Source organism: Ursus arctos, unplaced genomic scaffold (assembly GCF_023065955.2).
Source record: "Ursus arctos isolate Adak ecotype North America unplaced genomic scaffold, UrsArc2.0 scaffold_1, whole genome shotgun sequence".
In the NCBI taxonomy this organism is placed as follows: Eukaryota; Metazoa; Chordata; class Mammalia; order Carnivora; family Ursidae; genus Ursus; species Ursus arctos.
Window position 1 is genome coordinate 108992459 of NW_026622763.1, and position 136834 is coordinate 109129292.

Consider the following 136834-nt stretch of genomic DNA (forward strand, 5'->3'; position numbering starts at 1 on the left):
ACAAGAGATGTGCAGTAATGGAGGGAAACAGGGTCACTCCTGGCGAGCAGCCAGGCAGGTGCCCCTGGCCGTGGACGTGGGCCTGGACATGCGTGCCGTGGCCTCTGTGCCGCGGGAGGCGGGGCCCATTTTTGACAGCTGGCCGGTGTCCGTGAGGTTTGCGGGGGTCGACTGAGCGCTGCCCTCTGTGTGTGTAACGGGCTCCTTGGTGTTGCAGGTTGTAGCAAGGTGCTGCTGAGGCCCCGGACCTCCCAGGAGGTGGCTCACATCCTCAGGTGAGGAGCCCGCACCGCGGGGCCCAGGGAGCAGCGGCGGGCGACTGGGGAGGGCCCGCAGCAGGAGGGAGACAGGCCTTTTCTTGCAAACAGCACCCTTTCATTGTTCTACGTCAGTAAAACTCACGTTGATTTTGGAAAAATTGGAAAACAGAAAACGTAAAGAAAACAAACCGGGAAAGCAAACAGTGTCTTCCCTCCAGAGGTAGCCCCCAGTGAGGTTTGCTTGCCCGGCTTCCCCTTCTCTGCCCGGTGTGGTCAGCTGCCGTCACAGTGTGTCTGTGATGTGGGGGCTTCTCTTCCTTCTGCCTTGGGCCGTCTAGGTGCTGCTCACGCTTCCAGGCCCGTTTCTGATGGACACGCGGGAGTGGGGGGGCTGCATTGCTCCTGGTGAACAGCAGGGGGTGCTGCTGGGCCTGGCACTCTGCAGGGAGAGGCGTGGCCTCTCGGGGCGTTTGGCCTTGGGTGCCACCCCGTCTGTGAGCCAGGACGTGCAGCCTCAGGGCTCAGGGCCGGTTGGTGGTAGACCGGGGCCTCCTCAGACTCGCGGCCATGCACGGGGACCAAGGATGCCCCCATGGAGGCCACGGGCAGGAGGAAAGGGGAATCGGGGTTCGGTGGGCTCGCAGCTGGGGTTGGCCTGGAGCATATCCTGCAGGGATGGTGGTGCGGGTGGAGAGAAGGGGCCCCGATGTCCGTCCTGTGCTTGTCCCAGGTACTGTCACGAGAGGAACCTGGCCGTGAACCCGCAGGGGGGAAACACGGGCATGGTGGGGGGCAGCGTGCCCGTCTTTGATGAGATCATCTTGTCCACTGCCCTGATGAACGAGGTCATCAGCTTCCACAGCGTGTCCGGTAAGCCCGCACTGCGGCCAGGCGGCGGGGGGACCCGGGCAGGGGAGGAGAGGCCCCGCTCTGTCTGCCCTGGGGGTGCTCTCCAGTTGGTCACTCAGGTGGCTTGTGCTGCGGGACTGAGTGAAGGGGGTGGGCTGTTGCTGCAGCCCCCCCGACTCTGACATTTTCTGACCAGGATGGCCCTTTCTGCCCTTGTGAATGGGGTGCAAGGATGGGGTACAAGACAGTATCGAGGTGCTTCCCGCTCAGCGGCCCCAGCAACACGGGGCTTTGTCTCTCCAGCAGGGCGTTTGGGGCGGTCATTCTCTGTGCTGGGGGCTCCTGGGCACCGTAGTTCTGTTCCAGCAGTGCCCCGAAGCGAACATGTGTTCAGGTCGTCACACGTGCCCTCCTGGTGGGATCGCCCCCAGGCGAGGAGCCACTGCTTTCTAGCGATGCTCTCTTCCCTTCCCTCCACAAGACTGTGTGTGTTGGGGTCAGACTTTCTTCTTCAGTTTTGCCGCATCAGTTTCTCTTCTGTTTTCATGGTAAATCATGAAGGTCACTTCTGGGGGATGGGTTGGGGGACATGCTCCTTTTCCTTGGTCCGGGTTCTGAGGGGGACACCTGTCCCGGGCGGCTGACCCCCGCAGAGACACCGTGGTGGGTCTCCTGGGTCCTCCCGAGCTGAGAGCCCCCGCGGCTGTGCTTTCGCTCGGCAGGGACCCTGGTGTGCCAGGCGGGCTGTGTCCTGGAGGAGCTCAGCCGGTACGTGGAGGAGAGGGGCTTCGTCATGCCGCTGGACCTGGGGGCGAAGGGCAGCTGCCACATCGGGGGAAACGTGGCAACCAACGCAGGCGGCCTGCGGTTTCTGCGCTACGGCTCCCTTCACGGGACTGTCCTGGGCCTGGAAGTGGTGAGCAGGGGCGCCAGCCCGCCTTCCTCTGTGTCCCCCGTGCCCGTGTCCGAGGGGCCCGGCTCCCCCAGCCTCTTCCCAGGGCCGAGTGTGCTCAGCGTATGAGGTCTCCGCAGGGGCCCCGACTCGGCTTGGCTCTGTGGGGTCTCTGCCCCCTCGGGCACTCCCTCTGGGTTTCAGGGATGGCTGGGGTGGTGCAGGGTGAGGTCGGACACCTTGTGGATGAGGAGTCTACAGGGTGCGGCTGGCGCAGCGTGATTCTCTGCAACGGCCTCTGCCCAGCCTCCCCGCTGCCCTGCTTTGGGCCCTGAGCTCCCTGGGGGTGGGAGCATGAGTCCTTCTTTCGGCCCGATTGGGCGCGTTCAGGCCTGGGGTCACCCCAGGGCCTGCAACTGGGGTGGGAGTCCTGCTGGCTCTGCTTTCTGAGGGCCCCCCGGGCGTGGGGGCAGGAGGAGAGGGGCGTCCGTGAGGGCCCATGTGTAGGGCCTTGTTTCTCTCCTCCTTGGCTAGGTACTGGCCGACGGCACCGTCCTGAACTGCCTGAGCTCCCTGCGGAAGGACAACACAGGCTATGACCTGAAGCAGCTCTTCATCGGGTCGGAGGGCACGCTGGGGGTCATCACGGCTGTGTCCATCCAGTGTCCGCCCAAGCCCAGGGCGGTGAACGTGGCTTTCCTCGGTAGGCAGTCCATCCGGGTGCACCACTTGGCGCCCTGACCCCCCAGATGCCCTGCCCTTGACACGAGGGACGCCGTTCCTGTCTCTCCTGGCTTCTCTGTTTCCGGAGGCATGGTGCCCCCAGAGCGAGGCCTGCAATGGACCTCTCCCGTCTCCCGTCTGGGGGCAGGACACACTGTTCTGTGGCGGAACTGGCGGCTCAGCTCTGCCACCCCGTGTCGTTCGTTGGCTCTGAGGGAAACGGTGTCAGTTCTGGTGTGTTCATTCCTGAATCGGTCACAGCCGTAGGAACACATGCCCGCCCTGTCCCCCTACTGTCCCTGTTGACGCACCGTGCATCCTGTGACATTCTGGCGTGCGGAGCCCCCTTGACCCCACAGGGCTCCCCAGCTGCCCCTTGGGTCCTCTGCTTCCAGCAGACTGTGAACATGGGCTTGCGTCTCTTCCTGTGGCTCCGTCTCCTGCCTTGTCTCCTCTGCTAGTTGAGAAGCCATGGAGACGTCCAGTCTCCTCGCAGTCACCACGGGCGGCTTACCTCCCCAGGCCGTCTGTTCGGTGCGTTCAGCGGTGTTTGTACCTACAGCAGGATGCGGGATCTTATGGTCTCTTTAACCTCCCTGGCTGTAATTATTGTTTTCTCACGAATGTGCTGTTTCCTCCGCTCGGCGTGCCTTTCTGCGTTGGGACCGTGCTCCCTGCAAGCGCGGCCTCGGTCTCACTGCTGGCCCGTCCGGGACGCCTTCACTCCCCTCCCTCGTGAAGACACTGCCGCTAGTTCACAAGTGAGGCTGCTGAAGATCACCTGCGTCCCGCGCTTGCGCGGTGGATCCTTGGGAGGCCCGCTGCCCTCCGTGGCTGCCCTCCGTGGCCGCCCTCCATGGTTCTGGTGCTTTGTTCTTTGGTCACTTTAAAGATTTTCTCTTTGTCTTTGGTCGTCTGTGGTTTGGGTTGTTGCCTATGAGAGCACAGCTTACCGCGGATCTTTTGAGCCTCCGAAACCTGAGGCTGGGTGTCCCGTCAGCTCGAGGCATCTGTGCCGTCTTCCTCTCCCTTTGGGACTGCGATCGGACCCACGACACAACTTTGCAGTCTGTCCTCTTGATCTCTCTCCCACGGTTTCCACCCTCTTACACCCGTGTCACATTCTGGGTAGTTTCCCGTCTGTTTTCCGTTTACCGGTGTTCCCGTAAACTGTGGGCCCCACGCGGCCGAGCCCCCCACGACCAGCCCCGCCTTGCAGCCGTGGGACCGCCACGTGTTCCTCGGGTGTGCACAGTAGGCGTCTGCCTCTGGCCTTGCGCTCTGTGAACACACTCCCCTGACACCCACAGGGCCTGTCAGTGCGTCCGTTCTCACCGAGAAAGACCCCATGCGTCCCACCCCCTCCCCAGCGCAGGGTCGGTGTCCTGGGCCCTTCCCATCTGCCCCCAGCCGCTGGACGGCCAGCTCCCCGGGCCTTGGGTACCTCAGACCCTCTCCTTGTTGCCTAAGTTGAATGAATTACCCAGGGCTGCTGGAAACCCGAGTGCTCACTGTGCTGAGAGAAATGCAGCGAAGCCGTTTCCAGCGCAACCCCGTTTCTGGCCGTGTGTGTGCGCCACAGCCCCTCTGGTTCCCGCCACCTTCCTGAGTGCTGTGGGTTCTCAGACGGGCATTTCCTTCTTAATGTCACCACCCGTGATGTGCGCGGTGCTGGGCAGTGCGTGTTCCCTGTGGCGGAGCTCTGCTGCTCCGCGGGCCGCCCCGCTTGCCAGCACCCCCACCCGCTGGGGCCGGTTGGCACAGCTGCTTTACGGGTACCCGGGTGGGTCTGGCTGGGGCTCCGGTGCCTGTGCCTGAGGTCCTGTTGCCTTTGCAGGTTGTCCGGGCTTTGCTGAGGTTTTGCAGACCTTCACCACCTGCAAGGGGCTGCTGGGGGAGATCCTGTCCGCGTACGAGTTCATGGATGCCGAGTGCATGTGGCTGGTCACGCGCCACCTGCGCCTCGCCAGCCCAGTGCAAGGTACTGACCCCCAGCGGGCGGCCGGCAGCCTCCTCTGCCTTCATGCCCTGGGTCGTAGGGGTGCTCACAGGCCGTCAGTCCTGGCCACGAAGTGGGAAGCGGCAGGGAGTTGTGGAATCTCCGCTGCTCCAGCGTCGCCGTAACGGCCAAGCGTGTGATTCTCTTACGCTCGTTGTAAATGTGCCCCCAGAGCTGGTTCCGTCGATGCCGCCAGTTGGGCCAGAGCTCCAGGGTCTTTGAGAAACCACAACGCACTGGTCAGAAATGCTCCTCTTCAGCTAAGAGGAGCCACCAGCCCGCGGAGGCCCGCAGCACATTCTCTCCGACGTAGCGGGTAGAACTCAGATTCAGCGTTTCAGAAAGCGATTTGGCATCACGCACCCAGAGGAGAGAAGCATTCCGCTGTGGATCTTGGTATTTTCACTTCTGAGATCCTCCTGGAATGGTGGTGGTTTCGCGGGGCGGCTCGGCCGGTTTCTGGTGCGGGCCGACCGCGCCCTTCTTGCCGTATGCTCACGTGGCCTTCATGTGTCGGGGGCGGTCCCTGGTGCTCTCCCTCTTCTTGAGGGCACCAGTCCTGTGGGATCAGGGCCCCACCCTTATGACCTATGTGACCTTAATTACCTCCCTATGGGTCCCTGCTCTAAATACAGTCACATTGGGGTGGGTTAGGGCTTCACTGTGGGAATTTGGGGGGAACACAACTTAGTCCCTAGCAGTCATAAATGTAGGAAGATCTTTATGTTCTAAATTTTTGAGGTGGTGCTGCTTTTAGTACGATAAAACAGGAAATAGTCTAAACGTCCAGTAGTAAAGAAGACGTGATACAACCACTGGAAAGATGGGGGGCACATGGGTGGATGGAGGGTCCCCGAGTGGACAGAGCATCCCTGGGTGGACAGAGGGTCCCTCGGTGGACAGTGTCCCTGGGTAAACAGAGCATCCCTGGGTGGGCGGAGGTTCCCTGGGTGGATGGAGGTCCCTGGGTGGACAGAGGGTCCCTGGGCAGACAGAGGTCCCTGGGTGGACAGAGGGTCCCTGGGCAGACAGAGGGTCCCTGGGTGGATGGAGTATCTCTGGGTGGACAGAGCATCCCTGGGCGGACGGAGGGTCCTTGGGTGGACAGTGTCCCTGGGTAAACAGAGCATCCCTGGGCAGACGGAGGGTCCCTGGGTGGATGGAGTGTCTCTGGGTGGACAGAGCATCCCTGGGCGGACGGAGGGTCCTTGGGTGGACAGTGTCCCTGGGTAAACAGAGCATCCCTGGGCAGACAGAGGGTCCCTGGGTGGATGGAGTGTCCCTGGGTAAACAGAGCATCCCTGGGCAGACAGAGGGTCCCTGGGTGGATGGAGTGTCCCTGGGTAAACAGAGCATCCCTGGGCAGACGGAGGGTCCCTGGGCGGGCAGAGGGTCCCTGGGCGGATGGAGGGTCCCTGGGTGGATGGAGTGTCTCTGGGTAAACAGAGCCTCCCTGGGCGGACGGAGGGCCCCTGGGTGAACAGTGTCCCTGGGCGGATAGAGGGTCCTCAGGCGGATCACTCTGTGGCCCTTGGGCATGTGTGTGGGAAGACGGCTCCTAATACCATGTTTAGGGGAAAGGACAGGCCACCCCGCTGTCCTGGGCAGGTTTCAGTGTGCAGATCTCCTTGACTATGGAAGACGGGGAAGAGCGCTGTTGAAACACACTCGCTTACTGGGCAGGCTGGGAAATTCGTTTTTTTCATTTTTACTTGTTTTTATTTTCCAAATCCCCTTTTATAAGCGTGTTTTGCTTTTGTAATTGGAAAAGGAGCCAATAGAAATTGAAACACCTGCAGTGTTTTCCAGGACATATGATAAATTAAAGAGCAGAATTTACATTTCAGCCTGGAAAAATGCCAATATCTGGGAAACGCTTGTTGTCTTTCTAGTAGGACAGGCTTGTAGTGTTTTTCTGGAAGTCACGTTTTATGTAGTGCTACAGGAAGAGCTGTGCGTTTGGTGAGTTTTCATGTATTGATTTCAGTAAGTTGAAAATGAATTCACAGTAGCCTTGAAAAAGAGACAAGCTTAAAATTTTTCTGTAGTTCCTAATGCATTTTTAAAAAGCTTTAGAAGAGAGCGAGCTTGGGTAAAATCATGCCTTTTTGCACGTAGCGCTAAGCATTGTGGGCATCAGAGGCCATCACGGGCACGGTCGTCTCTTTTTCGGCCCGTGGCCTCCCCACCACCACGGTTTGTGAGGGGGCCTCCTTGCCCACACCCCCGTTCAGGTGCCCGTGGCTGCCTAAGGCTGTTGGTGTGTTTCTGCAGAGTGTGGTTTCTCTTCCAGGGAAAGACCTATTTTTACTTATTTTATTTCATTATTTTTCAAGATTATTTTTTTAGTAATCTCTACAGCCAGTGTGGGGGTTGAAGTCACAGCCCTGAGGTCAGGTCGCACACTCCTCCAGCTGAGCCAGCCTGCACCCCAGGAAGGACCTATTTTTATTTTTAGATTTGTCTTTATTTATTTGAGAGAGAGAGAGCGAGCGCATGGGAGAGCAGGGGCAGGAGTCAAAGGAGAGGAATAAGCAGACTCTCCACTGAGCACGGGCCCGACCCAGGACTCGATCCCACAGCCCTGAGACATGACCTGAGCTGAAATCAGGAGTCGGGCGTTCAACCGACTGGGCCAGCCAGGCGCCCCAGGAAAGACCTATTTTTAAGCCACTGGAGATAAAGCCCAGAGTCTTTCTGCTCTGTGGGCTGCCTGGGTTCTGTTGGCCACACAAGGGCCATCAGAGACACTCAGCCAGGCTAACCCAGACCCGTCCTAGCTCTGTCCGACTGCCTCTGTTCGTCCTGCTTTCTGTGCCTTCCAGAAAGTCCCTTCTATGTCCTAATCGAGACCTCAGGCTCCAGAGCGGGGCACGATGCCGAGAAGCTGAGTGACTTCCTGGACCAGGTGCTGAGCTCCGGCCTGGTGACGGATGGGACCGTGGCCACGGACCAGATGAAACTCAAGGTGCGTGTGTGCTGCTGGGGCCTCCTTGCTTCCCTCGCGCTCAGCTGGTCCAGGATGTCTGCACGCTGCCACCTGTCCAGCTCGGAGCGCGTGGTGTCTGGACGTGAGCAGGTGTCCTGCCTCTTGGGAAACGTGCTTCTAGGTCCTTGTCGTTATCAGTGGTGTTTTATATGTTATTTTATCTTATTTTATTCTTTTCTTTTTAATTTATTTTTTAAAAAAGATTTATTTATTTGAGAGACTGTATGAGCGTGAGTTGGAGGGAGGGGTAGAGGGAGAGAGAGAATGTCAAACAGACTCCCCACTGAGTGTGAGCCTGACCCGGGGCTCGATCTCACAACCCTGAGATCATGACCTGAGCCGAAATCAAGAGCTGGACACTTAGCTGACTGGGCCACCCAGTGGGAGCCACCGTCACCATCACGGGGGGGCCCGGGTGTTGGGAGCCATCGTCACCATCGCGGGGGGGCCCGGGGGTGGGAGCTGCCGTCCCCTATTTGTGTTCCGTGGTCCCTGGGGCTGTGGTGTGCAGCGTGGCCGGCAGGGGCAGGGTCAAGGGTGGACGTGGGGCTGTATGTGAATCTGGGCGCCCCTGGGGCTGAGTGGGGAGCCGGGTCCCAGGCTGGCTTTTACGGTGGACTTGTTGGGTTTCTTGGTCTACCTCATTATTAAACCTTCTTCAGGGTTCTTTCGCGTGTTTGGTAAATATCAAGTGTAAGGAGTTCCAATTGTTGAAGTGTGTCCGACCCCACCTCCAGATGAAGGGCCTCACGCCACAGTCTCGTCCTGTTGGGGACTGAGGACCTGACTGTCCCCTGCCCCGCCCCCCGCTCCACTGTCCCCACTGGGTGACCTCACCGCTGGAGGGAGGACCGGGCAGGGGTGTCCCGTGCATCTCCTGCAGTGTCGCGCGGTCTGTGCCAGCCGGAGGGACGTGGGTAAGTCCTTCACTTCCGGGACGGGCTTGGTGCTGTTCTCTGCTGCCAGGACCCATAACCGTGTCTCCACGTCTGTCTCTGTTTCTTCCTAAATACGCTGCGTGTCAGCAGTGAGAGTGAGAGCAACCCTTGGCCTCGGGGCTGTGAGGACAGAGGCCCCCTGCTGCGTGCCGGCCCGTGCCTGGGCAGCAGCCCCGTCCCCGGCAGAAGGAAAGCTGGCGCTCACACTTGTGCTGAGAGCGGGCAGGCCGCTCTCCAGGCTCGTTGGCCACAGTGAGTCCTGTGAGTCGGCTGCCTGCGGTGGGGCGGCGTGGGGCTACCACGTGCGCCCACGCGGGTCCCTGCCCGGTCTGGACCGCTGCTTCCACAGCGGCGTTCTCAAACGACCCCGGAGCACCAGAGCAGCTGGGCTGGCTTCCCTCCCAGACGGGCATTGCCCTGGTGGGCAGGATGTGGCATGGGGCGGGGGGACATCCCCGAGGGGGCCTTTGAGCAAAGTTGGAGGGAAGCAGGAACAGGTCTCAAGGATATCTTTGCAGGAGCACAGGGGCCCCAAGACGCTTGTGCCTGTCCTGTTCCAGAACATTCTGGAGATGTGGGATGAGCAGAGAGCGTGGGTGGCAGGCAAGGGGAGAGCAGGTCTTGGCCGTGGTGGGATGTGGCGGATAGGAATGGATGGCGAGGAGCCCGTGGGCGGCAGGACGGCCCTGCAGTGCTCCAGCTCGGGGTCCAGCTCGGGGTCGGCCAGCTGTGCGGGGTCCTTGCTGGCCTGGGTGTGTGAGGAAGGTGGTGGGCGGGAGCTGCTGAAGGTTGGGTGCAGAGAGTCGGGGAGTGGGCACAGAGTGACCTCGCAGTGACCCCAAAAGTGGATGAGAGACCTGGGGAGACCAGACACTGGCTGCTGTCCGTGGCGGTTAGGGGCTGTTGCTGTTCTTTTGGGGGCGGTCCTGGCACTGTGGTCATGTGGAAAAGCAGGACGAACCAGTCCTTTCCGCGTGGACATTTTGCCATAACGGTTCCTGAATTAGGGGACTTGTGGAGGGCGGGACAGGGGCCAGCCCCACAGCAGAGTGGTGGCACATGGGGCACCATTTCCTCTGCTCCGTGACCAGGACTGCGAGTGTCCACTGTGACCAGTCAGGCAGCCAAGCCAGTAAGCCACGGACGGCTCTGTCTGGAAGGGCAGTGATGTGGTGCTCCCCCCACTCCCCAGGCCCCCTCAGTCCCACCCCCACCTCACATTCCTGCACCAGCTGCCAGCTCCCCGGTCCCCCCGCAGCCTGCGTGTGTCTCGGGCAGTCCAGGGCCCAGTGGCCCGTCCCCTTTGTCTGCAGTATTTTCCCTGCCTGAGCCCTGACCAGCCTTTCCCAACTGCGCCACCCGGAGTGTCCTCCGTCCTCCTGGAGAGAGGCCCTCGGTGTGTCCTGGGGCGAGCCATGGCCGCATTCTGGGGCCTCGTCCAGTACGGACTCTCTGATCAGAGACCCATGCTTGTCACGACACAACATTGCTATCACCTGGAAAGTTCCCCGGTGACCTTCCCGCTCACCCCAGGCCACCAGCGTTCTAACTGCCGTCAGCACAGACAGCCTTCGCGGTGCCCCCTTTGACTTGGTCTGTTTTCTGTCTGTCCTAGGCGCTGTGGGCCCTGAGGGAGAGGATCTCAGAGGCGCTGAGCCGGGACGGCTATGTGTACAAATACGACCTCTCCCTTCCCACCGAGAGGCTCTATGACCTTGTGCCCGACCTGCGCGCCCGCCTTGGCTCGCGGGCCAAGCACGTGGTGGGCTATGGCCACTTGGGTGAGCTGTTGTGGGGTCGGGCGGTGATGGGGGATCCTGGTTGTTGGGAGAACCCTCATCGTCTTCATGGTTCTTTGGGTATTTTGGAAACAGTCTGTGTTTGGCCGGCTGCCCCGGTGCACCTTGCTCAGCCTGGCCTGTGGTAACCCTGACAGGCTCCCTCCCGCTCCCCCTCGCCAGGTGCAAGCATTTGAAAACTAGTTTCACATCATTCTTTTTTTGCAGAAAAATCAAGCTTTATGTTTTAAGTGATTAATTCTTTGGAAGAGAACGTTTCTCCCTCTCAATTCTTGGCAGCCCTTGGAATGGGCGTCTGAAAGCCGCGTGTACAGGGGGGTGCAGGGCCCCATGCCCGTAGCCTCCTCCAGCCTGTCTGTATGAGGGGGTTCAGGTGCTCCCTCCTGCAGATGGGGGAAGATCTGGAGAAATGGGGTGAGGGGCTTGGCACAGGCGTACCCTGTCCTGGCATCTGTGAACACTTGTCGTCACGACAGTTTTCACGGGTGGTTTTCCCGTGAGTGGCGCGTCTGGGATGCTTGGTGTGTGACAGTGACCCCCAGGGTGGGGGGGACGTGGGAGGTTGTCCGGCATCGAGGACGGTGAGGACAGTCCGTGGCTCGGGGCACCCACCGTCTGCACCCCAAATAGTGCTATCCACGCGGATTAGACTCTCCCCTGTGAAGGACGACGTTTGAAATTTGGAGAAGGGGGTAGGAGAGTGTGTGACTGAGATGGGGAGATTTCTTCAGGACGACACGGGAGGCAGAACCCTGGGAGGAGGGTGCTAACTTGGACTACGTTAAAGTAAAAACTGTCAGACAATCTGAACGGGAACGTTGGCGGGCAGAGATGCGGGGCTCACGAACCCAGCGTTGGGGAGGAAGCCTGGTGTGGCCTCTGGGAGGCGGGCACCTGAGCGGGGGTGGAGGACGGGCATCTTCACCGAGGGCCGCGGGTGTGGAGCTGGAGACCGTGGGCCGGTCCTCCTCCTCGGGGAGCACTGAGCGCAGCATCCCCCTGGCCAGGGGGGAGCTAGGGCCCCTACTCTGCCTGCCGAGAGCTTCTTTGGCGTCTGGCGGGGCGACCCGGGCCAGTTTCCCTGGGGTCAGCGGGGCCGTTCCCGCCAGGCCGCCTTCTGCAGGGGGGGGCTGTGGTCCTGGGGTTGCGCAGGTCGGCCACGTCCTCTGCGTCTTGTTTGGTCTGCGTGCCTGTGTTCTGTGCAGGGTTTTCCCGGCCTTGTCCTGGGCTGTACTGTCCTGTAAGTCCCTTCCTTCCCTGTGTCCGTGCTGGACGCCAGCATCACCCCACAGCTGCGTGGCGGCGGTCTCTCCCTTGGGCACCGAGGGGTCTGACTGGTTAGCCTTGCTGCCTCCTTGGCCGTCTGGAGGCAGCTGTGGTGAAGATTTGGGCCGACGGGTTTGTGTGTTGGGCAGCAGGGGGCTGACTACAGGCCAGTTTCTTCCGTAGCTGCGGGCGGTCCGAGCTGCCTGGGTTGGTTTCCGTCATTGTCTTTTCTGGGAGTTTGTCCACTTCGTGTAAAATCTCACGCGCGTTGGCACGGAGTTGTCCCTCGTGCTCTCGTTCCTGCGTCGCGTCGGCATTTGTGGGGCGGCCCCTTTCGGTCCTGACTGGGTCTGTTCCTCTTGTCTTTCCTCGTTGAGTCTGTTGTGTGCTCGTGGATCCTACAGTCCCTCCCAGGAACGGGCGCTCGGCTCGGCTGTTCTTTGCTTTCCGTCTCGTTTTGTGTTATCACCGCTGTCCTCACTGTTCGTGTCTTCTCCACGGTCAGCTGCGTCCTGCAGCGCCTCTAACCTCGGGAGTCCTCAGGGCTTCCAGCCTCTCTGCTCTGTCGCGGGGGTTAGATTCCCCCCAGTACCAGTCTCACCGACCCCACCGTGGCTCTTGTTAAATAGTGTCCCTGTGTGCCACCTCGTCAGAGCCCGCGTGAGCTGCGAGGGGCCCCGTGAAGCCAGCACAGCCATCTGGTCAGTCTGGCTCAGGGGCCCAGGTGTCCTCGCGTCTGTGCACTCAGCCGGAGGGTGCGCGGGGGAGCCGGCGTCTGGCGCTTTGCGCCGCCTGCTGGGCTTCTGGGCTCCTGGCCCCCAGGCTGCCGGCTGTCCTTGCCGTCCGCTGCCCTTTGGTTTCTGTGCTGTCTGCCACCCTGACCTTAGCCCTGGGCTCTGGGGAGTGGACGGGGCGGAGGGCAAGGCCAGCCTGCCTCGGCTGCCGAGAGCCCCTGCTGTGTGCGCTGCCGCCGGCGTCCCTGCTGCGACCCCACACGTTCTGACTCCCACTCTCGTCTCTCTGACCCATCAGTTAGGCAGAAACGTGACTTTCTAAACTTACAGGAGTTTCTAGCTGTTTTTAAAACTGCTGGTTTGTCTTTTGCATTGTCACCGGAGAGCCGAGTCTTGGTCCCACCTGCGTGTTCCACTCGGTCGGTTTTCCTAGCGGTTCACGAGTCCTTGCGGAGAATGTGCTCTGTGTGGTCCGGGGCGCCAGCGTGTGCACAGACCCCCGGCCCGCACTCGCCGTCTGAGCGGTGCGTCCCGCGGGCCCCGGCTACGGAGCGGCAGTCAGAAGCGGCTCGGTCGGCCTTGAGGACGGCAGGTCGCACCCGTCCTTTCGTTTTGGACTCTCTCATCGTGACAGACTCTTCTGACCGCCGGACTTGCTCTGGCCTTGGATCTGGTCACACCGGCTTCCTTGCGTTTAGTGTTTTCCTGAGATGTGGCTTTCCTATCATTACTTTCAACCGTTTTTCGTCCTCACGGCTTGAACGTGTCTTTCGTAGCCGGCATGCAGGTGGGGTTTCTTTGTCATGCAGTTTGTCATCCGTTGTCCCTATTTTTTATTTATTTAAAAAAATATTTTATTTAGTTATTTGAGAGAGAGAGCACGTGCACGAGCCAGGGGAGGGGCAGAGGGAGAAGCAGGCTCCCTGCTGAGCAGGGAGCTTGACGCGGGACTGGATGCGGGACAGGACGTGGGACCCGATCCGGGAACCCGGGGGCATGACCTGAGCGGAAGGCGGAGGCTCACCGGCTGAGCCACCCGGGCGCCCCTCCTAGAGCGTATTGTAGTTCTCTCTCCCGCCCCGCGTAGCGGAGCCGGTGTTCCCGTTCTGCGTGGCCGGTGCTGGCCGAGGCTCAGCCACGCCTGCTGTCCGTCTCTGTTCTGGTGTTGCGGCCTCTGCCCGAGTCTCAGCCTCGTTGCCTGTGGAGGGACAGGAGGTGACGGAGCGTCGCGGTGGAGACGTCTCTGCCCTTCTGTCCCCAAGTGTCTCTGCCCATCCCCCGCCCCAATCTTCCTGGAGCCACAGCCCAGCGGCTCCCTGTCCGCCGTCCCTGCTGCCGGGCTCTGACTCCGCGCTGCGTTCAGATCACCTGTTTCGTTTCTCTTCCTCGTCATTCATCTCTTGCTGCGAGTAACGCGCGTCAAAACCTGTTTGTTGACTTTGACCTTTCGGTGATGGGTAGTTTCCGTTTCTAGGATGTTGGTTGAGATGCTTAAGAAGCCCGCTTAATCAGTGTCTTATCTTCTTCATCTGTTGTTTCTGTAAACTATGAAACATCTGTGTTCTGTTTCTGGAAATTACAGCATCTGAAGCCTTTTGGGTCAGGTTTGCTGGCTGCTGGTCGTGGTGGCCGCTTCTCTGGTGTGGTGGAGTTTTTGGTGTGGGCTCATATATCTCAGGGGTCCGTCTGTGGGGGTGACTTGAGGCCTGGTCGGAGGTGGTTTGCTTGTGCGGGGGTGTGAGTGGGGGCAGGGACCGGGGTCCCCGGCTGGAACCTCTCCCATCCTCACGTTCTCCGCTGGGGTCTGTGGGACCACCGAGGCAGCAGGGATTCTGGCTGTGCCAGGCTGGCCGACGGTGTGCAGGTCCCTCCGTGGGGGTTTGGAGCCTCTGCCGTCAGGGTAGCAGTGGGACCACCCTGGTGGAAGAGGGGTCCCTCTTGTGTTCCCTACATCTGACAGACCTGGAGGAAGGTGGTGCAGGAGAAGCTCGAGGTCACCAGGTCAGAGGCCCCAGGCCTGCCCCCTGTGTTGCCCTGGGGTTGGCTCTGTTTGTTCCAGCCTCTAGGAGCCCCTCCTGCTGGCTAAGGAGGCTCCCTGCCCCTCAGGGCATGTGAAGCTGTCTTCAGAGGCTGCCCTTGGCACTGCTGGGAGGTGTGGGTCTGGTGAGAGCCATGGGTGTGGTCTGAGCCCAGGGCTCTCACTGGCCAGGTGGGTGGTCGGTCACTGTGAGCTGGGAGCCCTCAGAGGGGGCCATGCAGGTGGAGGGGAGGAGGACTTGGAGTGGTCACCAACAGGCCTCTTCTGTCACTGCGGGCCAGTGACCAGTGGTACGAGGCACAGAACCAGCCGTGAGGGCAGGGCAGGACTGGGGGCTGTCAGGGAGGGGGTCTCAGCTTGCCCAGCCTGACCCAAGGATCCCTGTCCCTGCAGGGGATGGTAACCTGCACCTCAATGTGACATCAGAGGCTTTCAGCCCGTCGCTACTGGATGCCCTGGAACCCTATGTGTATGAGTGGACAGCCAGGCAGCGGGGCAGTGTCAGCGCCGAGCACGGCCTGGGCTTCAAGAAGAGGGGCGTCCTCGGCTACAGCAAGCCGCCCGAGGCCCTGAGGCTCATGCAACAGCTCAAGGCCCTCCTGGACCCCAAGGGCATCCTGAACCCCTACAAGACGCTGCCTGCCCAGGCCTGACAGGGAGACACAGGAGGGGCCTTGGTCCAACCCTGGTTTTGCCTGTGGCGGTGGGCCTGCAGGGTTGGCGTGAGCTTGGTGGGACTCCGTCCGGTGGAACAGCACCAGGTGAGGTGGTCCAGCCACCAGTGGGAGGGGCCAGAGCCAGCCCCTGGGCGGGATTCTTCCTGGCTGCTCTGCCAGTCCTGTTGGGCCGGCAGAGCGGAGAGCTGCCGATGCCGCCCGGTCTGCCCTCTCAGCCTGTGCGCAGGCACCGTCCACCGCTCTGCAGGCTGGGAGAGGGCCTCCTGCTGCACGTCCTGGGTGGTCCGGGTGGGCAAGCAGTTCTGTCCACTCCGGGGACCAGGCCACATTCCGCTCTGCTTGTGGGCTGCAGCTGTGGGAGGGGGCATGGGTGGTCCCGTCACGGGGTCCCCCGTGCAGTGCGCGTCCCCGGCAGAGGTGACGAGCTCCGTGGGACAGACTCCGTGGGAGTCTGTCTCGGAGCTCTGACCAGCAGCCTTGGTCACCGGCGGCTTTGTGGATGACCGGGGCCACATTTCAGCCAGAGCGACAGGGATGGTCTCCACCCTGGAAGGCATCGTTCCCCCATTTTCTAGAAGACCCATCCGTTGGGAAGACAGTTGTCAGAGGTTGGTCGTTAATGGTTCAGCCTAGTGGTGTGTTGTGATGCGTCCACGGAGATGTGTCTGCACTTCTGCTTCTGCATCCAGCATCCACGAGCCCAGGGTGAGAAGCCCCGATGTACACTAGTGCGTGTTGACCGCGGGACAGGCTCGGAGCACGTGCTGCACCCTAACCCGCTCCCGAGGCTGTGGAGAGGGTCTGCACGCTGGACATGTTTTCTCTTTCTGGCTTTCATGAACTTCCAGTAAAATGGGAATTAATCACGACACTGTCCTTGCTTCTGTTACTAGAAAAATCTTGTGAAGCCTGTGGTGAGGGGCGTGCGTGTGCCTTGTTCCCCCATATTGAGGGCCAACACACTGACCCCAGGCCTGACCCCTTCCCCTGTCCTCACCCCCTGCCGAGTGACTGAAAACCCCATGGGCTTGGCCTCCCGTGGGTTTCTTAGAGCTGTGGGAGGTGGTTCGTGTTGGTGTCGTGCGGTGGGGGCGTTGGGGGTGCAAGGTGACTGTCAGCGAGAGTCGGATGACTCAGCGAGGTTACTGTGCAGAATGAAAACAATGCATGAAGTATTGGAAGGCTTAAGATTTTAGGTGTTTTCTGCTAGAGTAGGGGTGTTGCTTTAAGAAGGTGGCCCAGTGACTGGCTCATAGGGAGCAGGTGGCAGGAGGAACCTCCATTTCCCTGGAGGATGAACTGGTCCCCCAAATGTCAGAATGTGAAGTGGCCCACTCCTGGGGCTCGCCCTGCAGAACCTACCTGCACACACACACGCGTGTGCGCACACAGTGTACGCAATTGTACATAGACGTAGCGCACATGCACAACACACATGTACACGCAGCACACGCAACCCATGCATACACGTACCGCACACGTATGGTACACACATGTGCACACTCAGCACACACAATTCTTGCGTAGATGTAGCGCATGTGTACGGTACACACGCATGCACATGCAGTACATGCGGTCCGTGCATACATGTAGCACACACATATGGTAAACACACACATGTGCACATGCAGTACACACGGTCCGTGCATAGGTGTAGCACACACATATGGTAAACACACACATGTGCACATGCAGTACACACGGTCCGTGCATAGGTGTAGCACACACGTATGGTACACACATGTGCACACGCAGTACATGCGGTCCATGCATACATGTACCACACACATATGGTAAACACACACATGTGCACATGCAGTACACACGGTCCGTGCATAGGTGTAGCACACACATATGGTACACACATGTATGCACGCAGGACATGCAGTCCATGCATGGATGTAGCACACACGTATGGTACACACATGTGCACACGCAGTACACGCGGTCCGTGCATAGATTTAGTGCACACAAGGTGCACACGTGTACACACACAGTACACACAATTCTTACATAGATATAGTGCACACACGTGCACACTCAGTACACGCAGTCCGTGCATCGATGTCACATACACGTCTGGTACGCACATACACACGGGCACACACAGAGTGGCCAGTCTCTTCTCTGTTCCCAGCTGCCCCCTCCTGTTCTCCGCCAGGATTTAAAAAGGTTCCCTTCCCCACCGGTGGCCTTGTGTGGGTTCTGGAGCCTGACTAGGCCTGGTGCCCTGGGCCACTCCAGCTGTGGGGTTGCCCCTCCTGCCTTGCTGGCCCTAAGAGCCAGCTCTGTCCCTGTGACCATGGTCACTGTTCCACTGCCCCTGGCTGGGTGCCCATGGGCAGCCCAAGGCATCCACAGCACAAGACAGACCCCGTGGGTGCTCGACAGCACAACAGAGCTTCCTGAGGTCTGGGCAACTCTCTGCTCTGTCTGTCCTCATCCTTCCAGGGTCAGCAGGTGGCCCCTGGTGCTCAGCCTCTGACCCTCTGAGATGGGTTAGAAGTTGGCGTTTTTCTCCCGGTTTCTGGGTTGGAGGCGGCTGCCCTGCCTGGTAGCCTGGGAAGAGGAGGTGACAGTGACTGGGCTGCAGGAGAGACACGTGCCAGGCACTTCCTGCCGGTGTAACCCCAAAGATGGTGGGCATGACCAATGTGGGGCCTCTTGCCCCACCAGCTACCAGGCCTTTGCTCCTGGGGCTCCAGCAGCAGGGACAGACGTGCTGTCTGCTGTCCTACAGTCTGTCTCTTGGGCCCCTCTGCACATTTTCTCTGTGCCGTCTCAAGGGCCACGTGTCTTAGAGTCAGCAGAACACAGCACAGTCTGGCAAAGCGGAACGTGGGACGGGGGCTTGCTGGTCACACTCGTATTTATGACAATAAACGTGTGCTCCACCAGGCAGGGGTCTGGAATTTTCACACACCCAGGAAACCCGTGAAAGGAGCTAGCAGGAGAGTCTCATGAAGCCCCGTTGAGTCCAGGTGGATGATGTGTGTCCAGGTCTGTGGGTCGACACAGACTCAAAGGGACAAGGACCTGTTCTGTCTAGACAGTGCCCCAGACCCACAGAGTGCCGGCCCCGTGCCTTCATGCCTGCGGAGAACAGGCTCTCCGGCGGCCGTGGGCCATCGTGAGTCCCGGTGGGGTGTCCGTCCAAGAGCAGTGAATTCCAGGCCATCCTGCACCTCACGGCCACGTGGCCACACCAAACATTATGTGAAAAGAGACAGGAAGCCAGGCTGTCAGGAATGTCAACAACGCACAGCCTGTCTCCAGACCCGATCCCAGCTCCTCCTGGGACCAGCTCTGCGCCAGGTGGGGCTTCTGTGGCGGATAATCTCCGAAAGCTCCTGGAGGAGTTGACGGAGGCTATTGTGGCTGGATTAGGAAAAGCTTATGAGCTTCGCTTTAAAACCTCCAAGCTGTCGCAGCGCAAGATGAGGTTATACAATAGAGGGGCCCGTGCCCCCACCACTCCTGGCCGGTGCCCGCCAGGCCCCCGGTTGGAGGGGCCCAGGGCATGGCGAGGAAGAAGCCCCAGCCAGGCGCCCGAGCTGCTGGGTGAGGGAGGGAGGGAGCGGGCCTGGTGGTCTCAGCCCAGGGAGCTGATTGTTGGGGAACGCTGGGGAACCAGGAGGCTGCCCGCCCCTCAACCCCAGGGACGTGGCTGGGGGCTGGGCAGCCCTCCTCAGGCCTGCAGGGAGCAGAGTCCTTGGGGGAGCTGGCTTCCTGGAAGCTCAGAGCTGTGGAGTCTGACAATTGAGGACCCTGAGGGCTCGGATGAAGGGTTTGGGGTCATGTGGCCCCGCAGGGCCCCTGAAGGCGTCCATCAGGGTGCTGCCCGTGGAGGGGAAGAGGTGACAGGCTGCAGGACACTGTGCCCACTGACCAGTGACCATGTTCATGCTGGACATAGTCTCAAGCCTGACCCTCACGGGGACTGGGGGTACACTCAGCAGTGTGTACCCCCAGTACACATCCCCCACCCTGCTCCTGCCTAGTATACCACCTGTCAGCCTAGGCTTGAGGCCCTTTGGACCTCAGAGGTTGGGGAGAGCAGGCTGGGTCTTGTCCTGCCAAAGGTTCATGCTCCAAACGCCAGCTGGGTGGTGGGGACATGGCCTGCTCCCTGGAGGAGTGTGCTGGGTGGACCGCCCCCCCCACCGCCCTGCTGCCTTGCACACACAGTGGCCTCTGGGCAAGCCCTCCCATGGGTGTTGGCGTATCCTACCCCCTGCCCTGTGGGGACCAGAGTCACTGAAGTTTCTAGAACAGCTCCCGTGCAGGGGTGTGTGAGGAGGGAGCTTCCTGGGTAGGTTAGGTCTGGCTCCTGGCTTCCCTCCCTGCTGGCTCTGGTCCATGGGCATCAAAGTATGAGCTCCATGGGACGGTAGCCCAGTCAGATCATGTCCCTTCATTTCGGGGCGGAGCGTGCAGGGCCCAGAGCTGCTTCCGGGTGCTGTGGCCGTGGGCCCTTGGACAGCAAGGGAGGGTCCGAGGAGGTGCGCAGGCAGGAGGGCTGGGACCTGTCTGACCTGGCTGCGTGAGTTTTCGCTCGCCCTTGGCCCCAGAAGCAGAGAAGTGGGGGGCAGTGCCTCTTCTCCGGGGTCTGGTCGTGCTCCTGACTCAGGCCCCAGGGAGAAGTTCACGTATGTGGTTCAAAGCCAGGGCCCTAGGGGCCTGCTCAGTGGATACTGGCAGGCAGTCAGCTGGCAGAGGTCCTGGCACTGCCTCCCCTGAGCCCTGGGCCAGCAAGAAGTGTGCGTCTCCACGTCCGTCCATCCCCTGCAGGACCGGGCCGCATGCCCAGCACAGGAGCAGGGCCGGAGCAGGGCCACGCTGCTGGGGGCACCCTGCCCGTGCTAGATGGCCCCTTCCGTGAGGCAGACCAGGGCAGCTTGGACAGGGACCCTGTACCTGGGCAGCATGGAAGTGACCTTTGGGCCCTCCAGGTGTGGCTCTGCAACTGCTCCCAGCATCCCCTAGAATCCTCTTCCTGTGAGTAAGCTAGAGCCCCGTGGACCCTGCTTTTGTGGGGACTCCGGGCCACGGCCCATTCACCACGATGGTTCCTTCCCTCCGTCCTGGGGCTGGGCCGCCGAGGCTCCACGTCACGTTGCTTTGTCCTGTTCTGCTCCCGGCCCCAGTCTGACCTGGGGGGTGCAGCGAATGGCCCTGAGCCTCAGCCCACTCTTCCCGCTGGGATTCAGGGGGGAGGGACCCCCACTGCCGTGCCGTGCCCCTGGGTCCCAGTGTCTGTAAGTGCAGGGATCAGAGAGTGACTCCCGGCTGGCTCCTGGCTGGCGGCTGGGTGGAAAGGCAGTGTCCCCCGTAAAGGTGGAGCAGGGAGGCCCCCCCCATGACTTCCCAGAGGGCGGGATGTGGAGGCCGCACGATGCGTCCAGGTGGACAGTTGTCTGCCACCTGCCCTCGGAATCATGACTTTGGGCTACAGGCATGGGTAAGCAGGGAAGGGAGGCAGTGGGGCGTCTCTGGAGGCCCACATCCACGCTGCCCTCTGGGCCACCCCTGAACAGCCTGTGGTGGGTAACGTGGCGGTCCCCCATCCAGGGCCCTCCTCGAATGGATGCTGGGGCTTGTGTGTGTGTCACTGGTGGGGGGCAGCAGGACCCCCTCAGATTGGCCATCCCCGCCCTGGCCGCTGGGTTGCCCCCAGTCCTGCCTGTGGGGTTGCCCGGCCACAGGGCACAGGGAGATATCGCCCCACGTGGGGGCCTTTGTGGGGACTGGACAAGAAGCCCACTGTCCTCTCACTGAGCCTGCCACCTTGATCAGGGTGTCCCAGGGTGGTACCAAGATCCCTTGTCTGCCCCATCCCACCTCCAGGCCTTGGAGGGTCGAAGAAAGGGTCATCCAGCCAGGTCTCCCAAGTTCAGAGTCTTGTGCTCCTGCTGTGGGGTGGGGTCGCACCCTGGCAGTGTGTCCTGCCCGGCCCGCGCCCCCAGGGTGGCTCCTATGGGCGTCTCCTGTCCCGGAGCCCCCGCCCCCGCCTTCCCCACCCTGTGGTCAGTCCTTGCCCTGTCCTCCCCAAGCTCAGCCGCACCTGACAGCACCCCCCCATCCCTCACTCTCTTCCCACCCCTCTTCGGCCTCCCAGTCCCTGGTGGCCAAGGCCTGGCCTCCACCCTGCAGGGCCCTCCCGGGGCTTGTGGCTTCAGACACCAGGTGCCTCCAGCCACATCGCCGCTGGACCCTGAGCCCAGCCTGTCAGTGCCCGGGCCACGGCTGGGCCAGGCCTTCAGGACTGGCGGCTTCGTGGTTTCTCTGGTCGCTTGGACGGAGCCGATGTCTCTCATGGGGCTTGGCACAGTGGCCTCATCACCGCGTGTCAGAGAAGCTGGCCTCGTGAGGGGCAGCCGATGCCCACCCGGTGTGCTGGGTGACCGTCAGGGACACAGAAACAGCATGTTAGGAGGAAGGGAGTCGTTCACAGCAACAACACAATCTGAGGCCCTGGCAGGTAGGGCAAGTGGGGTCTCCGTGCTGGAGAGTCCTGGCCCTGTGCCCACACTGGGGGCTCCTTTCCATGTCTAAGTGGACAGACGGCTGCCCTCAGCCAGCCAGAGGGTTCTTTCCCTGACGGGGGCCGGGGCCCTGCTGACCTGCATGGACACTTTGAAGCTCTAGTGATGGCTGTCTGCTCTGGTTTATCGGCCCCACCGTGGCCCTTCCTGGGCGGCCAGGCATCCCCGCCCGCAGAGGGGTGACCCCAAGGAAGCAGAGGGGACCCTGCGCCGTAGGAATTACTGGGCATCTCTGGACTGGGCTCCCTGATGTGGGGAGGGGGCCGCGGACAGGGTGGCCAGGACTGGATGGGGACCCTCAGGGACAGAGGGGAGAAAGGCCCGCAGTCTGTCCAGGGCCTGGGCCCAGGCCCCTCCATCTATGAGCACCTTTCCTGGGGCCACAGGAGGGTCACGGGCCACCTGGTCTCCAGTGACATCTGTCACCAGGGTTGGAGCTGGGGGTGGTGCACAGGTTGTCTCACGGATCACCCCCCCGCCCAGGAGGGGCCCCTGTGGGGGAGCTGCTCCCCACCCCTGCGTGGGCTGTGGCTTCATGGTGGCCCCACACCCTTCCCCTTGACCTTGGGCTTGGCCATGTGGTTTTGCGGTTTGTGAGATCTAGGGTCTGGGTTGCAGCGGGGGCATGAGCTGTGCTCTTGGCCTCCCTGTGGCCCTCGTGGAAGAGAGCTGTCTCGGTGGCTGCTCAGGCCCAGAGCAAAGCCCCAGTCCCTCAGACCCACGAGCACGCGGACAGGCGCTGGCTCCAGCTCCCCAAAGACCCCTCCTGAACCCGGTGGGGGTGGAAACAGGCCTCATCCTTCCCCCCACCCCAAGTCGTTGAGGGTGGTCCCTGGGGGTGCAGACTCCCTGCCCTCTGAGCTGGACCCAGGAGCTCTTGTGTGATGCTGTGTGGTGGCGAGATGCTCCTGCCGGCCGGCCTGGGGGATGGACGTCCCGGCACCAGATGCATGGAGGGTCCCGAGCCCGGCCTCCGCCCACGACACCCCTCTCCTCCTTGAAGCCCCTGGCCCACCCGGCTTATTTCTAATGCATCCACCGTGCCAGCCGCCGGCCAGGATGCCCGCTGTGGTGAGGGGCCTCCTCTGAGTGCCGCCTCGTTTGCTCTCAGGGGTTTTTGTCCTTTTCTGATGGACTTAACACTTGGGTGAGGGCTGCAGACATTTCCCCGTCTGTCCTTTGTCTTTGAAGTGTGTTTACTTATTTCCCGAAGAAAGAAATGAGCTTGGTGCAGTAAGATTTGCTCGTATTTCTCTCTTGCATTGCAATGTCCTTTTTCTAAAGTTCTTTTCCATCCCAAGATGTAAAAAACAGGTTAACTTTCTCCTAGCTTAAAGCAAGCTTTGAGGAAGCAGAGGAGGAGAACAGGTCCTGAATTTGATCCCACGCTTCCCTCCCCCGTCCTCCGAGGGGTCGCCTGACCCTCAGCCCTCACCTCACATACGGATATCCCCACGTCATCCTGAGCAGAGGCCCTTGAAGCTGCCCACGGCTCTGCAGCCCGCCCTGGGCTGGCCGAACCCGGGAGCAGGTGGGAGCCTGGGGGGTGAGCCCAGAGGGGAGACTCTCCGTGTCAGCCGGGCCCCAGGGAAAGTCCGGTTCTTCCTGAGAACCGAAGCCTAAGCTGTCCAACTGGGGTGGAGGGAGGGTGTGTCCTGGCACCTGAAGACGTAGGCCAGCTCCCCTGGGAGTAAAGTTCATGCTCTGCCAGGCACTTATGCCCAGCGGCGAGAGCCAGCTCCCTCTGCCTGGACCACCAGCTGCCCAGCGCCGTCGCCGTCGCCGTGGGCCCCGGCCAGCATGCCGCCCCTGCCAGAGTGCACACAGAGGTAAGCTGGGGGGCGCTGGGTCAGCACAGAGACACAAAGCACGTCTTTAATTCCTGGCTAGTCCCAGGATCTGGCGGGAAGAATCTGTTCTGTGTCTTTAAAAGGAAGTCTCCAGATCTGGGGTGGAAACTTGCCGTGCTGGGGCTTCATTTCAGACAGTGACCCCTCCCTGCCCTCCCAGGCCCAGCCTGGGATGCGGGCTCAGGGCCGAGGGGACGACAGTTTGGTGTCTGTGCTTAAGGCCTGGGTGGGCGGCCGCTGGGGGCCCGGGATCTCCGGGCTGTGTTCCTGTGGTTCCCGTCCCATGACCAACCCCGTGTTTGCAGCGGGGGCTTCTCGGCCTCGGTGGAGTCCCCAGCCTGAGCCCCTGACCCTTCAGGCCAGTTACCTGCGAGTGTGTGTGTGTTGTTAGGGTGCTCGTTGGGGGTCCGAAGGACCTGGAGCAAGGCCCCTTGACGGGGTCCAGGTGCCTGGCCCTGCCGGCTCTGGGTCATACGTGCTGTGTTTCCTCTTGTATACACACAAGAAATTGGAGTTTTGGACACAGTTTAGGTGTGGAGGGAGGTGGGTGTGTCTGGAAATGCTTTGCATTTCCCTTCCCTGTCTCATCCCACATGCTTTGGGGAGAAGCCAGGGCCTCTGGGTGCCCTCCCTGTGGGCCCCGGGCTTGGGCAAGACCAACCTTTTTGAAGACATGCCTGCCTTCCTCGGGCGAGGACGGGGTCACCCAGGAGCCAGCCCAGAGGGGAAGGGTCCAGTGTCCCCCTTCCGGGGATGTGGATGGGTTCACCACGCTGTGAGGAGACATGGAGGCTGGGGAGGAATCGCTTTGTTAGCTGGAGTCCAAGCCTGGGTCCCACGGGCTGCCTGGGCCTCTGGTGACATGGAAGGCGAGGGGACCCAGGGGGAGCCCCAGGAAGCAGGTCGCCTGGTTAGCCCTACCAGAGGTGACTGCTCTGACACAGGCTTGGGGCTGCAGCTGCTCCACGGGTCCCAGGCTCCCCAGTTTGGCTCAAAGCCCCAGAAGAAAGGGGCTGCCTGGGTCGTTGTGGCCCCATTCACTTACTATCCCCACAACCTAAGAGGCACGATCTGTCCAGAACCTCTTGTTTATTTTCCTCGAATTGTGCAAACGTTTGGAGGCTCTTCCCGTGTAGGCCAGCGTGCTTGGCTGGTTGACAGGCGGACTGAGCCATGGCCCTGAGGACAAGGGGGGACAGACAGTTCCAGGCGGGCCTGGCCAGGTGGGTACACAGATGCCCTGGGCACAGGGAGGGGACAGCCCTGGGCAGATGTGGCCGTGTGGCTATCCAGTGGCCCTGGGTGGTCCGAGGAGCTGCCTGGAGCAGAGAGGAGACCTTCGCCAGCAGGGGGGCGTGTGGTCTCAGCGAGTCCCTGGATGGGGACGGATCAAGGCACAAACCGTCCTCTGCCTCCAGCGTGGGGGCAGCCCCGGACGTGGGCGCCATCCCCAGCACCCTCCTGGTGCTGCCGGGACCCCGGCCCCAGGTGGCGGGGTCCCTGGACGGCAGAACGGAAGTATCAACGTTCCAAGTCCTGGCCCGGAGAATGTCACTGGGGGCCCCCTGAAAACCTGTGTGTCTGGTTTGAGACTCAGCTCTGTTTCTGGGGACCGAGCCGCCCTAGGAGTGCTGAGCCCTGAGGAGTCCTGCCCGTGGGGCCTGTGTGACCCCAGGTGTGACCCTGTGGGTGACCCTGTGGGAGGTATGTGACCCATAGGGGCTGTGGCTCCAGGCCTTGGGGCCAGTTCTAAGAGTAGTGGGGGGACGGTGCAGGGGTAGCTGGGAAGAGTCTGCTGGTGCCTGACTGTGGGGGCCACGAATGGGCTGGACGGAGAGTCAGTGGAGCCTGGAGGGAGGGTGCTGAGAGCGGGAGCCGGGACGCTGCCCCCAGTCTGTGGTCCGGTGGGGTTAGTGCTGTCAGGAGCCACCAGTGCTCCTGGGAAAAGCCTGGCTCCTGCCTGAAACCTGTTCCGGAGCCCAACCCCCGTCCTCCCCACCTCAGTAAGTGTGCTGGCCTGTGTGTGGGCGTCCCTGCCTGAGCAGTGCACGGGGGTCCACTGAGCTGGCTGGCTGGGACGCGGTGTCCCCCCGCCCCGGTGAGGCTGGAAGGTTGGTGCAGGTCTCCCGGAGGCTCTTGCTCGAGGAAGGGGCGTGCCGTGGGGGCGTGTGGGTCTGGGGACAGTGGACCAAGGAACGAACCATCTGGAAGACACCCTCACGGGGAGCTCCTGCCGTGCTCAGGAGCAGTAAGGCCCACGCCTTCCAGAAGGTGCTGTGTTTGGCGTCTGACTACAGCTCTGAGATGCAGCCATCCTGAGCTCCTCGGCTAGGGACCCGCAGGGCTCGTCTGTCCTGAGCAGGGGTGGGGTGGGAGGAGGGTGGAGGTCTGAAGACTGTGAGGTGGTGTCCTCCCCGCTCCTGGCCCTGGAGGAGGCTTGGCTCTCAGCCTCCTGGCCTGGCACCCCTTGAGGGCTGGGCCAGGCCTGCCCGGGGGCTTCTCAGAGCCATGGAAGCTTCTGGGAGGGACACTAGGAAGTGCTTGGCAAATTGTCTTCCATTTTCCCAGCATCGAGGTCCACCAGCGCCTGCTGGAGCAGCCAGCCCAGGAGAGACGAGGCTCCAGGCACCAGCCTCGCATGTGGCCTCTGCAGCAAAGGCCACGACCACTGGCCCTCCTGGACTCATGCCTGGGGGCCGTGCACGCGGCAGGGGTCCAGAGGGCTGGGCTGCAGCCGGCGGCCTTCACGGGGCTCTAGTGGAGGCAGGGTGGGGTGGCCCACACAGGAGGCCACCGTCCACGGGGTGTGCTGACGGGACCTGATGCTGCCTGTCCCCTGGAGGCCACCCCGGGAGCTCGGGGGCGGGGGGGGACCAGGAGCCCCTGCCTGCCCCCTCGTCCGCCTGCTCCCATCAGACTCTGAGCGGATCCACTTGCCCATTTGGCAGAACCTCTCAGCTCTGCTGGTGGGGGATGGGTGGCGCTGTCCCTGGCCCACCAAGGCAGCAGGTCTCCTGGGTGTGCGGGTCCTGAGCCCAGGACGCTGGCACCTGTTGTCCCCGCACCCACAGCCTCCTGGCGGCAGGGCCTGCAGGCATCAGGCAGACTTTGGGGTCCCCGGAGGTCAGCGAGAGGGGTGCTGTGGAATGGGTGGGGACTCCCTCGCTGCCAGTGAGGACGGAAGGTGTAGGCCAGGGTGGGAGGGGCTCTGGCACAGGGGGTGGCCTGCTGGGGTGGCCTGCTGGGCTCTGGGTTCAAGGAGCTCGTTGGCTCGCTGCGGGAGGCTCAGGCTGACAGGGCCTCGGGGACCAGGCTCTGTTTGTCCAGGTCGCCGGGCCGTGGGGTGCAGTGTCCTTCTCAGCGGGAAACGGACAGGGTGTGGAATCAGCTGGGAGTCGTGCCATCACATGAGGGTTCACCCGACGCCCTGACCCCGCCTCACAGCAGAATACACGCGTTCCCGGGTCGTAAGGCTGGCAAGGAGCTAGTTCCCCCTGAAAGTTTACACACGTCTCAAGGGTACAGAGGGAGAATTCTCACTCACAAGTTGTTAAAGTCCATGCTCGGAGAAAAGGAAGGGCGTCCCTTTTTCTTCTGCACCAGGGAGGGTTATAGTTATTCTGAAAACGCTCGTGTTTGTCCTGTGCAAGGGAGAGCTGGCTGGGCCAGGCTCCGAGCGGGGCGGGGGCTCCGCCTGGTGGCTGCCCAGCCTCCCTCCTCGGGCAGGGAGGGGGCCTGCGGGGCTGGGGGAAGCCAGGGCGGCCGCGCAGGGGCAGGGACCAGGCTGGGCGCCGTCCTGTCCTGCTGTGTTCTGCGTTTACTCTGCTCTAGTCTGTAGCAGTGCCGCCCCTGCCCCGACAGGAGGACCCACTGAGCTGACTTCACAGCAAGTGGGTGCCGCTCACAGCCGAGCCATCACTCCCTGAGCTGTGGAGCACGGAGCAGTGCTGTTTGGGAGAAGTGCGGAGAGGCAGTGGGGACATGCGCCGTCCCGGCTCCACTCATTTCAGCGTCTGCAACAAACCACCCCAAACCCAGCTGCTGGAAGCAGCGTCATGCCATTTCTCGGGGTCCCGGTGGCTGTGTTCAGCTGGTGGTTGTGGGGCTGGAAGGCCCGGCATGGCCTCACTCACTGGCTCCTGGCTGGGCCACCTCAGGGCTTCATGTGGCCTTTCCCTTTGGGGGTCCAGCGGCCTCCTTGGGGCACCATTTCTGGGAGTGTTCGTGGGGAGCAGAAGCAGAGGCTGCAAGATTCCCACAGCATCACTTTGGGCCCATTCTACTGGTGAAAGCCAGGCCATCGTTCCTGACTCAGGTGTGGGGCAGTGGGCTCCAACACTCCGGAGGGGAGGGAGGGAGCCGGGGGGTGTAGGGACAGGCCTCTGTGGCCCTGTCTCTCCTCTGACACACCCAGCGCACAGTAACAGTGTGGCCTGCTTTCCTTTTTCTAGAAGGAGCCCCTGGGTGGAGGGTGGCCACATTCCCCTCTGCTATTTGGGAGATGTTGAGTTTGGCTGTCTGACACCCCATCCTGTTTGGTTTTGGTTTGGCCTTTATATGGACGGCTCTGTGCTCCAGACCCCCTGGCATTGACGGTGTCTTCTGCACTGGGCACTGTCCCCAGCCTCGGGGAGACCTTGGGCAGCCCTGCCCTGGCCCCACACCGCTCCATCTACGGGGGCCCCAGCCAGCGCCTCGCTGCTGTGTCTTGGGCTGCGGAGCTGGGGAGGTGCCTGCTGGGCCTGGTTTCCTGAGGATGCGGCCTTTCAGCCAAGTGTTGGGCTGTGGGGAGGGGCCCCTGAGTAACGTTCAGTCCTGTCCGTGGCCCCCACGAGTCAAAGGCTCCCACTGCGCCTGCCCCCCTTGGCTTGTCCTTGTGCTTGACAGTGCACTTGGGGTGGATGAGGACCCGGCGAAGGATGAACAGTGGGGGGGGGGGGGCTTTACGACCGCTTTGGATCCTACACATGAGCTCTGGGCTGGGCCCTGGTTCTAAGAAAGCCCATGCTTGGGTCCAGAGGCCCAGAGGACGGACAGAGGGCTTTTTTTTTTTTTTTTAAAGATTTTATTTATTTATTTGACAGAGATAGAGACAGCCAGCGAGAGAGGGAACACAGCAGGGGGAGTTGGAGAGGAAGAAGCAGGCTCACAGCAGAGGAGCCTGATGTGGGGCTCGATCCCATAACGCCGGGATCACGCCCTGAGCCGAAGGCAGACGCTCAACCGCTGTGCCACCCAGGCACCCCATGGACAGAGGGCTTTCTAAGTTGACCATTGTATGTATGTGCATGGGGCGGGGGGCTAGCTCTTTCCAGGGCATTCTGCTTCCCTCAGGCCGTGGGGCCATGGGAAGAAGGAGGGTGGCTGGGCAGGTGGCCAGGTGGATTTCGTGGGTCCGACTTGTCAGCTCCTGAGATGAGGCTTAGTATTGTTTTTCTGTCTTGGCTAACATTGGTTGGCCACTGAATGACCGTCAGACATTCGGTTCTGTGTCCGTCCACAGTCTCACTGAGGTGCATGTTTGTCTCTCAGGAGCTGGTCAGACAGAGCTGTGTGAGCTGTGTGTGTGTGAGAGAGAGATGCTGGATATAAAAAAACCCATTTCCATAAAAACCCTTGTGAGTCTCCCTCGTGGTAAACGAGCTCAGGAGACAGGAGGCTCCCTGAGCTGGAGATGGGGATGTCCGAACACTGTCTATCACCTGTGAATTTAGACCTTTGAGTGGTTCTTATGCAGATGCTGGGACAGGAGGCTCCCTGAGCTGGAGATGGGGGTGTCCGAACACTGTCTGTCACCTGTGAATTTAGACCTTTGAGTGGTTCTTACGCAGATGCTGGGACAGGAGGCTCCCTGAGCTGGAGATGGGGATGTCCGAACACTGTCTATCACCTGTGAATTTAGACCTTTGAGTGGTTCTTACGCAGATGCTGGGGACTCTCCCCGAGTGCCCTGAGGGCAGACCCACCTGGGGCTCGGGGGCCTGGGGGCCTTGAGCTCTCCGGGGGTCCCCCCGAGCCTGGACCAGCGCAGCGTCTGGCAGACAGCATCGGCTCTCAGGCCTCTGCTGTGGGGGTTCTGCTGTCACGGGCTGGGACTCTGTGGCCCCTTTCATCAAGGCCTGACCCAGAGCCTGCCGCCCCCCGGCCACTGCTGGAAACCAGCCTTGCAGACATTCCCGGACGCTGGGCCCGGAGCCCCCTCCCCGGTGATTCCAGATGCAGGAAGTTTCAGAGTCTCTGGACTCTGCACTGAGCTCGCAGGCCGACCCCCGAAGGAAAGGGAGCTCAGCAGAGCCCCTTGTGCTTGAATGGCGAGGCCGCGGGGGTTGTACGGAGCCCCTTTCAGCTAAGACCCCTTGGAAGCAACATCACAGGGTAATCATTTCCAGCTGTATTTATTTATTTATTCCCACAATTAGTGGCTTTCAATTTTTTTGGCAGCTGAGCTCTTTAAGGATATTTTTAGATTTATTTTTTATCGTTCTAGACAGTCTTATCGATGTGTAATTCACATAGCCCACAATTCGCCCATTCAAAGTTGCACACCCGCTGGGCTGTCCTACAGAGCACACGTCTGTGAGAAGCGCGTACAGGCCAAAGAGGGGCCCGGGCGCCCCGTCTCGCCGCTTGGCGGAACAGACCGCCCACCTGCGGGCCCGGAAGTGGCTCCCGGACGCGGCCCCGAGGCTTGGCCACCTGGCGCCCTGACGGCTCCAAAACCCAGGACCCTGCGGACCTGGGGGGTGTTTGCACCGGAGGGTCTTTTGGCAAAAGAGGAGCCTCTCTTTCGAAACAAACAGATTTCTCTGAGGACTGTTCGTTCTGCTTGCACAGCTGTGAAGAGCTCAGCGAATTCCTGTTGCCTCAAGGCCAAAGGGGTGATTATAAATGTCGAGCAGGGATCTCAAACAGATGGTCAGCGTGTGCCCGGGTTCCATGAAAGCCCTCTGCAAGGGCCGGCAAACACGCGGTGTTGGCACAGGCAGTGCGGTGTGGCGGAACGGCGTGCCGTTGGCGTCAGGTCGCGGGGGTACACACCCGCCTGCTTGGCGTTCTGTGTGGGCCCTATCCAGCCGCGGTTAGAATAGTTATATAAGGGGCTATAAAACGATATCCTGCCGCAGTTGGGATTGTTATATGAGGGGCTATAAAACTTCTGTGGCTTCCACGGCACCCAGGTCCAAGGGGGCCACAAACCGCCTTCCCTGGGAGGGAAGGGTTCAGTAGTGCAAGGACCCGGGACTCTGTGACCCTGCGATGCTGTGTGGCCTTCTAGAGGACGTCCCTTTGGGGTTCGGGAAAACTGTCCCGCGTCCCTGGCTGCAGGTGTCCAGGCCCCCTGGGAATCGTGGACCCCCGGCCGAGGCCCCGCTCCTGTGCGGGCCGTGTGGGCTCCTTCTGCCTTTGTGGACGAGGGACAGGACATGCCAAGACGTGGCTTCGCTTCGGTTTTGTGTGGGTGGAGTAATCACGGGAGACTCCATTCTACCATCTCCCATAACTTCGAGACCACGGTGTGCAGGAAAGGGGATGGGACGCAGTAGGAAGAGGTTCCTTCAAAGAGCTGCAGGCTTGGGTTTTAGCTGAAATTGGGGCTGGACATGCCAGGGTGAGCTCGTGAGGGATATGTGCAGTTTCTAGCTCTGTCGCCTGGGGGCCCTGGAGCTATTACCTTCCCCAAACGGTGAGCACCCCGGCCCCCAGACGACGGTCCCTCAAGACCATTCCCACCAGTAGACGCAGGGCTCCTGGGAGACGCCGCTGGAGTAGGAGACAAGCCCGGAGCATCTTGTCATCCCAGACCGCAGGCGTGATACGTCGGGGTGCCGGAATTCTGGAATGAGACAGCGATGCGTGGTTAACGGTAGCATGGTGGCATGAGTGGAAGTGACAGCCATGATGGGTAGTGAATGGTTTTCTCTCGTGGTGAGCACCCAGAAATGGACCTGGGTAAACACTCCATTTACAACAGCCAGCAAATCAGGGTACATGTGATGTGAGACACAGGACCTATGTCATGAAAACAAGGCTTCCAGGGTGACAGTCTGATGAAAGAGAACACAGTGCTTCCCGTGGGATGGCAACATTGTAACAAAGTCCCTGCCTCCACGTCTGTACCCACACTCCCTCGTCTCCCTTCCTGGGCTGCTGGGGTCCCCCGGGTTCTGCCCTCCCCAGCTCGGCGCTGCTCTGACCTGGCTCTCTCTACTGGACACGTCGGGGCTCTCGACCACGGCCACCCACTGGAGTCCCTGCCCTGCTGCGTGTGGAAGGACGCTGATGCACTTCTCCTGTTCCCCAGCGGGGCCGCAGCGAAGGCTGTACAGGCGGGGACAGTGGGGGCCTCCGGGGAACACAGCTCTGGCTGCATCCTGGCGTGGGGCCTCGGGCCAGGCACGTGACTTCCCTCTGCCCCATGGCTAACAGCCACCCATGGGGACTCCACAGGGTAGAGCACGTCGGGTTCTGAGGCTGGGTATCCGTGGTGACTATAGGGTGAATCCTGGGACACAACCTCCCTGCGCAAAGGCTCTGTGCATTTTAATTCAGAGGTCCCAAGAGGGGGTGCCCGTCAGGACCCCGGTGGCAGCGAGGCCTTGGGCTCTCCACAGCGGCCACGTTGAAATATGCTGATCAATGGTGTCAGGTGGAAATCCAACCCAAGCCTTTTCCAGAGCTGGCCAGCAAGCTCATGCCGTCTGCTGGGCCTCCCTCTGCCCTCTGCCCTCTGCCCTCTGCCCTCTGCCCTCTGCCCTCTGCCCTCTGCCCCCACCTGGAGAGCCGCTTACCACCCACCCTCCTCTGGGCTCCTTCCATCCGGCACGGACACTGAGGAGCTTCAGATGCTGCGCTGTTCTAGGCCTTGTGGTATAGACCGGGCACTCCTGCTCATAACTGCTTAGAATTCCCTGGCTATTACTGTATGATTTGCTAACATTTGAACTTTAAAATTGACGTACTAGTTAAAAATTCTCCTTTGGGCATTATGTTAAACTCCCAGAGTGTTTTGTATTGTATTTTATTTTGTTTATTTTTTAAAGTAGGCTCCACACCCAGTATGGGGCTTGAACTCACAACCCCAAGATCAAGAGTCACATGCTCTACCAACTGAGCCAGTCAGGAGCCCCATTTTTTTTTTTTTTATTGAATTTCGAGAGCATTTTTTTTCTAAAAGATTGTATATATTTATTTGAGGGAGAGAGCATGAGAGCAGGGTGAGGGGCGGAGGGAGAAGCAGACTCCCCACTCAGCAAGGAGCCCGATGTGGGAGTCGATCCCACAACCCTGATATCGTGACCTGAGCTGAAGTCAGATGCTTAACTGACTGAGCCACCCAGGTGCCCCTAAACTTTGAGAGTGTTTTCTGCAGAAATCTGGTCATCTCCTTTCCCCCAGGATGGAGGCGTGCTGACCACAGCCCTACAGGGGTGAGGGCCTCCTGTTGCTCCTTGTTTGAGGCTCAGGGCCAGAGGGCTGTGACCAGGCATGCTGTGACCCTCTCACCACTCCCCTGGGTGGTGCGTGGACAGACATTTGGCCACTGAGCAGTCAGCCCATACTAATCCATTTTTGCGTCATGGGAAAGTTAAGAGAGGTGTCCTGTTAGGCCCAAGTCTGGTCTCCCTGCTGCTCCAGGGTCGCCCTGATGGAGGGGCCCACCTCTTGCCTGGTTCTCCTAGGCCAGCTTCTCAGTCCTACTTTCCCTTGGTTGGAATTCCTTCTCCATTTGCTTGTCACACTCCTATGCACCCTGTAAAGCCCTACGTAAAAACCCCTGTCCAAGCAGGAAGTTCCTTCCAGTGTCCTTTCCAGATGCTAAGCTCTAGAGTCCAGGTGTGGCATCCAGGCCCTACATGACCTACGACCTGACCTTCTCGGGGCCAAGGGCCCCATGGCAGAGTCCACTCGGCCCCATTTCCCCTGCTCAGAGGCCTTTTTGGCACCAGTTGCTCCTCCATGTTGCTGGAGCCCCTGAGATAGTCTGCCCTGCCAGGCACAGCCTGTTGGGGAGACTTAGGCCCCAGAGTCAGACTTCTGGAGAGACCCCTCTGTCCTTTACGTCTTCAAACACAGGGAAGTCTGAAACTCACCCTCTGACCTCAGATCTTGTCCAAGGAGAGGCCTGGGAGTCAGCTCCGTGGTATCCGTGTCCGTGGGAAGCAGGTGGCCAGGGAAGGTGCTCTGGAGGAGGCTGTGAAAACCCGCAAGCACCTGGGAAGGACAGTTGTGGAATCTTCCTGGGCGTGTCTGCCCGTCCTGGAGGCAGGGGTCTGGGCGGGCAGCTCCTCCGGGGCCCCCCCCTCAGAGCTTAGAATCCAAGCTCTGTCGTTATCGGCAAGGTCGGGTCCGTATCAGCGCTTCCTCTCTCCAGAAAGTCAGCTTGCAGGTGAATCGAGTCAACAGTCCACAAAACCATGTAGGTGACTTGTCGGACGGCCTGGCCACATGCAGAGCGTGATGGGGGCCGTGGGCTCCAAAGAGGCTGCAGCCCCTCCTGGCTGCATTCTGACTCAGGCAGAAGAGAGCCCTGCCTCTCCCCAGCTCAACTCCCGTCTGCTCGAGGGCCAGGCAAGGGTGGTGCTGTCCACTGTCGAGTGAGGAGGTCCACATGGTTCTCGGCCAGGCAGCCACGTGGCAGGTCAGCTTGCTGGAAATCACGGCTGAAGATAGCTCGATGCGGATGGATGTTTTCAGTGCTCGAGGGCTGGAGTCAGGAACAGGCAGCCACGTCATGAGCATTTATCGGTCCGATGTCAGGAAAACAACTGGAGACGCAGACCACCCGAGGCCCCGAAGACGGGGGTTTTCCCAACGCGCTGCTGTTCTCCCGTAGGTGGTGGGCTGCTGCTCCATGTCCCATGCTGTCTGCAGAACCTGGCATCTGGGACGTGCCTGCCACCCCAGTGTTGGCCTGAACAGAGGCCTGACCGTCGGGGAGCCCGGGGCTGCAAGGGGCCCCTTCCTGCTGGCCTGGCCCCTTGGGTACTGGGTCACCAGCCAGGCCACGTCTAAGGCAGCTGCTGGAATTTCTTTCAGAGATGTGTCTGCCTCCATGAGCAAGCCCAGCTTGGGCCCAGGCTGCAGCCCACCATTCCGACAGATGTATAGAAATAGAGCTATATAGACCCCCACCACCTTCTCTCTGTTCCCCCACCACAGAGGTTATGAACACTTGGATAATGCTTTCTCAGCATCCCCTTGCAGCTGGAGGCGATCATGTGACCGAATTTTGGCCAACAAGTTGGAAGTGGAGTTTGCTAGGGGCTTCTAGAAGGCTTTTTGACTCTTTGTCATGGCTGGCCCTGTCCCTTCTCCCTTCTTGCTGATCCAGATGTTGATGTGATGTCTGGAGCTTGGCAGCCATCTTGTGACCATGAGGCAACAAGCCTGGAGAGGGAGAGATGTCAACGTCCTCAATGTGGCGGGACTGAGTCTGCCAGAACCAGCAGCCTCCCCTCTCCAGACTTCTAGATCAGCGAGGAAAATCCACCATTGTTTTCTGATTCTTGGGACTAAGGAGCTAGGTGATGTGGCATTTTTATGCTGACGTGCAAATGTGTGTCACAGCCCAGGCAACTCCTTGAGCTCTGACTCCTTTTCCAGCCACTGGCTGGTATCTCCACTTGGGGGTCTCAGGACATTTTTGTACCACAGATTTGCTCCCCCACCTTCCAAACCTATCCCTGCCACATGGCTTTCTCTCTCCTCATCCTGTGCCCCCTCAAACTGGGAAGTCTGAAGCGAGGGAGGCATCATTTATTCACTCGGCAAACGTGACCTGAGCATCTTGCTCGTGCCAGCTGCCCTTCCAGGGACCGAGCAGCTTACACGCTGGTGCGCAGTACAGACCGTAAGTGGACAGATGCATACGGGACCCTCAAGGTGGCAGTGAGGCTGGGGGGAGAAGAAGGTCAGGGTGGTGAGCGCTCCTGCGGGAGGGTCAGGGAGGTCACTGGGGCAGGTGGGGGTGGAGCAGAGACCAGAGGCGCTGGGGGTGGGGCATCCATCAGCTGAATCCTCAGGAAGCACAAAGGCCCTGAGGCCAGATGTATGAGAAGTAGAGGAAGGGGGTGGCTGGAGAGAGGAGGGGACTGAAGAGTTGCCTTTTTAATTAATGTGGGTTTGAGCACATTGGGCTTTTGGGGTTTTTTTTTGTTTGTTTTGTTTAAGATTTTATTTATTTATTTGACAGAGAGAGACAGTGAGAGAGGGAACAAAAGCAGGGGGAGTGGGAGAGGGAGAAGCAGGCCCCCGCTGAGCAGGGAGCCCGATGGGGGGCTTCATCCCAGGACCCTGGGATCATGACCTGAGCCGAAGGCAAATGCTTAACGGCCGAGCCACCCAGGCGCCCCACACACTGGGCTTTAGAATGCAAGGTCATTTGGGCTGCTGAGGGAGCGTGGGCCACATGTGGGTGGGCAGGGACACATGTGGATCCCTGGGGCGGCAGGCTGCCACGGTCCCGGGAGCCTTGGAGGACGAGGTGAGCAGCTGTGGCTCAAGACTAAAGGTGGGACAGATGGGCACTTTGTGGGGCCACGAAGCCAGGGCAGGTGGAAGGAGCCGCTGTCCACCAAGGAGCAGGGGCGTGGGGGGAGATCAGGGCTGCAATCTGGCCCCTGGGGCCTCCGATGCCTTTTGATGCCCAGTGGGGTTTTGGGGCTAGCTCAGGCTGGGGATGCGAATTTGTGGTGGCCTGCACACCAGTAATACTCACAGAGACCAGCAGATGCTTCCTCTCCCTCCCAGGCCCTGAGCCCTGCGCTCCCAGGTGCCTCGGGATGGGGAGGGCAGGGGGACCCCTTATGGCCAGTTCGCTTGCCGTCCAGTGCTTCCGCGGTGCCCTGCCCTAATGGAGCACCGTGGCTGGTGGAAGGCAGGGGTGGGGCGTGGTGGGACGGTGGTGCTGCTGTGGCAGTGCCTTTGTCCAGTGGATGGCAGGACAAGGGGGGTCCCCACCTGACTCCGTGGGGCTCCCCTTGTCCCAGTGCTGTCGCTTCCCTGATCTGGTCACAGCGTCTCCCCTGGGTGATGGGGATTGGGAGGGACCCATGCCTCCACCCCACCTGCTGCGCGCCTGGCATGCAGGCAGACCTCCAAAGGGCCTCTCTCGTGGCGCCTCTCCCCTCGCCCAGGGGTAGAATTCCAGGACGTCCCACCTCTGAACCCCCTCCCCTGATGTGCCCCTGGGGGTGTGTGAGCTCAGGGGTCTCTGTCGGGCCACAGTCTCCCAGGGGACCCTGCTCGGGGCCTGTCAGCTCGGCCCTCTCCAAGCCCCCTCCAAGCTTCTCCTGGGTTCTGCACAGAGAACGATGCAGCAGGGGGCTGGGGGGGGTTAGAGTCGGATGATTCAGGCTCTTCCTGGGTCTCAGCGCCCGCACCCCAGGGCCCCCATGGGATGGGTGTGGCTACATACTCAATAGGAACGGACGCACAGTCATGGCTGGGGGTGGGGGTGGCGCCGGTCCCTCCCATGCCCCTGACTGGGGGCTGGAGGGCTCCCTCTGCCCCACAGGTGCTTCCAGGCCGTTCTCCTCCTGGCCCTGACCATGCTCCTGCTGGCCGGCATCCTGCACATGGACGTGGGGCTGCTCACACCGTGAGTTCTGCATCGGGTGCCCGCTCCCAGGGCAGTGCCTGCGACCCCAGCCTGTCCACCTCTGGGTCGCACCGGGCACGGCTGGTGATCGTGGTGGTTCGTGCCTCTCCACCGGGCCTCAGCTTCCTCCTCTCTGAGGGGGTGAGGGAGGCTCTTCCTTTTGGGGATCCAAGAGCCTCCTGGAGCCCTCCAGTGTCTCCTGTGGACAGCAAGCTGCCCAGGGCTCTGGGCAAGGTGCCTCTGGGCACGGCTCCGGGAGGGTGGGAGGGGGCCCGGGCTGGGCGTGTCTTGGGCAGAGCGGCTGGGTGCAGAGGGTGACCAGGTGCTAGGAGACAGGGCTTGGGTCCATGGTAGGTCAGGGAAGGTCAGGTCCCCTGCTCCCCTGCCTGCCGCTGGTTCAACCTCTGTGAGGCCCAGTGCTGTGGCCTGGCCACTGGGAGGGCTTGTGGCTCCAGGCTTCCTCTCCCTGCTTCATCGCCTCCCTGGTTGGATCTCCCCGGGGGGCACCAAGGCTCCCTGGGTCTCTCCATGGGTCCCCCCATTGTCCCCAGGGCTGGCACAGGCCTCTGGACCTGTTCCCTACTATCCAAGGTTATTCTTACTGGCCTTGCACTGGGGAGGAAAGGTGCCCGTGCTCCAGGCCGGAGTCACAGCGGGGTGGGTGCTGTCACGGAATCACAAGAAGGCACCAGCTTCCCCTCTGAGCAGTCAGGTTGGCTGGTCCCGGCAAACGCTGGATATGTGGCCCAGGCCTCAGGGCCAGAGCCTTGCCGGGTGCCCTGGGGACCAGAAAGGAGGTTGGGGGCCAGAGAGGGGGTGCCAGGGCCCCGGGGCCCAACCTGTGGGGTGACAGGGGGTGACAGACGACGCAGCCACTTAGGGAGCAATCAGGTCTATGCTGGTGGGTCCTCTGCACTGGGGGTCTGAGTGGAAGCCCAGTGATCGACTGAGGTTGGGGTGCAGGCTCTGGGCGGCAGTGGTAGGGAAGGCGTGGGTGACAGAAGAGGCTCTGGGGTCTCTGGGGGGGGGAGGTCCGCAGACCCTCCCTGGTTGACAGTGGCCATGCTCTCCGCCCAGCCTGCTCGGGGGCCAGGCCGTGGGGCCGCCCGTCACTAACGTCATGTTCCTCAAGACGCACAAGACGGCCGGCAGCTCGGTGCTCAACGTCCTCTTCCGCTTCGCCGAGACGCACAACCTGTCTGTGGCGCTGCCTGTGGGCTCGGGTTTCCACCTGGGCTACCCCTGGCTCTTCCTGGCGCGCTACGTGGAGGGCTTGGGGCGCCCTGGCCTGCAGCAGCAGTTCAACATCATGTGTAACCACCTGCGGTTCAACCTGCCCGAGGTGAGGACGCAGACAGGAGGGGAGCATGGGGGGTGGTGCAGAAAGGAGGGGAGCGCCCAGGGGGTGGGACACACCCCCAGGCTCTCTGCGGTAGTGCTTCGGAGGTGTGACCCTGGCGGGTGGCCGTGGCCTAGACGCTGGAGAGACTGAGGCTGTGCGTGTGTGTACGTGCAGACCTTGTCAGAGCCTCACCTGGGGGCAGGGGGAGACCTGCCGCACACCCTGCTCCCCTCCCCCGCTGACCGTTGCTTGCCATTGCTCTTGGAATCGGATGAGGGCACTCTCATGGCCCGCCACTCTCTCCATCTGCTTCTCTGGACTCCTGCTTTTGCTTCCCAAACCCACGAGGTCTTCCTACTCAGGACCCTTGCACACGGTCCCCTTTTGAGGGGACACTCTTCACAGCTCCTCCTCTGGGTCATTCACATCTCAGTTTAGAGGTCACTTCCTCTGGGGGTGGGGTTTCCTGATCTGCCTTCCAAAGGCTTAGCAGGGGGAGAATGGAATGGGGGGGTTGGAGAAGGGCGGGGCCCCCTTTAAGTGTTTTAGGGTCCTTCTGGAGTGGTGGAGGGTGCAGACCTGGGAGTCAGGCGGCCTGGCCGCGGGGAGGCGGCTGTGCGGGGAGAAGAGGGCGTCTGCCTCCGGGGCTGCCCCAAGGGGCCCGAGAGTCACCCGCCTGGCCCGCCGTGTCTCCGCACAGGTGCAGAAAGTCATGCCCAACGACACTTTCTACTTTACCATCATCAGAAACCCCGTCTTCCAGCTGGAGTCCTCGTTCACCTACTACGCGGCCTATGTCCCTGCGTTCAGGCACGTGAAGAGCCTGGACGCCTTCCTGGCCTCCCCGTGGACCTACTACAACCGGAGCGCGGGCTTGAACAACGCCTACGCCAGGAACAACATGTGGTTCGACCTGGGCTTCGACAACGACGCGCCGCCGGACGACGAGGCGTACGTGCGCGCGCGCCTGGCCGACGTGGAGCAGCGCTTCCAGCTGGTGCTCATCGCCGAGCACTTCGACGAGTCCATGGTGCTGCTGCGGCACCTGCTGCGCTGGCAGCTGGACGACGTGGTGGCCTTCCGGCTCAACTCGCGCAGCACGCGCAGCGTCACCGGCCTGACGCCTGAGGGCCGGGCGCGCGCCAAGCGCTGGTGCGCCCTGGACTGGCGGCTCTACCAGCACTTCAACCGCACCTTCTGGGCCCGGGCGCACGCCGAGCTGGGTCCGCGGCGCCTGCGCTCCGAGGTGGCGCGGCTGCGGGCGCGGCGCGGCGAGCTCACGGTGCGGTGCCTGCAGGACGGCGCGGCCAAGAACAAGTCGCAGATCACCGACCCGCGGCTGCGCCCCTTCCAGTCGGGCCAGGCCGACATCCTAGGCTACAACCTCCGGCCGGGCCTGGACAACCAGACGCAGCAGATGTGTCTGAGGCTGGTCATGCCCGAGCTCCAGTACGTGGCCCGCTTGTACGCCCTGCAGTTCCCGGACAAGAGCCCCAAGCGCATCCCCTTCCTGGAGTAGCGGACGGGGCCCCGCCCAGCCCCTCTCCTGTCATCCCCGGGAGACCATGGCAGCAGTTCACAAGGGGGGGGGGGGGCTCCTGGGGCGGCTGCTCTGCAGGGTGAAGACCCCTCTGAAGGGGCCCGCCCGTGTTCCATCGTCTCCGAGGCGCCATTTTGGTGAGGTTCCCGCTCTGGGGTAGGAGGCACACCCAGTTGGAGGGTACAGACCTGTTTACCACGTAGCAGGGAAGTGAGTGACATTAAATCACATGTTGACAGGGACGCCTGGGTGGCTCAGTCCCTGAAGCGTCTGCCTTCGGCTCAGGTCATGATCCCAGGGTCCTGTGATCGAGTCCTGCATCAGGCTCCCTGCTCAGTGGGGAGTCTGCTTTCCCTCTCTCTGCCGTTCCCCCTGCTTGTGCTCATTCTCTCTGTGATATAAATAAAATCTTTTTAAAAAAACTACATGTTGACCAACTGTCTCGTGAAAGAACACATGTTTGGCACATTGACCATCGGAAGAACTTGAACCCGGGGGGGTCCAGAGGCTTGGGCAGCAGGGCCGGGAGTCCTGGGGGGAGCCCCGGTGGCTCCCTGAAGTTGCTGGCTGGGGGACATGGCGCTGGTCACAGAGACGCTGGTGCAGCTCCCCCAGGCAGCACTTGGAAGCTGGTATGAGGCAGCAAGGATCCGGTATGTTCAGCTTCCCATCTATGGCTGTATGAGGCTCCTTTGCAACTGAGGAATGGCTTTAGGTTGAGAAATGTTAACACTGCTTACGAGACGAATGGTTTGGCCAGAGCACAAGCTGAAGACTGGTGCCACAGCGCCCTGTCGGGACGGCCCCTGGAACGTGCGGTGTCTGGCCTGTTACAGGAGCTCCCGCGGCTTACGGTGTCCCCCGGGGTCCTGGAGCCACCTCGGGTGCAGTCTCAGAGGAGGGGGGCTTCCAGGCACCCCTGTTTGTCAATTGTGGGGAGGGACTGAGGGCCCCTGCCTGGCAGGACGGGATCCCGGCTGCCTGGGGGCCCAGATGTTAGAGTGGGGAGCACACCAGTGCCATAGACCCTGTGTCCTGAGAAGAGCAGGGGGCCTGGAGCGCCCAAGAAACAGAGCCGCTCTTGCACGCAAAGCCTAGAGGCGAAGCCTGGCCCGTCTGCCCGGAGCCCAAGGTCTTCTTCCTTCTGCGAGAGGAGACCGCGGGAGCCCAGCCGGCGTACCTGGGGAGGGGCTCCATGTGCAGGCATGGCCGCCTTTCTCAGGGGATCCGCCTTTCAAGGAGACTTCCAGCAATCAGAAGACGAGCAGCCCCCTTGGACACCAGTTTCATGGAGAGAAATTTAAGAAGAATGAATTTTCAGTGAGATTAGAGGACAGGTTGCAGAGATTTTGAAAGTAAAAGAGGATATTGGAACCTGAAAACATGACTTCCAGAGCACTGCACAGAGACAGTAAAGCACAGAACAGGCATGGCGGAGAGCCAGGGGTGGCGGGGACACCGTCCCGAGGATCAGTCGTCCCCCACCCAGAGGAGACCCAGAGGATGGGTGAAGAGGTGGAGGGGGTGAGACACACAAACTGCTGGTCTAGGAATGAATCCATACTGATGATAAGCAGGGGAGAGAACGTAGTCCGTCACTTTGCAGCGGTCCTGTGTGCAGACAGATGGTGACCACTCGTTGCGGGGGGCATTTCGTGATGCACCTAACTGTTGAGTCACTATGTTCTCCCCTGAAACTAATATCATGTCATATGTCAGCTACACTTCAACAAGAAAGCAAAAAACAAAACAAAACCCACAGATCTCTTATCCTGTTTGTAGAGGAAATGTAATTGTAACACAGGACAAACAGCTAGTTCCTAGATTAATAGGCATGAAAGGTTATCAATAGCTTACTTATAAATTTTTTTCACCATATTGTTGAAAGCTTCTATGAATGAAAGTTTTTCAAATGATAAATTATTTATTAAGCATTTCTCGGTGTTGTTAAAAATGAAAAAACAAACAAACCCAACCCCCAAATCCCTAAGCAGAGGGAATGAGGCCCGTGTGTGGGCCGCCTCCTTCCATGGCCCCGGTGGGCATCTTGCTTAGACAGCCCTACCTGGACACGGGGGCTTTGCACTGGTAATTTGGGGGCTTGGAAGCTCAGCAGGGGACCCATCAGACTGCACTGGGTCCGGACGTGGGGGACAGGGGAGGGCAGATGGTTTGGGTGAGGCCCTGAGAAGTGGGGGGATTGTGTTTGATGTGGAAATGTTGGGGTCTGGAGTGAACAGCTACGAAAGAATTCCTGAGACATCTTCGGTGCAAAAGGGTGATTTGATTAAAGCAGGAGGACAGGACCTGTGGGCAGAAAGAGCTGCCCGGGGTCACGGGGAGCGGCCCATCCTATACTTCCCGTCGGGAGGGGGTTAGGGAGAGCGTACGTCTCTAAGGAATTTGGAAGCAAGGTTTCCAGGACCTTGTTGGGAAAAGGTCATTTATCACCGTCTAACAAGACCCGAGTCATGAGACCCTCCAGGTGTGTATCAGGGACCCACAGCTTGGGGGATGATTGCCGACTCGTACCTTAGGGAGTAGAGAGAAAGGAGGTTTCCAAGGGAATTTCTACATCTTTAAAGGAGACTCACAGGATCCTGGGGGGCTAAATCTGCCTTTTGCCCTCGGCGAAGTGTCCACAGGGAGGCCGCTGAGCTCCCAGGGGAAGGCAGTCTGCCTGACTCAAGGACGTGTCGATGGGCTGTAGGCAGTAAGGACATTCAGTTTTTCGTTTGCCCTTGTTTCCCACACCAGTGCGGACTCCTTCCCACAGTCGCCCCCGTTCCTTCTGCGGCAGAGCCCCGGGCTCCCATCCATCCCCTCTCTGGCTCCCCCGAGGACCTGAAGACACAGGTGGTTTCGTCATAGGAAGTCGTCATTTCCCCAGAGCCCTGTTTCCCATCTACGTCCTGTTGGAACGGAACGGACCTGAGTTCCCTCCTCGGTGAGTCACACACAGAAACCGCACCTGGTGAGCTGTCCCACAAAGGAAACTGGATTTGCAGCAAATAAGGAGATCCCAGTGACGAGGGAACAGAGGGCCTGCTGAGGACAGAGCAGAAACTGACCCCCCCCCCATGGGATGTACGGGACATTCCTCAGGCACTCCTGGCTGCCCTAAAGGACAAAGAAACAGTTAACCCATAGAGACCACAGTCCTGCAAGTCTGGAGCCTCCCTCGGTTTACAAATGTCTTAGCGGATGTACAAGAACAAAGTATCTCTATCAGTAACCCAGCTTCCGGAAGGGAATGTAGGTACAGTTAAATGTCCTTACAATCTGCAGGCTCCAGGAAGTTCCCAACTACCTTCAGGGTAATGCCCTGCTAGAGGGGTCAACAACCTTAACCTGAGATGGCCAGGCCTCCTGTATCCTGTGAGTCTTCTTTAACATATGAAAGTACTTTCTCAACCTCCCTGTTTCCTTATACTCCCCCAACCCCGTAGTGTATAATCAGCCCCCCTCCCAACCCGGGGCAGCAGCTCTTTCTGCCCACGGGTCCTGCTCCCCGAGCTTTAGTAAACCACCAAAGACATCTCAAGAATTCTTTCTTGGTCGTGGCTCCGGACCCCACCCCACTGAACCTCACCGATATCCCACAACCTCCTCACGGGGGAATAACTTCCAAAGCCATGACCCCAAGCAAGGGTGGATGGATTCCTTTTATTTAGGGTGAGGGTGAATACTCGGAAAGGGGAGCCTCATTGTTGTATGTAGAGGTGGGCACAAAGTCACGCATGTGCCTTAAGGAAAGGCTCGTGCTCCTCCTTGGGCAGAGGTCTCCGTGTTATAATGAGGTCAGGGCGACTGTCGGCCGCTCCGTGGTCCATCCGCACAGGCGTGAGTCCGTGAGTCGGGGGTTGAGCTTCCACTGGTCCGTGTGATCCAGGCAGTTGTCATTGCCCGGGGGCGGGGGGCGCCGGGGGATCTGCTTCAGTGTCCATCACGGGATGCTTTACCTGTCGGGTCTTTGCCTGAGTTAAGAGATCAGCTGGAAAGAAGAGCTTCAGGAAGAATGTGGGATGAAGGCCAGTGGGTACAAGCAGGTGGGCAGTAAAGGTCAGGTTTTGGGGTCTATCGTGTGGGGTCCTGCTGGTGCGGGTGGGGCCCAGGGAGCCCCTGAGGGGGATGGACCTTCAGAGAGCCCTTTTCACTGATAGGGCTGGGATGCTGAGGGCTCCCCTGAGGCCCTGGCCTGGGCAGCGGTCACTGGGACATGGTCACTGGTGAAAGGGCCAGCTGGCAGGAGCACTGACAAGGCGGCTGGGGCTAGGAAGGGGGTGGGGTTCTGGCCCCCCAAGTCTGAGCTGGCGGCCTAGCATGGACATGGGGCTGGAGCCCAGGGAGAGCCAAAGGGGCCGGCATCCTGGGGGTCAGGGGTGGGGCAGCTGGACATCAAGGCTGTGGTGAGAAGGCCAAGGAGCCTCACCAGGAGTCTGAGTGCTCACTTGGGTTTCGTGGGAGGGTGTCTCTGGAGGAGGCTTGGGGCAGTGCCTATGTGTGTGCCCCTCAGAGGTCAGCTGTGGCCCCTTGCAGCAGGCTCCCCCAGCACAGCCTCGTGGGAGGGCGAGCCCCCAGACCCCAAGCACCCTGGGGTGGAGAGAGGAGCCCTGTGTGGCCCTGTCATGGTGCTGGGCCCCTCCCCAGCGTGCCGCCCCGCCCTCTGTCTGTGCCGCACTACAGCCCCACAGCTGGCAGGAGGGTCCCGGGCCTGGGTCCTGACGCAGCCCTGGGATCCCGCCAGCTCTGGCTCCCGCCCACACAGCGGGCCCTTGTGTCTGCCCTGCTCACTGGGCCAGAGAAGCAGGCGCTCCTGCCGCTGCCCCATAGCCAGCTCTGCAGCCTCCCTGTGGTGCCCGGTGAGTTCCCTCCCTGCTCACCTGAACCCCAGACCCTGAGGGCCAGAAATGAGCTCCTCTGTCCTCCCTGGCTGCCCAGGGCGGGATGCGTGGACTGAGGGCCGTCCAGCCCGATGCTCCACATGGATGCCCCCAGTGGGATCATTGCCCGGTCCAAGGGGCAGGGGTGCCAAAGGGCCCCAGGGGTAGATTGAGAGGGTGGGTGATATACACTGGGCTGGGCCTGTGGGAGCTGACGGGCATGTGGGCACTGCTCCACTAGGCCCAAGCTTTGTAACTGAGTCCTGGCCCCTGACACGGCACGGGACGCTCAGGTCAGACTGGAGACCCTACCCAAAGTGAAAGAGCCAAGATCCCCTCTGCCCAACTTGTATGCAAAGCCCTTTGCTCGTTCTATGCATGCCTTTAAGTGCCCTGCAGCAGGCTGGGATCCCGGGCCAGAGGACAGGAGCTGTGCTCGGCGGAGGGTGTGGGGGGCGGTGGGGGGGGGAGACCTGGGCTGTCCGGAGGCCAGAGGACTGGAGCTGTGCTTGTTGGAGGTGTGGAGGGGACCTGGGCTGTCCGGAGGACTCCAGGGTGGAGCCCGGACAGGATGCTGGGACACAGCCATCCTATCCCTGGTCAAGCGAAACCCCTGGACCCTGCTGATTTAGCCCAACTGGGCCAGCTGCCCATGAGGCTCTGCTCTTCCTCTTAGATTGAGGGGGTCTCCCCGGGACTTCGGGGCTCTGCAGAGACCTGGGGCCTGGGCAAGGATGGTGCTGGGTGCCCTCGCCCTGCTTGGGGCAGCCGGCAGAGTGAGCAGCTGGTCTGTGCAGCTTGGCGGGCTGGGGCTGGGGTGGGCCCAGACCCCCTGCTCTCACCGACACCCATCCAGGTGGTCTCCAGCCCTGGGGAGTAAGCCAAGTGCAGAGAATGTCCCCTTGTGTCCATTCAGCCTGGAGCGACAAGTGGCAGCTGCACCTGCTTCCCGCTGGGGCACAATTGCCCTTTGGAGGCAGATGGGGGTGGGGCCCAAGGGCTTCCAGACACAGGAAGCTGTTCTCAAAACCCCAGAGGCTGTCGGGGGGGGGGGGGGCAGGCCTGAGGTTGGCAGGGGGTCTGCTGGACTCAGCGGCAGTGGCGTGGGCCAGTGTGCTGCCACGAGAGCCCTTCAGCGGCAGGTGGCCGTGGGCAGAGTGGACTGAGGTGGAGGTGTCTGTGTGTTTCGGTGCCGTCGGGGGTGGAGGCAGAGCCAGCCAGCGCACCCTCCCGTGGGTCTGAGCAAGGCCACTGTCGTTTAGGGGTGCCCATCCCGACCGTCTCCTCAGACACGCGCTGGCTGTGCCGTGTGCAGGGGTTGACCCCTGAGAGCGATGCCCCGGAGTATGATGTGAGGCGTCCTGCGCTCCCCCTCCTCCCTGCCTCCTCCTCCCCTCGGTGCCGTGCGCTAGTCACTGTCCAGTGCCTGGCCACCGGCTCTGCCGCTCGAAGTCCGGCACGTGGCACCCTCGCCCTCCACTGCCTGTGGCCCCTGGACCACCACGGCCTCCCTCATGCACGTCCCTCGGGGGCTGGCCCAGCCCACATTTGCCTTTGTGCATACTGCAGGGAGTGAGGCTACCTCCAGAAAAGCCGCCTTAGGTCCCTCCCCATCAGTCACCCCTACAGGAGGCCTGACTTGCGGTAAGGGGGCCGGGCGACCAGGTTCAGGGAGTGGGGCTGTGTGGGGCACGGGATGCAGGGGCAGGAGAAGGTGGGGCCTGGGTTGTGGAAGAGAGGCTGCAGTGCAGAGGGCTTGAATCTCCCCCGGGGTCCTTCCAGACAGGGCTCCCCTGGTGCCTGGAATGCCGCCTCCTCTCGGCCCTTCCCCCTCCCCTCTTAGCCTTGGCTCCAGGAAGCCCCCAGGCTCAGCACACCCTCCCCCAGCCTGGCTTCTGGCCTCTGTGTGCAGAAGCTTGTGGGGCGCATTCAAGGGATGGCTCGGCTCAGACACGGGGGTGTGTGTCTTCTTCCCATCACTCTGGGGAGCAGCTGCTTTCCAAGGGCAGCCCCCGTGCACCAATTAGAGCTGGCTTGGCCCCCCTTTCTGCCAAGAGGGGGTGGGGTAGGACAGCAGGGTGGATGACCTCTTTGGCCTCCTTGGGGTCCCTCTCACTGCTCCTCTGGCCTCCACTGCCTTTAGCTCTCTCGAGGCACATGTGGGAGCCATTTGGGGCACCTGTGGGTGGGGTGGCTCTGCTAGACCTCCCGTGACCCCCAGCTTTGCTCAGGAGCCCAAGGGGCAGGGTGGTTGGTCCCCGGCGCCCGCAGATGTCCTGCTAGGACCTGGACTTCAGGCCCCTTCTCTGCAGGAGACCCACTGGCACCCCCCTCTTGGTTTCAGCAGGCCACTCTCCCTGCCCCTGTCCCCATCCCTCCTGGCCACTCCCAAGAATCCCACAACCCCCAGGTCTGAGAAGGATGGTGGCAGCGGCAGCCAGGGCACCTTTTCCAAGAAGCGTGTGTCTGAGTGTGCGGAATGCGAGTGTCTGGTCTCCCAGGCTTCTGCGTGGGGAGTGTGCGCGCATCTGTGTGCACCTGTTTCATGTCTAAGTCTCTCCCTGTGTCACTTTCTGTGTTGTGCGTCTGCTGTGTCTGTTTGTGTTTCTGCGGGGCCTGTGGTCCTGGGGCCCCTATTTGGGGAAACTGAACCCCTGCCTATCCAAAACTTTGGGCTCTCATGGTCCATGTGGCCAGCATCCTGCTGGCAGGTGTCTGGGAAATAGGGTGGGCAGAGTCAGGGGAGTCTGGCCAGGCATCTCCTGCTCCGAAGGGTTGAGAGGAGGAAGGGGAGACTGCAGACATTCCGGGGTGCAGTGGCAGGGAGGGCGGGGGGAGGGGCTGCCCTGGTCTGGGGATGGGGAGCCTGGGATAGCCCGGTCTCAGAGGAGGTGGTCACAGGGAGGCACGGGCTAACCCTAACCCTAACCTGCAGAGCCCCCTCCCCATTGTAGGCAGACAGGAGGGGAGCGAGCACGCCCCACCCGCTGACCCTGTGGTCTGCTGACGCCGGAGCCCTGGGCCCGCCCCGCTGACCATGGGGGCCCCGCGTGTCCCCGAGCGGACCGTGCTCTTCCAGCGCGAGAGGAGCGGCCTGACGTACCGCGTGCCCGCCCTGCTGCCCGTGCCCCCTGCGCCCACCCTGCTGGCCTTCGCGGAGCAGCGGCTCAGCCCCGACGATGCCCACGCCCACCGCCTGGTGCAGCGGAGCGGCACGCTGGCCGGCGGCTCCGTGCGGGTGAGTGGCCTGGCGCGCACCGCGGGCAGGACCTGGGCGGGGCACCGCCGCACGCACAGGTAAACTGAGGCCGCCTGCCCTCCCCCCTCCCTCCGGGCAGTGGGGCGCCGCGCGCGTGCTGGGGACAGCCGCCTTGGAGGAGCACCGGTCCATGAACCCCTGCCCGGTGCTTGACGCCCGCACGGCTACCATCTTCCTCTTCTTCATCGCGGTGCGGGGCCGCACGCCCGAGGCCACGCAGATCGCCACGGGCAGGAACGCCGCGCGCCTCTGCTGCGTGACCAGCCGGGACGCTGGGCGCAGCTGGGGCGCGGCCAGAGACCTCACGGAGGAGGCGGTGGGCGGCGCCGAGCACGGTAGGCGAGGTGTGGGTGGGGGGTGTGCCGGTCATTCGCCTGCGAGCAGGGCGGGACTCACAGGGGAGGGGTGGGGCTCGCAGCGGGGTGGGGTCTGCACTGGGTCGGGGGTCCGCATGGTGGGGGGTGGGGGAGGGTCCCGCTACAGGTCACAGGGCTGCCTACTCCACCCCCCAAAACTAAGGGCCACCCACCCCGTTTCCTGGGGCTGCCACCCCCCCAAACCATCAGTCCTGTAAACGGGTGTTGGTCACCCCCACTGGGCCTGAAAAGCAGGCTTATCTGAGGCTGTCTCAGTCTGAGCACTGAGGTCCCCCCTTCTCAGCACCCCAACCTCACTGCCTTCTTACCCACCCTGGGGTGTCCAGCCTAACGTCCAGGGCTGGGCAGGTGGCCTGACCCTAAAGCTTTTCCTCCACTCCTGCTGCTTGCTCCTTAAGGGCCTGACCACTCACTGCCCTCTGAGGCCACTCCAACCCTGGTGTGGAGACACTGACCCAGGGGTCACCCTGGCCCTTGTAGGTGGGATCTAAGCTGAGGGGTGTGGCAGGCTCTGGGGCGTGGACAGGACACACAGAGCTGGGCTAAAGAATGATGTGCTCCTGTGGGCCCTACTCCGTGGGACTCAGGCCCAAGGGCTTGACCCCACCCTGAAGGTCCGCATATGCCCTCTGCTCTTGGCTGCCCAGTGTGAGCACCGTCGGTGGCCGTCCATCCACACTCAGGGACTAGCTCCCTGCTCTCAAGCTGAGAACCTGGCCAAGGAGCCTGCCTGGGCTCCCGGCTCCTGTTGATGCTGGAGAGAGGCTTGTCCGGCCCTGGAGGATCCAGCGTGGCCAGCAGGAGTGGACGGTGGGGGCACAGTCAGTCGTGGCTTCCTCACGAGCTGCCCCCTAATCCGAGGCACCGGCTGCTGACCCTCCCCAGCCTCCAGGGTGGGCGGTGGTGCCCAGCTGCGGCCGTGGCTGTCTCCCTGCTGGGATGACCAGCAGCCCCTCTCCTCTGCAGACTGGGCCACGTTCGCTGTCGGCCCGGGCCACGGCATCCAGCTGCGCTCAGGCCGCCTGCTGGTGCCAGCGTACACGTACCGCGTGGACCGGCGGGAGTGCTTCGGCAAGATCTGCAGGACCAGCCCCCATGCCTTTGCCTTCTACAGTGACGACGACGGGCGCACCTGGCACCGGGGAGGCCTGGTGCCCAACCTCCGCTCGGGCGAGTGCCAGCTGGCCGCGGTGGACAGCGGGCAGGCTGGCAGCGTCCTCTACTGCAATGCCCGGAGCCCCCTGGGCAGCCGCGTGCAGGCGCTCAGTGTGGATGAGGGCGCTTCCTTCCTGCCTGGGGAGCTCGTGCCTGCCCTGGCTGAGACCGCCCGGGGCTGCCAGGGCAGCATCCTGGGCTTCCCTGCCCCACTCTCCCGCAGGCCAAGGGATGAGAGATGGTCAGCGGGTGCCAGGAACCCCCTCCGGTCCCCACGCCTCTGTCCTGGAGTCCAGCAACCCTCAGAGGAGGGTGCTACAGACACCCAAGGGGATCAGGGGCTCGGCGGGATGCAGGGATGTAGGGACAGCTCTGAGGAGCCTGGCCTGGGGCCTGGTCTCGATGGGACCAGGGACGCCTGGGCCCCGAGGGTCCCGGGGCCCCCTGCCACCCTGTCTCGGAGCCCCACCTGGCTGCTGTATTCCCATCCGGTGGGGCGCAGGGCTCGGCTCCACATGGGAATCCATCTAAGCCGGTCCCCCCTGGACCCCCACAGCTGGACGGAGCCCTGGGTGATCTACGAGGGCCCCAGTGGCTACTCTGACCTGGCATCCATCGGGCCCACCCTCAAGGGAGCCCTGACCTTTGCTTGTCTGTATGAGAGTGGGGCCAGGGTCTCCTATGAGGAGATCTCCTTCTGCATGTTCTCTCTCGGTGAGGTCCTGCAGAATGTGCCGGCGGGCCCCGAGCCACCCAGCCACGGGGGGAAGCCTCGAGAGCGCTGCCGGCCTTCCTGATGGGCTCTCCGGCCAGACCCACTTGTATGTCCCTAACACTATGCTTCAAAATATGACACGAAAGTGGGCAGACCTAGAGAAGAAAACAGAGCCATAGTTGTAGAAAGTTTTAGACACACCTCTCAGTAACTGAGCAAACAGACAAAATCAGAGGACACAGAAGGCCTGGGCAACGTGCCTGGCAAACTTGACTTAACGGACACATGGAGAGCACAGCACAAAACAGCCGCAGAATCTACGGTCTTTCCAGAGACACCCGATGTGAAACTGACGTCACGCAGGATCGTGAAATCCAGGCAGAGTGAGACTTCGAAGGATTGACAATTGCAGTGAAATGGAGCTGGAAATAAAAACGAAAGGAAATTTAAAAATCTTCCTTGTGTCTGAAAATGGAGAAACACGATTCTGAATGACTTCTGGTTCAAAGAAGAAGCTCTATTGAAAGTGAGAAAAGAGTTTGAAATTATGTGAACACTGAGTACCACCTGCCACCGCTGACGCCCCACCTTAGAAAGGGACAGGAACGGAGTCCAAGGACAGGAGAAGGAAGAGAACCCTCGAGAGCAAAACTAGAGGGAAAATCACGGTAGAGGGAATGGATAGAGACAGGCGGGTTTTTGGATAACCCCTGATGAGACCGATGATAAAAAAAAGGGGAACACACGAATAAGGGAGAGCACACGAGGCTCCTACAGATGTTCCAAGACGTCAAGAAGATATTAGGAGGCATTTTATGGCAATAAACTTAAAACTTTAGACGAAATGCACAATTCCTGGAAAAATGCAACTTGTTGAAGAGGAAATAGAAAAGCTGGAAAATCTTATTAGAGACTCTGAATCCATAATTTAAAATCTGCACACTAGGGAAACTTCAGGTGACACGGCTTTCCCCGAGCATTCTGTCCAACGTTGCAGGATGGTACGTGCTGGTGTATCGGGCAGTTTCCTTTGCAAGGACTTGCCAAGCCTGTCTTCCAAAGTGGCTGCACCATCTGTGTATCTTTTTGGTGAGTGTCTGCGTAGAGCTTTTGCCTTTTTAATTGGGTTCTCGTTTTCTCATTGGTGAGTTTTAGGAGTTGTGTATTTTGGCAACAGCATATGGAGAGACGCTCCCGCCGCGTGCCCACGGGAAGATCCCGCTGCTGTGCAGATGAGAAGGGCCAGAACCCGAGCACTGCCAGCACCACCTGCTGGCGAGGGTGGGAGCGGCAGGGGCTCTCCCTCGCGGCCGCGGATGGAGGTCAGGGGCAGCCACGTTGGGAAGCAAGTTGGATGGTTTTTTACAACAAAACCTCTTACCGTAGGACCCAGCAGTTGTGCTCCGTGATATTTATCCAAATGAGTTGAGAACTCACGTCCACACGAGCACCTGCACATGGGTGTTTATAGTGGCTTTATCCATACTTGCCGAACTTGCCAAACCTTGCAAGAAATCAGGACGTCCTTTAGTAGATGAATGGATGAGCTGTGGTCCATCCAGACCGAGAAGCCACGGAGGACCCTGAAACGTGCATCACGACGTGAAAGGTTACCAGCCGTGTGAATCCACATGACATTCTGGAAAGGGCAGGCCTTTGAAGAAGGTCAAGAGATCAGTGGTTGCCAGAGGTTATGGGGAGGAGGGATGAACAAGTGGGGTGCAGAGGCCTCTTAGGGCAGTGAGACGACCCTGTGTGATGCTGTCATGGTGGGGACGCGTCACTGTACGTTTGTCCAAACCCACAGAGTGCGTGACGCCGAGAGTGAGCCCGGATGTGGACGGTGGGCTTTGGTTAATAATACGGTATGGTCGTTGTCTCATCCGTTACAATTGTCCCCCACTCATGGGGGATGTTAACCCAGGGGAGAGTGTGGAGGGGCGTGGGGGTGTAGACATAAGCTGAGAATCACTGCTCAATTGCTCCGTAAACCTGAACCTGCTTTAAAATAGACCTGCTACTGTCACAAGAGTGTAGCTGTCATCTCTGAAAGTAGGGAGAGAGAGAAAGAAGTGCACAGCGACGGTCGTAGGATCCTGAGCACAGTCCAGCGGCCAGTGGACTCGAGAAAATGTCACAGCCTTCCTTACCACGAGTCAGTCAGTTCAGGAGCCACGGACGCAGACTGCACAAGTGGGGGGAGGAGCTGCCAGACTGGAGTCAGAGGGCACAGGACGCCCCCACCCCCCCCGCCCCCCACAGAGGGGAGCAGTTGAGCCACAGTAGAGGGCCTCCAGTGACTGGGGCCAACATCTGCTGGCTCTGCCACTTGATTGCCCCCCTTCCCCCCGAATTCTCCAAAAACTCAGGAGCCTCACCCAGACTCAAAGAGGTATCTGTCCACACCAGACGACTAACCTACCGGGGCTGAGACCCCAGGGCCCAGGCCACCAGCTTTGCCTTCATGATCCCAAGGCAGGTTCCCTCTGGGGTCTGTGCTTTTCTCCTGCGAGGAGACCTTTGTTACCGCCCCCACCTGGTCCTCCAGGGCCCCCACCTTGGATTTCCAGGTAGGGCTCAGATTCTTGTCCTTCCTGTCCTGCATGACCTTGGATTCCTCACTGGAGGTGTCCAGCTCTGGCCTTCAGCTCTGTAGATCAGGAAAGGGTGAGCACGGGTAGTGGGAGGGGTCGTCCTCCTGGGCAGAGGGGCTCCAAGTGCGGGGCTCTGGTGGCCCTGGGCCGTTGGGGTGGCCACATGCCTTATGCTCTGGGTTCCCTGTGCCAGGGTCTCAGGCCTCATTTGAAGAGCCCAGGCTCAACCCCGGGTCCTCCCGCTGCCACCCTCTGTGAGATGCACGGGGCTGGCAGGGAGGGACCCGCTGGGTGGGCGTGTGGGTGGGGGTGGGTGAGATGCCCCAGCCAGGGCCGTTGACACATGGGGCTGGGGCAGAGCAGGGGACGGAAAAAATGAGTGGAGGCGGGCTGCAGAGGCCGTGTTCCGGGAAGGTGAGCAGTAAAGTGCTGACTGTGCCCGGCTCCCTGGCTTCTTATCTGAGCCGCGGTGCTGCCAGTGGGTGGCCCGGCCGGTGGCTTGGTGAGGCCACCACTTCCTGCCCTCTCTGCTGTGTGCATTTTTGTCTTTTTGTCTTTTTTTTTTAGAATATGAACTCAGTTTTTAAAAAACATACTCAAAATGTGTTAATCAGATTTTTACTTTTAATTTTGGCATTTTTTTATGCTCAAAGTGCCCCCTTGTCTTTTGATAGGACTTCATCTTGGTTTCTTTCAGGGGCAGTGAGTTGCCCATGCCCCACACTGACCAGCATGGGCCAAGATCCTAGGAACCCTCTTCCCTCAGAGCCTGAGTCAGGCCCTCCTGCTCTGGCCGCCTGCCCTGGGGCCTCCCCTGGCACATGGCTCACCCCTGGGAGGTATTTCATGGTGGGGTTTGTGGGTCGACGGCAAATGCTTGGTTAACTGCCAGCTAGTGCTCAATTCTCCGGTCTGGCCTTTCCACCTGCCACGCTCCCAGTCCTTGCGTCCTCTCCAGCAATGCAGAGTCATGAGTTCCGAGTGTTGCCCGTGGTGGACAGGTTAGTTGTAACCTGCATTTTTCTTATGAGTAAAATGGAACCTCCTTTTGTTGCTGAAGTGTTATGTATACACATACATGGAATATATGTATGCGTGTGGACGTATGGAGTTTGTGGTTTGCGTGGTGCCTGTGCACGCACATCTGCATCTGCATGCATGCACGTGTGCACACAGGCGTGTGTATGCGTACACGTGTGCACATGTATCTATGCACACGCATGCCCATTTGTGTTGCACAGGCACACACGTATATGTGCATGTGCACACGCATGTAGGCGCACACACGGGCATGCATATGTACCCTGCACGTGTATGCGTGTGCATGTGTGTGCGTGTGCACACGCATGTGCACGCACACGTGTATATGTGCGTGTACCTGTGTGCGTGTGCACATGCACGTGTGTGTGGGGGGGAAGTGCCTCATCATATCTTCTGTTCACTTTTCCACGGTGCCTCTGACCTTGCCCTTTCTGTATTGTAGAAGATCTTTATCTCATTGGAGTATTAACCTTTTATGGAACACTACACATACTTTCCCTTAGCTTGCTTTGACACCGTTTTTGCTGCATTAAAGTGTTTTCCCCAATTTGTAGAATTGAATGTCTCCGTCTTCTCTTTGATGGCGCTATGATTCCCAGCCAGCGTTAGGCAGGTTTTCCTGCTCCACGGTGAAGGAACTCACCCCTGCCTTCTGGGTCTCGCGGGGTTTCTGTTTTGTACTTGTATCTGGGATTTGTGCAAGTCCACGGCATGAGGAGGGAGTCTGCCTAATACTTTTTCAGAGAGCTCTTCACAGCACCGATTGCCGCGTCTGTCTTTCCCCACTAACGGCGGCCCTCTGGTGCGCGCGAGCCGCGTCCATCGCGAGTCGCAGATCTGACAGAGCGGCTGTCTTTCACTTTCTTTTCTCGGTTTCCTTGGCTCTCACCTGCTTGTTGATTTCTCCGTACGAGCCTCTCGGCTGCAGAGATGTGTCGCATCTACAGGTTAATGCGGGGAGAACTGGCCTCTGCCGGTGTGGTGTCGATGGTGTCAGTGCTCGAGCTGCCTGTGGACGTGAGCGTTTCTCACTAAGCCCGTGCCCGGGCGTTTTATGTTTTCTGTTGCTGTTGCGGGTGGGGGAACCTTTGCCGCTCCTTCTGACCGGCTGCTGCTGGAATATGTGAAAGCCGTCCGCTTCTGGGTGTCAGTATTAGATGTGCGACTTGACGATGTTCTCTCGTTACGTCCTGGCTTCTGCGCTGAAGCCGTTGGGTTCTCCAGGCGCACGAGCCTGGCCCGCAGCCTTGCCCAGCACCGTTCCCTCGCTGTGTGATCTTGTCTCCGGAGCAAAGCGGCATCCTCCCCTCGTCCTGGACATGGGGCTTCTGCCTGCAGTGCCGCCCCGGACAGGACCCCAGTGTGGCAGGCACGGTGTGCGCGCGGCTGGGGGGGAGTGGGGGGGCAGCTGTGCGTGTGGCCCCTGAGGGTTTGGACAAGGCGCACTGGGAAGGGGCAAGGTCGAGGGGCTGTCTGTCACTGCAGTTGGGGACCCCTCATGGCGGTCCCGAGTCTTCTTCTGCAGGATGGAGCAGACGTCCCCTTTGTGTGTGGGAAGGGCCGTGTCTCTCCACTGTCGCCCACTCACTCAGCCCGTGCAGCCCGGCCCAGGGCACTGACTGGAAGGGACTCTGGCGGGGGGGGGGGGGGCAGGCTGGGCATGGGCTTCCTGGGGGTGACACCACTGGCACCTTGAAGTTGTAGGGATCTCACCCCACGGAGGCCATGGGGTGTGCACGTTGGGGGAAGGGAGATGAGAGGCCTCGGAGGCTCTGTGTGTCTCTGGGACGGGGAAGGTGAGGGCCTGGAGGGTGAGGGCCAGGCCTGGGGAGGGCCGGCTGCGTCCTCCATCTTTGGGCACAACCTTACCCCCTCCCTACAACCACAAGAGCAGGAGAGAACTCCGGCTTCTCTTAGAGCTTTCATCATTATTTAATTATAATATAATAGAACAAGGTGAGGGGCTCTGAAGTGTTTGTGGAACCCGAGACAGGACACCGCTGCCGAGTCCCTGACACCTGGGGAGCCCCTGGCCAGGCTGCCCCACGGAACACCTGCCGTGCACTGGGCCAAGGCCCCTTTAAATAGCACCGTGCATGGGCGCCAAGGGGAGGGTAACTCCCGGGGGTCCCTAGTACGGCCTCTGCTGGAGCGACTCCAGCTCTGCCTGTTCCCCTCCCCCGCTGGGCTGCTGGGTGGGCCGGGCCGTGCATGAGGGCGGCCCATGGGCACCCCGCCGCTGCCATGCCAGGAGCTCTTTCCCAGGCCTGGAGGAGCACAAGGCCCCCAGACCATGTGTGGGCCCCTCCAGGTGTGCGAGGAATCTCTTGGCTTTGGGGGCGCATTGTCAGGCCACTCCAACGTAGGGTCTCCACCAGTGTCCCTGTGCCCCCGTGTCCAGACAGCTAGCTTCCCTGGGAGGCAGTGGGCGGCCACAGAGACCCCGCAGCCTGACCCTCATGAGGCCACAGCACTAGAGCCCCCCCCCCCCCCCCCCCGGAGGCACATGTGGGAGGCACAGAGCAGCAGATCAGGGGAGAGACCAGCTCAGGGCGCTGGGCCTGGGGTCCTGCGCGAATCTCCTTTCCCGACCACAGCCACACAGACAGGGACGTCTCCTGCCCCCAGGTCGTGGGAGTCAAGAGGAGAGCCGAGCAGGGCTGGCGCAGGCAGGCCGGGTCACGGGGCTCAGCACCTGGGCCGCCCCCCTGCCTCCCCACTATGCACTCCTTCAGGGAAGGCGCCGGCCCAGGCTCCTGGTGGAGGGTCTGAAGGACGCAGGCCGGCCGAGGAAGCCGGTCAGAGGGGCCAGGGGCAGGGTCCGTCCTCAGGGCTCAGAGGCTGGGGTCCCTGCGGGCTGTGGGCTGAGGCTCTGCGGCCTGGGGACCCTGGTCTGCTCGGGAAGACAATTGTGGCATACTCTGTCTGTTCAGGGGCACAGGGAGCGGAGGGCTCTGGCGTCTTCTCTCGCCACTGGAAGTCCAGCTCCCCGTAGTCCACGGTGAACACGGGTGCCGCAGAGGGTCCTTCCTTCTTCAGGGAGAGAAGGAGGGAGGCGTCAGTGGTCTCCAGGTGGCAGACAGGCAGGGGCACGCTTGCACGCGTGCGTACGTGGGGCCAAAGCAAAGCCAGCGCAGGGCCTGTGCTCCATGCGCCTTTCCGGGGCCCGGTGTCCCGCTGCTCAAACTCAGGGACAGGGCTGCTCCTGGGCCACCCCGGGGCAGCAAAGGGAAGGAAACTCACCAGAGGCGCGTCCTCGCTTCCACAGGCACAGGTCCCTACGAAGAAACGCATCTGGAGTGAAGAAGCCCAGCACATCCCACAGGCCACGGAGGTGGTGGGAGTGGGGCTTTGTAGCGGGGGTCTCTGCCCCTCAGGGGCTTGGGGAGGGCACCACACCTCCCACCCGGGGCGGCCGAGTGTCCTTTCACCCGCCCGACGGTCTGGCTAAGCCCACTCCCCACGCAAGGACCCTGAGTCCCTGCTCACCACCCAGAGGTCCGACGTGGACCGTGCGTTGCCCAGGCGGGCGGCCACACAGGACTGCTGGCTCCCAGCCCCGCGCTCCTGCCCCAGGCACCTGCCGTCTCTGGTCGCAAACCCCCGACTGAGATACCTGCCCACGGCAGGCAGCAAACCCACGGCACACAGCGGGCGCCTCATCAGAGAAGCTGTGGCGAGCATCTCTCCAACAGAAGCCCCACACAGAAATGCCACGTGTACTTCTAACCACGGCCAGCACCCAGGACGCACAGGACATTCTCAAACCCGTCTGAAGGAGGGAAATCACTGGACACGTGAACTCCCGCTGGGGACCGGCCACAGGGGTGCAGACCCCGACTGCTCTCCCTGCCCTGTGCACGGGGAGATCGTGGAGGCCAGCAGCTGCCGGGGGGCTTGTCTGGGACCCTGTGGAGCCTCCTGTTGTCTGGCCATGTGTCCCCCTACGTGCCTGGCCCAGAATACCTTGACCGGACCTGCAGAGTTGCTGACCCCGGGCTGGGTCCCCTCTGGGCTCCTCGTTGAGCCCCAGACTCGGTCACCAGAGTGACTGACTGAGTCCAAGCTGTCTGGGACGGCCAGGAGGTCGGGCGTGTGCGGAGTGGGGGTGAGCGGGGGTGGCTGGGAGGGCTCACACCCTGGTGGCTGTGGTTGTCCGTGGCAGAGCCCAGCAGCTGGGAGAGGTATTTTTGGTGTCTTGTGGGCTGTGGTGTGGCCCGAGGGCTGGGAGTGGCCTTGGTGCAGCAGCAGAGAAGGCTCAGCCTGTGGGGGTGCTTCTCGCCTTTCTGTGTGACCTTGGCCACTGCCTTCCCCCTCCCCACGTCCCTCAGACCCCTCCTTAGAGCAGGTGCCAGGGGGAGGGGACCCCACACCCGGGAGGCCCACTCCAGCCCCAGCCCCCCCCAGGGGTCCTCACTGTGGAGGGCACTGGGGGCAAGACTGGACGGGGAGGGCAGTGTGGCTGCGGGGAGGACGTTGGAGGAGGGGGATCCCTGGTGCGTGAGGCTGTGGGTAGTGCCTTGGGCTCTGACAGGCAGGAGACAGCAGTGGGGTTTGGCGGGGGCCTTACCTCGAGCGGCCCTCGGGAAGGCAGCGGCCAGGACCCAGGTCACCAGCAGCAGCAGCGGGACACCCACCAGCACGCTCGTGATGCCAATGACCAACCCCTGTAACTGGTTAGTGATTCTCGGTGGGGGGCTGGGGCTCTCTGTGGGGGGCTCCAGGATTCTCTCTGGGGGGGCGAAAGGACAGAGACTCACGGAGGGGCCTTAGTAATGGGGACACAGGGAGGGACGCAGGGAGAAGATACAGGGAGGGGACACAGGGAGGGAATGCAGGGAGGGATGGGGGGACACAGGGAGGGGACTGAGGAAGGGGACTCAGAGGGGACTGAGGGAGGGGGCTGAGGGAGGGGACACAGGGAGGGGGACACAGGGAGGGGATGCAGGGAGGGGACACAGGGAGGGAATGCAGGGAGGGATGGGGGGACACAGGGAGGGGACTGAGGAAGGGGACTCAGGGGACTGAGGGAGGGGACTGAGGGAGGGGACACAGGGAGGGGGACACAGGGAGGGGGACTCAGGGAGGGGATGCAGGGAGGGGGACACAGGGGACGCAGGGAGGGAATGCAGGGAGGGATGCGGGGGGGGGGCTCAGGGCCCTCCTGTCCCCCTCCGTGTCCTGAGGGGCCTGGCGTCCAGACTGCACTAACCAGTCTCGTGGGAGCTGCACCTCTGCTGAGCTTCTGAGCTTAACCCTCTCCGGAGAAGCGGAGAAGCTCCGGCCGCCTGCCGCCCTCCCTCAGGCTCTGCGCTCCCTGAAGGAGCAGGGGTCTGCGGGTGCTTCCCATCCCTGAGAGCCGGGGCCATCGGTCACTGTGGGCCCGGGTGTGGACGGAGCCGGACGCGGAGCCCCCACCCCCACCCTGCTACTCCGGGTCTCGGGCTCCAGGGCCGCACCTCTCACAGTGAGCTCCGCACGGGGACTCTCGTTGATCTGCGTGTTGGGGGGCAGGTAGATGGCCCCGCAGAGGTAGGTGCCGCTGTCGCTGAGCCGGGTGGCCACGATGCTCATGTGGAAGTCCCGCCCGTTGGGCAGCCGCGTGACGTGGAAGCGCCTGTCGGGGCCGGGCTGGATGCGGTCCTCCTGGAAGGCGGCCAGTTTGTCGGTCTGGTTACGGGGGCTCATGCGGTACCAGTTGAGCACAAAGCTCTCAGGGATGCTGGACAGGCTGCAGGTGAAGGTGGCATTCTCCCCTTCGTGCACCGCGAGCTGCGCCGGGGAGAAGGTGAGGGGGCTCCAGGGCCTGTCCGGGGAGTCTGGGCGGGGAGAGAACCAGCAGCCGTGATGGAGGGGCGTGGGGACGCCCGCCAGACCCCCTCCTCTCCACTCTCCGGGCTGCTTACTTCTCACCAGGCAACTCCATGCTGGGGTTTGACTGTGCCAAGACCTGAGGGCTGGGCTGTGCTCCAGCTCTGACCCCCAGGTCCCCGGTTTCTCCCCCAAACAGTGGTGGTTAGGGCCTTCACCCCTGCCTTGCTGACTCCAAGTCCTTAGTCCCCCGCAGGCCTACCCGTCACGCTCCTAGCTCCCCCATCCTGGGTCCCTGGCTCAGAGGAGGCTGGCCTGGTCCTGTGTGCACCGTGAGGGTGGGGGGTGGGCATCCGGGATGCTGGGGCGGCCGGTGTGGGCCTCCCATGGAGAGCTCAGCATCCGGCAGGCTCAGGCTCCAGCCTTTGGCCCCTGGCAGGACAAGCTCAGAGCTGGGACCAGGTCAGTGTGGGGCCCTCTGTCTTCTGCCACGACTCTGGGCACTCAAGCTCGGCCAGCTGGGCCATCGTCCCTGAGGTCCTGGGCTCTGGCTCACACTCCACAAAACAAGGCCTGCAAGAGCACCCAGCTGCCAGACCCTGGCCCGGGGACATCACCACATCGTTGGACGGGCTCCCGGCACCTTCCACCAAGGGCCTGACTCCCTGACACGTGCACACACACACCTCTGTGAGTGTGCGTGCCCTCACCTGCTCACACTTGGCAGGGGAAGGAGCCCCTCCCATCTGGGCCCCGGTGACAGGTCAGCCGCACCCCACATGGAGTCAAGGCGACGCAGGAACAGGTCAGAGGCTCCCAAGATCCCAGGGTGGGAGCCACGGTCAAGCCCACACGTGCCAAGCTTTCCAGTCTCTGCAGTCGGCTCACCGGGGAGGCCATGCCGTGATCTCTCATCGGCACATGGGGAAACTGAGGCTCAGAGGGAGGACGCGCCAGACCTCGAGCTGCTCCATCCAGACCCGGCTCCGGGTCTGTAGCCAGCTGCCCTGACCGTCTGCCAGGGGGCCTTGCCTGGAACCCATGGGCTCCTCCCGGGCCTCTGCCACACTGCTCCAGGCCTTGGCTTCCTCACCCGGGACGTAACACCCAGACCCGAGATGTCGCCCAATGAGGTCATTTCCTGGCCCACCCAACACGTCCCACACCCCTCGGCTCCCCCAACACTGCGATGACCAGAGGCCCACTGCCCTGTGGAGCCGGGCATCTGCTCATGGCCCCCACCCCGGCTGTCCCAGGGGTGACCCACACACTAGGGGGCCCACGGTCAGCCCCTTTCCTATTTGTAATTACGTGTCAACCCACACACAAGCAGCCCACCACAGTGGGACTTCCCTGGCGGTACTAACGCACGTCTTCTTTAGACGTTTATTTGAGAAGTACACACGTTTACAAAGAAGGCGTCGCGTGAGTAACAGCAAGCAGAGCACAGATTTGGCAGAAGACAGCCTCAGCCCCGAACTGCTGCATCTGCGGGGCCCACCTTGGTCTGTGTGTCTCCCACCCAGACCCACGCCTCCCCGGCTCCCACCCGAAGCGTGCCTGCACCTGGCCCCTCACAAATGCCCACCAGGCCCCGCCAGTCTGCGTGGCAGCACCCCCAGGCCCACACCCTCACCGAGGCCTCCAGGATCAGGGCCCCGGAGAAGTGGCCCTTGGGGGTCCATGTGGTGCGTGGCGTCCCCTCCCCTCCTGCACAGGCCCCCTGAGCAGGCCTCCCCGGAGCTCTTGAGTGGACTTCAGTTCAGGCCCTCATCTGCCTCACCTCTCTCTTGGATTTGTGACCATTTGGGGCACTTGTCTGTCCGGTGGCTCTTTGTGGCACCTCTCAGGGAAGCTGAATTCAGTGTGCAGGGCACGTTGGGTTGCCTGGACCCCTGTCCACCCAGCCTAGCCTCTCTGCCTGGGTCTCTACATGGCAGCCTCCTGGTCCTGCTCAGGCCCCACTGACTCCCAGGTGCCTGCTGGTGGCCCTCGAGACCCCACACCCTCTGGGCATCACAGCTTCCTTGCTTCCTCTTGGACCCCTCCCCAGGGCACCCCTATCTCTGTGCCTGTTGCACCCACCCAAGGCCTCATTGCATGCTCGGGGGCAGGGGCTGGAAGCAGCAGCAGCTGTGGGTTTGGCCCGAGACAGGTCAAGGGTAGTGTTCCCTGTGGGGAGTGTGGGAAGGGGCAGGCCCTCCCCCCCACAGCTGCCCCAGAGCTGACCAGGCAGCACCCACCTCCCTGAAGTCACAAGGGCGTGGCTGTGGAGGGCTCTGGTGGTTTGGCTGGGGTGCAGGGCCACGGTGGGGGGGATCCCAGCTGGGCACTCAGTGGCCTGTGCAGATGGAGAAAGATGGGCTCCCTGGAGCGGGAGCTCAGGAATACTCCGGGAAGCAGGCCAGCGGGAGCACGGGGCCGAGACCTCACTGGGGTGAGAGAGGGGCTAGGTGGGCACTGGGAACTCTGCTTTCTGGGAGCAGGTATGACAGCCAGACGGGACCTAGGACCCTGCAAACACACACCTTTAAGTCAACCCAAACTCTTTCCCAGAGAAGTGCTGGTAGCAGAGCCCGCTTCTGAGTATGGTAGGTGGGACTTGGCTTTGTCCCTACAGCAGGAACACCTGTAGGTCGTTGGGTCCTCTTTTGTTTGGGGAGTGGGTCGAGGAGGAAGCACGGTGCGCCGGCGGGGTCGGGAGGGGAGATCTCAGGGTAGAGCCCAGCATGGTGGGACAGGCTGCATGGTGGGCGGTGCGAGCCCAGCGCCCACAGCGACCGCTGCGGTCCCAGAGGTCACACCTTTGACATCCACCGGCTGACAGCAGATTTACCCAAGACCCGTCCGCGGTGCTCGAAGTGTCACCCGGTGCACGGTCGGGGCTCCAACAATCCCCGCAAGTCTCTTACTCATCAGGAGGAGGACAGGATGCCTTCACCTCCTTGCTGTGGGGTCCCTGAGGGGTGCTGCAAAAAGGACCCACACGTCCGTGATCTCCCACAGATGTCGCGCCCAGGTGGCACGCACCTGCACACCTGGCTAGGACCCCCTCAAGAACGCCAGGGCCGCCCACAACAGTGGAAACAGACAAATGGGTCTACTCAAAAGCTTTGCACGGCAAGGAAAACCATCAACTCAATGGAACGGCAACCTACAGAATGGGAGGAAGTATTTGTAAATCATTTATCTGATAAAGGGTTAATATCCAAAACACGTAAAGAACTCATATAACTCAACAGCAAAAAACCCCAAATCTGATTAAAGAATGCACAGAGGACATGAACAGACGTTTTTCCAAAGAAGACATCCGATGGCCAACAGACGTGTGGAAAGATGCTCAGCATCACTGATCATCGGGGAAGCACAGATCAGAACCACGATGAGACTCGGCCGCGCACCTGGGAGGACGGCGAGACTCAGAGAAGAAACGACAAACTGGCGAGGGTGTGCAGGAAGAGGAGCCTTCGTGCGCTGTCGGTGGGAATGCAACGGGTGCAGCCGCCGTGGAGAACAGCGTGGAGGGTCCTCACACAGTCAAACACAGAGCTGCCCTAGGATCCAGCAATCGCACTACCGGGCATTTACCCAAAGAGAACAAAAACGCAAATGCGAAAAAAGCCATGTGCACTCCTATGTTTACTGTGACATTATCTACAACAGCCAAGATATGGAAGGAACGCAGGTGTCCCGCTGTAGACACACGATGGGGCATCACTCGGCCATAAAAAGAATGAAATCTTGCCATTTGTGACGACATGAGTGGACAAGGAGGGCGTTAGGCTAAGTGAAGTCAGTCAGTCAGAGAAGGACACGTGCTGGAACCTAAGAATAACCAGTTAAACAGAAACCGAGCTCGTGGATACAGGGAACAGGTTAGCAGTCGCCCGAGCGGGGGAGGGGGTGTTGGCGGAACAAAGGAAGGGGTCAGGAGGCACAAACCTGCAGTTATCAAGTGAGTAAGTCACGGGGATGCGATGGACGGCACGGTGACTGCAGGTAATAACCCTCTACCACATATTTGAAAGCAGCTAGAAGACAGGCTATTGAAAGCGAATCATTTCATCGCACACCTAAAACTGATATAATACTGTAATTATACGTTAATGAAAATATTCCTAATTCTAAGTATTCCATATCTAAAATAAAATTGGATTTGATTTTAAAAAGAAAAAAACGACCTGAATGCCAGGGGTGGCGACAGAGAGAGCTGGGGTCTGGTCAGAGTCAGGAGACGAGGACCGTGACATCCGATAAGGCAGGGGGCCCTTGACTGAGCTCCCCCGTCAGGGAAAGATAATCCAGCTAGAGGGCTGGACTGGGGTTCGCGAGCATCTGAATAAAGGGACTGGGTCAAAGCTAGTGTTCGCAGAGAGGTCTGACCTCTGTGAGCTGACCCGTGCCCCCCAGTGCATATGCTGGAGCCCTTAGCTTCAGCTCTGCATGGAATGTGACCTTATTTGGAAATAGGGTAGGGGCGCCTGGCTGACTCCGTTGCTAGAGCTTGGGGCTCTTATCTCGGGGTCGTGAGTTCAAGGACCACGTTGGGCGTGGAGACTACTTAAAAAAAAAAAAAAAGAAATAGGATCATCGCAGATGTAATTACTTGCGATAAGCCGGAGCCCATGGGTCCCTAATGCAACATGGCTGGTGTCCTTACAAGGGGGAAGTTTGGACACCAACGTACGGGGAGAGCGCTGTGTGACGCTGGAGCAGAGATGGGGTGATGCACCCACAAACTAAGAAGCCCCAAGGGTTGTCAGCAAACACCAGATGCTGGGAGAGCCTGGAAGGGACCCTCAACCACGGCCTCAGAGGGAACCAGCTCCGTGCACACCTGGTCTCAGACTTCCCACCTCCCACCCGGTCTTAGGCCCCCCGGAGGGCTGGTATTTGTTCCGGCAGCCCCAGCAAATTAAAACAGAAGCAAATGTGCCAATATCGTCAACTGGCAACTGAGGGTAAATGGTGTTCACTGCTATGTTCTTGTGACTTTTCTGTATGTTTCAGACATTTTTCAAAATTATAAGTTGAAAGAGTAACTAAAACAAATCTGGCTTCAAAAGACATATCATGGGCTGTGCTCACAGTTTTTAGAACTGATCAGACTGAATGCTCAGTACAAGGCAGGCCTCAGTGTCCCCGGCCGCAGGTAAGACCACGGCTGCTCAGTGAGATGAGATGACTTGCCAAAGGTCGCAGCAACCATGCTTTCATTTGAACTCAAGGCTGTCCCATTCCAAAGCCTATACTCTTCCTTACTCTCGTTCACCAGGATAGGGGATAGTCCATAAAATGCAAGAAAAACGTGTACATAGGGAGGTATGGGGGGAGACATCCATGGGAATGACCAAAATAAGTACAGTGAATAATGAATTAGGAAGGGAAAGAGATGGCTCGGAATCTAACGTCCCCGCAGCCAGGAGCGCCCCAGTCTGGTGGAAGAGGAGGAGGCTGACCCGACATACGGTATTGGCAACGTGGAGTGCTCAGGGCTGAGATGGGGAAACTGAGGCATGCTGAGTCACAAGCAGGTGCCTTGGACTCTGGAGAGCAGCTGCAGAATCTCGTTCTCATCTTCCCCTGCTTTGGGAAGGGGTCCTGGTGGGTCGTGGGCCACCAGGGGTGAGTCAGGGCCCCCCTTTATGCCTCGGTTCTCCCTCCCGGGGTGACCCCATGCCTCTGCCTCTGTGCCTGGGCTCCCCCGCAGGGGCACCTTTTGGCCACATGCTCTTGGACCGCCAACCTCAGCTCTGAGTTTCCTCTGCTGATCCTAAGAGTGGCCTACAGACCTTCCTGGAGAGCCAGGCCAGGCTGGGGAGGAAATGCAGGGCAGCTGGTTGTACACACCATTGCCCAGCAGGCCCGGGAGAGGCACCAAGACTCCAGGATGGGCAGCCCCAGTGGGGACCTCGTCGTGGTCCTTCCAGGGGCCATGACACCTCCCAGCCCAGTGAGGTCCACAGGAGAGACCCTGGGCCCACCCCAGGGACACACCTTCCCCAGTGTTCCCATCTGTACAGTGCCAGCCAGGCATAGTAGCCAAGGACAAGGGCAGCCAGGCCCCTCTCTCCGACCATCAGATTTCGACCAGGGGCCTGCAGGGCCTGCCTGGTGGTAGACGACCTGTGCAAGGGGGCTAGGGGCCAGGGCCCCTTTGTCGGAACCCGCCATGGATGCTCACAGCCATACCCAGGCACTATACACCCAGGAGTCTCGTCCAGAGACCCCAGGCCCCCAGCATGTGGGTTGGATAGGTGAACAGTGTCCACCTGAATGGTCACACTTCTGATATAATCAGGGAAATGTCTCTTGGCCATCCAGCCTGGGGCCTTGCAGAAACAGTGAGTCCCCTGGGGGGCTGGTCCCATCCCCAGGAAAATATGAGGCATCTGGGTTGAGGTCTGGGGCTCTGGTCAGCCCAGCCCTATCATCCTACAGAGTGGTAAGCCTGTCCCACAGGACGCTGAGGAACAGCTGGGACATTCCTGCCTGCTCATCAGCGAGGGCTGGACTCAGCACCAAGTGAGGCAGGCAGGCGCCAGCACAGACCCCTTCCTTTCTACCTGCCAGGGACCAAGAGCGAGAGGTCTTCCCTGAGACCTGACCCCGTGCCACCCTGCCCTGACCCCATGCCACCCAGACCTGACCCACGTACCTAGGAGCCATCCTGGCCACCAGCCTAGCTGCAGCACGGCCCAGACCAGCGGCCAGGGCGCCCGTGGGGCCCCCATGCCCAGAGCGCCAGCCGGCCTCGCCTGACAGTCTCCTCCTCCCCTGCTCCGACAGAGGTGTGAGCGGAAGGGAAACTGTCCCGGGTTAGGACGGAGGGACACGCCCCAGCCCCGCCCCCTCTTCCTCCTCCTCTTCCTCCACGCGGGTGGAGATTGGAGGGGCGTCCTAGAGAGACTGGGGGACAGAGGGGGAGAGAGATGGGGGGGAGACAGAGTAGGGGGTGGGGAAGGGGGATGGGCAAGAGATAGAAATACAGAGGGTAGAGATAGAGAGAGGGAGGGAGAGAGGCAGAGGCAGATGGAGGAGGGGGAGGCCCGGCCGCCCCTCCTCCGCTGTGGGGTCTCTCCATCAGAACAATTTGTCCCGCCCTCATTTGCTGTGGCTTCTTCCCCTTTCTGCTGGGGCTGGTGAGGGATTCTGGGCCCGCAGTCCTCCCCTCCCCCAGCCATCCTCCTGCCCTTGGGATTTTGGTTGTCTGGGTTCAGGCTCCTGGGGCTGCAGTGAGGGGTGGGCTCAACCCCATGCCCACCTTGTCCGCTCTTGAGGGCTTGAACCCACCACACTCTGCCACTGCTGGGGAGGGTGGGGGCATGGCCACTGCCAAGGGTGCGCCCGTGCCCCCAGGGCTGCAAGGCCACCCCACTGGGGCAGCTGAGGGTCTGCCTGAGCCCCGGGGCTGGGTGGGGCTGGGTCCGGGCATTTCCACGTAGGCCTCCATGAGACTCCTCCCCTCCGGTCCTGCCCCAGGCCTCGGAGGGACCTGACCCTGCGGTTGGGGGCAGGGGGGAGGGGCTGCTGCAGGAGGTCTGGCACCCCCCTCCCCCCAGCTTCAGGGGGCCTCCTGGCGGCCCGTAGGACATACAGCGCTGGGGGCTTAACCTGCCGCGCTGCTCCCCGGCCCCCCGCCAGCCGCTCCCCCAGCGCTGGTCAGCCCCGGGGCGGGGGCGGTCCTGGCCCGGGGTCTCCACACGTCGGGCCCCGCCGGCCGCGGTGGGTGTGCTGTAAGCGGTTCGCGGTGATGAATGGAAAGTGGGAGAGGAAACTGCTGACGCCGGCACCCCGAGCCCCGTGCGTGGGTCTCAGCCCGGAGCGGCCCGACAGCTGGCGCCGCCCCGGCCCCATTCACACTCGGGGCTCGGCTGCCAAGGGAAAACATTAAAGAAAACTGAAACGGTGGAAAAAGAGCATCAAAGATGGTGTCTGCAGGCGAGGGCGAGCAGAGGAAGCTTCGGCGGTGAGCGCAGGGCCACTCCCCGAGCCGGCGCGGCCGCGTGGGCGGCTGGTGGGCGGGGCGCGGCCGCGTGGGCTCCGCAGTGCGGGCACCCTCCGCACAGGTGTCTCCTGGTGCGGGGCCCGGGGCTGGGGACGTGGGTCACGTCAGGCTCGGGGCTGCCGGGCGCCCAGCAAGGCTCGGACCGGTGGGCACCTGCCCCTGGCGCCCTGCACTTTGAAGCCTGAGGCTCTGTGCGGGGTCACATGCTGCCCTCGGAGGCCTGGGGCTGGAGGGGCCAGTGGGGCAGTCTGGGGGGGGGTGTGCTCCAGGATGGGAGACCACAGCAGACACCCCCCCCCCCCCCCCCCCCGCCCCAGCCCAGCCACACCAGCTGGGATTCCTCTGCAAGAGCTTGGGTGCATGTCCAGAGATGGTCGCCAGAGAACATGGGGATGCACTGTGCCCCTCCTTGCCCACCACCCTCTGTGGCTTCCTTTCTCCTCCCTCCTAGCTTTTTACCCCTCCCTCCCGCTGACGTCCCTTGGGGTGGTGGGCTGGGTGCAGGGCCCACTCAAAAGCTGGAAGGGGCACTTGTGCCCTGGGAGGATTGGGTCAGCAGGCCGATATGGAGACACAGGAGGGCACAGAGACTGTGCAGGCTGGAGAGGGAAGGGGTCACAGCCTGGAGGAGCCTCACACCCCACCCCGGGGTGGGCAGGACCAGCAGGTGATAGCATCAGAGCTTGGGGAGGAGGCTGGAACAGGTGGGAGAGGGGACAGGAGTCCCAGGGACTGTCGGGGTACTGTACTCCCAACGGGGGCTCCCCACCACTTGTCAGCACACTTTCCCCCAAACACATACTCTTCTTACCACACTGTGCCCCCAAACACACTGTCCCCATCACACAGTGTCCCTGTCACACTCACTGTCCCCACTGCTTACTATTCAAACCACATACTGTCCTCATCACACACACTGTCCCCCCAAGACACACGGTCCCCACAGCTTGCTGTTCAAACCACACACTGTCCCTGTCACACAACACTGTCCCCTTCCCTCACCATCTTTCATTAGGGACAGGACAGGCTGCCTGGCTGGAGGGAAGGGCAAGGTCATGGTCCCGTGGGTCCCCATCCTGTGTCCCCTGCTGTCTGGCCCTCTCCTCCCTGCCGTGTCCTGTTTTCACCCCTTTGGGTTTGGGGGTCCCAGCTGGGGTTGCCCGTCCCTGTCCCCACTTGTAACCAGGCATCAAGGACCACCCAGGACCCCCAGTTCATGGGATCTCTGATGAAGAAGGATGTTGTGTGTGGTCACTGAGGTAACTGTAGGTTTTCTTGCAGTCTTGGAAATAGCAGAGAGCCAGCCCTTCACACGTGGCTCAGGCTGTCGGTAACATGTTGCACAACCAGCCCTGAAATCACAACCAGGATGCCGACACCGGTGCCGTGTCCGAGCACATTCAGAGTTCCCATGGGTGGTTCTCGTGTGTGTGTCGTGTGGCCAGCGTCAGCCCTGCGATGAGCCGACCCTCCATCACATGGGAGTCACCGGCCCTCCCTCCTGTCCACCCATCCCCGCCACTGCAGGCCTCCATGTCGCACACCGCCACGCCTTGGGGTGATCTGGCGTGTGGCCTGTTGGGGTGGGTTTCCTGTGGCACGACCCTGTCCACCTTTCTTGCACGGCCTGTGTGCGTGTCTCCAGCAGACCCCTTTTTGTGCCCGTACCGCGCTTTGTGGCGGGCTGAGGCCTGGGATGGGGCTGAGACTCTCAGGGGGTCTGGCGCCGCAGCCTCTGTCCCGCGTGCTCCGTGCCGTGTGCCCGTGTTCCTGTGGCCGTGTGCACTCTCTGGTGAAGCCCACCACCCAGCTGCTTCCCGCCGGAAGCTCCGGAGGCCTGGAGGGTGGAGGGTCGTTCGCAAGGTGGGTGCCACTCTTTCTCTCTCTCAGCAGGGTCTGTTCTCGGGGCTGGAGAAGCTTCCTGCCTGGGCCCTCCCACCCTCCCCGTCTGAGAAGAGGAGTCTAGTTTCCAAGGTGCCAGCCCAGCGGTGACGCCAGGCAAGGGTGCGCGGGCGGGCGGGGGAGCCGAACATGAGCCAGCACGATGGAAAGTGGGGGAGAGGGGGATCCCCCTGCGCTTTCCCGAGGCAGCAGCCCAGTCACAGGGAAGTTTCCATTTATGGTAAAACACAGGAAGCAGAAGGATCATCCCGAAACTGCCTCCGAGAGGCAGGGAGGTGATGTCACCCGGCCCGGCCCGACCCGACCCGGTGTGGCCCTGGAGGCCGCGGCAGGTTCACTGCGATTTCTGAGGTTGGAACAGGAAATGGTTAATAGTGTTTGCAAATAAAAACTTTTTGTTCTAGCCTGTTTTTGAAGCATTTCCCAGAAGTTAGAACAGAGCACCCCAGTTATCTGCCCAATTTAAGCGCCCCGTTGTAGAGGTCTGACCGACTCTGACGCTGTTTATTGTGCACAGGGGTAGCGACGGCCGGCTTGTCCGGCAGAATCCCAGCTTCCCTCCTCCCGTCGTCAGCGTCCTGGAACGCCGCTGTTTAAACGTGAACTCGGGGTTCACATTTCCACACGTGTTTGTGCGTACACGGGTGTTCACGTGGACGTGTTCCCGTGCACGTGCCTACTCTGTGTGTGAGATGTGTGTCCGGTCCACCTCGCACCGTGGACGCTGCCCGGGCTCCTCGCCGGCTGGTCACCGAGGGGGTGCAGGTGCAGCTTGGGAGGCCACGCCGCCAGGCTGCCCCGGTGTGCGCGCAGGCGGCCCCCTGCCCCCTGGGACGGCCACGCTCCATACGGTGGACGTGGGCGAGGGCGGGTCCCCCTGCCCCGCTCTGCACACACCTGCTTATTTCAGTGGAGACGTGAAAACAAACTGCACCAGTGGGAGGACACTGAACTGTCAAACCAAGCTGTTATTAGACAGCTATGTCTTTATCCTTCGTGAAATTGCCATGTGGCCGCTTAGTTACGTGGCGAACACACTTAGGCAAAGATGTGTGCGGCCAAGTGCCAGCCACCGGGCACCGCCAGCCCTGAGATCCCTGTCCTTCCCCTCAGGGCCCAAGGTCGGTCTCTGCGGCTCTCACTGTTCCTTCCAGGGCGAGCCCCCACCCCACCAGCGCTTGGCTGACATGCCTGGCCCTCAGCTGGGCAGCAGCCAGGCTGATGCCAGAGACGCCAGAGCGAGGAACTTGGGGGGATGGCGGGGTGGGAGGGTGGGAAGAGCCTGTGGGAGCAGAACGCTGGACCAGGGTCTGCCGCGGTGCAGACGCTGCCGTCTCAGCCGCCGACTCCAGGGCCCCCACCCACCCACCCGCAGCCCAGAGACACACACCTTGCCTGCATGCTGGGGACTGGGCCTGGGGTCTGCCCAGTGGCCTGAGTCCCTGGAGCTGAGGTTTGGGGGAGCTGGGTGAGCCCAGTGCCATTATTTCCACCTGATTTTCTCTCCTTGTCTGTTTGTCTCTCTCAACTTCTCTCCTTCCAGACACACAGAGTGGGGTCCAGTCGGCTAGCTGGCCTTGAGCTGGACCCTGGGATGCCCTCCTTTCCCAGCCTGGCTTCCAGCTTTGGCTCCTTTGCTGTGCTGTCCTGTCCCAAAGTTGGTACTTCTCTGGTCCAGTATGGCATGGACCAGCTTTGGGGGAACCAGCCCAGGCCACGCCCAGGCCCAAAGGGGGACAGAGGCTCTGAGCATCGTCAGCTACAGGAGACAGTCCTCATGGCTCATCGGGGCTGCTTCGTCTGCTTTCAAACGCTCCACCTGGAGGCCACCCAGGGATGAGGGCTGACCCCGCCTTCCGGCTGCCTTCTCCAAAAGCTGAACTCAAGAAGGTGAGTGCCAGGCAGGTGGGTGTGAGCCAAAAGGAGAGTGTCCATGGGGGACAGGAGAGCGCTGTCTCCGTCAGGTGGGCAATAGCGTTGAAGCAGTGCTGGTGCCCTGGCACCACTCTCCGTCCCAAGCCCAGCCCGTTCTGGAGTCATCGATGCGTCGGGGAGGCTGGTCACAGAGTGGTGGGCAGAGGGTGGAGGTCGGAGTTGGGGGGAGGGGTTGCTAGCAAGCCTCATTCCTAGAATCCATGTCGGAGGGACCCGTGTCCGCACAGGTGGACCACACACAGCCGACCAGTTTCAGGGTCACGCCAGGCCCCTCGGGCGTCGGCCGAGCGATGTGCGTGTTCTGCTTCATCCATCGTCCCCTCTGGTAAAGAAGTCAACCGTTAGCTGACCGCGTCGTAGCTTTTGCAGAGAGCTTGGTTTGTGGGTTTGAGGGGACGGATAAATGGGGGTGTGGAAAGAGGCATGTGGAGGCTGACTTCTCTGGGGTCTGCCACCCATGTCTTTGGAGCGGTCTTCTGGGAGAGGTGTAAGAAAGTTCCTGAGCAAGGAGATTATTTTTGGGTGGTCGTGGTCAGTCATGGTACCATGACCTCCCTAAACTCAGAGGCAGGTGGTGGCCTCTGGAGCAGAGGAGGCTGCGGGTGGGCTGGGCAGACGGAGTTGTGGTACTGCTTGGGCAGAGTGCAGGTCCCACACCCAGCACGGTGTGGGAGTAGTCATGGTGCTGGGCCCAGAGAGCCCACGTGGAGAGGGAGAGCTCTGCAGACCTCCGCAGACCAGGCTAAGGCCCTCCCCTCGGACCCCTGCATGGCCACGTGACCGGGACCACACGCATGCCCGCCCACATACAGTGGCCCTCGACCAACCAGCAAAACCCAGGGCCTTAGGCACAGCTCCAGCATATCAGTTAGCATTGCTGGAACTGGCTGTCTGATGAGCCAGAAAACCCAGAACACAGGGTCTTACGATAAGCCTTATGATAATCGGGAGCAGGATGTTTACTTCTCTCTTGAACAATAAACCCAGAAGTAGGCAATCCTGAGGTGGTACAGTGACTTCAACTGTCATCAAGGGTCCAGAGTCTGGCCTTTCTGCTTCTTCTGCACATGGCTTCCCTCCGCAAGTTCACCTCATGGTCCAAGGGGGCTGCAGGGGTGCCAGTCATCACGTCTGCATCAATGAACAGATGCAGGGGACAGTTCCGGGGGCGTGGGTCTTCCCCAGCTAGCTGGTCCCGCAGGACGGAGCCTTCCCAGGAGCACCTCCCAATAACTTCCTCTCCTGTGCTGTGAGGATGCTTAGCTGCAAGGCTGACAGATGGCACATAGTGGAGAGAGCCAAGAAGTTTCAGAAATGCAACAGGAAAAGGACATCCACTCACTTGCCAGGGTTAGCGGCAGACTGGACAAAGGTGAGCAGAGACTTGGTCAGTGGTTGAGAAAGGAGAAGGATCGTTCGCGTGCAGGTCAGAGAGACCGTCGTGGAGGCACAGGGGGTGAGTGGGGGTTTGGGGCACCACAGGGGGTAAGGCCAGCGCGGGCAGAGCATTTGCTCTAGGCTCTGAAGGTGTGGCCTCGCTTCCCACACTGGAGCTTCTGGGGGCCACCACCAAAGCCACAGGACCACAGCGCAGCCTCCGAAGCCCTCGAGGAGGGAAGAGAAAGACGAAACAGTGAACCCGCCCGGAGGCAGGGGAACGGGGACACGGGGACAGGTGGACGGTCCACCAGAGCAGGGGAAGGGCCCAGGAGCCCAGCTCCCGGGAGGGGTGAAGCGGTTGTTCTGAAGCCAGAGGGTGGTTGTCCAGCCGGCGCCAGGACCCTCACCTGGGGCGCACAGCAGCCCGTTCGCGTGCGTGGGTGGCGGCTGGTTGCAGTGATGTTTCCGTCCGCCCGGGGGAGGGCGGGGGGCCCAGACACACATGCACAAGATGTATCCTGCACGATTCCATTTACTTAAAGCCCAAAGCAGCAAAGGGAAGCATCTCCGGTCGTGGAGCTGGGAGGGGTCCCGGCCAGGCTGGCGGTGCCTCTGCACGGGAGGAGCCCACGGAGCGTGGTGGGGCGCTGCCCTCAGGTGCCCAACTAGCCGGTGCAGTAACCGTGACGCCCTGTGTTGTGTTTCAGCCGTTGTTTACGTAAACGTTCTACGTTTCCAGCCAACATGAAGTTTGGAAAAAGCCCATGGGGGAATTTGCAGTGACGCATGTTCACTACACTTCCTCCCGGCCTCGTTCCCAATGGCAAAGAAGGCGCCCCGAGCGGTCAGGGACAGAGGCAGGGCACACACGGATGAGCTGCGGGCTGCCAAGACGGTAGACGCTTACACGCGGATGGGTGTGCAACGCCGTCTGCGCCATGCCATGTGCTGAAGAGGCCAGGCTGTATCATAATATGTTTAGTGTGATTTCCTGCTTGTGAAAAATGGATACAAAACTTTATACACACATGTGCGTGGAGACGCGTGTGGATGCCAGCGCCACGATGATTCTGTACAGTTTATTTTCTATTGTATGTTTTCCTTTGTGTTTATCTGTTTCTGGTTTTTCCTAAAATGAAAATATATCACTTGCGTAATAAAAAATATTCAAGGGGATAAGAAAAAAAGGTCTGTTTCTCATTTCTCGGAGACGAACCCGGTTGCCATGGAGACTGGACGGTTGTCAAGACGGCGATTGGCTGGTGAGGATGCAGGATGTGGGACCCCAGGCTTCCTTGGAGCCGGAGCTGACGCAGCTGTCAGACTGCACTGCAGAGCCCGGCGCCAGCATGGACGGGGTGGACGTGTGGGCCAGCACCCTGGCCCAGCTGATGGCCAAGAGGAAACCCCAGGACACCTGGGAGCTGGTCCCCGAGGAGAACCTGGCCTCCGGGCACATGGAGGGCGGCGGTTTTCAGTACCGACTGAGGGGGCTTTCCAGGTGTGCTATGGGGGGGGGGCTCCTCTGGGGTGCTGGGCGGGGGTTGCTGAAGGTGCTTAGCCACCGGCTCGGTCGGCCCTGAGTCCGGAGCCCAGGCTGGGTGCAGTCCAGCCCCTTGTGGGGCGGAAGGGGGGCCATGCATCCAGCCGGCTCTTGGCCCCCAACAGGTAGGTGGGCCGGGTGTTCGTTCTCCTTCCTGGGAGGTGGAGGTGTGGGGGAGCCCCCTCTGTTCAGTCCCTCAGTGCTGGCCATCCCAGTCGGAGCCCTGCAGAAGCGGGGGGGGTGGATGCTGGGGGGTGACGCGGCCACCCGCGCGTGACAGGCTTGTTTGCTCACCGCAGCATCTCCTGGTTTCCATGGCAGCACTGACGGCCAGAGCAGGGGGTGGGTAGGTGCCTGTGCTCAGGCCCCACCTTGCAGAGGGCCCTGAAGGAAGGGAGGCCCAGAGAGGGGGGAGCTGTGTCTGGCCTGGGCTGCGGGCCAAGCAGGGGCCAGGCTCGCAGCCCCGGTGTCATGGGGGTCACCGTGTGAGCCCCGTTCCTCACTGTCATGGTGACAGCAGCAGGGATGGGCCAGGCCTGCAGGGACCCCACCCAGCCAGGCATCCTCTGCCCTCCAGGGGCCTGCTGGGAGGTGGGACCGTGGGGGAGGGGGCCTCACGGACGGGTCACCACGGGGATTCTGTGCGTAGCCACCCTTTGACACAGACGCCACAACTCCCAGTGTCTGAAACCCCTGGGGCCAGGTGTTCAGCGGGATGCTGGGTTTCCCAGGTGTTAGGAGAATCAGCCCTCGGTGTGTCTGAGAAGCCCCTGTCCCCACAGCCAAGCTGGAGAACCGCCTTCAGGGCATAGAGGAGGGTCACAAACACTGTCCCAGTGCCTTTCAGCTTTCATACAGATAGAGACACCAGGGAGTTGGGGGGGGCGGGTCTCAAGGCACCGTCCCACGTTCTGCAACACAGCAGCCACTGGTCACACGTGGCCTTGGATTACATTGAAATGAAGTTGAAAATTCAGCTCCCCAGGGCACTAGCCGTGTCCAGCCACCTGTGGCTGCGGGCTGCTGGCTGGGCCGTGCAGATGGAGCCCACCCTCAACATCACGGGAAGTTCCATGGGATGGTGCTGCCTGGGAGACGCTGGGTGGGTTTCCCATGTGTGTGTGCATGTGGTCCCTCGTCTGTGACCAAGAGAGGGCCCACCTGCCTGGCCTGGGGCACGTGGCTGCAGAGGCCCCGGACCAGCACCTTCTTCAGCCCCAGTGGTGCATGGCAATCTTGCGCCCATGTCTGGAGCCAGAGTGGACCAGTCGAAGGGGCTCATTCGCCATTGTCCTGGGAGCCCCAAGCCCCTCCCAGCTCTCCCCTGCCTTCTGTGTCCCAAGATTCTTCCACTCAGTTTATCTCTCGTTCTCTCTGTGGGGATGGGGCTCTTTCTTCCAGGGCCTCCCCAGGCTTCTCTGCACAGGAGGACAGACACCTGCTTCCCCTCTTGTGGGTATCCACAGGGCGGTGTCTGGCTCTTGGTGACATGTCCTCAGGACAACGAAGCCCGAGTCACAAGATGGAAGGGCAGCAGAAGGCGGCAGCAGGGGCAGTGACCTCCTGCAGGTGTCAGGCCGGGCTTCAGCCCCGAGCGGGCTTTTGGTGCCAAACCGAGGAGAAGGCATTTGCTTTTTGGCTTTTCAGATCACGCGCTGCAGGCAAGGGGCGTCCGCCTGCAGAAGGGGTCTCGGGGTTCCGGGGCTTGTGTGGGGCCAGGGCCGTGCCCTCCCCTCCGCTCACTGCCGCCTCTGTCCTCCCCACCCCCAGGCTCCAGTGCGGTCGCTGCCAGTGGGGCTGGTCCTCGGCCCACGTGCACATCCTCTTCCACACGTGTCTGGATGAGGACAGCCGCCTGGGGCTGGTGAAGATGCGCCTCTGGGGCCAGCGGTGCCGGCTGTGCCCGCCGGACGCCCAGGGAGAGTGCCAGGTGAGTCTGCTGAACGTCCGGCTCTTCCTCAACAAGCTGGTCCTGTTCATCATGCAGAAGTGCTATGGGGAGACCCTCAACTCAGACCAGTGCCCTGAGATCTGCTTTGGCGAGCGCTGTGAGGCCTGTGACCTGGGCGTTTGCTTCTTCCAGAAGCCCCCAGACCCGGCCTGGGGGCCCGAGGTCAAGAGCCCCGCCACCATCAAGGGCAGGTACACCTTGTACGGAGGTGGCGACCTGGCCACCCCCGCCGCCGGCAAGCAGCTGCTCACCCTTGGCAGCGGGCCCGTGGTCGACCGCGCCAGGGGCTACACCCCCAACTCCATCACCATCCCCCTGTCCGTGTCCGACTTCATCAGGAACCCGATTTCCGAGAGCAGCGACTTCTTCGGCCAGGACGACGACATCGTCACCGTCCCCTTCTCCCTCGCGGGTGTGCGTAGGGACAAGGGGCTCGCCGCTGGTGCCCAGGGCCGTGTCGGCCCGGGGCCCGGCTCCCTCCCAACGGCTGACCCCAGCGGGGCGCTCATCATCGCCAAGGGCTCCATCTACTTGCCCGCCAGTTCCGCAGCCACGCCCAAGGGCCGCGGCGTTCCGGTGAACATCAAGTGCCCCATCCTCCACGGCAGAGGCCTCGTCATCAGCAGCATCAAGCCCTTCGAGCTGAAGGGCTTCATCTTCAAAGGCCGAGGCTCCCTCTCCAGCCCCACCAACGCGGGGAAGGGCTCTGACGGCAGCACCGCTGGGAGCGGCCCGCGGCCGGTGTCCTACATCATTGGCCTCACGGATGATGGAGAGGGCTCCATCACCTTCCCCTCGTCTCTGGCGAACGTCATCAGAGATGACTCCTTCCCCTACGTCGACGGCTCCGTCACCTTCCCCTTCATCTTTACCGATGAAGACAAAGGCAAGAAGCCTCCCGCCCACGCCAGCCAAGGCGAAGAGAAGGAGGGCGGCGGGGACGGCCCTGCCCCAGCTGGCCGTGAGCCCCTTCCAGGGACCCGCACCCGGAGACCCGTCACCATCAGCGAGGGCTCCATCACCATCCCCTTCTCCGTCTTCAACATCATAAAATACAAGGGCCTCGGCTCCATTGCCAGTGGCCGCCGGAGCAGCGGCCCGGCCCCGCATGGCCATGACAAGAAGAGGAGGCAGCCGAGGGCCAGGCTCCGCAGGTCGGGCTCCGAGTCCGGCTGGGAGGAGGACTTGTGCTGGGACGACGGCTGGTGCGCGCCGCGTTTCGACCCCTACGAAGAAGTGTGGATCTGGGTCTCCGTGACGGTCTGCATCCTCTGGATCGCGTACCTGTACAAGTCCAGCCCCTGACGGCCAGGCCGGCCCCCGGCAGAGCCGCCAGGCAGCGAAGTGGCGCGGCTCAGCCCCCGCCCGCACCCCCGGGCCCCCGGGCCACCCCTGCCCACCCTCCCCGAGCTGCGGCTTCCGCGTGGGGGCCCTCAGCCTTCTCCTCCCCCTCCTGCCCCCGTTGTGCTGTCTGTTGGCGTGAGTCGTGGCTTCGTGGATGTCCACACTGATTACCCGCCACACTGCCCACGCGTGTTCCAGGCGCTTGTCTGTGTGAGTGTTACGAGCCAATAAAATAAAAGTCAAAAGGAAAAAGCCACACAGTGTGCTTGGGTTGCGAGGATGCCAACCCCCAGGAGAAGGTTTTGAGGTGGGAGGGTGTGGTGGGCACATCGCTGTCCCCGTCAGTCCCAGTGGGGAGTGGATCACATGCACTTCTTCCCCCGACGGCTTCTGGATTCCTGGTGGGGTTGACGGGACAAGGCGCCCAGGCCAGCCTGTGCTGAGTCCCAGCACCGCACCAGCAGCGTTCCCGGGTGCTCCCACGGGATTTTCCTGGAGCAGGTGGCTCGCCATTCTCCCCCCGACTCCGGGTAAAGATGAAAGCCCCCCCTGAGCCTTGGCTGGTGACCCCCCCAGCATGCATCTTTACCGAAGATGTCCCCCCCCCCGGCCCCCCAGCTGGGAAGGCACATCCTGCCCAGAGGGGAGGGGCCGAGACCCAGCACTACCAGCCCCCGGGACCGTGGACACCTCCAGCTCTGATGTGGTTTGAGAAATGCTGTCCACACCAGAAGTCAGAACCCTCCTGTCTGTCAGTCACACTCTGGATTTCCGTCTTCAAAGACCACGTCTAAGGGGGAGGGGGTTGGGTTGCATGGTTCCCAGCCAGGTGGGTGTATGGCAGGGGGACTCGGCTGTGTCAGGCCTCCACGCTCTCTTCTTCTAGGCAGGGCCTGGCCCCCAGGGCCACAGGGAGGTTGGGCTTTGTCTGGGGGACCCTGGGGTCAGATGAGAGGGTCTGGGGAAGCCTTGCCTTGTGGGGGTGGGATGAGTGTATGGAAACCTTTGTCCAGGGCTGTCTAGCTGCCCCGAGGCCTGACCTGGATCCTACAGGACCCTGTTGGGGAAGGTATGGGGAGAGGGTGGGCACTGCTGGCGGGGACAGAGGAGTGCAGGTGAGCCTTTGAATGTCAGCACTGGGACCTCATGTCCAGTCCCGCACACCTGCTCCCAGAAACCCAACAGACACCCGCACCCGGAAGGTTCCACCCTCCACTGAGGGCCACGCCTGTGTGGGACGCAAGGCCTACAGACCTCTGCCAGCCCTCCCAGGAGCCATTGGGATCCGGGAAAGACCTAAACCCAGACTCTCCAGGTCCCTGTCTACACTGGGTGGGACCCTCACTGTAAGGGCAGGACCCACTGCCCACCCTCAGGGTCCTGTCTACACCAGGTGCGAGCCCTCTGTCCTAGGGCAGGTAGCGCCTTGGGTGTCCCATCTACCCTGGGTGTGAAGACCTAACTGGGTGGCTGGGTAGGGGTGTGCCTGGTGAGGAAGGCCTGGCTCTCTGGTCCCCACACGGGGGTCCCCTCCCCACTCACTGGCTTTCCCTGGAAATGGGTGTTTGGGGGACTAGTGCCGATCGTGGGCACTGCACCTGGACTCTCTCCAGGGACGCTCTACCCGCAGTCGTGGGGGTCCCAGGGCGGGGTGGACCCCGTCCTGGGGAACCTCCCTTTGGGTCAGCCCCTGGCGACCGTCCCCACCCTCATCCATGAGGGGCTGGTCAGAGGAGCCTGCCCCTTCCAGAAGACCCCCTCTGGAACACTTTCCGCTGCTCAGGGACCCTGCCCACCAGGTCCACACTGGGAGGGGGTTAATATCTGAAACGGGTCTCCAGCCTGGTGTCTCTTCTGATTGAGGGATCCAAGCCAGGCCGCCCTGGTGGGAGTAAAGACGTGGGGGTCCGCCTGGGCCCTCTGCCCCTCTGGCCACATTGGGCCCTCCCCATCCCCGCCCCCTACTCCAGCCGCTGGTCCCCTCCTCCAGCCCCTGCCCCCAGATGCCGCTAAGCCGTCCCCTCCTCCGGCCCCTGGCAGCCCGCGCTGTCCTGCGGCGCCCCCGTGTGGCCGCTGGTGGGCCGCGCAGCCCTGCGCCGGGGGGATTGATGGCAGCTGTTCTGTTTCTGTTTAATCAGATGCTTTTGTTAAAACCCAGCAAACTCCAGCCATCATCAGCATCATTAACATTAGTCTTTATGAGTAGTTAAATTTCATTAAATCATTAATAATTAATTCATTAAGATTTAAGTTTCATCAGGGGCGCCTGGGTGGCTCAGTTGGTTGAGAATCTGTCTGACTTGGTTTCAGCTCAGGCATGATCTCCGAGTCCTGAGATCGAGCCCCGGGTCAGCTCCGTGCTCAGTGGGGAGTCGGCTCGGGATTCTCTCTTTCCCTCTACCCCTCCCCCCACTCGTGCTCTCTCTCTCAAATGAATAAATAAAATATTTTTTAAAAAAGAACTAAGTTACATTAATAAAACTGACAGTGAATGCAGTATACGCACTTGGGGGGCAGACCCATATACAAGCATATCAGGTATGTCGAGCGCCACGTTTACCTTCATAATCATGGGAGTCTTCAGACTCACAGACACCAGCTACAATGCCAAGGGCAAGCCTGGGACTCAAATCTAGGACAGCCCACACCCGAGTCCACACCGGAGCCCACACCCGAGTCCACACCGGAGCCCGCACCCGAGCCCGCACCTGACCCTGTACCTGAGTCTGCACCTGAGCCCACACCTGGCTCTTGAGCAGCCTGAATGACCAGGTTGGGTCTAATTCAGTATGATGTAGCAATAACTATTTTTGGGAACTCAACTGGTAATGGAGACATGGAATGTCTACAACATCTCGAAGAGAACCAAAGGCAGACACGTTTTAAATGCAATTACTGTTAGTTCAGCCAAAGTTGGGGGCCTCAAAGTGTGAACAGTTTCCTGATTTTTGCTAAATGTTCTGGTGAAGGGATGAATCACGCTTCCTGCACCCAGGGCGGTGGGCACAGTGACACGAGCTTCTCAAGCTGGGGAAGAAGCAAGGGCTCTGAGTTGAGGGAGGACTTCAAGGAGATCACCTGCAGGGCAGGGGTGAGGGGCCTCCACCAAACAGACCCTGATTAGCTGGGGACCCAGAACAGTCATGCCCTGCACTGGGACACAGGCAGTGCCCAGAGCACCTGCCCTGTCACGTGGCTGGATCCTGCAGGTACCACATGGCGTCGCCGGAGGCCTTCAGCAGGCAGCTGGGATCCCACTCTGCAAAGGGCACCAGCTGGATTCCTGATTTTGAGCTGCCCCACCTGAAGTCAGCCCCTGGTGAGGGGGAAGGGGGGATGGGGGGAAGCCAGCCCCTGCTTTCGGGGAAGGGGTGATGGGGGGAAGCCAGCCCCTGCTTTGGGGGAAGGGGGGATGGGGGAAGTCAGCCCCTGATGAGGGGGAAGGGTGATGGGGGGAAGTCGGTCCCTGATGAGATGGTCCATCAGCACAGTTTGGACTTTGTGGGGACCAGGGGATACTTCACATCCGAGGGAGGGGAGGGCTGTGCACTGAGGCCCCCGATGCTGTTTCTTGGTGGGAGGCATCAGCCGCACCTCTACCTTGAATCCCTGCAGACTCCAGAGCGAACCGCCATTTTAAAGGACTGGAGAGGCTGGAGGACCAAACCAGTAACAGGTAAGGAAGGAAGAGGGCCATGTGGTCTCTAGTCAATCAGAGTCACGCAGGGTCACTGGTTCACTGTGTGACCACATTCGCACAAACCTGCCAGCAGAGGAAGTTTGGGGCAGCTGGGGACATCGCGAAGTGTAGCCATGATTTCATAGTTGCGTTTTATACTCAGAGGTGCGTGGTGACGCTCAGAGTTAGGCGGTAGTACTCAGAGGTGCGCGGTGACGCTCAGAGTTAGGCGGTAGTACTCAGAGGTGCGCGGTGACGCTCAGAGTTAGGCGGGTAGTACTCAGAGGTGCGCGGTGACGCTCAGAGTTAGGCGGTAGTACTCAGAGGTGCGCGGTGACGCTCAGAGTTAGGCGGTAGTACTCAGAGGTGCGCGGTGACGCTCAGAGTTAGGCGGTAGTACTCAGAGGTGCGCGGTGACGCTCAGAGTTAGGCGGTAGTACTCAGAGGTGCGCGGTGACGCTCAGAGTTAGGCGGTAGTACTCAGAGGTGCGCGGTGACGCTCAGAGTTAGGCGGTAGTACTCAGAGGTGCGTGGTGACGCGCACGTGGTTCTACGGCACCATTTTGGATTTGGTACCGTCTGGTGTGGGTTATGGAAAACCTTCCCACACTGTGGCAGGACGTGTCAGACCAGCATGTCCTGTCACTTCAGAAGGAACTGCAGATGGGCCGCACGGCTTTAGAGAACAGGGGAGGGTGTGCGTCACTGCCCGGCAGGGACAAGGCACCTCTCCGGTGCCCAGCTGCTGTGTGCAGGAGCACCGAGAGTGGCCAGAGCCCGGTGCCCCAGCTGCAGGCCTGGGTGAGCGCTGACCTCCCTTGGGGCCCACTGCCCCGTTCCTACCCCCACCCGCTCGTGCCCTTCCTGCCGGCACTCCAGGCCCTGCTGCATGGTGGTTGCTTACGGGAAGAGGCAAAACATCCTGTTTGGTTCTTTTCCTCCAGGATGCGAGGCCTGAGCCGCACCCCCACTTCTCCAAGCCGAGCCGTTTCCTCCTCCGGAAGAAACACAGTAGAGTCTGTTGAAATTCGAGCAGCCGAACTGAGCTTTGAGGCGAATCACAGAAGGGGTGTGTGTGGAGGGGGAGCTGCATCCCAGACCCCGAGGGGCCCTTAGGGCTGGGGTCCGGCGGGCTGCCCTCCACGCCTCCCTCCTTCCTCACCCAGCGCTTCCCCCTTGGGAGCCCGGCTGGGCTTTGTTGGGGGGCCGCTTACTGACGGAGAGAGCACAGACGTGGCTGGTCAACTGCCTGGTGTTGGAAGGTGGTGGGTCATCGGAGGGAAACGGGCTCTGACACGCAGCAAGGAGGGCACGGCTGTTCTGGAAGATTCTGCACAGCCTCGCGGCAAGGGCTGCTGCGTGAACACGCTCTCCCGCCCCGCCACGTTCTAACTGGACAGCTCAGGTGATGAGTGTTGACAGTGACAGCGTTCTAAGAGTATCATCAGATAGAGCTACCCTCCAGCAGCCCAGGGCTTTGCGGGTGTCAGCGAGGGACTTCTGTTCAGGAACTGTTTGGGGCTATTAATGGCCATGTTCCCCAGCGTGTTTATCACTGGAATCTCCTGACTCACGAGTGATGATGGACAGCCCGGGGGGCGACCGGGGAAACACGTGTTCATGGGTTGGTGTCGTAAGGGACGCTCGCCGTGTTCTCTCCACTTGCTCATTTGGCTAGCCAGACACCCGTGCTTTGTGTCGGGTCGGACCTGTCTTTCTGCCCGGTCTGTGTGGTCAGCTCTGGAAATGCCCTACGAGGAGTCCGTGCTCAGCTCCGAATGTCCCTTAGTTATCGGTCAATGTGCTTTCTCTGGGCAGTGTCCCATGACTGGTGAAGCCGTGCTTATCCTCCCTGCTTGCCAACTTGATCAGGGGGTCACAACAAAATAAAACGTCTGGAGACACGCCGTGGGCTAGATCCCATCCCCCAAGCCGGGGTCGTGTGTCACCGAGGACGGGATGCAGTGGTGACAGTGGGCGCACGCAGTAGGAACGCGGGCGGTGGGGTTTGGGCTCGCCTGTCGGGACCGGTGCCGGCTGCAGTCTGGGTCCCCATTGGTGAGTGTGGCCCAGGTCCTCTGGCGGCCTGGCTTCAGCTGTGTGCAGGGCCCTGCAGACCCTCCAGGGCGGTCACAGCCACCATGGGGGCGCCAGAGGGACAGGACGGAGTGTGGCAAAGCACCGGATCCTGGCGCTAAGGGCCTTTGAGGACTCGGGAAATACACACCTTTCCAACTGTAAAAATAAGGATGTGTAACTACACATCCTGAGACGTTCTGGGTCATGAACGAAATTCAAGGGGATTTGGACCAGCACAAGCTTTACACAGTGTCACGTGGGGCAGTATCCTGGGCTGGAGATTTACGTGCATATTGTGATCAGAGGGCGGACAGATGTGTTTAAGTCTCAGGCAGAGAAGACGGGGGCACAGCCCGGTCCCCCAGACCAGTCCCCCTCGGGCTCCTGCTTCTGGTGGCTTGACCCAGGCTAGCAGCACCACTGCAAGCTTCTAACATGTGCAAACCTAAAGATATGAGGAAAATTTTGCAGAAAACATGTAATCCGGTTATCTTAGGTTTTATTGGGCACCTGCTGTGGGCTAGAAGAGCAGAACCAGGCTGGGACCTGCTGCCAGGAGAGCCCGTGAGCTTATCCATGGCTCTGGCTCCAGGCAGTGGTGGTCCTGGAGCCCCGGCACTCAGCCTGGGGGCTTTCGGGCCCCGGGGCAGGACGAATCTGCAGGCCTCAGGCGGCGGTGGTGTCCTGCGTGTGGAAGGGCTCGGTGCCCAGCAGGGAAGGCCGGGTGGCCACCTCCGGGGGGCCCTGCAGCGCCTTGGTCCTCCCCTCCAGCATCTGAGCCCACTCGCCACGGAGCCTGCGATAATTTCAGCCTGTGAGTCAGCGTCTCAGGGCCGGGTGGCAGCCAGGCCTCTGTCGGCACCTGAGCACATGTTCCAAGCCAGCCGGCCCTCCTGGGCTGCCAGAGGCTGTGACCTTGTGGGGTCCCAGAGAACCCTGCAACCTCCCGGGGCCGGCCGGTCCCGGCCGGGGGCCATTGCCCCACATGGAGGGGCTCACTCGGGTCTCTAGCCCAGAGAGGGAAAGCGCTTTGCCCAGGAAGCAGCTTCTGGAAACTTCTGAGGCCCAGAGAGACTGAGCCATGTCCTGAACTAGTTTTCGAGTGGGCCTGGTGTGCTGGGTAGGAGTATGTGCTCACCAGGACGGGACAGAGTGCCCACGGTAGGCCAGGGCCCCTCACCAGTGCCCCTGTTGGGTACCCCCTCCGTCCGTGCGCTGCCCGCCCGCCCAGCCCACCTGCCTGGAAGGTGACCACAGCACCACACACGGGGGTGGTTGGGTGGGAACGGCCTGGCCATCCATGAGCAGGCAACGGCCGTCCGATGCCTTAAGGCCCTGGTGTGTGGTTGGGTTTGGGGGGTGCAGTGTGGGCTGGGCACATATCTTCCGCAGACCTCAGAGGCTGGGGACACACTGGTGAAAGTCAGGTGCATGGACACTTGTCCCCACACCCAGGGACCTAAATGAGGGCGGTGCCTCCAGCAGCAGGCCCCCATGTGAAGGCCCGTCCCTGCCCCATCACAGGCCGCAGCTGCTGACTGCTGGGCTTGGGGCCAGACGTCAAAAAGCCCCTGGCTCCTGGGGGCCCATGGGATGGCTGAGGGGATGCTGTCAGGAGTTGCTGCTGACCCGGGGACAGGGCACAATCTTTCTGGCTGTGGACTGTGGCCTAATAACCAGCCGTATGTCGCTCGCAGACTGTCACCCTCCACAGTCTGTCTTTGAGCAGCCCAGACTAACTCGGCCATCGCTGACCACACTCTCGCTGTCTGACCCGGAGTCCATCCCTGGGGCCTGCACCCGTGGGCGGAAGATCCAGAAGCTTCTAGGGCCTGATGGCACATGTAGGACAAGGGTGGAGACCGCAGGAGGGAGCTGAGGGCTGGCAGGAGGCCTTAGAGCAGGTCCCTTCTTCCCATGTTTGGGCTCTTTGCTGGGACCCCTGCCCTGAGAGGTTAGGAGGGGGATGCGTCGTGCAGGGGATGGCACCGTGGCTTCCCATACTGTGCCTAACAGGGGAGACGTCCTGGATGATGGGGGGGGGGCCCGCCCAGCAGCCAGACCTCTGGCAAGGTCAGCACCACGTCTGGTCCCACCGCGGCTGCCAGGCACGGTCTTTCCAACTGGGCTCCCAGGGTAGCAGCTGCCGGTGCTATCTGGGGATAAAAGCTGTGACCACTTTGGAATATCTGTCCATTTGAGCCCTTGTCTAGGTGCGAATTATGTGCTAATCTGTCCTCTTAGCTGTCGCTGAGACCAGGCTCTCCTCAGTCTGCTCGGGGTCGCCCAGGAGACCCTCTTCAGCACCCACAGGCCCTGGCCTCCATCCCAGGGGTAAAAGGGGGCTTTGGATCTGCTAATGTGTGGGGAGAAGTATGATGAATTTATCCTGCACTCAGTGGGAGCAACTGTCAGAAAATCAGTCTTAGCCAGACACGGCTTCTTTGACAACTTCCTACGAGACCTTCAGGATTAGAGGGACAGAGCAATGGGGAATGGAGTGAGTGATGGGGGTGGGGTGTGGGATGGGGTGGGGGGTGGAATGGATGGATGGAGTATGGGATGGAGGGATGGGGGATGGAGGGGTTGGCTGAGGGATGGAGGAATGGGGTGTGGGATGGAGGGATGGAGGGAAGGAGGGTTGGGGTGTGGGGTGTGGGATGGGGTGGGGGTGGGGGATGGGATGGGGAGAGGGACGGAGGGATGGGGTGTGGGACAGAGGGATGGAGGGTAGGTGGTAGCATGTGGGGGTGGAGGGATGGGTGCTCTCCTCTCGCACCTGGTGACCCAGGTGGCGGTGGTAAGCCGAGTTACTGTGGGTGTTGTTTTGCACTTTCAGTCCCTCCTGCTGTGAAGCTGACGGGGGGGGGGGGCAGTGCTGGTGGCTGGGAGTGGTGAGGGCAGAGGTGGCCCCAGTGTGGGGGCTCCTGCCTGCAGCACCCCAGGCCTTGGGGCTCAGCGAGCTCACCTGTCCAGGGCGCTCCTGCGCATCCTCATGGCCTCGCTCTGCAGCTGTTCTGTGTGCAGCTGGATTTTCCTCTCCCAGAACGTCTTTATCACGCCAGCGTCGACGGCGACTCTTCCCGGGTGCTTCAGAGTGTGGCTCTTACTCATTTTCTGGAAAAGGGAAAATTGGCAGGACTTAGTGCCCTGTGCTGCACAGCACAGGGAACCAGTTGATAATAGCTGCGGGGCTGGCTCCGCCCCCCACACCGGGATGTTCCCTCGCGTTTCTGGGAGCTCGCTAACCCCTCCGGGCAGTTCTGCTGCCCCACACGGCATCCTCGCACTTCAAGGGTCTTCCGGACGCTTCTGTAATGGGATTTCATAAGATTCTAGAGCCAGGTGATGACACCACAGGCCACCGTGCTCTCAGGGTGCTCAGAGCCCCGCTGTGGGGACCCCGCCCCGAATCTGCCAGGGGGCTTATATGTAGGGACGCGTGCCAGCAGCAGCCAGGGTCTGCCTGTATCTGGCGCTGGCCCAGCCCGAGGGTCACAGCACAGCCGATGCTGCCCTAAGCATCTGACCGTGAGAACCGTGGTGTCCACCGTGCCACGGGGCGCTCGGCTTCGATCATGCGTCATGTGTGCTTGGCTCGTCAGAGATGCCTTCTCGTGACGATGGAGGAGGGTGGAAACCCAGCCATGAATGCAGAGCTTCTCACGCCGAATGACGTCTCATCAGACGGCACTGTACGAACACGTGGAGGGAAGCGAGTCAGGCAAAGGAGAAGACGGAGCCCATCCTGATGGGGACGTGGGGCGATGCTCACCCCAAGGGAAGGAAGTGAGATGGGAGTCCTGCAGAGGGCTTCTGTGTGCGGGGAAGCAGGTCGGGGCGGACACGATCACGAGAGACCAGAGTGGCCCAGGGTGGGTGCCGGGGTCAAGGAGGAAGGACATCAAAGGGCTTTGAGATTGTCACAGAAACCTGGTGGACGCCTGATAACTGACATGGTGTTTACCTGGAGAAAGGAGTCATCCAAACAGTGCGATTCTGTCCCCAAAATAGACACAGATCAATGGAACAAAACAAAGAGCCCAGAAATAAACCCTTCGCTAGGACAAAACAGGGAAGAGTACGCAATGGGGAAAAGACAGTCTCGTCAACAAACGGCGCTGGGAACATGGACAGCTACGTGCAGAAGAATGACACTGGGCCACCTTCTCACGCCATACAGAAAAACACACTCAGAACACGAGACCTGAAACCGTAAAAGTCCTAGGAAAGAGCTCAGGCAGTAATCTCTCTGACCTCGGCCGCAGCGACTTCCTTCCAGACACGTCTCCCGAGGCAAGGGGACAAGAGCAAGAATGAGCTTTTGGGACTGGATCAGGATAAATCCTTCTGCACAGTGAAGGTTTTCGGCAACAAAACCAAAAGGCAGCCTGTGGAGTGGGAGGAGGTGTTTGCAAACGACAGTATCGGATAAAGGGTTGGTGTCTAAAATATATAAAGAACCGATACAATTCAACCCCAAAAAACAAAACAAAACCCAAGCAATCCCACTAAGACTGGGCAGAAGAGGTGAACAGACGTTTTTCCAAAGAAGACATCCGATGGCCAACAGACGTGTGGAAAGATGCTCAGCATCACTGATCATCGGGGAAGCACAGATCAGAACCACGATGAGACTCGGCCGCGCACCTGGGAGGACGGCGAGACTCAGAGAAGAAACGACAAACTGGCGAGGGTGTGCAAGAAGAGGAGCCCTCGTGCGCTGTCGGTGGGAATGCAACGGGTGCAGCCGCCGTGGAGAACAGCGTGGAGGGTCCTCACACAGTCAAACATAGAGCTGCCCTAGGATCCCAAAATTCCATGACTGGGTACCCCCCCACCCCCGCCAAACACCCCCGCAAAGCACTGATTTGGAAAGCTGGTGCTCCTCTCCGTTTACTGCAGCTGAGACGCGGAAGCGGCCCAGCGTCCACCGACCGATGGGGGGATAAGGACGTCGGGTGCACACGACGGGGTGTTATTCAGCCATAAAAAGACTGGAATTTTGCCGTTGGCAACATCGCGGGTGGCCCGAGAGCGCGTCCCGCTCCGTGAATACGTCACACAGAGAAGGACGAACACCGTCGCATCTCACTTGTCTGTGGGATCTAACACACAAAGCAAACGGATAATCGCACAAAGAGCAGAATCAGAGCCATAAAGGCAGAGGACACGCTGGTGCCCCGCACGGGAGGGGTGGGGGGTGGACGGAAGGGGTGAAGGGCAGCGGGAGGTGCCGCTTCCAGTTACGGGGAGAGTACGTCCTGGAGATGAAAGGCGCAGCACAGGGGCTGCGGTCAGTGATCCCGTGATGGCGTCGTGTGGGAACAGGTGCGGCCACACATGTGGTGAGCACAGCGGAACGTACACGCCATCCGGTCACTCAGCTGTACACCGAGACGCCCCTGCGTGTGCGCCAGCGGCACTCAAAATAGAGAGAGAGAGCTTAAAGGTGACCTCATCTTCTGACATCGTGCTTCACACACGTCTCCCAAAGCTGGAGGCTTGGGGTTCCTCACAGGAAGCTCGGGGCAAGGACCGACGGGCACAGCAGGGACGTGCTGGGGCGCAGAGACACGGGTGCACACCGAGAACAGTGAGGTGGAAAAGGAGCCGCCCGCCATCAGGCACTGAGCCCGGCTCCGCGGGTCCTGGCTCCGCGGTCAGACGCCTCCCCTGCCTGGCCCTTCCTGAGGGCTCCGTGGCGGCACCTTCGGGACCAGGGAACCAGGTCTCATTGCAGGGAAGAGGCTAGGAACTTTCACAGCTGTTTGACAGGAATTTTGTGTGGATTCCGTAAAAAAAAAATCTGGGCTTATATTTTATGTGTTTTAAATATAATTTTCTACAGTTTATTTTATTGTGTTTTAACAGAGTGCCCATCCTCGACGGACTGGACGCTGTCGGGCCTTGGACAGTGGCTCTGAGGAACCCCCCGCCCCCCGCCGGGCACCCCATCCAGGCAACTCCGTCGAGGGCTTCTCTGTCCACCTCACGCCTCTGCTGCCCTGGCTCGGCCTGCTCTGCTGACCCCTCCTGCCCCGGCTGCCACTGTGTGCCCACTCATCGCGAGCGGCCCAGGAGCTGAGGCCACGGGCTCGACATGGCGGCTCCTCCCGGAAGTTGAGGTTTGGGGGAAACAGTGCCCCTGCCTGCCTGACCTATCTTAGGGACCCCGTTGTCTCCTCTCTTGCTGCAGGGAGCCCTCTTGGAAGCGTCCGCAGCACCCAGGATGCCTACACCCAGGAAACACCTACAGAGTTGGGGCCACGGCAACGTGCAAACATCGGTTAAGTGAGTGGGACACGAGTGAAAGGCTCACAAGGAAAGCATCGTGAAGGTGTGCAGGGCTTGGGCCAGACCTCAGGGTGCCCATTGGCACTCAGCCCCTCCTGCTGCCAGTGTGTGGTGGGGAGCCCTGGGGACCGTCCTGACCCTAACCCTGTGACCTTTGGGGTGAAGGCAGTGGGGGGTGCTTCCTGCCTGAGTCCAGAGGGTATGGAGATTGGGAGAGAAGCTCCCCCTGGCCCAGGGCCTCTGGGCTCCATGCCTGGGCGGGCAGGGACAGGCTCATGGGGGAGGCCCTGTGGGCACACGCAGCAGAGCCCCGGGCCCAGGACATGAGCCCAGAGGTGGGTGGTGGTCAGCCTGGGAGGGCTGCCCCAACTGTGCTCTCTGGGGGTTCGTAGAAGCAAGTCAAGACCTGTGTCCCTCACACCTAGTCAGGGTCAGAAGGAGACTGCAGGGTTTGGGGATTCTCAGTTAAGAAGTTGAGACTTCTCTGTCCTGACAACAGAAAGTCTGGGACCCAAGAGGAGGGCCTCTGGGCTCTGGAGAGTGACTCAGTGCTGTCCCCCAGGCCTCCAAAGAGGATGGGGCCAGGCAGGGGACAGGGGTCTCTGGAAGGGGGCAAGGTTCTGGGAGTGGCAGGGGTGCTGGGAGGAGGGGACAGGGGTTTCTGGGAGGAGGGTGGGGTGCGGGGCGGAGGGTGGGGTTTCTGGGAGGAGGAGTGCAGGGGTGCTAGGAGGAGGGGGCGGGGGATTCTGGGAGCAGGCAGAAGCTTTGAGAGGAGGGCAGGGTCCCTGGAGAAGGACAGGGGTCCCCAGGAGGCCAACTTCTGGGTCTGTGTCTCCTATTTCCCTCTTGGCCCTTGGAGTGCTCCAGTCTTAGGGAAAGGTGGTGGTGGAGCTGTGGCCCGTGGAGCTGTGGCCAAGGGGATGTGGCCCGTGGAGCTGCGACCGTGGAGCGGTGACTGTGGAGCTGTGGCCTGTCTGTGCTGAGCTGACGTGTGGCCGACAAGCCCACCACCACTGGTTGCCCGTCACCAGCACTGCCCCTGGGGTCACAGTTTGCTTCCTGACGGCGGCTACCCTTGGTCTGAAATACTCCTGGCTGCGGGGCAGAATGTGCCAGAACACCCTCACTAAAAAGTTCAGTTCTACTATTTGAGAGGGAAGGGTCAGGCCGCTGCCTAACGTGTCCCTTACGAGCGATTCTCTTGGACTCCTGCTCTCAGGTCCCCCATGAGGGCACGTGGAGCCTGGGTCTTGCAGGGGTGCCCTCCGTGGCCTGTCCCATGTCTCTGTGGGCGGCCAGCCCTGTGCTCCAGCACCAGGTTCTCGGAGGAGCCTGTGGCCGCCTGGGCCCTGCACTGTCCTGGGAGCACCTGGCTGTCGGGGCCCAGGGAGTGACACAAGGCCCTGTGTCCCGGCCCGCGCCTCAGGCCCTCCCGCGTCGCTGGCTTTCATCCCGATGGGGATGCACACCGGCACCCTCCCAGTTGGGGAACATCAGTGTTCGAGGCACAGGGCTTGTCCCCTGCACGACAGCCGGCTGCGGTGGGCACGTGCAACTTCAAGGTGGCGCTGGGTGCCGCGACCGTCTGGCTGTGCCCGTGCGTACGAGGACCGTGGGGCTGAGCCGACGTCAGGAGAGGGTTCTGAGTGCCTTAATGTGTTGCTGGAAGCCTCCCTGTAGATCCAGAAAATCCGCTGTGGATACCCTCTCTTACGTTCCAGAAACTTCCGGATGCGGCAGTTTACCGCAAGGGGCTGCAATCGGCCACGTCCGCCAGCACGGAGTCAATGTGCCGGTGGGTTGAAGGAGCGAGCGTGTCGCCGGCTGAGAGGTGGACACACAGCCTGAGTGTGCACCCGCCCCCAGCGGTCCCCAGGGAGCTTGGGCACCCCTCGGGTGTCCGGGCAGAAGCCCCCGGAGAAACCAGGGGCTGGTGTGATTCATGCACGACAAGTAAAGCTTGAGGCTGACACCTGGCTGCTCTCCTCTGCCTGGCTGCCCCAGAGGCTCAGCCCTGCAGACCCTCCTGGGGTCGAGACAACCGGCAAACAAAGGGAAAACCAGAAAGCCTGCGAGGACACAGAGCGCCAACAGACCCCCGGAGGCAGACGTGGGAGGCCCTTAACGCTGTGTGTGCACCCAGGGCATCGCCTCCAGAAATTCGCCTGGGAAACTCCAGTTCTCGCGCGTGCCCCATCTCCCTGTTGTGCTCATCTACGGGGGACCCCAAACTCCAAGCCCGTGTCCCGCAAGGTTCGTGTCGTCCGGCGGGTAGGAGCTTACCTCTCAGCTGTTCCTCAGCCGAACCTCTGGACGTCCTGAGGATGTCTTCCCCGGGGCGGGCGTCCTCTGGTGTCTCTCCGGAGCTCGCTCACCCTTTATGGGCTTCCTGACATGCCCTCGGCGTTGGCTCACTTGCCGGGAAAGACGAGCTGCCTCCTGTCTGGCCGCAGACCCTGGAGACGTAATCTGGCTCCTGGCACCCAGTTATTGGCGGACATGCCTCCCTCGGTCGTCCGTCCAGGAATGTGCTCTGCTGAGCTCGCTCCCTGCTAGATGGCGTTACCGGGGGCCAACAGCTTTTCCTCCTGAGACGCTGCTGCCAGGGAGCCCGGCGGGTGGACCGGGAGCCGAAGGGCGAGCAGAGGGTGGCAGCTGAGCACGCGGCTGGCTGAACATCATGCCGGGTCGCAGGCCTGTGTCTTGGGAACGGTGGCCTTTGCACCAAATACGCCGCCCGGTCACACTAAAACCACCAGCAAGACGCACTCCGTACGGCACCAGTGATGTTTCGGGGTCGCTCCGGCCTGACCGCCAGCCACACCAAAGTGCTGTCTCCGACTCAAAGCCAACAGCATGTGAGACCCCTTTATTTTAATACGTCAGAGGCAGGACCTCCGGAGCAGGGGTCCCCACGGCGGGCGCAATCCTGCTTCCATCACGGGAACAAGGTCACCAGGAGCGCGTTCCTTTCCTCAGCAGGTCGTGAGCTGCTTGTGTGGAGTGCAGTATTTGTCTAATCGGAAAACCAGACCTGCGGGAGGCACTGGGCGCCCGCATCCTGCCCCAGGCGGAGGCTTCAACTTCCCTGGCTTCTTCTCTGACCTCCCAAGTCTGGTGTACGACTCAGGGTGACCCAGAGGTCGAATCTGTGATGTTCCGAATAGACTTTTCCTGCAAAAACCCCAAATCAGATGAGGTGGTCACGTTAAAACAAGATGTGGGTTTTCCGCTGTGGGGAGGCAGCGAGCTGCGACGGTCGGCCAGTGATGTATTTGGAAAACTCACAAAACAAATACCAGGGAAACGACAGGTGTCTACAACATGCAGAGAGCTTTCACAGGAAAGTAAGGTAGGATCCACTTGCAAATGGAGAAGGGAAGGGACAGGGGGTCACAGGACAGCAAGGTGACGGCCGAGGGGCTGTGAGGCGGGGGTGCTTGACACGCGAGCGAGGCTCCTGGCAGCCGTGAGGAGCTGGCCGGCGCGTGCCACCGTCCCGGTTAAGCTGGGAGACCCTTGGGACTAATCATGAGGCTGTTTGTTAAGAGAGATGCCCTCTCCCCAAACGTTCTCGAGCGCGTCTGTGGGTCTGGGTGGTGAAGGCTCCGACGCTGCGGCCCGTGGAGCGGCAGGCTCTGTGGCGGCCAGGTGGTCCTGTGCAACGACCCGGCGTGTCCTCCCACCGCTGGAATTCCACCTCCGCCAACAGATGGTGGTAGAAGACCGGGAAACAGGGCTGGTGGCTCCCCGCCCTCGCTCAAAACAGAACCTGGCCACCTCATCTGATATGCCTGCGTCCGCCACCCCCGCGTGGATGGAGGGTCCGGGGACCCGCGCCAGCCACCAGGCTTTGGGGAAGCCGGCGTGGCCCCCGCGGCGGTGGCCTGGGCCCCCCTCTTCCCCGAGGCCCACTGACCTTCCTCCACGCTCCACGAAGTCCTTCAGGCGCGGCTTCGTCGGGCCCCTGGTGAGTGCAGGCCGGCCAGTGTCAGAGGCCCGGGTCAGAGGGTCAGCGCCCAGGGGCCGCTGGCCTGGTTGCAGCGCTGAACAGGAGCTGAATGCCGGCGGTCCCCGGCCCCAGAGAAACGAGGGGGTGTGCACGTGTGTGCATGGGCACGTGTGTGTGTGTGTGTGTGTTTGGCTGTAACTCAAAGTAGGGCGGGAGCCTCACTCTTGAATGTCCAGGGTCGCGTGTCTGGTGAGGCACCTTCCTTATTTTTCACATGGCGTTAGAGCAGGGCCTGTATTCTCCGCACCCCGTGTTGGCGTTGAGAGCCTCCCTCCTAATGCGGCCCAGCTCCTCACCCAGTGTGGCTGGTCCCGCGGACTTGCCCGCGGCAGCCCTGACCCCGGCCGCCAGGTGTCTTGTTCCGCAAGCCCAGGCTTCCTAACATCTTTGCTGAGACGCCCCGGTTTGCTTCACATAATTTTTTATTTAAATCTAGTCATTTTCCCCCAGACGTGTTTGAAAAGCTGTGCTCCTCCCCCCAGATCGTCAGGAGTACGTGGGGACGAAGCGTGCCAGTGCCACCATCTCGCCGGCAGGGTTGGGTCTCAGGGGCTGCCTGGGGCGCCTGGTGTTCAGACCACCGTTTCCCTCCCTCCGCGGCACTGCTGCCACCACAGGGCTGTTGGGCCACACCCCGAAGTCTTCCGGGCGTGGGGGCGGCGGTCAGGCTCTCCCCACGTCCGGATCGTCCAGCCTCCTACAGCGTGCGGCCGACTTCTCCCCAGAGGTGTACCGGGAGGGAGCTTTGGGGACGACGGGAGTAAGGACTGTGGGTTTTGCATCCACATTGCGGGAAGGACAAGTACCCGCAGCCGGGGCTCCTGGGACACGTTCTCGGCCTCAGAGACCAGCCCTGCTGACGCCTGAGCTCGGGACTCTGCGGTCCTGACCCGGAGAGAGTAAACGCTGGTGTTTTAAGCCGCCCGTTTGTGGTCACGGCTGTCACGGCAGCTGCAGGAAACCCGCACGGCCCGGGGGGTGCTCCTCACTGTCACTGGGTCTGGAGGACATGTGCAAGCTTCCAGCCTGTTGGCGGGATGATCCCGCCTGGTGACAACCTCCCGTCCGCACTGGGGGCACCCTCCTGCCGAGGGAAGCCGCTCCTGCTCTCTTCCAGCGTAAATAAACAAAACGCATCCCAGGTGCCATGACGCTGAGGCGGGGGGGGGGGCACCTGGGGGCCCCTGGGGGCCAGCACCTGGACGCTGTGGGGCTGCCTGCACAGGCAGAGGGCAGGGCAGGAGCTGGAGTGGGAGAGAGGGGCTGGGCTGGGCTGGGCTGGGGTCCAGATTCGGGCTCAGCTCCTGGGGCCTGGTGAAGGCCGGTGCCCCCCACAGAGGAAAGGCCAGCAGGGGGGCCCTGAGGGTGGAGAGCAGGGCACAGATGGACTCTGCGGGGACAGTGGCCTACCCTGAAGCTTGGGCTGTGCCCGGGGCTCCCAAGGAAGTGGCAGATCTGGGATCTGGGATGGCAGCTGGAGAGAGGGGGCGAGTAGCACAGGCGTGGCCCGGCCCAGGGCTGTCGAGGCATGCAGGGCGCTCCGGGCAGCCTCTCCAGGTCCCTCGAAGGTCCGCTGTGTGCGCTCATCACAGAGGGAAATTCTGGGCAAAGCCCCTGGTGATTCCGGCTGCGAATGCTGGGCCTCCTGTTCCTCCATGGATCCTCCAGCTCTCTGCGCTGCAGTGGAGAGCCCAATACAAGTACCGAGCTGTTGACTCTGACCTGTCCCTCCCGTCCTCTCTGCCTGGGCTCTAACCACACAGGCCACACCCTACGCTCCTCCACGCGGCCCCCCTTCTCCTGGGCCGGCTGGATTCTGGCGCCTGGTCCTGCAGTTCGCGGCCTCCTGCCTCCGTCCCCAGCGATCCGCCCTGTGCCCGTCTGACGCTGTGTTTCTGGGTTCTGCGGTTCCTACTGGATCCCTGACTATCGTTTTCATTGTGGTTGAAGTTTCCCTTCTTTTCATTCAAAGCAAGCATAATTCTAACCGCCTTTCAGAACCCGAGTCTGCTGTCGGACACCGGGGCCACGGGGCAGGCTGGGCTCGCTGCCTCTGCAAGGACGACGGGTCACAGCTCCCCATTCCTGAGTGCGCGTCAGCGTGGGTTGTGTCCTGGACTTTGGACGGTGTGTTGTGCAGACCCGGCACCATGTCGCCTCCCCTGGGAGTGTCGGGTTTCTGTTGAATTAGGTTGATCAGGTGAACTCCAAGCTCTGTGTCCCGGACTCCGAGACCAGTCCCTGAGGGCTGCTGGGAGGCCCATGCGTGTGTTTGCGTCGGCAGCCGACCTGGGGCGCCCTCTCTGGCCCCCTTTCTGGGACTCCCCACTGCGGTGGCCGCCCAGCCATGCCTGATTCTTTGCACCGGCTGGATGTGGGTTTCCTAACGAAGGTTTTGTCTGCCTGTGTGGGGCCAGCTGCTCTTGGGCGAAATGCCCCCCAAAGGAGAAACGTGTCCAGCACTTGCCTCTTCCTCCAGGGACCTCGGCCTCGCCAGTTCCTGTCTGCTTGGTGGTTTTCTTTTCTTTTTCTTTTTTTTTAAAAGATTTTATTTATTTATTTGACAGAGAGATAGCCAGCGAGAGAGGGAACACAGCAGGGGAGTGGGAGAGGAAGAAGCAGACTCCCAGCAGAGGAGCCCGATGTGGGGCTCGATCCCATAAAGCCGGGATCACGCCCTGAGCCGAAGGCAGACGCTTAACGACTGTGCTACCCAGGCGCCCCTGCTTGGTGGTTTTCCAGCACTTTCTGGCAGTTACTTTAAATCTGCCCAGGGGATGTAGGAGGCCGCTGGTGCGACGGGAGCGGGCTAAGCTGTGACAGGCAGCGGACGCCTGGCCCCGCTCTCCCTGGGTGACGGTGAGCGTGGCCGGCCCTGGGGGGGCAGTGTGCCTGTGCTCTGGGTTCTTGTTGGGACATATGACTGGAACTCCTGGCCAGTGCTGACTGGGGACTGGAGTTCCTGGAACTGGTAGCTGGGCTAATGGTTCCTGGCCTCGGTTTCCCCATCTGTGACCGTACAGCACACAGAAGAGGGCTTTGCCTGGAGGGATGATGGATTTTATAGAATCAGTTATGATCCTTTGCTGGAAGTGTTCTGGGGTTAGGAGGCCCCTGAATTTCTGTCCAACCCTACATTTCTCGAATGTGTTTGATAATAGGACCCACGTCTATTTTTGGGGACGGCCTATCAACATCCTGGGGCACATGCTTTGACACTTTGGTAAATAATCTGATATTAACATCATTCTAGGTCATCTGAGTTTCATCCCCGGACCAAATGGGACCGCTGTCTGCTCGAAAGTGCTGACTTCTTCTGCCTTTATTCTCCTTGGACCCTGATCTTTTTCATATATTACCATATTAATATATTAATTTTTCATTCTGATTCAGTCTCAATAAGCCCCCCTCAAATGCAATTAGCTGCTGTGAGTACATAAATCAAGTACTTTCTACGGGGAGAAGTAGAAATACTGCTTATCCCTCCACAAAGCTAGGTGACGTCAGTTCTCAAGGTGGGCTCACCCTCAGAATGCCCGTCCCCACGTGGTCACGCGCTCCAGGCGCGGCTGCTGAGGCTGCCCTCTCTGCCCGCCACGCACGGCGTCGGCGAGGGAAGCATTTCTTGAAGGACGATCCGCACAAACTCAGAAGTGCCGGTTACAGCAGGTGCACAACACTGAACGAAAACCCAGGTTGGAGAACCAGCCAAGGCGAAGACAGAGACCCCGAGGGGCAGGTGAGGGTCGGGAGACGACATCTGTGGCAGGTTGGGCTGCAAAGGTGCCCGGCGCAGAACGCGGGCAGAACTGGCACAAATCAAGCGGAAGAGGCAGACGACGGACTTGAGGAACCGGCACAAGGTCGTCCCAGGCGCGTCACAAACAGGAAGAGCAAAGAGCACAGAACGAAGCGCTTGCCGTGTGCACAGCGTGGCCACAGCGAGACCCCCTGATGCCGTGCTGGCCTGTGGCCGACAGGGAGCAGCCCGGACATCGAGGGTTGGCGGGGACCACAGGTGTGGGGACCGGCGCTGGGAACACGGCCCGGAGTACGACACACTAAAGTCATGCGTGTGCGCGGCCTGCTTGGAACACGGCCCAGAGTACGACACACTGAAGTCATGCGTGTGCGCGGCCTGCTCGGAACACGGCCCGGAGTACGACACACTGAAGTCATGCGTGTGCGCGGCCTGCTCGGAACACGGCCCGGAGTACGACACACTAAAGTCATGCGTGTGCGTGGCCTGCTCGGAACACGGCCCGGAGTACGACACACTAAAGTCATGCGTGTGCGCGGCCTGCTCGGAACACGGCCCGGAGTACGACACACTAAAGTCATGCGTGTGCGCGGCCTGCTCGGAACACGGCCCGGAGTACGACACACTAAAGTCATGCGTGTGCGCGGCCTGCTTGGAACACGGCCCGGAGTATGACACACTGAAGTCATGCGTGTGCGCAGCCTGCTCGGAACACGGCCCAGAGTACGACACACTGAAGTCATGCGTGTGCGCAGCCTGCTCGGAACACGGCCCGGAGTACGACACACTGAAGTCATGCGTGTGCCTGGCCTGCCTGGCAAGTCCCCTCCTCGGCAGGCGCACAGCCGCCCAGAGCCCAGATGTCCCCGCCGGTGGACCAGTCAATGGTGTGTGGTACTCAGACAATGGCTTGTTACCCAGTCATGAAAATTAGCACCCGCCCCCCACGGAGCCATGCGTTTGTATCTGACAAAGGGGAGCTGTGAGAAGCGGGGCTCGGAGGCACAGAGGCTCTGGGTGCGCGGAGTTGAACGGCAGGCGGGCAAGCCCATGGGGGCGGGCGAGGGGTGTCCTCACTACTGGTGGTGCACAAAGAAACAGCACACGCCTGGGCTTCACGCCTGGGCTTCTCTGAGATCCCATGTGCTTTCCGAAGATAGTGTTAAGAGCCTGAGAAGACGACCCACAGACGAGGGGAACACATTTGCAAATCATGGATCTGATGAAGGACTGGGATCTTGAATATATAAAGAGGTCCCGAAACGGAGTTAAAAGGCAGCGGGGTCTGACAGCCACTTCACCAAAGGAGGGACACGGATTCAACAGCGCACAGAAAGATGCTTACCGGCCCCCACGTTAGGGGCGTGCACGATAAACCCACGACACATCTCTTCCAGTGGCTGGAGCGGAAAGCATGGGTCATGCCCAGCACTGGCGGGGACGTGGGGGAAAGGAAAGTAAAACTGTACAACTTTGGGAGATGGCTTGGCAGCTTGTTTCAAAGGAGGACACGCACCTGCCCTGTGCCGAACCCGCTCGTGCAAAGACCTGCGGGGGATGACGCAGCAGGTCCATTTGTAACCTGAACCGCGCTGGGGAACCACACAGCCCGTCCTTCCTCCTCTTCCCTGGGGGGGGGGGGGGCGCCAGCACCGCCAGCAGCCCCTAGACACCTGCGGGGGGAGGGGAGGAGTGCCGGGTAGGCACTCTACACTAGTTGCTTTGGAAAGCTGCAGATTTCCAGAGAGACACACAAAAAAGTGCTCAAACTCTGTGGGATAAACGGAGGTAGAAAGAACCACAACGACAAAATGAAAATCTTTGTGATGAGAAACAAGGAGGGAGGCCCTCCTGCGCGTATTGCATGCTCCCCAGTGCACTGCCCGCCTCGGTCACCTTGCCTCATCACACTGAGGTCCCCCTGTGCAGACTTGGGGGACCGCAGAGCTGGGGGCTGGGACAGTCTGTGCCTCACCCCCTGGGTCTGGGGGCCTGGCTTCCCGGGCTCCCTCCTCCAGCCCAGGGTGCACAGTGCTTGTGAAACTCGTCAGATTGGATTGGAAAGAGGAGCCTGGATGTGCTGACCATTCCCCACATGCTGACGAGCTCTTAGAAATGTCCCAGCTCCCAGTGAATCATTTATAATCACATGATTGGCCACCTCTCAAAACCGCATGCTCTCTGGCCCTGAAATGGGGCTTTGCAATTGACCATCTCATGGACCCCCGCTCTCTCTCTGTCCCATTTCTCAGCTCCGAGAGGACAGTCTGAAACACAGGAGGCCATCGGAATGTCTCCTGGAAATAAGAAGGGAGTTGTTCTGGTGAAGGTGGACCGTGCTTACGGGAGCCTGATCAACAACCGGCCCCAGGGAAGTAAGGTTGCAAGAAGGAGTGAAGACCGCGGACGTCACAGCGCGAAGCCCCGCCCTCATTACACCCCTGGAGCCAGGCTCCACGTGCCCAGCAGGTGCCCGTGCGCGTGGCCCAGCGTCTGCTGCGGGCATGTGTGGGGTTGTGTGAGGGTGTCGAGGACTGCAGGGCCGGGTGGGGCTGGCGGGGGGAACACAAGGCAGGCCTTTCGGGCGGTGGTGCGCTGGGCTCCAGCGCAGGTCTGGCCCTGGCGGGCGAGCGGATACGCCCTGGATGGAAGGAGCCTCCCCTGGGGTGGGGGGTTGAGGGGCTGGGAAGGGGAGAGGGCCTGGGAGCCCTGGGAGCCGTGTTGCTGGGTGGTGGGCTGGGGCTCGTGTCAGGGCGGGCTTGGGTCCCGAGGCGCAGCACAGAGGCAGTGCAGACCTCACGGCGGAAGACACACGCCGCAGAAGTGCTTGCTTGTGGGGACAGGCCAGCCGCGCCCCTCCCCCAGCTCATCCGGTCTGAGAGCAGAGATCACAGAGCCACCGTGGGAGGGGTGACTGCTGAGCTGTGAGCGGGCAGGGGACTGAAAGGTGCGGTGGGGCTTGCAGGACGGTGGGCTGGTTGGGCGGACGCCCCACATGGCCATTCCTCTTTGGGATGAGCAGCGGTAGGCAGGAGCTCGGTTTGGTTTCCTGCTCTCTTTCTTTGTTGTGGTTGTTTGAACAGTGTCCCAAAGTCTATGTCCACCTGGAAGCTCAGAATGTGGCCTTATTTGGAAAAAGGGTCTTTGCAGGTGTCATTAGTTAATTGAAGGGTGGACCCCAAATCCAAGGACTGGTGTCCTCCCAAAAAGAGCATCCCCGGGACGCTGGGGAGCAGCCGTGAGCAGACGGTGTCTCACTTGCTGGTGACGCCCCAGTTAGAGAGAGGGACTGTCCCAGAACCTCTGGGGGCATGGCTTTGGTCGATGACACCTGCCCTGGCAGCTGTGAGAGGACACATCTCTGTGGTCGTAACCACCAAGCCGCTAATCAGCGTTCACTCCACGGCCGTGCGGGGTCAACTGTCCTTTGATGGCTCGCACAGATTCTGCCCCTGGGGCCATGTGTCCCCGGACTGGGCCATGGGGGCCAGGGCTGTTGTGAGGCAGGTTGGATGTGATGGGCGGTGGCAGGACCTTCATTTGGGTGGGGACGCCTGTGCTTCCTGGTCACAGCCTGGAGATGGGGCGTGCAGACCCAGCCTGGAGAGACACTGTTGGAGGTAGAGGGGGGGGGGGTGAGGGTGGGGCGTGGGAAGGGTGGTGGTGGGAGGAGGTGGTAGGGAGTGGGAGGTGGGGAGTGGGGGTAAGGAGTGGGGGGAGGGGGTGGGGGTGGGAGGTGTGGGTAGGGAATGGAAATGGGAGGGGGGTGGGAGGGCATGGGGGTGAGGGTGTAGGTGGGAGGGGGTGGGGTGGAGGAGGGAGGGGGGAGTTAGGCGGGGGATGGGAGGGGGTGAGAGGGGCTGTGGGGGTCAGGGTGGGGGTGGGGAGTGAGGGTGGGAGTGGGGGTGATGGGGGAGGTGGGGAGTTGGGGTTGGGGGTGGGGGTGTGAGTGAGAGGGAGGTGTGGGGGTTAGGGTGGGGATGGGGAGTTGGGGGTGGGAGGCGGTGACAGGGGGTGGGGTGGGAGGGCGTAGGGGGTAGGGTGCAGGTGGGATGACAGCTGGGGGGCCGGCAGTACCACTGAGCTCTGTAACCTGGATGATCGTGGTTAAATCCCGGTCAGAGGGCGGGGTGTGAGCTCCGTTGGCAGATGACCAAGGCGAAGCTGAGGCTTCCTGCCCGAGATCTCGCGAGGTCAGTCTGTGACCTAGAAGCCAGGAGCGTCTTCGCCCTTAGCTTGCTTTCTGTCCCTTGTGTTTTGAAGTGAGTCGGTGAGTTTCCGAGGCAGGTGACGGTGGTGGCTTCCGAGGAGGCAGGTGACTGGGGCCCTTGTTCCGTGTCACCCCGTGACCTGGTTTGGGGCTGGCTCCAGCTACTGACGGTCACCCTTTCTCTCTGATTTGTCTTTCAGGGCCTTGAAGTGGGGGTTCAGGGGGAGAAGCACAAAGTCAGGCTTATAGTCGGAGGAGGCCCCTTACTGGGGTTTCAGGACGGGGGACCATAGTCTCCCCAAAGCTGGTGCGTGGCCGCAGGGCCTGCTTGGGTCTGCGGTCCTGCATTTCTGATCTCCAGGGAGGCTGCCATCCTGAGGTCACAACTGGAGGTTAAGGGGCTTTAACAGACCCACCAGGCGTGGGCTCTCCTGGTGGAATTGGGGGGGGGGCGCATCGTCTGGAAATGGTGCCACTGTGCTGTGCACTGCCAGGAGCGGGATGGGGGCCGCGGCCGCCCGTGCTGTGGGGCTGGAGTCAGTGCCTTCCCTTCCCTGCCAGAAACCGTGCACGAGCAGGTGGGGGGCTGGCCACCCCCCAGCCCCCTGCCCAAAACTGTCTCTGAGATGGGGGAAGCCTGTTCCGCTTTTCGGGCTCAGGATCCTTCCTGCAAAATTATCCTCGTGCTTAAGCCCAAATGCTACGGTGTGAATGTTTATGCCCCCCCCAGTTCATATGTTGAAATCTTGACCCCCCCAGTGTGATGGCAAGTGAAGCAGGGCCCCCAGGAGGGGTTCAAGGCCTTATACGGGGCCCCACAGAGCTCCGCTGCCCCTTCTCCCCGGAGGGCACAGCGAGAAGCCGATGGCCGTGGACCAGGACGTGGGCCGGCGCCAGCAGGCAGCCCTGCCGGCACCTTGATCTCGGACATCCAGCCCCCGGAACTGGGGCAGTGAACGCGTGCTGTTTAACCCCCTCCCACCGTGTTTTGTGGAAGCAGCCGGCCCAGGCCCCTGAAAGAAAAAGTATCAACAAGTTACTCTTCATGATGCTAAGTCGTGTGCACACATACAGGGGTAGAAACACGTAATTCCTGTCACCTCCTCCCCGCTGCACGGCGAGAACAACGGTACTGACCGCACCGAGCCTTCGATTCCCCACAAAATCAGCCGTTTCCGAGCAACAGCCCGAGGTAGTGGCGTGGGGATGCTCTCCTGAAACAGGCGTCCAGAGCTGAATTTCACCACGGGGTATTCGGCTTCTTTATGTTTTCTTTGTGTCCCACCTGGATATAGAATTTCTGCCCAAACTGTCATTCGGGTCTCCATCAATACCAGGGTGATTTTTCATTTTCAGTAGCTTTACTGACCGACGCATCGTGTTGATGGGATAGTCAATGGAAAGGTGCAGGCCCAGAGTCTCGTTGAAAAATGAAGACGACTTTTCCAAGGAGACGCTGTCTTGTGTTTCCTGCTCGGCTTACTGCCGGGTGGCGCGTGCACGCGAGCTCGGGGCGTGCCTCTCACGGCCCCTCCTGTGCTGGGTGTGACCAGACCCGTGGGCGTTCTTATAGTCACACCACACGCGCACCTGGCCCTTACAGTGCTCCATGGGGCCCCCACGCCCCCCGGTGAGGATGTGATGGTAAGCCCGCTTGTGGACTCGGCTCTGAGAGCAGGTGGCAACCGTCCACGCCGAGCGTCACTGGTCTGAGCCAGAGTGGCGATAGCAGCTGATAAGATCAGCACACAGCACTTACAGAATCTCACGGACTCCCTGACCCCTGAGAGGATATCCTTGATGTCCCACCCTCAGCGCGGGACGTGTGGGTATAAGGTCCGGAAGCGGTGTATTGGTTCTGCTCCTTTCTGTGACCATTCCCAGGTGTTCTTGCCTCTCAGCTCACCTGCCCTTGTTCAAACCCCGTGGAGAAGAGAGCTGCTATGTCCCAGCAGACACGGGCAGGTCTTGCCCTAGTGTCTCACCTGGAGCCCGTGACCGGCAGGGGACGACCTCAGCTGACAGCAAAGCGGAGGGGTGTGGACACCGGGAGGCTAACCACTGGGGTGGGTTCTGAAAACCCAGGACCACTCCCCGGGTTCCCTCAAACTCTGTACTTGCCGGTCATTAGCAGGGGTGCCCGAGAGCGGGGACCCTTGCGTCCCCCGTGTTCACCCCTGCCCGGCACAGCAGGGCTCTTGCTGGACAGTGACTGTTGGGTGGATGGATCGCCTGAAGGAACCTCAGCTCCGAACGGTGCATCGTCTGCTTAGCGGAAAGACCATGTGGCATCGCAAGGGAAATGAGTCATGTGTCGGGTCCCCGGCGCTGGAGACGTGCCTCTCAGGGTTTCGCTGAGGACCACTTGCTGTTTAGAAGCTGTGAAGCGGGTTTTTGCTGATTTCATGTTTCAGCAGTTCCTAGCAGGGCATGTTTATGGGAAATGCTGCCCCTCTCCTTGCAGCGGCCCGCACCAGGCTGAGAGGCCGTGAATGCTGAGCGTAGAGCGCACAAATCCACACCACAGACGCTCATCCCTGCAGGGGGATGGGCTGCGATCCAGTTCAAACCTCCCCGTGGGGAAGGAGGACGGCCCACGGAAGCTGGGGCGTCAGGTGACTGAGAGCTCCTGGGAGGAGTTTAAGGAAGTGCCGCACGCGTCAGGACGGACGTCTTGAGCGCTGGGTTCGTGAGCAGCACTAAGGTCGTGCTATTATTTTAGCGACGGAGCCGAGGGGCCCAGGCAGCTGGAGGAAGAACATGGGGCTTTGGAGTAAATCATTGAGGCGTTGGCTGTCTTTCCTGCCCTTTAAGTTTAAAAAACAGTAAAATAAAAATATGGTTTGCCTGACTTAAAGGCACGGGGAAGCCCGGGGCCAGCTGGCACTGGGCCTTGGTTCTGGGCCTGTCGGCTCACTGCAGGGCTCCCCTGTTAGTCCCTGGGCCCCGGGCAGGGGCTCTGTGTCTGACCTGCACCCAGAGCACCTGCGGGGACCCTCCTGGGGGCGGTGGGTGGGGCGAGCCCTGCGCCCACAGAGTGCTGCCTGCCCTCCCCGTCCCGGGCTGCATCTGCCCGACTCTGTCTCCCCCTGCCCCCATGACACCCGCTGTTGGACCGTTGGACTGGCTGCCACCTGTTGGCTCATCTCTGTTAGCACGGGACCGCTGCCTCTGACCTTGGGTGCTCGCTGAGCCGATGCATAAATACGGGTTTAAGGTCGTTGCTGTTTTTAGTGGTGAGGACAGTGGAGGCGGTTGGGGCTTACTGATGGGGCCACGGAATCAAAGCAGCCGGCGTGGCTCACAGAACATGGCTTTCCTGTAGACGAGGGGCTGGCCTCGTTGTTCAGATGGAGACCACTTGCTGTTAATTGTTCCAGCCTCTCTGCTCCGAGGAAGTCCTGGAATCCTTCGCGGGGGTCCCAGGTGGGAGCAGGTGATCTGCGTTTGGGGCGCCAGGGGCTCATGTGGGTCAGCCCCTTGCAGGCCCTGCCGTCCTGGCCGTGACCCTCCCAGTGTGGGGCAGCCCCTTCCTGTGTGCTGGGGGTGCAGCTGTGCCAGCAGGAAGAGACCCTCGCGTTCATGATCCACGGATGTCAGGGCCGCATGGCCTTTCTGTTTTCCTCTCTCCTGTTAAAAACAAGACAGCAGGCCCGGAAGAGCCCCTCATCACCATTCAGACTTAACCTAATTATAGTCTCGGCTGCCCCGGAGATGGAATCTAAACCCAGTTGACCAGGAATGGCCCGACTGGCACCAGTCGGGTCGTCTGCCTGCCCAGCCCCTGCCGTTCCCTAAAGGAAGTGGGGACCTCACCCAGCCAACCCGCTGCTCGCCAGTATGGCTTCCTTGTCCGTTTCTTCTGCCTTGCATTTCCTACAGCTCCCCGACCCCTAGCCGTCTGCTGCGTGGGTCACCCCCCGATCGGTCAATCACTGAATGTATTCACTTGAATTTTGTTTTTCTAACACTGTTTCTTCCCTTTTTGCTCAGTCGCCAGTGCCCAAGCCGGGGGCCAGCAGGTTGGCGCTGGGTCATGACCAGAGTTACCTGTGTCTCTGGGAATCAACTGCACACCTGGCACCCACCCCCAGCAGAGCGCTAGGAGTCCAGACCTGGAAATTCAGGGAAGGGAGCCGTGTCGGCCCCACGCTCGGGACCAGGGGCACTTGGATGCACAGTGCACAGCAGGGGATGTGCAAACCCGCGGCCCCTCGTCGGCTGCCCGCGTGCACAGGGCTGGGGACGAAACGAGACTGGGCCACGCTGCTTGTCAGGGTGGGCGGACAAAGCACCTAGTCCCCCAGGTGGCATCGCTGTCATGTTCCAGAGGCAAAAAAGAGGCAGGTAACCATGGAAACAGACCAGACCCCACATTCCCTGAGCACGAGCCCCCGGAGTCTCGTTCTCTCCCCACGCAGGGCACCTCTCCCTTGACCTTGGCTCCGTAGCTGCACAAATGCACTTTGCAGCCGCGGGGAAAGCCCCACGCTGTTTCTGGCTGCGTGATTTACCCACTACTGCAGCTGAGTTTCCACGGAGAGTCCTGCCTCCCGTGTGTATTTCGAGCCTAGAGGAGGAAAGATTGAGGCACATTGCTGCTAATGGGATTTTCTTTTTCTTTGCAAAAACGTGAAGCAGCATGTTTTCCGAAGACGCTGGAAGACTGTAAGGCTGTCGGCTCCACTGGGGGTGTCCACTGTGCGTCAGGAGCGGGCTCTCGGTGGTGTTCCTACGAGCCAGGTTGAGAGAAACAGCTGGAAGAACGGCCTCCACGTTCCGGGGCGTAGAGTCGCGTGACCGTCTGAAGGTTCGTGCCTGCTGTTCGGGGCCTTGGTGTCAGTACGGCAGGGTCCCCCCAGCACCCCAGGGCCAGGCGAGGGTCTGAAAGGAGGAGCATGGGGGCAGTAGGGGTCACACGCAGGACACACGTGCCCCTCCCTGGGAGGTGTGCCCAAGCACAGACCGTGGTCTCGTGCTGGGCTGGTCCTGGTCAGTGAGACAGGACACACACCACGGATGCTCGGGGTGGGAGAAGGGCGGTCGCCACACACAACTGACATGGGTTAGAAAAACCCGCAGTCCGGGGTTTCAGGAGGAAGTGGCAGACACCAGCGTCTGGAACCCTGAGGGCATGGGCCTGGATGAGGGAGTGCAGCACGGCCCGTGTCCCGGGAAGGGTGCCCTCCCCAAGTGCCCTGGGCACAGAGCTGGCCCTGGAGCTGACAGCCTCTAGCTCTGACCGCAGGAGATAGAGGCAGAGGACGGGGGACACGGTGGCCAGCCTGACGCTCTCCAAATCCCCCTGAGTCTTTAGGGCGGGAGACCCCATTGTCTTCACCCGCGGGCTTGAGTGGGGGAGGGCGGGAGGCTGAGGCCTTTGGTGGTGTCCACCGCCCCCCCCCCCCCGCCCCTTCCAGTTCTCTGTGCTGAAGCTGAACCCTGGGGTGGCCGGCACTTGGGTCTGTGCTGGATGTTCAAGGCCCTGCACCCATGCGCACGGTGGGTCGGAGGGACCTGGGCCTCGGTCCCCCGGGGGAGCTCCTGTAACGTGCCTGCTGTGGGCGCTGGCCCCGGGGGTGTTCTGGCACTGCCCTGGGCCTGAGTCCTGGCGGGCTGGCACTAGCGCTTTCCACCCACATCCGGTGGTCTTGTCATGCGTGGCTGTGTCAGTCAAGTCAGGGATGGAGGACGTCTGTCATTGCCTCTGCGCTGGCACGAGGCAGCTGTTCCGCGGTGGGGTGGGAGTGCTGGGGGTAAGGGGCAGGTGTCCGCGGGGGCAGAGGCATGATGTCCCCGCTGGGCCGTCCTCCGTCCCCAGGCTGAGTGTGCTGGGAGCTGAGGGCCCGTCTACTTACCTCACCCAGACCCTGATGCCAGGAAGGTTCCAGCCCTTTCTGTCTGGAGTGGAGTGTTCTAGAAACCACCAGCCCTTGCTCTGGTTGAGCCATGTTGGCAACAGGACAAGAGCATCCCATCGGAATATCACAGCCTCTTCTTGGGATGAGCTACTGTGTCAAATACATGGCCCACCGGCCAAGCAAGCCTGTCCTCTGCCAGGCCCCACCGCTTGGGCCGTGCCTTGGCCGGGGCCAGCCAGCTTTATCTGGGAATGTGGGGGTCATGTGCATGGCCACTCTGACTCAGGACAGGCTGTGCCGGCCCGTGGCAGTCCCAGCAACAGCCAGGGAGGCAGGTCTGAGGAGCGGCAGGCTCCAGGGTCGGGTCGAGGAGGGCACGGCGCACGGCCTCGGTCTCCAGCCGGTCGACGGACCTGACCTCCGTGGAGACGTTCCAGCTTCCACCGTACGGCGTGGGCAGTCAGCCCCACGTCTGCAGCCAAGAGCCAGGGGACACGCTGAGTCTGAGCCGGCAGTTTAATTAGCTGCTTGGTCTAAACCCCGGTGCCCGATTCAGTGGCTGAAAGAGAAGCTTTGGTTGAAGCTCTTTCAAAGGGAGGGAGAGAGCAATTCGTTTTGAAGGGCTCGCGGAACGCCCGCACGCCAAGGGAACATTCTAGAGAGAGCACGACTCATCCAAACCTTCCCAAGGCAAGGGCTGAAACCACAGACGTGCATTTGGAAGGTTTACGCATATTTTACTTTTTGTGTTTATGTGGACAAACGTGACAGCAGGCAGGAGGGTAAGACAGACAGCAGTAAAGTGCAGTTTGTTTTAGGGTTTTAAATCCCTTTCTGCGGCAAGGAGCGTGGTGATCGGAGCACGTGACAGATGCCTGAGCGTGGTTACTGTCACTGGTTAGGGGAGACTCAGACACCGGCCTCACCTCCGAGGACAAGCATGAGTGTTCTCCAGGTCACCTGAGCTGTGCGCACGGCGCCTGGATTTCCTCACGTTGCCGCCCCGTGTGCACCTCCCTGACACAGAGATTCCGTCAGGGGCTCTGGCTCCTCACCAGAACGGCGCTGCTGTCCGACGGCCCCGGGGGCTGCGCGTGCGGAACCGGGCTTCTACGGGCCTCTCCGCAAGGATCAGAAAGACAGCAAGCCCAAAGCACAGAGGCTGAGGGCTGCTCCCCGGGTCTGCCCTCTCGCGTCCCTGGTCTCCAAAGACAGAAGGGCTCCCTTGGCCCGAGAAGCACCTCAGGTTCCTGCTTCAGATCGTAGAGTCGGGGTCAGAGGAGGGCGGTCAGGGCACCCCTCTCCCTCGGGAGGCGTCTGGGGGAGCCGGCTAGGAAGGAGAGTTAGGTCAGCCTGTTCCCATTCACAACAAAGTGTGCAAGATAGGTGGAAGTGTGCGCTGTCAGATGACCCGGGAAACGGAGACAAGGTGCGTACGCGAGTGCCCGTGGTGGCTCTGTCCACAGGAGCCTCGCCGTGGGGACGACGTCCACGGCAGCTGGACGATCCCGACTGGCTACAGCCGTGCAGTGGGATACGACTCAGCAATGAGAAGGGACGTCCCTGCCTGCAGCAGGAGCCAGCCCAGAGCTGCTCCCTGACCCCCGCGTGCGAAGCTGCAGAGGGCACCCCATCTGGACGGCAGAGCGCCTCAGGGCTTGTTCGCAGCCTGTCATCTCCCCAGCTGTGTGTGGCGGGCGTTTCCTCAGTCCTCCCAGACGGAGGCTTCCTGAGGCTGGGCAGACACCCCATGACACCGGGGACACCCCCTGAGCTCCCCTGCAGGTGAGCCTGCATCCCTGCTGCCCTGCCTCCAGTCGTCTCCAGAGTCCGCGGGGCTGGAGCGCAATGCGCCTTGTCCCTCCGCCCGTGGCCAGACGATGCTGAGATGTGCTAGTCCGAGCGGCTGCAGGTCGGTCCTGTAGCCCCCCTCCCCACTATGGGCACTTACTTCCCTCCTGCTTCCCGGGACCTGGGGGGTCCCCATCAGGCAGCCCCCCCCCCCGCGTCTGCTGCGAGGAGCACCGAGGCTTACGGTGACGTCAGTTACATCGTCTGAGCTCCGCAGGGCGCTGTGTGCGTTTATGCTGCTCAAGGGCCCAGAGCCAACGTGCACAGAGGGGAAAACAGCTCAACTGGGAGCAGCCAGGGTGGGTTCACCCAGGCACGGACGGACGACTGGATGAGCGAAGCGCGTCTGTCCACACAGCGGACTAGTCCTCAGCCTTAGAAAGGAAGGGCGCTCTGACACCTGCTACCACGTGGATGAACCCGGAGGACATTGCGTTCAGGGGAATGAGACACATACTGTGCTGATATGAGGCCCCCGGAGGAGTACAGCTCGCGGAGGCCGAGCGTCGACGGTGGGCGCCAGGGCTGGCGGCTGGGGCGGGGTTCAGCTGGGGAAGATGAGGAAGTTCGGGACGCGGACCGTGGGGACGGTCGCACCCCCGTGTGAGGGCGCCGAATGCCGCGGAGCCGTGCACTTGAACGTAGGAAAGACGATAAATTTTATGCTGTGTGTATGTTACCACAATTAAAAAAACAAATGATTTTTTAAAGGGGGGAGAAAGAGTCAGGGTCTTGTTTACAGGCCTGTTTCACAGCCCAGACAAGTCTCACGGCCGGAAATTCGACGTGGATTTAAGTAACTCACAGTCGCAGTTTATTAGGAGAGGGAGGAAGGCACTTCAGGTTTGGCCCCCGGCGAGGATTTCAAGGGAAGCTGAGCTCCGGGACCCAATCGCAGGGCCACCTCGTCCGCGGGCGAGGCCCAGGACGCCTGGGGCCGGGGGCAGCTCACGCCTGCTGGGGTAGGAGGTGTTCTTGTCCTACGGAAACCCACAGATGGATGTGGGGGGGCGCTCGGGCGCTGGCGGACCCCCTAGGCTCCCGTGCGCGGGGGAGCCCCGGCCCCCTCTTGCGTTCTTCATGTGGCGCCCTTATCTTCGGGAGGGTTTTGTTAATCATCCCGAGAACTGCTAATTGTTCTGAAAGAGGGACCGCGAGTGTCAGTGCTGGTCGGGCGCGTCTGGACAAGCATGGGGGCTGCCCCTCCCTGCGTCTGCACACCCCCCCCCCCCCCCCCGTTCATGGAGTCGCTGCGGGATGCCAGTCGCGCACTGAGACAGTGATGGCATGGCCCCGCCTGCGGTGTGTTCACGGTTCTGGTGGGAGGCAGGGGACGCGGCCGTTGCCCCCACGCGGGAGGCGTGCGCAAGCCCTTCAGCCCCTTATGATCATTTATGTGTGTTAATTGTATTTTGAAAAAAGGCTCAAGGCAGAAAGGGGCTTATTTTTAAAAAAGGTGCATGTCTTTTATTTCACTTTATATTCAAAATAAATGTTTATCATTTATAATGGTTTCAGGAATCAAAAACCCTGGGCTTCCACGCCCGATGCAACGTGATCTCAACACAATCGACCATTTCGACTTTGCTCCCACGTTTGCTGTGTGGAAGGTCGTGCCCTAAAAGTGTCAGGTCCTGGAAGGTTCGCCAGGGATGTTTCTGGTCTGGTGGACTTTCTTCCCGGACAGAGCCATCTGTTGTGGGGGGAGGCAGGGCCCGCGTGGGAGACACGGGGACGGAGAGGACAGTGCGGGCCGGGACGGAGGGGAGCGCAGCAGTGCCGGCCCGCACCAGCTTCCAAGGCAATTTTAGCCCCCTCCTAGCTGGTACCCCATGCATTTCGGCCCCCAGCCCAGACAGGCTCCCGCCCGATGCAGCCCCACTGTCCTGCCCTTGCTGCCTTCAGCCTCGCCCGCGAGAGCCCTGCACTGGACGGTCGTGGGCGGATGAAGGGGACGCAGGAAGGAACACATCCAGGAAAAGCCAAGGAGAAACCCGCTACTGTGTTTGAAGATGGACCAAAGAACCTGGGCTTCCCCCCTTGGCTCACCTGCAGTGTGTGTGCTCGCGCTTAGCGGAGCCTAGGGCCAGCACGCAGACCCTCAGCCTCACGCGCTGCCTCTGCCCACCCCCCACCCCCCGGTCCTGCTGTGTGTGTGTGTGTGTGGGGTCTGTCCACCCCCACCCCGGTCCTGCTGGGCAGGGTCAGCTCCACTATTCAGCTCCGGCTCACAGGCGCACGTGCTTGGCGTTTGAGGGGGTGCACCCAGCTTCATCACAGACCCTGAGCCCCTCTGGAGAGCAGAGTCTCTGCCAGGCGACCCCTGACAGCCACCTGGGCACAGGCAGGGATTTTTAAAAGCTCCCTGCGTGGCTCAGGAGTAGAGCCAGAGTTTGGGGATGGACAGCAGACGCCGTGGGACCACAGTGAGCCCTGGACCTCCCAGCTCGGCGCAGAGCCTCGGGTGGGGAGACCATGTGTCTTGAGGACAGGGACAAAATGGAGCTGCCAGGCCACAGCTGGGCCAGCACTACAGGCCGCCTCCCCACTCCAGCCAAGGTGGGGTGGGTGGTAAGTCCAGGGCCTTCGGGACACATTGGCTAGCTTAGGCTCCTGGGGACGCAGGGATTACAGCCGCAGGGTCACTGGCCAGTCACTAGCTGCTTGGTCACAGGACAGTCCCGGTTCTGTGCTGGGGTCTTGATTTCTTCTCTCTTTGTCCTCACGAAGTTTGGGGTTTTAGCTTCTTGAATTTTTTTAAAGGTTTATTTATTTATTTGAGAAAGAGAGTGCGAGAGAACGGGGGAGGGGCGGCGGGAGAGGGAGAATCTCAAGCAGACACCACGCTGAGCGCAGAGCCCCATGTGGGGCTCGATCCCTCGACCCCAAGACCACGACCTGAGCCGAGACCAAGAGTCAGATGATTAACCGACAGTGCCACCCAGGCGCCCCTGGAGTTTCAGCGTCCACCACAATTTTACCGCACGCGCCCCCTGGCGGTCCGCCAGCTCCTCCAGGGACAGACCGGGACACTGTCCACGCGGCTGGGTCGGCCTCCGGCAAAGCGGGATCTGCCACCATCGGCAGGCGGTTGGTCCTCGTCACGTCTGGGACCCACCGGGCTGCTCAGAACACCCCGGATGCAGTGCCGGGCCGGCCGAGGGATCCAGGACCAGCTGCTGCCGCTTCCCAGCGGGCAGCACATTCCCGCCACAGATGCCTTAACCACGTGGGAAACGCTTTCTCCGTGAAATCTTCCCAGGAGAAGAGGAAGAGGCCGCAAAGGAAGGCTTCTCCGAGACGACTCTCCAGGGGCTGCGGCTTATGACAGAGCCTTGTCACCCGCATCTCAATTCTGGATTTTCTGGCTAGGGCTAGGGACGCGCTGGGCTGGCCTCCCTGGGAGCAGAGGGCACGTCCTGAGCCCTTGCTGGGTTTTCTCTGGAAGCGCCGATTTCTCTCCTTTGCTTTGTGTTTCTTTTTTTTGGGTAAAAACTTAAAATACCACTGAAAATATGAAGCTAGTAAAAAGTGAGAACAAAATATTTTAAGGACAGTTAAACCAAGAGAAAATAAATAAAATATTCAACAATTTCCCGAATGAATACTTTTTATTATCAAACTAATTGTAATCACAAATGTAGAAAAATAAAACTCACTTTTTAGTGACAGAGGTGTAAATCCAGAAATAGGCGTGTAGGGCATGACTTCCCCGGGCACAGGACTAACTCTGAAGAAGCAACTGATGTGGTTGGGTGTGTTTGCTCCCTCGGATGTGGGGTCACGGGCCACAGCTCACTGTCCTTCCGGCTGTCTTAGGGACAGGGGACGGTGCCTTCCTCCTGACCATACCTCACACCACACGCCTGCGCCTGCCCTTTGATGCTGCTGGGGGGGCCGGGACCGCGGCTGCGTCGGGGCCTCCGCTGGTTTGAGACTTCCGAGGAAGCTGACAGCCTTGCACTTGGAGGACCCTTTCCTGGGGGACCCAGGACGGATGCTGAGGACACAGTGCCAAGAGGGGACAAGGGTCCCCCTGCACGGGCTGGAGACCACAGGCAGGGACCCCCAAGTCAGAGCTGGCCGCTGCAGGTTGGGGGCTGGGGAGTTTCTTACCCACTGTGTTTGCAGCACCAGCCACAGCAGACGTGCACCTGCTTCCTCTGGAACCCAGGCACCTGAGTAGGGGAACCGCCCGACCACCTCCAAACATACCAAGAAAGCAAACCCACAACACTGAGAGATACTTTCCTGCTTTGGTTGGTGTGGTCACGTTGAGCTGTTGGGGGTCCATCACTGAGTTTGGCAGTGACCACCAGGGGCCACATGGGTCCTTGGCTCTCCTATGGTCTGTGGCCTGGGGTTTCCTGAAATGTTGAATGGAACAGCGAGCCTCAAGTGCAGCTTCCTTGGCTCACCCGAGGGCACCGGCTGACCCGAGGGCACCCGCTGACCCGAGGGCGCCCGCTCACCCGAGGGCACCTGTTCATCCAAGCAAACTGCTCACCTGGAGTTTATAGCCCAAAAGGTCCATCTCCAGATACGAAGACCTGAGTGATTCACTTGCTGCAAAGTGTCCCTCTTTCCCTCTGTTCCTGCTGGGAAGGGCTGCAGATGACCAAGGTGGGCACGCCAGGCAGTTGCTGATGGATGTCTTTGCCGGGCAGGAAGTCTGGTTGAGTTTTGGCTACAGGTATGGTTGGGATCATTAGAGGCCCGGGGAGCGACTCGAAGCCTCACACTGACCTGGTGTGAGGAGCCACGGGGCTCTCGCTCTGTCTGCAGGAGAGGCACCTGTGGCGGTACCCCCGTGCCTGTCTGCACCGGCGGCCAGCTGTTGGCCAGACTGTATTCGCTAGTCCTCGGGACGAGAGCTCCTGCCTGTTACTGGCTGGAGCTCTGCTCCGACTCATTCCTTTATGGAATTCCTTTATCGTCATAACTGATGCATGACTCTGTGAATGACTCTTGGCCAACTTTCTCTTCTGCACGTTTCGTGCCCTGTTGGGGGACGCACACAGTGAGCGCTGCTTTCACGGACGGGGTGGACACGTATCTTCCACAGTCTGTAACCGAAGGGTTGGCAGTCTGTCTGCAAGGGCAGGCTCTCAGGGGAGGTGACCGCTGGTTTCACACGGGACGCATGTGCTCGGGGGTCTTCGATGGAGGCGTGGGTGCATGGACCAGCGGCTCATTGTCCTTCCCTCTGCAGAGCTCAGATCCCCCTTCTGCAAACCCACCTTGTCCTCTGTAGTTGCACAAGGTGTGTGAAGGTGGCTCGCACACCTTCCCTGAGCCTTCCTTTCCTTGCCTGCAGCACACCCAGGCTCTCCAGGCACGTCTAGCTGCCTCTGACATCCCGCCAGTTCTTCTCAGCCCGGGGGAGGTGCCCTCAGGCAGGAGCTCTTTCTTCCTGCGCCTCCTGGGACCCTGTGGGGTCACTGTTGTGTCCTTGGTCACGTGCCACCTGAAGCATGGGCACCCCGGTGGCTCTTCCCTGTCCTGGGTGGCTCAGGGCTCTCGCACTGCACTTGGGTATCATTGCTTGTGCAGAGTCAGACCATGCCAGGCTTGTCTCGGTTGGTTCCTGTGGGAGACATCTGCAGGGGACAGAGAAGCAGCGGTGGAGAAGCAGGGGTGGGGACAGAGAAGCAGGGGTGGGGACAGAGATGCAGGGTGGGGGGGTGGGAGGAGAAGCAGGGGTGGGGACAGAGATGCAGGGGTGGGGACAGAGAAGCAGAGGGAGAAGGAGAAGCAGGGGTGGGGAGGAGAGGCAGGGGTGGGGAAGGTGCGTCACGGGGCTGCACCTGTTCCTGTGGGGTGCTGGCCTGTTCGCTGCCCCTGCAAGTCCCGGGCGCCTCAGAGAGAAAGGCTCCCCTCTTCTCATTTCTCGCGGCCCTGGGACCACCCTGATGTGGTTTCACAGCGCTATTTGGGTTCATGGCCAGTGTCAAGGTTAAACAGGTCATCATCTTAGGTTTGTCTCCTCAAATCTCCACCAGTGCTTCCAACTCAGACACCAGGTCAGAGTCTCACTGCTTTCCTTGTAAAGGTGCATGTGTCTTTGTAACGTTAGCAGGTGGGGTCAGACTCCGTGGGGGCGGTGGGGGAGCCACTGTCGCCCGCTGTGTGCCGCTGCCCCTCCCCCACCTGGTGACTCAGATTCTGCACACACTCTGCAAAGTTGCCGCTCCTTTTCCTGCTGACTGTTCGTTTCCAAGCTCTTCCGATGATTAGACAGGGTGCAGTGTACCCATCACACACCCACTCCCTGCCCCGCTGCTAACAGCTCGCGGTCACCCGCTGCCGGGGCGCCCTGGCCACCGCCCACTCTGGAGTCCCTCCACACGCTGTTATTTCAGCAGGGGACCGTCCGTGCCGTCGTTTTTACACTGAATGCATTTTAAACAGAATGCCCCGATGGCGCATGTGAGCCTCTCCAGGGTGTGAGTCTGCGCCAGGCCTGCGTTATTGTATCTTCTGGGATCGGCAGCTGCCAGGGCGTGTCCTCCCCTGGGCAACAGGAGGGAGCGTGAGGGGACGGGCCCAGCCCCTCCGACAGCGTCCTCTCTGCTACCATCACTGGCCCGGGTGAGTCCCACGGTCAAGCCCTACACGGGAGGCCCTGGGACAGGTGCGCCATTTCTGGCGGGAGGAACGGCGTCTACACCACAGCAGGGGGCATGCTTGCAGGGAGTGGTGAGGAGCTGGGAGAAACAAGGCAATCTGTGGGCGGGGCTCCTTTACAAAACAAACCAGAACACCACCGTCTCCCCGGAAAACTAACAGTCGCTCCCAGTACAATTTCAGCCTCCAGCTCAGTGAGTGTTGAAGGATTGAAATTTCCAGTGGTCTCATAAACGTCCATTCACTCCGGTTTCTTTTTAAATCAGAGGCAGCCCCTGCCTCATGCCTCAAGGGGCGAGGTGCTGGGCGGAGGAGTCCACGCAGTCGGATTTGACATTCTGTGTGCACGATATGGATGATTGCATTCCTCTCCGCCGTTTCCTGAAACTGGTAGCTCACGTGGAAGTGTAATCAGATGGAGTTTATCGATTATTTATGCCCGTGGGAGCACCTGGTGGCAGTGGTGGCTTTCCTGTCTTTAGAGCTCGGCTGCCGGGCCGTGTCCCTCTGGGAAGTGTCAGCTGCGCTGGATGGTGGAGGCCTGGCTGTGGGTGTGTGGGAAGCAGCACGTGGAGGCCGCGGTCTGGATGCGTGGGAAGCGGCACGTGGAGGCCGCGGTCTGGATGTGGAGGTGCTCGTGCTCCTCGGTGGCCGTTGTCCTGACCTTTCCAGTGGGCAGAGCTGACAAGTCCCTCCTCGGTGGCCGTTGTCCTGACCTTTCCAGTGGGCAGAGCTGACAAGTCCCTCCTCGGTGGCCGTTGTCCTGACCTTTCCAGTGGGCAGAGCTGACAAGTCCCTTTTCTCTCCCTTTTAGCAGAACCCAGAGTGAGCTCATGGTGAAATTTCCAACTCACATTAAGGTCTACAGGCTGCACTCAACCTCTTGCCCTTACATCGTGTCTCCTTTCTCCTCTGCTGAGGGCCCCGCTTCCCGACATTGTCGCCGACCTCTCTCCATTACTACGCACACGTGAGCCTCAGCATAAGGAGGGGATGCCCCGACGTGACTGAAAAGACTGTAAGACTTGCTGAGTTCTCCTTCTGCAGGTACGTCCACCAGGGACGGAAGCCAGATGCCTGTGTTCTAACAGGGATCTATGCTGCAGTGGTCACGCCAGCAGCACTGTGCACCGTTAGCTTCATGGGTTCGTGACTTCCTTTTACAGACACTCACCTGAACACTAGTCTTGCTGTTGAAGACTAGTGACACTTCGGACCTTCAGTTCAGTGAAGATCCAGGCTGTGAAGCCTCTGTAATGATGCACTACGTGTGTTTTCCTTGAGCTGAGCCACCTGTGTGCAAACGTGAGGAGCTCAGAAGGCGCTAAGGCTGGGCTCAGGTCTTGGCTGGCCTGCCTGCATCCCCTCCCTCCCCGCCCCCCCCCCCCCGAGTTTTTGCAGCATTATCCCCTCCCCCTCCAGGCTTGCACATTAACCCCCCCCCATGTTTCCAGCATTACCCCTCCCCCTTCATGCTTTCAGCATTACCCCCTCTCCTAGCCATGTATCTACTCCTCTGTCCACTCACCCACCCATGCTTTCATCCAACCACCCATCTGTTTACCCATTCGCCCGTGTGTCCAACCACCTATCCATCCGTCCATCCATCCATCCATCCATCCATCCACCCACATGTCCATCCATCCATCCATCCATCCATCCATCCACCCACATGTCCATCCATCCATCCATCCATCCATCCATCCATCCACCCACATGTCTATCCATTCATCCATCCATCCACATGTCTATCCATCTATTCATCCGTCCATCCATCCATCCATCCACCCACATGTCCATCCATCCATCCATCCACCCACATGTCCATCCACCCATCCATCCATCCATTCACATGTCTATCCATCTATCTATCCGTCGATCCATCCATCCATCCATCCATCCATCCATCCATCCACCCATCATCTATTATCCGCCCATTCATCCATCCATCCATCCATCCATCCATCCATCCTCCCACATGTCCATCCATCCATCCTCCCACATGTCCATCCATCCATCCATCCATCCACATGTGTATCCATCCATCCACCCACATGTCCATCCATCCATCCATCCACATGTGTATCCATCCATCTATCCGTCAGTCCATCCATCCATCCATCCACATGTCTATCCATCCATCTATCCATCAGTCCATCCGTCCACCCAATCATCCATCCACTGATCCATCTCTATCCAACAAACAAAGTTCATTTAAGCCCTTTTGGTTTTAAGTAACTGACTTTCTTGGTAAAGTGCTGATCAATTAAGTGTGGACTATTGATTGGACATGCTTACTATGGATAATTCCTCCCAAAGGGAAGAAGATCCTCGAAGATTCTTAGAAAGGAACGCACTTTAGCAGTTTGGCCAGAGTTAACAGAAAAATGTGCTAATGACAGCAAAAAACTAACGTTTGAGGAAATCATAATCACCACTGCTGAATGGTAATGCGAGCATGGAATTAATGTGCAGACCATGTGGAAAACATAATTGGGATGGAAGACATTTCCTCCTTCCTCTCAGAGGCTACGGCTTCCATGCTCTCGCCCCTGTGCTTCTGATCACAGCAGAAGTTCTGACCTAACGAGCTGACAAGTCTGCAGCCCCCAGACTCACAGCCGAGCTTGCTGTGAGCGCGTCTCGTCTGACCCCTGCTCAAAGCCCAGCTCTTTAGTGTGGTGTTTCTTGTGGAGGAAAGAGGGTCTCTTTGTGGGTGGAAATAGTCTGGTTAAGAAATCGTCCGTTATTTCTGATGAATGGCAGCTGAGAGACACCTTACGCATGCTTCCTCATTTTGAGAATAAGCTCTTGGCTTTTTCATCCTTTAATCCCAAATAGAAACACGTTAGAATCTAGAATGAGCAAAGGGAAGCAAACAGAAATAAGAAGGAACAGGATAAAGAAAACAGGATAAGGGGCAGTCTTGAACTTCCAAATTTATGTTTATTTTTTTTTAAGATTTTATTTATTTATTTGACAGAGAGAGAGATACAGCAAGAGAAGGAACACCAGCAGGGGGAGTGGGAGAGGGAGAAGCAGGCTCCTAGCGGAGCAGGGAGCCTGATGCGGGACTGGATCCCAGGACCCTGGGATCATGACCTGAGCTGAAGGCAGACGCTTAACGACTGAGCCACCCAGGCGCCCCATATTTTTTCATTTTTTATTACTTGCTGCAGAAAACCGTGAAGCACATAAAAACCTATGGAAGTTGGAGAGATTTCTCATCACCAGCCCTGCAGCAATCTGGGCCCTCGTGTCTTTAAAGCTGCCATAAACTGACAAATAAAGATGGGTCGCGCCGTGACACATGCTTGGCAGGAGAACCAAGCACGGAGCAGAACAAAAACCCCAGAGTTCTCCCAAGAGGTGTAGGTAGGGCTGCGGGGGCTGGGCCCTGGGGCCTTGGGGTCTCCTCCTCCCCGGTCACACTGGTGCAAGACGCCCCAGGTGAAACTGGGGCAAGGAGCCCTGTGTTTCTGGCCGTGCAAAGGGCTGGGGAAGGAGACCCCAGATCAATGACGCATCAAGCACTCACGCGGTCGGTCAGGCCTGACACTGAGAAGATGCGTCTGCCCCTGGCTTGGCGGGTTCCCAGGATGCTCTGCTGCACCCTCCGCAGGCCTGCAATGCCCACACCCCCGCGCACTGGGGTCCTTCGGGTCACTGCGCTGGTCACGTGTGTGTGCAGAGCGCACAGAGCAGAGGAGCCGCGGGGGAGACAGACCCTCATCCCCACCGCGCCGGCCCCTGGTCTTTGAAATGGGAGTATGGTGGGGGTGGGGGGTGGCCGGGCCCCGGTCTCAGCGTGCTGTGGGCAGCGTCCACTGTCACCCGGCACCCCTGGCTGGATGGCAAATCATCGTCCCTGTGATCTTTGCTGTGATGCTTCCCTGGGTCCGGCTTCCCTGCGACTCTGCGGACGGCGAGCCTCGCGATGTTCGTGTGGCCCAGGTTCTCCCCTTCTCTCGGGCACCTGTGCCACTTGTCCCTGCAGTGAAGCCGTCCTCATCCTGAGAGCAAACATGCTTTCTTTGAGGGTGTTTGTGCTTTCAATTCAACATTTAAGCCTTGGTGCTTTTGGGTTTTTGTTTATTTATATTATTTATTTTTCTTCCTGTGCGGTGTGAGGGGTGGATCCACCCTAGTTTGTTACCCCCAGTGAGGAGCTGGTTTCGGGCGCCCCCGCTCAAGGAAACTCTGGTTTTTCCTCTACTGCATTCGGATGCTGTTTACGAAATCAGTGAGCACGTGGGGGGCAGCTTTCCCTGAATGTTTTCACGGGTGTGACGGTGGGTACGTAGCCGTCCACCGCATGCAGCTCCCTCGCCACCGACCGCAGAACTCACGGCTCTTCTGAGGCCAGGTGGCAGTTTTCAGCCAGGGCTGTGTGGCCTGGGGGACGTCGGCAGAATCCTGAAGATACTTTCGGTTGTCACGACAGGGGAGGGGTGCTCCCGTGGTCAGAGGCTGGGCTCTGCGGACACCTGCCCACACAGCCCAGGTCGGCCCCAACCATCGCCCGTGTCCAGTCTTGGGGGCATCATTTCTGTCCACGTGAAAATCAGGACCCACTCTTGCTCTGAGAATTCTCGTGTGCCAAACATTTGCGGCAGCAAAGAAAGATGACTTAGTTTGGGGAGCTGAACTGCATTCTAGAATTTTCTAGTTACACTAACATGTCTGTCTTTGCCGCTGCCTGTGCTTCTCCGCTTTATGAAGATGTTCCCGCGGGCAGGGAGGCACCTGGAAGATGCTCACCCTGTCTCCTAGTCTCCCGAGGAGGAGGCTGAGCGCCAGGCCTGAGCCAGGCTCGGTCTGAAATGTGCTCCCTTCCTGAGGCCACATGTCCCATTGTGACCTCCCCTCCGTGTCCCATCTGACCTCCCCCTCCGTGTCCCATCGTGACCTCCCCCTCAGTGTCCCATTGTGATCTGCACTCTGTGTCCCATCGTGATCTGCCCTCCGTGTCCCATCATGACCTCCCCTCCGTGTCCCATCATGACCTCCCCTCCATGTCCCATCGTGATCTCTCCTCCATGTCCCATCGTGACCTCCCCCTCAGTGTCCCATCGTGATCTCTCCTCCATGTCCCATCGTGACCTCCCCCTCAGTGTCCCATCGTGATCTGCCCTCCGTGTCCCATCTGACCTCCCTCTCTGTGTCCCATTGACCTCCCCCTCCGTGTCCCATCATGATCTCCCCTCCGTGTCCCATCGTGACCTCCCCCTCCATGTCCCATCGTGATCTCCCCTCCGTGTCCCATCTGACCTCCCTCTCCGTGTCCCATCTGACCTCCCCCTCCGTGTCCCATCTGACCTCCCCCTCCATGTCCCATCGTGATCTCCCCTCCGTGTCCCATCGTGATCTCCCCTCCGTGTCCCATCGTGATCTCCCCTCCGTGTCCCATCGTGACCTGCCCTCTGTGTCCCATCGTGACCTCCCCCTCCGTATCCCAGGGTGACCTCCCCCTCCGTGTCCCATTGTGACTTCCTCTCCATGTCCCAGGGTGACCTTGCCCCTTGGTGCTGGCTCTGTTTTCTGCCTGAAGGGACAGAGGTGGCCCCACCCCATGGGGATGCTGTGAAGACTAAGGACTGCATTGTGGAGGCACTGGGGCCAGTGTGGGTCCATGCACAGAGAGGATTCCGTGGGAGGGCCTGGGACCCAAACCCACCTGTCCTTTGGAGTCACCATGACCTCCAGTGAGCAGTGGGCCCTCGTCAGGTGCGAGTCCTCGCCCTGCAGCGCACTGCTGCCTTGGCATGTGGCTGCCCACGTCTGTGGGGTGGTTGGCCATGAGGACAGGCCCCTCATGCGTGGGCTCAGCGCCTTCACCAGACACCCCATGTCTCTCCCTCCCCTGTGTGAGGACACAGACCTGCATCTGCCCTGGAAGGGGGCCTCCCCAGACTCTGGCCCTGCCGGCTCCCTGATTGGGGACGTCTGGCCTCCAGAGCTCCCGGCTTGCGGTGTTTCGTTTTGGTGCCCGAGCTGACAGAGACCCTGGGACGCTCTTCCCTGCTGGGCAAGGACAGCAAACTCCCTGCTGCCGGCCGAGCCAGGTCTGCCCCACCTGCCGCGGTGGGGAGGGGTCTGCTGCCCCCCTGCCTTCTCTTCTGGGCACTGTTTTTTATGAACGTGTGTTCTCTGTTCTCTGGACCCAGATGAGCCTCCCTTTTCTAGCTCGGTGATGGATTTGCTATGGACTCTGAGCGGTAACATCACGTGGTCTCCATGGTCTCTGGGCTTCTGTGCGGACCTGGGAAGCCAGGTCTCACTGTGGTCCCACGACACCTGCTGTCCGTCCCCAACTCTGGCTCAAATAGTAAGTGTTCACGGCTGCGCGTGAGCCCGCTGCTCAGCCGTGCAGGTTTCTAGAGGCTGGAGGCTGAGGGTCCCAGCCGTGGCCACGACCGTGCGCCCACCCGGCTAGCCCCGTTCCTCTGAGAGGCCCAAATGTCCAGGGGTTGCTGGGGTCTCATGTTTGCACATCCTTAACGTGAAATCTAGAGCATAACCGATTATTCTAGAAAAGTAGGAAGCGATTTGGGGGCAGCTTGGCCCTAACTGCACCCAGTTCTGGAGAGAAGCTGCCTTTGTGCTTTTGTAACTTTTAGTAAAAATGAGTTTAAAAGATACTAAAAGAAAGTAGCTCAAGGGTCAATGCTTTTGTTCAAATTTCTGTGTGAAAAACAAATTTTGTTCCTTCACATAAAGGAAAATGTGACCGAAACCGTTTCTCAGCTGGAGTGCGTGAAGATCAATCTTGACGTCTGGAGCGCAGTCAGAACAGAACACACGCCGTGGCCCCCGCTCGCTCGCTGGGGGCCCAGAGAGGGGCGGCGGATCCTGGCCCCCAGGCGGGCGGGACACCTGTCAGCACTGTTCCCTGAGTCACGAGCCGGGTGCCACGGACAGCTTGCCCTTCCCTTGAAGTTCTGTGATGTCCCTTAACGGTGTGGTTGGATTCTCTGTGTCCAAGCCTGGTGTTAAAAATTCCCCTCAGCACAGCATGTGTTTTCAAAAACGTCAGCTTCCAATGATCTGTCGCTGGTGTATGGAAATGAGATCACGTTTTGTGCATTGCTCTTGAATCCTGGGACCTTGATACACGTATGCTTCTTTTGTTTTAGCCTTGAAAGACACTTTTAGGATTTTCTAATATAGTGTCTTTTTCAAATAAAGTTCTACTTCTTTCTTTACTTTCTTTCCAATGTGTATATCTTTTATTTCTTTTACTTTATTTATTGCAATGGTTGGGGTCTCCAGTGAAATGCTGAGTGGAAGGGGTAGGAATGGCTGTTCTTGTCTGATTCTTGATTTTAGGGAAAAAACAATGTTTCACCATGAAGTATCACGTTAGTCATAGGCTTTAAGTAGATACCTTCTATCAGGTTGATGAAGTTCCTTCATTTTTCTCATATACAGACTTTAAAAAACACAAACTCGTGTTGAATTTTATCCAATAGTTTTTCTGCACTTACCGAGATCACGTGGTTTTCTCCTAGATTTTATTTCTCTTCTCTCTGTGTTTATATTTTAAACCTGACAACTCAGTGCTACTGTTTTTGCTTTAAGTGGTGTAAACATTAAAATAATGGGTACAATGTATTTTAAGTCTAACCACTGATTTATCATTTCTGGCCTATCTCACGATTTTATGTAGACCCAGATTTCCATCTAGTATGCTTTTCCTTTTGCCAGAAGAATTTATCTCAACTTTTTTTTTTTCCTTTTTGGTAACAAGATTCTGTTGCTACTGATTTATCTCTCTCTCTCTCTCTCTTTTTTGTCTGAAAGTTATTATTTCATCTTATTTTTTGATGGACATTTTTGATAGATAGAATTTTAGGTTGGTAGTATTTCTCTTTTTTAAAGATTTTATTAATTTATTTGACAGAGAGAGAGAGAGCGAGAGAGGGAGCACAAGCAGGGGGAGCAGCACACAGAGGGAGAGGGAGAGGCAGACTCCCCGCTGAGCAGAGAGCCTGATGTGGGGCTCAATCCCAAGACCCCGGGATCATGACCTGAGTTGAAGGCAGACACTTAACTGACTGAGTCACCCAGGCACTCCTGGTCGGCAGTATTTCCTTTTTGAAATTTTAAGATGTAGCTTTTTCTTCCCCAGAACTGTGTCCATGAACCCCTCTACACCTACCCCAGGGTAACTCCCCATGCCCCCCCAGGTCTCTGCACCTGCCCCAGGGCATCTCCCCATCCCCCGCCCAGTTCCCTTCACCTGCTCCAGGGTGTCTCCCCGTCCCTCCAGGTCTCTGTACCTGCCCCAGGGCACCTCCCCATGCCCCCCCAGGTCTCCACCTCCAGGGCTTCTCCCCATCCCCCCCATCTCTGCACCTGCCCCAGGGCATCTCCCTATCCTCTGCCCAGTTCCCTTCACCTGCTCCAGAGTGTCTCCCCATCCCCCCAGGTCCCTGCACCTGCCCCAGGGCATCCTCTCTGCCCCTCAGGTCTCTGGGCTCTGCCTGCCATCTTGACATGGCTTCCAGGGTGTAGGCAGCAAGCCTGCAAGACTCACTTCATTATCTCCTGCAAGGGGTCACATGTCTATGCTCTTGTTGGTCAGGCTTGGGAAGCACTTTTTCCATATATTTTGTTTGGCTTCATCATTGTTTATGGTGAGAGATTAAGTCATCCCTGTTATGCCTTCTTGGTTAAAAATTGAAGTTCCATTTACTTTTTCAATGCTTTTTAAAATTTATAATGAGAAAAAGTAAGTCAGCAATTTATAGAGTGTGGACTCTGTGAAATTAAACAATAGTTTCACCTTCTCAATATGGGAATTAATCTAACGGTGTTATTAAAGTGCTTGCTGCCTTGGAACATACCTCACTCCCAAAGCATTACAATGCATTTGTTCTTATACAAACCCCTTCATGGAATTAGTTGTGCAAATACTCAAACTTTGCAAGATGGGATTACGTATTTCCTCATCAATTCAAGCATCCGAAGAATGTGCTATTGGCAGATAAAATTTTCCTTTCATAGCAACAGAAACACAGGCCAAACGTTAGCATGAAGTGGAATAAATTCCTCTTGTCTCAAAGCCCATAAAGACCACCGGAGTGTGAAGATAATTGACACAGAGAATAAATAAAGGCTTCCAGGGCCTGCGTTGGGGGCGCCGAGGGAGCCGCGAGGTGCTTGCCCAGTGCGTGAAGAGCTCGCCTCCCTCCTCCCCCCGAGGCCGCAGTGTGTTCTTCAGGGAGAGATGGGCTCTTTATAAGCGAGTCCTGGGTAACAGAAGGCCCAAGGCCAACGGCAGATGAAAACCTGCAGGATTTCTTGCCGTCTGCAAGCAATGTATTTGAATCCTAAACCGAATGCCCGGAATTGTTGGCGTTTACGGGTGGATCCGCTCCTCCCGGCACCGCGGGTCCTCCCGGCATCGCGGGTCCTTCCTGCACAGCGGGTCACTGCGGTTTTCTCCGCCTCCTGCTTGCCCTGCTCGCTGGGTGCTTTGCGAGGCCGGCCGGCGTTGCCTTTTCTACGTTGCTCGCTAGTGTCCTTGGAGCGACTTGAACGGTGCTGGGTTTGCTGAACTTTGTTAATTAGTAAAGTGTGCTTAACCCCCAAACGACCTGTTTGGTCCCCGCCCTTCCCCATCGCTGTCCAGGGGAACGTTTTATACCCCCGGGTTTTGTGTCTTCAACGACCTTTCTTTTTGATGGATGCTAACTTTTTACTTTTTTATTTTTATTTTTTTGATACTAACTTTTAAAATAGCAGGTTGTTTGAAGAATCTGACAAATTGATGTTTGTTTCCGCTATTTGAAGAGCTTTCTTCCCAAATTTGTTGGCTCTAAAGGTCAGGAGAAATTGTATTTGTTTTGACATGCGGAATTGACAGTTTCCACTTTGAAGGAAAGAGACACGCTGTTCTTGACCTTGACTAACTTTAATTTGGGTTATGACACAAAACATTCTGTGGTGTTGGAAGAAGACCATCTCTGATTCTGGCATGTACTGCCTTATTGGGACCATACAGATGTTTTTAAAACAGAGAAACTGGTAAAATCACCCCATGTTCATTGACGAGGTTATTTATCTTCTTGCTGTCACATTAACCATGTTACGGGCTGAGCTGAAGACCTTATTATTTTATTACCCTCCAATGAGTGAGAAATCTGAACTGAACACAGGAAAGGAATTTTTAATCAACTCAGAAGATTGCAATGAGCCATGCATTTCTAGAGATGTATTTAGAATTCCCTTAACCTTTACTAGTGTTAAGTAATTCATGCGGCTCGCTGGTGGTTGGGAGACCTGATCTGAAATCCTCTTGTCACGGGAGGTGGGCTCGATCCCCTTTTGTGAAGGCTCACGCCCCGGGGCGGGGGGGGGGGGGGGGGCACTGGCTGCAAGCAGGTGTTTGTGGCAGGAGCTGGATGGGGAGTCCTGGAAGGGGTGCTTTCCCACCAGGAAACAGGACTGAGCCTCTCCTTCTCCCCAGAAAGTGCTGGAAAGGCCCTAAACCAGGGATTTCACAATCTGATAATAAGCGTTTAAAATCAGTAGGCGCTGCGTACGGTCTCTGTCACGCGTTCTTTCTTTCTTTCCTTCTTTTTACAGCCCTTTAAAATGTAGAAACATTTTAGCTGAAGGCGGCCCCAAACCAGGCTGTGGGCTGGGTGTGCCCCAACGACGGCAGTTTGCGGACCTCTGCTCTAAACAGAGTCTTCTGCGGGGCTGGTGGGGGGGCAGGGCGAGGCCTCTCCTTGCGCTCCGCCCGCTCCAGGGCTGTCCCCAGCCACGCTGTCCCCATCGCATCCGCCCGCTCCAGGGCTGTCCCCAGCCACGCTGTCCCCATCGCATCCGCCCGCTCCAGGGCTGTCCCCAGCCACGCTGTCCCCATCGCATCCGCCCGCTCCAGGGCTGTCCCCAGCCACGCTGTCCCCATCGCATCCGCCCGCTCCAGGGCTGTCCCCAGCCACGCTGTCCCCATCGCATCCGCCCGCTCCAGGGCTGTCCCCAGCCACGCTGTCCCCATCGCATCCGCCCGCTCCCCCCTCCCCACATAGACACACACCTGATTTTTGTGCGTTGACCTTGAATCCTGAAAGTTGCTCGACTCACTTACTAGTTCTGGGAGCTTCTCTTAGATTCCTCAGGATTTTCTTTTCTGGTATTTCTCCCCCTTGTATTGCACTTTTGTGTGCGAGGAGACACGCAAGGAAACATCAGTAAAACCTGGGAACCAGCGTGCCTCCCGCGGGACCCCCGGTGTGGGCCAGTCGGGCTCGCCGGGAGCTGAGCTGGGGGCTGAGTGTGTACTGGTTGTCTTCTCGGCAGCCCGGCTTCCGTGGCTCCGTGTTCAGCCCTCCCAGTGCACCTGCTCTCGGAGCGGTCTCTGCCTTCTCCTCCCTGCGGTGGGCTGTGGGCTCCCTGGGGATCGCAGGCTGCTGGTGGGCACAGCGGGGACAGCCTCAGTTGAGGAAGACCCTGTGTCCCCAGGACTGGAGGATGAGGGTCCTCAGTGACCCTTTTCTCCCCCAGCAACCTCTGGCTGGGAGGGTGGTGGGTCTTGTGCAGAGGAAGCCCTCTACCTGGGGCAGGGCCCTGATCGGTCTGTGTCCAGCACGGCCTTCTGCCTCTCCCCAGGAGCAGGGCTTTCTTTTGCCCCCTCCCCAGCTGCAGGGCACCTGCACTGTGCTCCGGGGACCCTGGGGCTGCCCAGGTCCTGTGTCTCAGGACAGCCCACACACGGCCGCCTCAGGCCCTGTCCCACTTCCTCCCGTGCTCTGTTCCAGGTGCTCCTGGGGCGCTTCCTGTCCTTTCCTCAGGGCGCAGGCCACCGGGCTGCCCAGCGTCCTCAGTGCCACAGCAGGTGCAGGGAGGACTAGGGTCTCTGGTTTGGTGGCAGTCATTCCTACTTCTGCTTCCCAGACAGAAGCCCCCGGCCCTTTGGTTTCCATCCCTGCCCCTCGCCATTTCCAGACTGCCCTGAGGTCTCACTGTCAGCCCCTGAGACGCCCGATCAGCAGGTGAGGCTCGGCCTTGAGCCTGGGTCTTCCTGCCCTCAGTTTCCCGTCTGCAGAATAGAACACACGCATTTCCGTTTCCTTTTTTTTTTTTTTGAAGATATTATTTATTTATATCACACAGAGACAGCCAGCGAGAGAGGGAACACGAGCAGGGGGAGGGGCAGAGGGAGAGGAAGAAGCAGGCTTCCCACTGAGCAGGGAGCCCGATGTGGGGCTCGATCCCGGGACCCTGAGATCATGACCTGAGCCAAGGGCAGATGCTTCACCGACTGAGCCCCCCAGGCGCCCCTCATTTCCGTTTCTCCATAAATAGTAGTGGTCTCTCTAAACCGAGAGTCTGGAGAGAATGACTTCCAGGAAGCTGATGTTTGCACCGTTTTCAGGGGAAGGCCTGGCTTTTTACACATTTCCGTCCTTCCCCTTTCACTGACTTCTTCCTTTGTCCTGATAAACACGGGCCATTTTCTTCCTAAGACACGGGTTGAAGGGCTCATGGATCCGTGACCCAAGCCGCGAGCTTCTCAGGATCTCCCTGCTCTCTGGGGCGGGGCGGGACCCGCCCGCAAACAAACCACAGGAAATCGCACTTCTGGAGCTCAGGTCCGGGGTCAGGGGTCAGGCGCTGGGTCTGGGCAGGTTCTGGAAGGAGGGTGTTTCCTGCTGCATCTGGAGGCTGACTGATGCTCGGAGAGAGGAGGCAGAAGGACTGGGGTGGGTGTGGCGTCTCTGAGACCCCACGAGAAGGAGGTGCAGCTGAGGAGGTGAGGGTTCAGCTGGTGTGCAGCCCTCCAGACGGAGCCCTGTGGCCGAGCGCATCCCCTCCTCACCCGGGTGTGCCCGCGACCAGGCGACAGGTCTCCTCCCTGACGTCCTGGGCGTCCCCGAGCTCCTCTGTCCTCCTGCTCCCCGAGGTGGACGGGGGAGCCAGCGCTGTGCACGGCGGTGTCGGACCAAACAATGCCAGCGCCTTCCGGAAAGAGCAGCGTCTCCCTGCAGCGGCACAAACGCTGAAATACGTTCCTGAATGTTTTACTGCCGGGGAAGGAGCCACGCGTCACAGCGGACTTATGGCTGACCTCGGGCTGGTGCCGCTGGGTCCTTACCGGCAAGCACGCGGGAGGAAACGTGCGCCGCGACGCTCCTGTCACATGCCCCAATGTCTCGGGTACAAGACCTTGATGCAGTGTGAGCGCACAGCAGGCTGAGCCACGGCCGTGGAAGGCTCTAGAAGGGAGCAGACTTCCGGGAGTTCCTGAGACAAGCACCTGGCCATGACGAGTCTTCCCAGCAGCACACACGTGTTTCTGTATGAGCGCAACCCTGCAAGGCCCGGCGGCCCCACCAGACAGTACTTTCTAACGCGTGCCGTCTACCGTCAGTGCGTCCTTGGTGAGACCGGCTGGGGTCCAGCACCGGCCACACTCGGGGGACCGAGTATCCAGGGAGAAGCCGCTGCTGAGACCTGAAAAGAGACGGCTGTCTGGGGTTTTCTACTAAAGACACGTCGAATGTCGGTTCTGACAGCAGCACCTCCCAAGGTGAGGTTGTTATCAGAACCTGGAGTATTAGAACGTGTTTTCTGCATTTGCAAAATCAAAGTAGAACCAGAAAGGTGGTTTTTTAAAAAAATATTTTATTTATTTGGGAGAGAGTAAGTGAGAGAGAGAGCACGAGTGGGGTAGAGGGTCAGGGGGAGAGAAAAAGAGAGAAGCAGACTCCCCACTGAGCAGGGAGCCGGATGCTGGGACTCGATCCCAGGACCCCGGGATCATGACCTGAGCTGAAGGCAGGTGCTTCAGCGACGGAGCCTTCCAGGTGCCCAAACCAGAAAGTTTTTAAAGCATGATTTAAAACCAACATCACTGGCGTCCTAGAAGCGGATGGAATGAGTGAGCACAGGGCTGATTCCACACAATTTTGTGCTCATGCTGAGATTTGTCAGGACGTCCTCCAAAAGGGGATGTTTCCAATGAGATTGGCTTCATTACGTTCGTTGATTTCTCAACCTGAAGACTTCTTAGCATGAAACAACCGGCTAGACCAATATAACTCAATCCACAGCAGATTTAAGGGACCTGGTTCAATCCTTTTGATTTACTGTTTCTCCCGCTCCAGGATGCCTTAGAAAGAGCTGTAACCCAAATGCCTGTGGGGTGACTGTTGCGTTTCGCCTGTAAAATTTCAAACTCTATTCAGTTTCGATCAGGGTCAAATTTCAGATTTAATTACAGCTTGTGGGTATTTTCACTAAATTAACCCTCCATTGCTAGTGGAAGGTCGTAACTAGTATGCACTTTTAGATTACTGAACTGTGTTCAATCTCATTGAAACTATTGATCGAACATTACTGGAGGGCATTAAATTGTGTTCTTTTATATGGAGCTGTGTCTCAGCAGTCAATATACATTGTGGCAGCAATATTGGAGTCTGGAATTTATGACCACGTTGAGCTCTGTTTTACAGAAATAATAGAGATGAATCGCAGGAGAGCAGACGTGGAAGACGAGAAGTCAGATGCCCGGTGCTGTAAAACCACTCACCTGGGAGCGTGTCCTCCACGTCTGGAATTAGAAAGGGCTTGATATTATCAGCTCGGAACCAGAGCTGTCCTAGGAGCTTGGACACGGAGGACGGGTGACCCCTGGGCAGGACGAGTGGCAAGTTTCCTGTTCTTAGTCTCTCCTGGGGAGAGCTCCACTGCTCCCCCTGCTGGTGTCTCCTGCTGCAGGGCTCCCTGGAGGCGGGGGCGAGGAGGGCTCTCAGCTGTCCCCTTCCTCCTGCACCCCGCCAGCTGGCTCCCCCCACACCTGTCCCCTTTCCTTCAGAACCCCCTCCTGACAGAATCCACTCAGTCTGTGAAGTGGGGACCATTCCCCTTCAGAGTGAAGCACAATGTTATCCCTTCCCACTCTCATGCAGGGTCAGGACATGCTGCCCTGGGAGGAGCTCATCATCTCCTGGGGAGGTCAGGGAGCCTGCACACACGACCACCTCCTGACCAGACACAGGCTGTCGGGGGCGTGAACAGCTTTCCCTGCTCCGTCAGGGCTGTTCTCCTGGAACCGGGGCTGGCTGGGAGCCGAGCAGGCTTGCACCTGTGCTGAGTGATGGCCGGACACGTGCTTGCTGCCAGCAATGGCCCCGGGAATCCTGCCCCGTGCCCAGGAGCCCCCCGCCACGGTGGTGACCTTGGTGTGGGCACCCCTGGCTCTGCAGGTCAGCATCTTCCAGTAACACATGGAACTCGGGTTGTTACACCAGATGTTGGTTTTCTGAAAAATCTGCTTGAATCTGGTTTGTCAATCTGTTTTAGTTTTATTGTTTCAAAACAGTTATGAGGATAACGAGTTAGACTGATGTTTATGTATTTTTAAACACTAAAGTAAAAATAATGTAAGTCAACCCAAGAACCAATAAGTTTTCCTTTTTTAAACATTTTTTTACTTTTATTTTTAAGTAACATGTACACACAATGTGGGGCTTGAACTCACAACCCTGAGATCAGGAGTCAAATGCCCATCAGATGAGCCCGCCGGGCACCGCGAGTTTCCCTCCTGACAGAGTCCACCGCTGCTCCAGTCTGAGATGGAGGCCTCTGCCTGGCTCTGTCTGCCACGCCGGCCGGCAGGTGCCACGACCGTCTCCCTGTGGCCCAGGGACGCGGGAGGACAAGGCTGGTGGCCTCTGCGTGGGCCTGAGGGTGGGGACATGGACACAGGGTGCGTGGACGGTCTGCTGCGTGCATACGTGTCTGCAGGTGAGTGCACACGCAGTGCGAACACGCACACACACGCACGTGCACGCACTGTAATGGGGTGCCCATGACACGCACCTGTGACTACGTCACTCTTACGGAACGCCTCCCCGCGCCCGGTGTCGTGGGGCCGCGGTCCAGCTGAAGGAGGGCTCTGGGCATGTTTGCAACTTCACCAGGAGACGGGGTGCTGGCCCACTGATGGTGTAAGTAACACCGCGCTGGCTCGGGACACAGGCTGTGTGGTGGCGCGGGGGACGGTCCCGCCTCCATGGACGCTGGACGGGGGAGGACGGTCCCGGCTCACTGTGTCCGCAGACCTGGGACGGCCGCCGGCACGTGCTCTGGGGTGGTTTACCCCTCAGAGCTGACCCTGCAGGGACCCTCCACCCGCGGGGTCACGGTCAGGTTCTTTACGGTCCCTCTGTCACCTGTTGATTTGCGATCTGGCTCTCAAGCTGTGGGCTCAACTGGGGAGCACGGTGGCTCACTCGGGGGATCTTTTTAAAAATGCCAAAGTCTGCTTAAAAACAGAATGAGTAAGACTTGCCCACAGCGACATGTTCCAGTCGTTTTCAGGGTCTGGCGTGTTCAGAGTGTGTGGGAGTGGCCCTAGGAAGGGTTCGGGGACAGCTGCTGGTCAGGAGCGGCCCAGGGGAATGTTCTTGAGTCCGTGTCTCCAAAGCCCTTTCCAGGACTGAGAAAATGCTGTGCCGGTGAAGGGCGGGCTTCCTGGGGAGGGTCGAACGCCCCCCATGGCAGCACCCCGTCTTCCGTGAAGCCCTCTGTGCCTGGCCAGGGCAGAATTGCCAGCTTGGACTTGCAGACTCCTGACTTTGGGGCAGGAAAAGCCCAGTGACAACACCGAGAAAAAATTGGATGATTTTGTTGATATTTTGAACAGAACTTGAGTTGAGTGGAGGCCTCGTCATGGCGGCGATCGTAAGAAATCTGGGGACCTGAGTCCTTCCCTCACCAGTGGGGGGTCTCAGGCGAGTCCTTCACCAGGTGACCCGTGTTCTGGGTGGAGCGTCTGGGGGTGTCCCGCGGGGACCCTTGGCCTCGGCCACACTTCAGCAGTGCGGGATGACCGAGCTCGCGGGAAGCTCCAGGCGCAGGTAGAGACGGTCAAGTTTCAAAGTCATGGCGGCTCTTCAGCCAGTGGCTTCGGGTGCCCCCAGCTCAGCTTCACTTCCTCACGGCCGCGGCCCGTCCTGCAAACTGGCTTCTCATGAAGCTGCTGTGGAAGGGAGCCGCTGGCATTGAAGTTTCACGTCTCTTGAGAACAGACTTCACCTGAGGAAAGGCAGCTGGACTTTGGAGTAACTGCTCTCGAGGGGCGGTGGGCTGTCTGCTCGGATGACCCATGGGCCGCCGTTGGCCGTGCTGCCCGGGGGTGTGCCCAGCGCCTGCTGAGCGGAGCCCCTCTGCCCCCCGAGGACCCCATTTCAGGGTGCAGGGAGCCCACGACACTCAGGAGTCATGATTCCCACCAATGCGGTGACGGACGATGAGGGTCGTGCTGGGGAGCGGAGGCAGGAGTGAGCCTGCCGGGGGGTCTGGGACTCCTGCTCGGGGCGGGTCTTCCATGGGCTGAAGACCCTCGGGCCCCAGACGTTCCTCGTGCCCCCCGAGGAGTGCAGTCTTTCGGAGCAGCCCCAGAACGATCGGCAGCACCAAGACAGCGATAACGCCTCTTGTCAATGCGCGAGATGTATTGTTCATAAAACTGCTCGCTTTTAACAGAAAAACGAAATGATGTATAAACACAAGGCTTTAGGGAGACACCGAAAGTGACTAGAAAAGATCAGGCTGGTGATTGTTGCCGCAGCGCATCGAGAACCAGCAATCCCGCGAGAAGCAACGACCGTCCGGAGAGGAGAACGGCGCGGCCCGCGCGTCTCTGCGAAGCCCGCGTACACGCTGACGGTTTCGGGCCTGATTCTGGGGAAATACAGCGTCAGTTTTGCCGATTGCATTTCTTATGCGTGTATTTTGTAGATCTGAGAATCAACCGCAAAATAAAACACACTGACGACAACTAGGGCGTTTCCATCAACACAGTCAGCTCTTCCGAGAGTCAGCTCCTTGCAGACGTGAACCCTGCGCTCTCGTGAGCGATGGAGGGCACCGTCCCGGACGCCGTGTCTGACCAAAACCACACTTAATGAAAGGGCTGAAAATCTGCCATTTCTTCAGGTAGCTGAATTAATTTATAAATTGGTATCTGAGAAACCCTTGCTTCTCACAAGCCTCCAGAACGGCCATCGCATAGCGTGCGCTGTTCTACAGGTGTGCCCTGTCCTGTTGGCCACGGCACCGTAAGGACGCTTCCCCCCGGGGTCACCTGTGCGGGACGCCTTGCCTGGGGCTTGGGGATGCACGACGGCGGCACAGGCTGCTCCTTGGATGACGTGCGGAGGTGGCTCGGACTAGCGGGGCCGCACGCTGTGTCTGGCACCATGGCCACCACGCTGTCTGGTGATGGCGCCAATGGTGCTGTGATTCAACAGCGCGGTCTCTGACGCGGATGTATTTTTCCTCTCTAGTTCTTACCCAGGAGGGTTCAAAACTGACATATTGTTGTTGCTCAGAGCAAGTGTCTGAAGCACGGATGTGTGAGCCACATGGACACGGTGCAGGACGCCTTCGCTCCTCCGGGAGCCGACGCTGAGATGGGGCGAGAAGAGGGTGAGTCAGGGGCTGGGCAGCAAAGCCTCGGACCACGGTGCGGACCTAACGGGAACTAGGCTGGCACTGCAGTTGCGGCCGGGTCAGGTGTGGCGCCTGCCCCCGGAGGCTGTCGGCTCACTGCTACCGTTGCCACGGACCACAACTTTTTTCCTGAAGGACAATGGAGGGGTGTGTGTCCATGAGAAATGGAAGTATCTAATATCAACTCTGAGAGAAAACAATAGCAGCACTCCGTATTGGCACAAGGGCGTGGGTGGGGAGGACACGGGCTGCCACGGCGGCCTTCCCCACCACGGAAACCGTGTGGTCAGCGGCAGGTGTGGGGAGGACACGGGCTGCCACGGCGGCCTTCCCCACCACGGAAACCGTGTAGTCAGCGGCAGGTGCGGGGCTGCAAGCTCAGGCTCCTCTCGATTCTTCTGGCTGCTTCCCTCAGCTCTGCTCTCCTGGGCCCACTGTCCCCGACAGTGAGCAGAGTCCACATGCTGCAGATACCGTGGGGCACAGCTCCCTCTGCTTGAGGCTGAGTAAAAATCATTTTACTTCAAAATAATTATGGAGTCACAGAAAATTTTCTCCAAATAGTACAAGTAATTCCTGTAACTCTTCGCCCAGATTCCCCAAATGTTACCATTTTATCGCATTTGACTTACTCTTGTGTGTGCATATTCAGATAGAAACCTAGATGGGCAGATGGGTGGGTAGGTGACTAGTTAGGTGGGAACATGGGTAGTTAGATGGGCAGATGGGTAGGTAGATGGAGATGTGTGTTCAGTCCATCCATGGAGATTTGCTGATGTGCTTATTGTATCAAAACCTCTAAATCCCTGGAGTCGTGGTTCCCCTTGATTCGTACATGGCTATTTTAATGACGATTATCCTATACACCGACTTGGTTTATGATTGTTTTACACTTATAAGATTTTGTTAGCTTCTCGTCCGCACTCGAATGTCAGCCCCCAAGCATGTGCATTTTATTAGAGTTCTGCGTCTGCTATTTCGAGAGTTTCGAAGTAAGCCCGCAGTCGTGTCTGGACACATCGAGGGGTAAGCTGTGTGACTGCACCCTATTTCTCCAATGCTTTACAGGGAGAAATAAGAAATCCCAACAACTGAATAATTACTACTCTGATAGAAGAAATGCAGTACGACTGAGAGCCACGGCAAAACCACGAGATGGCCGCTCCGTGCTAACTGGTTCTGCAGCGTGGCCCAGCCTGACGGCTCCGTCCAGAGGGGAATGGCAGGGTGACGGGTGAGGGCTCGTGCTTCTATCCGCCAAGCAACACTGGGGGGCTCACAGGGTGGGGGCTCAGACGGGGACAAGAGGAGGAGACGGGTCTTTGAATGCTTGGGGACCTGCAAGGCACAGTAATGCCAAGAAGGTGGAGCTCAGAGCCACGTGGGGATGGTTCTTGAGAGGAGGTGGACGGGAAGTGTCTTGTCACTGCTCCAGTCACGAGTTTGGTGCCTGCTTCGGATTTGGCCCGGTCAGGATGCAGAAGCCACCCAGGATTTTGAATCGTATTTGGACTTAGCACGGGGTTAGCCATCCAATAGCTGGGAGATGGGAAGACCCCCACAGGGGGTGCCATGTGTACCAGTTACTTAGCGCCGTGGAACAAATACCACCAACCAGCTTGTCGGAGAGACTCGGGATCCCTCACGCTCTGGGGCGCCAGTGGGTGGGCCGGTGGGCCCCTCTGCTCAGGGCCTCCCATGGATGAGGTGGTGGTGTTGAGCTGGGCTCCTGCCCGCAGCTCCGGGAGGAAGTCACCAGGCTCAATCATGTGCCGGCAGAGCTCAGTCCCTGCCCGTGGGACCGAGGTACCGCGTCCTCGATGACCAGCCTCCTCCGCTCCGTGGGGCCGTCTGTGTTCCTCCACCTTCAAACCGGCAACGTGGGTGCAGCGCTTCTCACTGCGGATCTTCTGACCCCCCTCCACGCTGCGAGTCCTGTCTCTAGCCGAGGACGTTCTCCGCTCTAAGGCTCATGTCCCTGGACTGGCCACTTGGACGATCCAGGACGATGTCCCTGACTTTGTTGACATCTGCAAGGTATGTTC

At 60.0% G+C, this 136834-nt stretch overlaps 6 protein-coding genes across 10 annotated transcripts in view; 4 read left to right on the forward strand and 2 right to left on the reverse strand.

Annotated features, from left to right (window-relative positions):
• Positions 1-16033, forward strand: part of D2HGDH (D-2-hydroxyglutarate dehydrogenase) — a 22482-nt gene extending 6449 nt beyond the window's left edge. For both annotated transcript variants that reach the window (XM_026490789.4, XM_026490784.4), the window contains exons 3-10: positions 218-275; positions 991-1130; positions 1832-2025; positions 2536-2704; positions 4562-4705; positions 7549-7691; positions 10266-10431; positions 14881-16033. In XM_026490789.4, the coding sequence (XP_026346574.2) occupies positions 218-275; positions 991-1130; positions 1832-2025; positions 2536-2704; positions 4562-4705; positions 7549-7691; positions 10266-10431; positions 14881-15140 (1274 nt within the window). In that variant the 3' untranslated portion in view covers positions 15141-16033. The remainder of the gene's footprint in view (positions 1-217; positions 276-990; positions 1131-1831; positions 2026-2535; positions 2705-4561; positions 4706-7548; positions 7692-10265; positions 10432-14880) is intronic.
• A 3514-nt stretch (positions 16034-19547) lies between these two features.
• On the forward strand, positions 19548-40460 carry GAL3ST2 (galactose-3-O-sulfotransferase 2). 4 transcript variants are annotated; one of them, XM_048214308.2, is made up of 5 exons: positions 19548-19707; positions 23421-23538; positions 37076-37159; positions 38237-38501; positions 39202-40460. In XM_048214308.2, exons 2-5 carry the CDS (start codon positions 23510-23512, stop codon positions 40018-40020), a joined length of 1197 nt encoding a protein of 398 aa, XP_048070265.1. In that variant the 5' UTR covers positions 19548-19707; positions 23421-23509; the 3' UTR covers positions 40021-40460. The 4 variants fall into 4 exon arrangements, with proteins under 4 accessions (XP_048070265.1, XP_044236228.1, XP_057162351.1 ...); XM_044380293.3 differs by lacking the exon at positions 19548-19707 and adding an exon at positions 22411-23240; XM_057306368.1 differs by lacking the exon at positions 19548-19707 and having other exon boundaries at positions 23390-23538.
• A 7501-nt stretch (positions 40461-47961) lies between these two features.
• Positions 47962-50512, forward strand: NEU4 (neuraminidase 4). The gene is made up of 3 exons (XM_026489902.2): positions 47962-48162; positions 48263-48518; positions 49527-50512. Exons 1-3 carry the CDS (start codon positions 47962-47964, stop codon positions 50510-50512), a joined length of 1443 nt encoding a protein of 480 aa, XP_026345687.2.
• A 6165-nt stretch (positions 50513-56677) lies between these two features.
• Positions 56678-66610, reverse strand: PDCD1 (programmed cell death 1). The gene is made up of 5 exons (XM_026490766.3): positions 66535-66610; positions 59525-59884; positions 58636-58797; positions 57309-57343; positions 56678-57098 (listed from the first exon to the last, which is right to left on the reverse strand). Exons 1-5 carry the CDS (start codon positions 66608-66610, stop codon positions 56865-56867), a joined length of 867 nt encoding a protein of 288 aa, XP_026346551.1. The 3' UTR covers positions 56678-56864.
• Positions 66611-74450: 7840 nt separating this feature from the next.
• RTP5 (receptor transporter protein 5 (putative)) lies at positions 74451-77900 on the forward strand. The gene is made up of 2 exons (XM_026489891.4): positions 74451-74602; positions 76415-77900. Exons 1-2 carry the CDS (start codon positions 74451-74453, stop codon positions 77898-77900), a joined length of 1638 nt encoding a protein of 545 aa, XP_026345676.2.
• A 6289-nt stretch (positions 77901-84189) lies between these two features.
• On the reverse strand, positions 84190-86811 carry FAM240C (family with sequence similarity 240 member C). Its single transcript, XM_044381627.3, has 2 exons — positions 86666-86811; positions 84190-84493 (listed from the first exon to the last, which is right to left on the reverse strand). Exons 1-2 carry the CDS (start codon positions 86809-86811, stop codon positions 84364-84366), a joined length of 276 nt encoding a protein of 91 aa, XP_044237562.1. The 3' UTR covers positions 84190-84363.
• Between the last annotated feature and the right edge of the window lie 50023 nt (positions 86812-136834).

Excerpts from the sequence above, each read along its gene's own strand:
- GAL3ST2 (XM_048214308.2), top strand. The coding sequence starts at position 23,510 with ATGCCGCCCCTGCCAGAGTGCACACAGAG. Across the intron at positions 37,160-38,236 it reads GACGTGGGGCTGCTCACACC|CCTGCTCGGGGGCCAGGCCG; the intron begins GTGAGTTCTGCA and ends CTCTCCGCCCAG. Across the intron at positions 38,502-39,201 it reads TGCGGTTCAACCTGCCCGAG|GTGCAGAAAGTCATGCCCAA; the intron begins GTGAGGACGCAG and ends GTCTCCGCACAG.
- NEU4 (XM_026489902.2), top strand. The coding sequence starts at position 47,962 with ATGGGGGCCCCGCGTGTCCCCGAGCGGACCGTGCTCTTCCAGCGCGAG. Across the intron at positions 48,163-48,262 it reads TGGCCGGCGGCTCCGTGCGG|TGGGGCGCCGCGCGCGTGCT; the intron begins GTGAGTGGCCTG and ends CCCTCCGGGCAG. Across the intron at positions 48,519-49,526 it reads GGTGGGCGGCGCCGAGCACG|ACTGGGCCACGTTCGCTGTC; the intron begins GTAGGCGAGGTG and ends TCTCCTCTGCAG.
- PDCD1 (XM_026490766.3), bottom strand. The coding sequence starts at position 66,610 with ATGGGGGCCCCACGGGCGCCCTGGCCGCTGGTCTGGGCCGTGCTGCAG. Across the intron at positions 59,885-66,534 it reads GTGGCCAGGATGGCTCCTAG|ACTCCCCGGACAGGCCCTGG; the intron begins GTACGTGGGTCA and ends CTCCCCGCCCAG. Across the intron at positions 58,798-59,524 it reads TGCGGAGCTCACTGTGAGAG|AGAGAATCCTGGAGCCCCCC; the intron begins GTGCGGCCCTGG and ends TCGCCCCCCCAG.
- RTP5 (XM_026489891.4), top strand. The coding sequence starts at position 74,451 with ATGGACGGGGTGGACGTGTGGGCCAGCACCCTGGCCCAGCTGATGGCC. Across the intron at positions 74,603-76,414 it reads CGACTGAGGGGGCTTTCCAG|GCTCCAGTGCGGTCGCTGCC; the intron begins GTGTGCTATGGG and ends CCCCACCCCCAG.
- FAM240C (XM_044381627.3), bottom strand. The coding sequence starts at position 86,811 with ATGAGTAAGAGCCACACTCTGAAGCACCCGGGAAGAGTCGCCGTCGAC. Across the intron at positions 84,494-86,665 it reads CGCAGGAGCGCCCTGGACAG|GCTCCGTGGCGAGTGGGCTC; the intron begins GTGAGCTCGCTG and ends AAATTATCGCAG.